The 144,179-nt window shown below is 38.4% G+C and overlaps 7 protein-coding genes across 9 annotated transcripts in view; 2 read left to right on the top strand and 5 right to left on the bottom strand.

Moving 5' to 3' along the window:
- Positions 1–6,718: 6,718 nt before the first annotated feature.
- Positions 6,719–10,243, bottom strand: LOC306872063 (T-cell surface antigen CD2-like). Its single transcript, XM_079420410.1, has 5 exons — positions 9,941–10,243; positions 8,877–9,167; positions 8,540–8,779; positions 8,225–8,379; positions 6,719–7,397 (listed from the first exon to the last, which is right to left on the bottom strand). Exons 1-5 carry the CDS (start codon positions 9,996–9,998, stop codon positions 7,377–7,379), a joined length of 765 nt encoding a protein of 254 aa, XP_079276536.1. The 5' UTR covers positions 9,999–10,243; the 3' UTR covers positions 6,719–7,376.
- Positions 10,244–10,476: 233 nt separating this feature from the next.
- Positions 10,477–21,122, top strand: LOC306872065 (uncharacterized protein). Its single transcript, XM_079420413.1, has 5 exons — positions 10,477–10,677; positions 10,833–11,132; positions 15,835–16,128; positions 18,287–18,580; positions 20,504–21,122. Exons 1-5 carry the CDS (start codon positions 10,611–10,613, stop codon positions 20,761–20,763), a joined length of 1,215 nt encoding a protein of 404 aa, XP_079276539.1. The 5' UTR covers positions 10,477–10,610; the 3' UTR covers positions 20,764–21,122.
- Positions 21,123–25,976: 4,854 nt separating this feature from the next.
- On the top strand, positions 25,977–67,444 carry LOC306872064 (uncharacterized protein). Of its 2 annotated transcripts, XM_079420411.1 has the most exons (15): positions 25,984–26,140; positions 26,600–26,893; positions 28,468–28,728; positions 30,171–30,431; positions 52,083–52,343; positions 57,893–57,997; positions 58,713–58,754; positions 58,875–58,904; positions 59,496–59,534; positions 60,070–60,135; positions 61,445–61,507; positions 62,252–62,317; positions 62,827–62,892; positions 64,431–64,486; positions 64,651–67,444. In XM_079420411.1, the coding sequence occupies exons 1-14, from the start codon at positions 26,074–26,076 to the stop codon at positions 64,478–64,480; spliced, it is 1,671 nt and encodes a 556-aa protein (XP_079276537.1). In that variant the 5' UTR covers positions 25,984–26,073; the 3' UTR covers positions 64,481–64,486; positions 64,651–67,444. The 2 variants fall into 2 exon arrangements, with proteins under 2 accessions (XP_079276538.1, XP_079276537.1); XM_079420412.1 differs by lacking the exons at positions 52,083–52,343; positions 57,893–57,997; positions 58,713–58,754; positions 58,875–58,904 and adding exons at positions 33,766–33,870; positions 34,947–34,988; positions 35,109–35,138 and having other exon boundaries at positions 25,977–26,140.
- A 2,816-nt stretch (positions 67,445–70,260) lies between these two features.
- LOC306873303 (sodium/potassium-transporting ATPase subunit alpha-1-like) lies at positions 70,261–76,255 on the bottom strand. The gene is made up of 22 exons (XM_079422496.1): positions 76,130–76,255; positions 75,885–76,001; positions 75,446–75,505; positions 75,023–75,226; positions 74,669–74,782; positions 74,449–74,583; positions 74,249–74,366; positions 73,890–74,158; positions 73,497–73,805; positions 73,261–73,395; positions 72,989–73,181; positions 72,695–72,870; positions 72,474–72,610; positions 72,230–72,380; positions 71,970–72,138; positions 71,730–71,884; positions 71,518–71,641; positions 71,290–71,435; positions 71,061–71,191; positions 70,806–70,907; positions 70,613–70,704; positions 70,261–70,448 (listed from the first exon to the last, which is right to left on the bottom strand). The coding sequence occupies exons 1-22, from the start codon at positions 76,139–76,141 to the stop codon at positions 70,420–70,422; spliced, it is 3,078 nt and encodes a 1,025-aa protein (XP_079278622.1). The 5' UTR covers positions 76,142–76,255; the 3' UTR covers positions 70,261–70,419.
- A 16,843-nt stretch (positions 76,256–93,098) lies between these two features.
- Positions 93,099–96,550, bottom strand: LOC306872744 (sodium/potassium-transporting ATPase subunit alpha-1-like; the record flags this gene model as incomplete). Its single annotated transcript, XM_079421504.1, has 4 exons — positions 93,099–95,556; positions 95,908–95,967; positions 96,212–96,325; positions 96,449–96,550. The coding sequence occupies 4 exons, from the start codon at positions 96,548–96,550 to the stop codon at positions 95,392–95,394; spliced, it is 441 nt and encodes a 146-aa protein (XP_079277630.1). The 3' UTR covers positions 93,099–95,391.
- Positions 96,551–121,435: 24,885 nt separating this feature from the next.
- Positions 121,436–131,780, bottom strand: LOC306873302 (sodium/potassium-transporting ATPase subunit alpha-1-like). The gene is made up of 22 exons (XM_079422495.1): positions 131,526–131,780; positions 127,432–127,551; positions 127,266–127,325; positions 126,961–127,164; positions 126,761–126,874; positions 126,510–126,644; positions 126,297–126,414; positions 125,946–126,214; positions 125,558–125,866; positions 125,016–125,150; positions 124,741–124,936; positions 124,487–124,662; positions 124,226–124,362; positions 123,988–124,138; positions 123,525–123,693; positions 123,285–123,439; positions 123,055–123,178; positions 122,793–122,938; positions 122,557–122,687; positions 122,372–122,473; positions 122,109–122,200; positions 121,436–121,676 (listed from the first exon to the last, which is right to left on the bottom strand). The coding sequence occupies exons 1-22, from the start codon at positions 131,535–131,537 to the stop codon at positions 121,648–121,650; spliced, it is 3,084 nt and encodes a 1,027-aa protein (XP_079278621.1). The 5' UTR covers positions 131,538–131,780; the 3' UTR covers positions 121,436–121,647.
- Positions 131,781–135,532: 3,752 nt separating this feature from the next.
- LOC306873304 (sodium/potassium-transporting ATPase subunit alpha-1) overlaps positions 135,533–144,179 on the bottom strand; it is a 9,550-nt gene continuing 903 nt past the window's right edge. Inside the window, exons 1-22 of one of the 2 annotated variants that reach the window (XM_079422497.1) lie at positions 144,076–144,179; positions 143,811–143,924; positions 143,635–143,694; positions 142,768–142,971; positions 142,544–142,657; positions 142,327–142,461; positions 141,821–141,938; positions 141,476–141,744; positions 141,080–141,388; positions 140,796–140,930; positions 140,523–140,715; positions 140,260–140,435; positions 139,837–139,973; positions 139,606–139,756; positions 139,343–139,511; positions 139,108–139,262; positions 137,164–137,287; positions 136,469–136,614; positions 136,242–136,372; positions 136,049–136,150; positions 135,863–135,954; positions 135,533–135,672 (exon numbers count right to left, since the gene is read on the bottom strand). The exon at positions 144,076–144,179 is cut by the window's right edge and continues 1 nt beyond it. In XM_079422497.1, coding sequence (XP_079278623.1) covers positions 135,644–135,672; positions 135,863–135,954; positions 136,049–136,150; positions 136,242–136,372; positions 136,469–136,614; positions 137,164–137,287; positions 139,108–139,262; positions 139,343–139,511; positions 139,606–139,756; positions 139,837–139,973; positions 140,260–140,435; positions 140,523–140,715; positions 140,796–140,930; positions 141,080–141,388; positions 141,476–141,744; positions 141,821–141,938; positions 142,327–142,461; positions 142,544–142,657; positions 142,768–142,971; positions 143,635–143,694; positions 143,811–143,924; positions 144,076–144,087 — 3,075 coding nt within the window. In that variant the 5' untranslated portion in view covers positions 144,088–144,179 and the 3' untranslated portion in view covers positions 135,533–135,643. The remainder of the gene's footprint in view (positions 135,673–135,862; positions 135,955–136,048; positions 136,151–136,241; positions 136,373–136,468; positions 136,615–137,163; positions 137,288–139,107; positions 139,263–139,342; positions 139,512–139,605; positions 139,757–139,836; positions 139,974–140,259; positions 140,436–140,522; positions 140,716–140,795; positions 140,931–141,079; positions 141,389–141,475; positions 141,745–141,820; positions 141,939–142,326; positions 142,462–142,543; positions 142,658–142,767; positions 142,972–143,634; positions 143,695–143,810; positions 143,925–144,075) is intronic. The other variant, XM_079422498.1, reaches the window with a different exon arrangement.

Below are 144,179 nucleotides of genomic sequence, written 5' to 3' on the forward strand. Positions count from 1 at the left end.
TTTGCATATGAAAGCAATGTGAAGTCGACCGCTTGAATCTGTAGAGCTCATAATCACAAGTGGGACTTATAAAGTTTGTGATAGCACGTGAAGGCACCATAAGACCAGATATGTTGTTGTTTTTATCATGGCGTGCTCCCTGTCTGTGCAATTCATAAACACTCATTTATTATGCACAGTACAATCAGATGATTTGCATTTAAAGGGACATACACAAAAACAGCATGTTTTGGCTCATACACTAAAAGTGGCAATTTTAACAAGCTATAAAAATGATCTGTGGGGTATTTTGAGCTAAAACTTTACATATACATTCTGGGGATATCAGAGACTTATTTTACATCTTGTAAAAAGGGGCATAATAGGTCACCTTTAAAGGAAAGGAACATTCATGTTGAACATTCAAATTAAACTAAAATTAAATAATATTTGAGAGAAAGGGGTGTTTCATGGGCCCTGTGTATTTTGTGTGATTATGATGGAACTTTGTGAGATTGTGATGAAGTGAGTGAAAGCTTTCTAGTGATTATAAAGTAGGGTGGCCATATGTGCCATTTTTATAGGACACGTCCTGGCCATGATTTCTATATTTGGCTTTGTATTACTGTTTTCATTCTGGTTGAAGGTGATGATCGAAAAATAGTTTGACCAATGATATGCAGGCATTGTTCATAATCAACCAATCATAGTCGATTATCAGAAGATAGGCTCTACAGAGAACGGACAAAGCCATGCAAATACGCATACATATGAGAAGCGTTCGTTCGTTCGTTTGGTTGACTTGAAGCAGCTCTGCGCAGGCCGATCATTGTATAACATCAAAGTACTGCGAGAGATATTCGGAAGCACAAGGAGCCGTCTGCTCTCTATAGCTCTCACAGATGTCATACAACAATCGGTCTGAGCAGATATATATTCCCTCTCATTCCTCATTATAAATGCAGGATTCACTTTCGAAATTGTAATAACTGACAGTGATAAACATAACAGTGGGCGGGAGATTTTTTTTTAATAGATGTGCATTAAGTAATGTAACACAGAGAATGGCTTGATTAACAGAAAAATATTAAAATTTTCATATCAAAATATTTTTGAAAAGTGATTTGCAATTATGGCTTTTAAATCTTGCAATTCTCACTGTACACTGCTATTCTTGCTGTGGTAAAATGCTTTGTTTTGCAGCATTGCAACAGTTATTTTACATAATAATTAAATTATGGGGGCAGTCGTGGTCTAATGGATAGAGAGACGGACTTTTAACCCAAAGGTTGCTGGTTCGAGTCTCAGGTCCGGCAGGGATTGTAGGTGGGGGAGTGAATAACCAACACTCTCTGCACCTTCAATACCACGACTGAGGTGAGATGAGACCCTTGAGCAAGGCATCGAACCCCCAACTGCTCCCCGGGTGTGTGTTCACGGTGTGTGCGCACTTGGATGGGTTAAATCCAAATTCCGTGGCCTTGATTTAGAGACAAATTCCAAGTATGGGTCACCATACTTGGCCACATGTCACTTCACGATAAAAACACAGTACCAGAAATTTTTGACATTTTTTTTTAACGTTTGTTTGGGTTTCAATTTTCAACACTTTTATTTATATGAGTATATTTATGGACTCTAGATGGGACTTTAAAGGGGTCATAAACTGAGAAATCAAAATGTCTTTAATCTTTTGACACATGAGACATCATTGTGCAATAAAACAACTCAAAACTTCCTTTTTAGTCTAAAAACAGCTTGCAGACCAGTCTGACAAAATCCGAACAGCCAAAACATCTGATCACAGAAACAGAAAAGAGAAGAGAAAGTTTGTGATCAGGGAGTTGGTAGTTTGCAGAATCATCAACTGAGGATGACGGTTATGCAGACCAAATAAATCAAGGCCACAAACTCGAATGATTTCTTGAACACCACTGACTGGTCATTACAATGGCTATACATGATTTAAATGAGAGACATAATTACACAGCCATGTCATAATTATTTAACCCCTATTCAACATTGCTGTTCTTAAGTCACTTATTTTTATGGTAGGGTACAAAATTGTAATTCTAAACACAATTAAGCCTTTAGAAACACTATTTGAACAACAACAACAACAACAAAAAACAGAATTAACTTGGGCTGTTAAACATACATATATTTAGCCCATGCATGTGCTGAAGTTGAGTAGCAAATATGGCAAAGTCAACAGAGCTCTCACAAAAGCTACAGAAAATAAATTGTTTTATTATATTAGAAAGTCTAAGGCTACATGAAGATTTCCAAGACATTAAAAGTTGCTAGAGACACAGCTGGCAGCCTTATTCCTTAGTTTAAAATGTGTTGTACCAGAAAACCTTTGAGGGTGTTAAACAAAAAAGCACAATATCATAAAATGTTTGATCCCAGCAATTGAGAAAAACCTGCAATGTACAGCCAAAGACTTACAAGATGACTCGACAAAAGGAGGAAATCATGTTAAGGCATGGCCTTCATGTTCAAACTCCATCAAAAATGTATTTATCTCTTAAGATACAAGTTATCTTTTCCATTGACATATTTGTTACCATTTCTTTCAGCCAACACAAATGTCTCGTTAAAAATGTCTACAAATTGATGAAACTGATCCGAGATCAGGTAAAAACTATAGATGCTCGTTCAATGGTTCACCGCTGAGATGGTGTTCATCTCAATGAACTCGCATGATTCCCGGGCCTATACAGAGATTGCCCCCCAATGGCAAACACACTCCAAAAAAGTTGGGACAGAGGCAAATCAACGGTCCTTTTAATTACATACAATGTTTAATTGTTTAGGCATTGAGGATACCAATTATTAAAGTTCTGCAAGCAAAATATCTGTCCAATCTCGCTTGATACAAGACTTCAGATGCTCAGTCTCTGATTGTTGTTTTCTGATTCTCCTTTTCATGATGAGCCAATAGGAGACAGATCTGGTGGCCAGTCAAGCACATTCACTTTGCCTACGAAACCACGCTGTTGTAGCACATGCAGAATGAGACTTGCCATTGTCCTGATATAATAACCATGGACTTCCCATGAAGCATCACTGCATAGGATTAGCTTTTTCCTAGAGTAACTTATATTCAAGTAGCATTTCTTGATGCAGCAGCAGACTGTGGTTAATGACAGTGGTTTTCTGAAGTACTTCTGAGCCCATTTGGCTATATTTAACACCGCAGCATGACGGTTTCTTATGCAATGTCATCTGAGGGCTCAAAGGCCATGCACATTCAACTGAGGTTTCCTGCCTTGCCCTACATGTACTGTGATTTCTTTTCACAATATTATGTACTACTTGGTGAAAGAGCTAAGTTCTTTGCAATTTTGCATTGTGAAATGTGATGCTTGATTTGTTTGACACTTCTCTCATGAAATTTGGTACAAAGTGATGAGCCATGATCCAGCTTTGCTTGCAAAGACTGATATGCTCCTTTTGTACCCAATCATGATACCTTGACCTATTACCAATTCACCTGTGTACTGTTTAACATGGATTTTCTATAACCTTTTTATTTTTACTTTGCCTCTGTCCCAAATGTTTTGGCATGAATTGCTGCCGTCAAAAAAAAAAAAAAAAAGTGTGTTCACATGTTTTTTTGCAGTTTTGTCAATTAAATAAAAGTTAAAGAGAATGAACTAATCACATATTTTTTTTTTTTTTTACAAATTTACAAAATATCCCAACTTTTTTGGAATTGGGATTGTATATTTATGAACTCTAGATGGGATTTTAAAGGGGTCATCAACTGAGAAATAAACATTTTCTTGATCTTTTGACACACTTTTGATGTCATTGTGCAATAAAACATTGTGTAAGTTTCATAAAAATTTCCTTGTTAGTCTAAAAACAGCTTATAGCCAGTCTGCCAAAACATCTGATCACAGAAATAGAAAAGAGAAGAGAAAGTTTGTGATCAGGGAGTTGGCGGTTTTGCAAATTCATCAACTTATGTCGGTTATGCAGACCAAACAAATCAAGACCACAAACTCGACTGATTTCTTGAACACCACTGAGATGGATTCATATAATATTTTATTTTGAATTAAGTAATTATTATATTAATTAAATGTATTACACATATAGACAGCATTCAAATTAAGTTTATCTTGAAGAAATATTCAAATAAATATTATCCTAACCCTAACTCTGATAGTTTAAATTATTACTGATCAATTTAAAATAATAAGAGCTAGAAATTATGTGATTTCTAGAAATGCATCTTATTTACAGATAAGGCTACATATTACGAGACATCTCTCTATACAGTTCTATGTTCAGACGTTCACACACCCTGAGTGGAAGTTTTATAATTAACTGGTTAGCTAAATACCAAATTCACACAAATTCATCAAAAACAGTGGGCAGTCGTGGCCTAATGGTTAGAGAGTCGGACACGTAACCCAAAGGTTGTTCATGGTGTGTTTCACTGTGTGTGTGTGTGTGGTCACTTCTGTGGATGTGCACTTAGGATGGGTTAAAGAGCACAAATTCCAAGTATGGGTAACCATACTTGGCCACATGTCACATCACTTTCATCACTTTCACTTTTGTCAAAACATTAAACAACGGGTAGTTTACCACAATCCTCTAACATTCATATATAGCCATGCGATCTCTCAGTATTAATCCAGGAATTGCCCACTCAATTTTAGCAAAAAAGGGAACGCATATCCTGCTTTGAAAACGCACTGAAACTGGTAAGCGTTTTTTTTTTTTTTTTTTGGTTTGATCTGCAGAGACCTCATTCTTGGCTAAACACCGCCTCCACAGAAGATCAACACCAATTCGTGCATGTAGCAAGTAAATGACAATAATGGCAAACACAGGTCTATGCAGAAACCAGACAGTATTGGTAAGAACTTGATCCATTCACTTCATTTTACAATGGATTCATTTACAAACAAGGCACAATTTAACACTAGATTTTCAGAAAGAGTGAAACTAAAAGGCGATGCTGTGCCGACAGTATTGGATCCGAAAGTAATAAGTAACTTTTTTTATTAGGTGACCACTATTTCTTTGTCTGTTATTACAGAATGCTTGATATATACTGAGTATTTATGTGTTTTTAACCTAAATCAGAACAGCATTTATCTGAAAGTAGGCTGTAAAACATACACAACTATTAGCCAATCATAGCAGTGGGTGTTTACTTCCGCGTCTACAATCCAATCAAAAGTATTGTATGCTTAAAGGTGGGGTAAGGGATTTCTGGCAACGATTAGTTCTGTGAAACAAAGCAAAACCAATGTTGCACCGTGTCTACACCGGCCACAAGGGCCCGCCAAAATTACATTAAAACATTACACATTAAAAGGAGCCACAGCCAAGATTCATGTAGTCAGTGGTGCGAAGCCTCATTTTTTAAAACTTTTGCCATGAGAGAAGGAGGAAGCTGAACTTGATCGGTTGGTTAAAGAACGTATCATCGAACCTGTGAAGTTTTCAGAGTGGGCAGCTCCTGTCGTACCTGTGTTGAAACCGAATGGATCAGTGAGACTCTGTGGAGATTATAGAGAGACTGTAAATCGGGAATCATCACTGGAGCAGTATCCCATTCCCAGAATGGAGGATATGTTTGCAGTGTTATCTAGAGAGGTGAGAAATACACCAAATTAGATATGAGTCATGCATTTCAACAGATTTTGTTGGACGAGACATCCAAGCAATATGTCACTGTAAACACTCACAAAGGTCTCTTTACGTATACACGATTACCCTTTGGAGTGAGTTCGAGTCCAGCAATCTTCCACAGAACTATGGAAGGAATCCTGAAGGACATTCCAAAAGTCACAATATATTTAGATATATTCTGTTGACAGGAAAAAATGATCAAGAACATCTGGGGACACTGCATCAAGTATTGCAGAGGCTGGAGGAGTCTGGATTAAGACTGAAAAGAGGGAAGTGTAAATTCATGGAAAAGGAAGTTGTTTTCTTGGGACATAAAGTTGATGCCAAAGGTATTCATCCTGTTCCAGAGAAAGTTCAGGCTGTACAGGAAGCACCAACACCGACATCAGTGTCGGAGCTGAAAGCCTATTTGGGTTTGTTGAACTTTTATAAAAGATTTATTTTATAACAGATTAACTGACCTTTACTCAGTTTAATGAATGAACTAAAGGCTGTAGCTCAAATGGCATCTCATCGAAGTATGAGGTGGGCAGTAATATTGGGAGCATATGGATATGTCATTTTTTCAGAGCGGGTATAGATCATCGATGCTCTCAAACGTCTTCCTGTTTCACAACCTTCTGAGGAAGAACCAGCATGATGTTGGAGAGCATAGCTGATCCCTTGACGACCACAGAGCAAATGAAGCACTGGACTTCTAAAGACCCTGTTTTGTCAAGAGTACATGAGTATGTGCTTAAAGGCAGGCCTGATCACAGTGATACCCAGGAATTTGTCCCTTATAAACAGAGACAGCAAGAGCTCAGTGTTCAGGGCGGATGTGTGTTGTGGGGAGCCCATGTTGTTGTTCCAGAACAGGGACGTTCAGGTTTGTTGGAACAGTTACATCAATGCCACCCATGCATGTCCAAGATAAAAGGTTTGGCAAGGAGCTACCTATGGTGGCCGCGAGTAAGAGATTGTACTGTCTGTCAAGAACGGAGAAAATCCCCTGTGAGGGGGATGTACTTTGTGATGTAAAAAACTACTAGCACACTTAAAGGACTTTGTGATGTGTAAAAAAACACACACACAGTTACAAGATTTTTGAAATTGTACTTTATTGAAAATTGTCTTGCATGTGAACAATGTTTTTCACCTCAAGTTTTGTTGATTGGAGAAAAAAATGTTTTAAGTGTTGTATGTATATATTGAGATTTGTCCAGCAGGGGCGGTAACGCATTGTGTATGGGTCGGGGGTCAAAATAAACGATTACATCTAAATTATGATGCAAAAATCTTGATAACATTATAAGTGGAGCTCAGACAACAATACAAAATAGAAAACAAAGGCAGGTCATGACCCCTTTAATGGTATATAATGGTATAAACTTTATGAGCGAAGCCCACCTTCATGTGTACAGATATTTCTGAAGAATCTGATCGGATCGTTGATAGGATCATGTGACGTTGACTAGTGATTTCTATCTCAATCGGTCCTGTTTCAAACTCCACAGACAACTGAATGTCAAATGGTGCATCAGCCAAACGGTTCTGCTCAGGATCCTCTAAAGCCCCACTGGAGCTCTTATAACTTTGTCTCTCTTTGACCTCTCTGTCTGCATCGTGTTATTTAAAACAAAAAAAACTAATCTAATTCATAAGGTGATGTATGTATGTTTAGGGTAAGTAAGAACACTCAGGTTGTCATCTATAAGCAGTTTTTACTGTGTTTGGATCTGGAGCTGGAATAATCCTCAGCCTGAGCTCTTCTTCATCTAGAAGATATCAAAGACAATATGTTCAAACAATTCGAATTATTCAGGTCTTAAATATTCACCCCGGGAGAATTTAGGTTAATATTTCAATAATTTAAAAACACAATCAGATTTGCATGGTTCTGTGATGGCTAATGGTCACATGACATTTATTTTGGTTTCATTTAAAAAAAAAATATTACATACATGTCTTTATTTCAGTTGCACTGCAGCATTTTAAATTTGCATTCGGTTAAAATGATAAATTATTTTTTATCTTTCCATCAACTCATGAACCCCCATTTGGGAAACCCAGTAAAGCTGAGACTGAATAAGCATGAATCAATTTGACAAATACACTTATTTTTGAAAGTGTGGGTTCTTTGAAAACCTGTTTCCTCAGGAAAACCCATAACATATGTGAACAGGATGTTAAGTGGAGCTTGATTAGATCTGTTTACTAAAATCTAACAGACTACAGGAACCTGTGGTAAAAGGCTTTGTATTTCCTGTTTAATTGCAGGTTACTTACAGCAAATACCAATTTTTGAGAAGATTTCTTTATAGGTTCGTTCCATTAATGTATAATAGTATTTACATTTATGTATATTATTATACTCCTACTATTACATAGCATTGGATAAAAGCATCTGCTAAATGAATAAATGTGAGTTTACGATTTGGCTTTTAAATATGCTAATGACTTTGGAGGATTGTGGTGTGAACTTTTAAAGCTCAACAAGAACCCCGACAGCTTCATAATTTAATCAGTTTCGCTTTTGTTGGAAATACAAAAAAAAAAACACATTGCATAATTTAATTTCAGAGGTGATGAGGACGTCTCTCACCTTGCTTTTGCTTCTTGCATTGGCTACAGCTTTGAAATGCACAGATATAAGAACACATATCAGAAGCAGCAGAAGGGCTCCTCCGCCTGCTAAAATGCTCATCATGATCCAGAAATCAATGCCAAAGATTTTACAAGGAACTGGGTCACCTTCACCTGCAGGACAAGTGCAGATGTCACAAAATCAGTAACAAACAAGTCACTAATTAAAAACATCCATTTAAAACAGAAAATCCTAAAAGCTGCATCATGCATAATTATAACACAAAATTAGTACATTAAAGAATGAGAAGCATGCAAAATAAAAATGACTTACATGATACTGTAACGCTGTCGCTTTGCTCAATGCTGACAGGATTGCTTACACTGCATGAGTACGGTTTATCCTCCTGTACTTGAGCAAGTGTCAAGAGGGGTTGAGGGTTTTTTTCGTTCTGGATGATTTTGCCTTCTTTATACCAAGATATATTCAGATCTGTACGGTCTCCAGTGTCACAGGTGAGTGAAGCATTCCCATCTTTGCAGTCGAATGTCACAATAGGTTTAGGAGCCTTTTCTGTGACAAAAACATGTGTTTATTTACTACTACTGTAAAAAATATTGTGTTATTCTTTGCATTGTGTTGGAAGGGTACAAATATGAAATATTCTTACCATAAACTTTAATTTCCTCTTCTCCACTGGTCTCTGTACCATCACCAGTGTAAAAACTGTATTTATATTGGCCGGTATTCTTCAGTTTAACACTCTGAAATGTTAATGATCCATCTTCTTCCATATTTCCTCCTAGAGTGTTTGTCCTGATCTTCCTATTTTTCCTGTGAATTACTTCACCGCTAGTGAGATGAATCCATCTAATCTCATTAGGTCTGTCGCTGTTTTTTGTTTTCAGCTCGATGGTGCAGGACGTTCCCTCTAGTATCTCTCTTCCACATATCTCTGAAACTATAAAAAAATTCAATTATATTAGAATTTAATAAACTCAACAGGATGGGTTGCTTTTTCAAAGTTAATTACTGTTTAGACGTTAACCTTAGACAAAACTATTGAACAGCTAAATATTCTATTAACTATAACAATTATACAGATCATTTACAGTAACACACACTGATTCTTATAACAACAGGGCATGTCATCACACTGTATGGGGTAAGTTGTCACAAATGGGGACCAGATGGCCTGTTACAGGCCTTGTATCAGAATTTAAACAATAAAACTATAATGAAGCATGTAAAAGGTAAAAAAAATAAAAATAAAGGGGGGTTAAATAAATCAAACAACCATTGTTATGGCCGATAGGAATTAAACAAATAGTGTAAAATTACAGTACAACATATTTTTTTCTGGCTTGACATCTATTAAAAAAAAAAAACTGTTCAGAAAATACAATACAATGTTTAAATTCAACACTGCCTTTAAATCTTAGTCAACCAATGTATCAAACATATGATACTGAAATTTCACAAAAATATGTCCAAAAATTACTGTAATGCCTGACCTGCCCCTTAAAACGTATCTTAATGAAAAGATATGCTTTACATTTATATAAATAACACCGCATGAGAACAAAAGTTAATGTGGTTTATTATTCTTATATTTTAATCACATTGTAACCTTTTTATCTCAGCAACAAAATACTTAGGCCAACAGTAAAACCCCTAAAATGAAGGGGAAATAGTTAAGTTTATTAAAATAGCTACATAAAAATGAAATCATACCAGTGAGTGCAGCAAAGCCACAGAGGAATAAAAATAAGAGACAGAATTTGCAGCTCATTGCTCTTCTGAAAACAGCAAATCCAGAACCTTTTCACAATCAGCTCGACGAGACAGAAATAACTTCCGATCACAGAAACAGAAAAGAGTAGCGAGTAGAGCAGTGTGGAGAGCTGCTTGATTGTAACAGAGCTTGTAAAGTAGCGATGAACTGAGTCTTTTATTGATTGAGGAACGCTATAACTGGAGTTTCACGATCTAACAGTGGGTTGCAGCAGCAGGAGGAAACGTTAGTGGTCGTGTGTCAAAACATTTTGCATAATGGAAAATTACAAAATACAGTATTTTGTGTTTATTTCATTCCCTGGAAAAAATATTTTTGAAGTTGTAAATAAAAAAAACAAATCTGCAATATTTATTGGCATATGTTTTAATATAAAATACTGTTTTTTTTTTATCTTTCTATATCAAAATGTGTGTTACTGTCCACTGAATTCCATTAAAAACGAACAGAGCGCCCCCTGGGGGAAAATATCCGCACTGCTTTTAGTGGAAGACAAACACAACGACTCATATTTGCGGTTTCTGTTTGCGTCTTGGGTGTGTTAAAGACTTTCTGAGCAAAATACTGCATAAAAGTGCATGATCGTTTCCTTTGTTCAGCCTAACAAAAATGCCTTTACGATGCTTGACGCTGGTCGCAGTCTGCGTTGTGTTCATCTCCACTGAAGCTGTTTTAGGTGGGTTACATAATGTTTTTAACATGAAGATGGCGCAGCAGTTCAGATATAAATGATATTCTTGTATTGTAGCCTAATTTACATGACTGCAGTGCACGGAAGGCATTTGCTTATTGAATGTTGACTAACATGCTCTCTCATATTTTATACATTAGTTGAAGATGTGAAGAAAGCAGTGGGTGAGACGGTGTCTTTTCGTCCAGCCAAATTTGATCCTCCTGTCACCAGCATCGTATGGAAACACAGAAACAGTAATGAAATTGTTTTCAAGGCGATTGAATGGGATTTTGAAGATGGTTTATTAATCCCGAATCAGAGATTCAAAGACATCACAACTCTTGATGAGAAAACTGGAGAAATCACTATAACTAAGTTAAGAATCGAGCATAGTGGAGTTTATACCATTGACATCAACAGTAAAGAGCAGGAACAAATATTCAGCTTGACTGTTACGGGTGAGTGGAATATATTCTTATAAATAATACTGTTAAAACATTTTATTATTAATATTATGCATTTTTTTAGTCGTACATAAAACAATGCCAAGATACAATAATGGTATTTTAATGGCCTACCATGGCACTATGGTATGTTATAGCAGGTACACCTAAAGGAACACCTTAAGGAAGTGTGCTTTTTTATTGCTTACATAATCTGTGATTGCAGAGAAAAGAAAAAAAGGTTTTATTGAACATTTATGGAGCAGCACATCTTGTGCAATAATAATAAAAGAGGTCTGTTTTGTTACAAATCTAATAAATGTATGAGGTGGTGAGGAGGGCCTTTTAACCCACGCTACTGACACAAATACTCTAGCTCAAGTAATTAGTCACATGATCAAGGAAGGGATAAAAGAAGAATGTAACTGTTGCTCTGCCTCTTTTCTTTACTCCCCCCATATATATACAGGTATATATATAATGTATGTATGTATATTTGTGTGTGTGTGTTAATTATTGCATGGGTAAATTACTACCATTTAATAACTATATTTGATTAGAACAATAATACACCATGAGACTGTTGAAATAAAATCAGTACCAACAAAATCCATTGAACCTCTGCAGAGGCACAGAATCAGCAGCACCTGATTTAAAAAAAAATAAAAAATTCCATACTGAAAAATGAAGTAAGCTAATTAAAAAATTAGATTTATCTTTGGAATTATATTTTCTAATATGAAACTAAAACTGCCAGTATGTGGCGGCAAGTCTTGATGAGAGTCATTGAGTCATCCATTCAGCTGACTCATTCAAATAAGTGATTCATTACTTCTCGACTAATTTGAAGCCGGTTAGTTTCAAAAAAATAGTATTGTATTGTTGTCACGTGTTGGTTTCAGTTTAGTTTCTGTTTGTCCTTATTTGGTCGGTTTCCTGTCATTAGTGATCTTTAATTCAATTCACCTGTTTTGGACCAAAACCCGAAGATGAGGCTGAGGTTAGTTCCCCGCAAGGTTGGCATGGGGAACATCAACCAACCGCCGCCCGCAGCAATGTTTATGCCGCCACCCGCGGCGAAGTCCATGCCACCACTGTCCACAGAGAAACCAAGCCAGCCGCCAGAGAGTATGGCAAGGCCGCACACGGAAGTTCACGTGCCTTTGGGGGTACTCGTAGTCTATGAGGGGATGTCTTGGACTCCTGTGCCCGCTCCTCGTCAGCATTCCCCAGTGCCCGCTAGGGCTGAACGATATGGACAAAATTTCATATCTCGATTTTCATGCCAGATATCTCGATATCGATACGATACGATATGACTACGGGTTCGGTGAAAACCAAGCATTTCTCAGAAAAATAAAAACATCATAATACAAAAAAATTTGGAAAGTGTAGTTTTATTTTTAAGAACTCACTGGTGGACATCGACTCGTACGGCGTAAAGGCCCTTTCACACACAGGACGCGGCATGCGCTGCGCTATGAAACCCATTCATTTCAATGGCTTGCGCTGCGCGAGGGCGGTTAGTTGCTGCGCCGACCAAAGCGCACGCGCAGCGGAGCGCACCAGCGGCGAGCTTGCGCGCGCGCCGTGGTCAAAGTTCAAAATAGTTCAACTTTTGCCGCTGCGCTCTGTGACGTTTCCCCGCGCGGCCAATAGAAACGGGGCATCCAAACAAGCGCCGAACTCAAAATGGATGAACAGCTGATTCTCTGTGTGTCTGAATTTCCAGAGCTATACCATACAAGTTTGCGGTCGAATAGGGACCTCAGCGGTGCATTCAAGGGCACTCGTAAAACTGATGTTCGTTGTGTGACTGCCAGAGTTGTATGCAGGGCGGGGCGAGCGCGGAGAGGGGAAATCTATATCGTCTATATCGTTGCTTTTTTCGATAGTAATATCTTGAAAGTTCATATCTCGATATAGATACGATAACGATATATCGTTCAGCCCTAGTGCCCGCTCTCCAGGGCCAGTCCCTCCAGTGCCCGCTTCTCCAGGGCCAGTCCCTCCAGTGCCCGCTTCTCCAGGGCCAGTCCCTCCTGTGAAAGTACTGACAGAACGCCCCCAGGAATCCGCGCTGCCTGAGCGCCCTCTAGCGCCTGCTCCTCGCAAGTGCCCTCCAGTGCCTGCTCCTCGCCTGAGCCCTCCTTCGTCTCCGCTGGTCCCGTCCAGCCCTCCTGCATCTCCGCTGGTCCCGTCCAGCTCTCCTGCAGCTCCTATGTCACCGCTAGTTCCGTCCAGCTCCACGCTACCCGAGCGCCCTCAAGTGTCCGCGCCTCCAGAGCACCCACAAGTGTCCGCGCTTCCAGAGCGCCCTCCTATGTCTCCGCTGGTCCCGTCCAGCTTCGCACTGTCCGAGCGCCCTTAAGTGTCCGCGCCTCCAGAGCGCACTCAAGTGTCCGTGCCTCCAGAGCGCACTCAAATGTCTGCGCCTCTAGAGCGCCCTCCTATGTCTCCGCTGGTCCCGTCCAGCTCCGTGCTTCCAGAGCGCCCTCCTTTGTCTCCGCTGGTCCCGTCCAGCTCCGTGCTTCCAGAGCGCCCCCAAGAGTCTGTGCTTCCAGAGCGCCCCCAAGAGCCCACTTCTCTTAAATTGTTCCCAGAGGGGAACTTCCCCAAGAAAATTTTGGGGGGAGCCATATGGTCACGGCCTGTGTGGCCAGGTCAAGGGCCACGGAACTCCCTGAGCTGCCATGGCCCCCTGAAAAAATAATATGCCCATGGTTCCCTGAGTCTCCTGATCTGCCATGGCCTCACAAGGCTCCTGATCCGCCATGGCCTCCCGAGTCTCCTGTCCCGCCATGGCCTCCTGAGTCTCCTGATCCACCCTGGAGGCTTCCCTTGTCTCCTCCCTGTCCTGGCCCTGCTCCAGCCTCCAGGGCGCCCGCCCCCCCCCTCCCCGATGTGACTGTTACGGTGCGGGACGCACCTTCCGGGAGGGGGGCGATATCTGTCACGTGTTGGTTTCAGTTTAGTTTCTGTTTGTCCTTATTTTGTCGGTTTCATGTCATTAGTTAATCATTGTTTATTCAATTCACCTGTTTTGTATTAATCATTGTTTGCTCCTTTGTTTCCATTTTCTTTATAAGCATTCAGTTTGGTGATTTATGTTTGTCCAGTCTTAAAGTAAAGCAACGTAATATCATTTGGTAACCTTTGTTGGAAATGTTTATTCTCTGCTCTTCATTAAAACTTCAATTTGTCGAATTCCCAAGACCTGTGTTCCCTCAGAGAGACGTTATGTTACAATTGTAGCCTAATTTACAATACCAAATGTTTGTGAAGTATTTTAGATAATTATATTAACGACAGACTCTGTCGTGGCTTAATTTTTCATGTTAGTATTTTAAGTTATTATCCTCACTCCTATGGCCTACCCTTGCCAATGGCGTGTAACGTTAACATGTTTATTTTAGTGCTGTCAATCGATTAAAAAAAATTAACTAATTAATCACACATTTTTCTAAAATTAATCGTGATTAATCACGCATAACCCCACCTAACATTCAAGTTTTTAAATAAATAATCTTCAAATGTACACTGTACAAACAACATACAGTATATTTTTTTATATTTCTTTAATGGTATCTTTTTCATGATTGAAGGCCAGCATCACTGATATCAATACTACTGATGTCTCTATAAAAAAAAATGTTTTGCCCCCTGAATATTTAACCATTGACTGTAGCCATTCAGCATTACAATATAATTGAGAGCTATCAATTTTAACATTTATTAGACTTAACGTCTAATTTAAGTGAACTTAAAACAATCTTCACATGAACCCATTATAATAAATGACATATTTAGCTAGCTGTGCCCTTCAGCAGAAATATACAGAAAATTAATACTTACCAAACACTAAATTCTAAATTATATATAGATGAACCCCTTAAAACTATAAAAGTTATTGATTTCCTCTTTTTTTTCTTTTGTTCTTGGATTAATAGACATTATTTTCTATTATTTTAGATGAGGGAGACAGTGCTAGGGTGCCTCAGGACAGTTTTTAAAACCATTTCAGAGACATGTACTTAAATGTGACGCATATATAACATAGGCTATTGCATGCATGCACACAGTTTAAGGCAGCTTTAATCGCCTTTTTGGTAACTTCAAGCCTTAACTGACGGCATAACTACGACATTGCATGCACGTAGTTTCTTTCGCTGTATGATATGAAATGATATAGGCTACAGCGCGCACCGGCACCTTTGTGCGTGTATTTGAAGAGTGCGCGCTACAAGCACAGTATCTTTTACGCGCTTGTTTGACTCGCGTCTGGCGTGGAGGCGACGTATAGAGCACGTCTCTGAAACGTTTGATGTGGTCATAAAGACATTCTGCATCTAAATAAACGCAATCCTTTGCAAGAAAAAAAGAGACAGAGGCAGCAGTTGCGAATGGGGTGTCCAACCCTAGCCCCGCCCCTGCGTTAATTGCATTAAATATTTTTAACGCGTTAATCTGAAAATAATTAATAGCATGCGTTAACGCGCTAATTTTGACACCACTAGTTTATTTATTATGCTGTTTACTATGTATTTTATGTACATTGCTTATTTAGATATAATACTATGGCTGGATATAATATCCGGCATATAGTACATTATACTTGTAGGGACTTTTTGTTGACGTACTGTGCTAACCGGAAGCTGTTCATAACTACAGAAACTGTTGAATGTTGACTAACTAACTCTCATATTTTATACATTAGGTGAAGATGTGAAGAAAGCAGTGGGTGAGACAGTTTCTTTTCGTCCAGCCAAATTAGATCCTCCTGTCACCAGCATCACATGGAAACACAGATCCAATCCTGCTGTTAAGGTGATTGAATGGGATTTTGAAGATGGTTTATTAATCCCGAATCAGAGATTCAAAGACATCACAACTCTTGATGAGAAAACTGGAGAAATCACTATAACTAATTTAAGTGTCGAGCATAGTGGACTTTATTCCATTGACGTCAACCGTAAAGAGCAGGGACAAATATTCAGCTTGACTGTTACGGGTGAGTGGAATATATTCTTATAAATAATACTGTTAAAACATTTTATTATTATTAATATTATGCTTTTTTTTAGTCGTACATAAAACAGTGCCAAGATACAATAATGGTATTTTAATAGGCCTACCATGGCACTATGGTATGTTATAGCAGGTACACCTAAAGGAACACCTTAAGGAAGTGTGCTTTTTTATTGCTTACATAATCTGTGATTGCAGAGAAAAAAAAAAAAGGTTTTATTGAACATTTATGGAGCAGCACATCTTGTGCAATAATAATAAAAGAGGTCTGTTTTGTTACAAATCTAATAAATGTATGAGGTGGTGAGGAGGGCCTTTTAACCCACGCTACTGACACAAATACTCTAGCTCAAGTAATTAGTCACATGATCAAGGAAGGGATAAAAGAAGAATGTAACTGTTGCTCTGCCTCTTTTCTTTACTCCCCCCCCCCCTCTCTCTCTCTTTCTCTCAGGTAACATTTTACATACTTGTTGGGTACAATTAACTGGTTATGTTTTACCATCCTTCTATTTTGTTACCAATTCAAGTGTAACCATAGCAAAATACTGTTATTAAACAATTTCAATTATAAATTATGTGCTAACTAGTCTTGATTCAAGGTTAATATTGAGGTGCTACCTGTTGCAATACAATATAGTCGCTTAACAGCAACACTCTCCCACATATTTAGCTATTCTAACTGTGCTTATTTCCGTCGTTGGTATAAGTGGCAGTGGGTGTTAATAGACAAGAAATGTACAGTTTTATACCATCGTGCTGATAACGTTTCTTTAGTCATTTGGCAGTCCTACAGCCTGAAACACTGTAGGGAAACCATCCTTACACTCCTGAATAAAAGTAATAATTTCTTTAAAAAAAATGAAAGAAAAAATTTACTGACTCCAAACTTTTGAATAGCGTTGTACGGGGGGGGGGGGGGGGGGGGGGGGGGGGGGATTATTTGATCCCCTGCTGATTTTGTATGTTTGCCCACTGACAAAGAGATGAGTATATAATTTTAATGGTAGGTTTATTTTAACAGTGAGAGACAGAATAACAAAAAAAAAAAAATTCTGCATTTCAAAAAAGTTATAAAATGATTTGCATTTTAATGAGACAAATAAGTATTTGACCCCTTTGCAAAACATAGTACTTGGTGGCAAAACCCTTGTTGGCAATCACAGAGGCCAGACGTTTCTTGTAGTTGGCCACCAGGTTTGCACACATCTCAGGAGGGATTTTGTCCCACTCCTCTTTGCAGATCCTCTTCAAGTCATGAAGGTTTCGAGGCTGACGTTTGGCAGCTCGAACCTTCAGCTTCCTCCACAGATTGTCTATGGGATTAAGGTCTGGAGACTGGCTAGGCCACTCCAGGACCTCTATGTGCTTCTTCTTGAGCCACTCCTTTGTTGCCTTGGCTGTGTGTTTTGTGTGTGTGTTAATTATTGCATGGGTAAATTATTACATTTATTAACTATATTTGATTAGAACAATAATACATCATGAGACTGTTATCATTGAAATAAAATCAGTACCAACAAAATCCATTGAACCTCTGCAGAGGCACAGAATCAGCAGCACCTGATTTAAAAAAATAAAATAAAATTCCATACTGAAATATTAAAAAATTGTATTTATATTTGGAATTATATTTTAAAATATGAAACTAAAACTGCCAGTAAGTGGCGGCAAGTCTTGATGAGAGTCATTGAGTCATCCATTCAGCTGACTCATTCAAATAAGTGATTCATTACTTCTCGACTAATTTGAAGCCGTTAGTTTAAAAAAAAAAATTGTATTGTATTGTAGCCTAATTTACAATATCAAATGATTGTGAAGTATTTTAGATAATTATGTTAACGACAGACTCTGTCGTGGCCTATTTTTTCACGTTAGTATTTTAAGTTATTATCCTCACTCCTAGGCCTACCCTTGCTAATGGAGTTTAACGTTAACATGTTTATTTATTATGCTGTTTACTATGTATTTTATGTACATTGCTTATTTAGATATAATACTATGGCTGGATATAATATCTGGCATATAGTACATTATACTTGTAGGGACTTTTTGTTGACGTAGCATGCTAACCGGAAGCTGTTCATAACTACAGAAACTGTTGAATGTTGACTAACTAACTCTCATATTTTATACATTAGGCGGAGATGTGAAGAAAGCAGTGGGTGGTACAGTTTCTTTTCGTCCAGCCAAATTAGATCCTCCTATCACCAGCATCACATGGAAACACAAAACCAATCCTGCTGTAAAGGTGATTGAATGGGATTTTGAAGATGGTTTTCTCATCCCGAATCAGAGATTCAAAGACATCACATTTCTTGATGAGAAAACTGGAGAAATCACTATAACTAACTTAAGAATCGAGCATAGTGGAGTTTATACCATTGACATCAACAGTAAAGAGCAGGAACAAATATTCATCTTGGAAGTTATGGGTGAGTGGATATTATTATATTAGTTCATATTAATACTGTTAAAGCATCATATTATAATTTTGGTTGTTTTTACAAACAAACACAAATAAGAACAGCACCGTGGTGCAGTTATTGGATCAGATTGTAATACCATGGTACTTTGATAAATACCATGATACATGCACCATTGTATTTACATGCTACTGCAAGGTACTTCCAGGAATACCACGGTAGATGCTCAAAAACACTGTAGTACAATGTTACTACTTTATGTTATGGTTTGTATTCTCATACAGTGTAGGGTTGTGTGATATTGACAATATACACTAGTAAACATTTGAAGAGGATTAAAACCTTTCATCAAAGTTGTCCTAAAGTCTAAAACCAAAATGCATTCTTGTCTTAGGACAACTTTGATGAACTTTTTTTGATCCACTTCAAATGTTGACTACTATATACAGTACACTGCCGCTCAAAAGTTTGGGATCGGTAAGATTTTTAATGTTTTTAAGGGAGTCTCTTCTGCGTATCAAGGCTGTATTTGTTCAATCAAAAATACAAAAAAAAACTGTAATATTGTGAATTCTTATTGCAATTTATAATATTGGTTTCCTATTTTAATGTACTTTAAAATAGAATTTATTTCTACGATGCAGTGCTGAATTTTCAGCGTCATTACTCCAGTCTTCAGTGTCACATGATCCTTCAGAAATCATTCTAATATACTGATTTATTATGAGTGTTGAAACTGTTGTGCTGCTTCATGTTGTTTTTTGGAACGTAATACTTTTTTCTTTGATTCTTTGATAAATAAAAAGTTTAAAAGAGCAGCATTTTTTCAAAATAGAAATCTTTTCTAACAATATAAGTCTTTACTATGACTTTTTATTTATATAACACATCCCTCCTGAATAAAAGTATTAATTTTTTTTCAAATTAATAAAGTTGAAATTTACTGACCCCAAACTTTTGAATAGCATCGTATATTTATTTTTAAAATAAGTGGTGTTCTTTTTAACTTTTTATTAATCAGAGAATCCAAATATATGTGTGTGTGTATATATCTATCTATCACAGGTCCCCCCCCCCCTCCCAAAAAAGAAATGAAGCAGCACAATGGTTTCCAACATTGATTATAAATCAATATATTAGAATGATTTCTGAAGGATCATGTGACACTGAAGACTAAGAGTACTGATGCTGAAAATTCAACTTTGATCACAGAAATAAATTTGATTTTAAAATACATTTTAAATTGCAATAATATTTCACAAAAAAGTTTTTTTTCTGTATTTTTGATCAAATAGATACAGCCTTGATGAGCAGAAGAAACTTCTTTAAAAAGACATTAAAAATCTTACTGATCCCAAACTTTGTGTGTGTGTGTGTGTATATATATATATATATATGTATATATGTGTGTGTGTGTTAATTATCATTACATGGGTAAATTATTGTAATTAATAACTATATTTAACTATAACAATAATACACCATTAGACTGTTACCATTGAAATTAAGTTTCCTCACTCCTACGGCCTACCCTTGCCAATGGCATGTAATGTTAAGTTAGTCTGATTCAGACGATTGTTCAGTAGTTATTATAATATATATATATGATCATCATGTTTATTTCTGAATCCTAATAAGCTGCATCACACAATGAATGCTTGGACTTTCAAAGCGTATTTTAGTGGAGTGTTTGCAGAAGTGAGTGACGTACTCAATTATATCAGCTCGCACATCGTTAAAACAACAATTATGATATTATTGTAGATGAGACATATAGCACACTCTGAATATCACAATATTACTCTCTGATACCATTATTGTACCATGGTAGTGTCAGATCTCTTTTTGCATGGCTATTGTAGTTGTGTTTGATTTCATTTTGCTTTCTCAGTGGAGTGGAAGACCATACGTTTTTCATTGTTTCTTTCACAGAGCGGGTCCCAAAACCTAAGATAACTATAGAGGAGAGCAGTAACCCTGATGTTGTGTATTTAAGATGTGAATACAGTGGAACGATCATCTGGAAGAATTCTGCTGGAGAAACACTGAAGGGCACGAATCATACGCCAGGAGAATATATCACAGCCAAAAACACAAGACATCCAGAAAACTTCTACACCTGCACACTCAAGAATGCTGTGAGTGAAGAGACCAGTGATCCGGTCTATGAGAGAGATCTGTTTAAAGAGTAGACTGCCTTTACATTATTAATCAGAGAGGAAATGTTTAACATATAACGATGTGGTTATTATCACCCTTTTCCTGATTATAATTCCTTTTCATGAGACTATATGTTGAATCTTTTAAAACATTTTAAATGTGTTTGCTATAATATTCTGTGCATTGCTTTTTAAAACCCAAAGCAAACATAGATTTGGGTGAACAGTATAGAGCATGCTTTTTTTTCTTTTTCCTTTTAAATTTAGATACCAAGGCAATGGGATTGTTGTTGGAATTTTTCTTTTATTTTTTCAGGGAATGCATGAACTAATAAAATAGCATACATTGAATGTAATGTAAATCATTTTGAATAAAATCATCTGTCAAAAGTAAAATGTGTGAAGACTTTTTTAAAGCTTAAATGCAAATTCAGAAAGATATTCCGGGCGTCTTCTGGAAAGGATGAACATAGCAGAACATGCTTTTGAAATAAAATGTTTTATATTAGTGAAATATTCTATATATAAATATTTAATATATTTAAAATGCAAGGCACGCCATTGACACACGGGGGCAGGGGTCATGACCCCCACAGTTTTGAAAAGAGGGCAATCGACCCCCGCACTTTTGATAAGGGAAGATAGCCTGCACTATCCGCTAACTAAAACTTCTGGGTACAAACATCACAATCATTGTAATTCAAGCCATACACCAATGTTGAGTTTTAAAATGACATCTTTAAGTGACAAGGATTAAAATAAATTTTGATTATGTTTGGTTGTTAGCCTGTATGTAGCCTATACCTATCTGACAGTGAACAGTACATCGTCTTCTTCTAATGGTGCTTCTGATAGCGGTCCTAAACAGGTTTAGTAGTCTTACTTGAGCCTGTCTCTGCTGCAACACGAGTTTCTTGTAGTCTGCCTGCAGGCTCAATCCAGAAAGATGAAGCCAGCGAAACAGAAAAGTATTGCCTTGTTTTTTTTTTTGTTTTTTTAAAGGTAAATAAGGTAAGTTGACATAAATTCTATACATGCCCAGCCTATATGAAATGCCAATTGTCATCATTCCTCCAGATGCCATTTAGCTGTGTTTGTGATGGCCTTAAATTCGAAATGATTTAATCAAAGAGATAATAGTTTAAGTCATTGGTTCTGAAAGTGTGGTACGAGTACAGAGGAATCATTAGATTAAATATAAATTAATGTTAAAACACAAACATTTTAATTTAATCTTTGAGTAGGGTTATTTTTAACATTTAAGTACGGTACAGTTTTTATTTAACTTTTAGGTACAACACATTATAATTGAATCATTATTTAAGTTTTTTATTTACCTGTATGTAAGCACAGTGCAGTGTTAATGTTAAAACTGTGTTATTTACAATGTTAAAATTGCTGACAACAATAAATATTTGTATTAGGAATAAAACTTCCTAATTTTTGAACTGTGCAGAGCTGTAGCTGAATAGTTAGGCCTACTACACTGTATTGTAGTAATAATCAATATTATTCTATTAATGATAAGGCAAGTTTAATATATGATGGTGGTGGTCCGATATCTGGACCATTCATCGCCACACAGAAGCTGTTTTAGATAACCTTCATGCTGCTTTAAAGAGGACACCAGATGCAAAATTCACTTTTACATGGTGTTTGAACATAAATGTGTGCTGCCAGTGTGTGTACACAGCCACCCTATAATAATCCACCCAGTGCTTTTTATTTATTTATCTATTTTTTTTTTTTTTAAATAAGCACTGTCTCAGATCAAGCCATTCACAGATGCTTGGCAGATTTATGTCACACAGACCAACCACCCCCCGCGACTATTGACTGACACTGCCGTTTTATTACAGACCCCCCCTGAGTGAGCTGTAAACAGTCCACCATTGTTTCAATGCAGACATAAATGTCTCCTAAGCGACTGAGGTGTTTTGTTGTTGGATGTAATAATGAACACGGCAGTTATCATTTACTCCTGACATCTGAGCCGCTGAAGATGCAGTGGATTACTTTTGTTTTTGAAGGGAGTGCGCCCCCGATCTACTTAAATGCATCATTTGGGATCCAGCTTCACCTCCAGATAAAGTGAGTATAAGGTTTTTTTTTTTTGTTTTTTTTTGGTGAATATTTGCGAATTGCCTGTCCTAATAATGTGCTAGTTAGCAAGTTCCACGACGAATGCAGCTAAAGTTTACAGTCATGAGTACTTGAGAACAGCTTGTCACCCCACAGAAGAGAGGGGCGGGGTGAGCAGAGCTAATTAGCTTTTAAAGGGACATGCACCGAAGCGGGTTGCAGTGAACAGAGCTGTTTTTGACAGGGTAAAAAGGGTGTTGTTTTACACTACCATTGAGCAATTTTAACTAGAGTATGCTATAGACTTTTCACAAAGACCCTAAAGAATCATACCAACTTGTGGAAAATGGACATCTGATGCCCCCTTTTGCATGTAGCCTAAAATACATGAATGCAGTGTATGGCAGACATTTGCTTATTTAATATTCACTATACTCTCATGTTATTAAATAGGTGAAGAAGTGAGGAAAGCAGTGGGTGATGAAGTTTCTTTTTTCGTCCAGACAAAGTTGTTCCTCATATCCAAAACATTAAATGAAAACACAGAAACGGTAGTGGAATCATTGTTTGGGCGATAGGATGGGATGATGATGGCTTTGTCATCCTGAATCAGAGATTAACTCTTGATGAGAAAACTGGATCAATCACATGAATGGAGTTGTTGTTAAGGCGATTAATTCTATGTTAGAATGCTGTTCATTGACTTCAGCTCGGCATTCAACACAATAATCCCACAACAGCTCATAAATAAACTAAACCTGCTGGGCCTTAACAATTCCCTGTGTAATTGGATCCTGGACTTTCTAACCGGAAGACCTCAGTCAGTCCGTGTAGGCCACAACACCTCGAGCACTACCACACTGAGCACAGGTGCCCCACAAGGCTGTGTGCGCAGCCCGCTGCTCTTCACGCTGCTGATCCACGACTGCACTGCCAAGTTCAGCTCCAACCACATCAGCAAGTTTGCTGATGACACAACAGTGGTAGGTCTCATCAGCAACAACGATGAAACGCACTACAGAGAGGAAGTGGCACAGCTGGCTGAATGGTGTGGCACTAACAATCTGTCCCTCAATGTGGAGAAGATAAAGGAGGTTGTGATGGACTTCAGGAGAAACTCCGTTGACCACCCCCCACTGACCATCGACAGCTCGACTGTAGAGAGAGTCAGCAGCACTAAATTCCTGGGGGTGCACATCACAGAGTATCTCACCTGGACCACCAACACCATGTCACTCTCCAAAAAGGCACAACAGTGCCTACACTTTCTCCGCCGGCTGAAAAGAGCAAGTCTCCCTCCACCCATCCTCACCACATTCTACAGAGGCACCATTGAGAGTGTGCTGACCAGCTGCATCACTGTCTGATACGGGAACTGCAGTGCTGCTGACCGCAAGACCCTCCAGCGGACAGTGAACACAGCTGCAAAGATCATCGGTGCCCCTCTCCCCTCCATCCTGGACATTTTCCATACACGATGCTCCAGCAAAACCAACAGCATCGTGAAGGACTCCACCCATCCCTCCCACAGTCTCTTCCAGCTCCTAACATCAGGAAGACGGTACCGGAGCATCAGAGCCCGCTCCGCCAGACTGCTCAACAGCTTTTTCCCACAGGCTGTGAGAGCCCTGAACTCAAACCACCCGCACCCCCCTCTGAAACCCCATGCAAACCCCTACCTCCTGAAACATGGACCCCCCCCCCCCCCCCCCCCCCCCCCAACCTTACCACACCAAAGAAAAAACTGTATGGAACTTTTTTTTGTGCAATTCGAAGTGTGCTACACACAGGTGAGTGGGCCTGTAGAAACCACCTGTAGTAACACACTCTCCTCTATGTGCACTAGACACTTTACACACACTGCTGCGTGTACACAATCCCACAAAAGACTCAGCACTATATGTATGTTTACATGCTCATGCACTACAAATCATCCTGCACTGTTCCCCAACCAGCTGCTTGACTCAAAATGTCTCTCTTTGCACATGTACAGTATTTGTGAAGCATTCGTATAGTTTGTATTTTTTACCTTTTATTTTTTTAAGTTTGTATAGGGTAAATATTTATGTATAGTATACTTATAGTTAAAATCTGTCAGTAGAAGTTAGTTGTGTATAGGTTTATAGTGTTTTTTTATAGGTTTATAGGTTTATAGTGTTTTTTTTACTTCATTGTTGTATGTCTGTATTTATGTAGCACCGTAGTCCTGCGAGGCACGACATTTCGTTCCACTGTATGTCCCCACATGTAGCAATAAAACTCAACTTGAACTTGAACTTGATTGGGATGTTGATTATGATGTTTTTTCTAACACAAAACAGAGATTCAAAGGCATCACAACTCTTAATCAGAAGACTGGATAAATCATCTGGATAAATCACTGGATATAACTCATTTAAATGTTGGACTAAAAGTTCACTAACATAATCGCTCATATTTCCTAATATTTGGAGAAAGCAGCTTTACCTCATCCAGGCAGTTGATTCTGCTCCAGAGTTCATTTGTTACAGATTTTTCTTTTAGTCAGTTTGTCTTTTATCACCTAACATTTGATACATGACCTTCTTCAGTACTTGTTGTGGCCGAAATGTTTTCCATTTCTCAGTAAAGCTGTGTTTTTTTTTGTTTGTTTGTTTATCTCACATTTGCTCTTTTGGTTGTTTTTTCACCCTCATGATGTTTAGGCCTTTTTAATTTGTTGCAGCTTTTCACTAAAATGCCCTTTCAATTCAATAAGTTTGATTACGGTTACACAAGTAAAATATGTATAGCCTATGCAGTTGTGGTGTACATGGTTAGTGTCACTACTGGTCTACAGACACAAAGCGTTCACTGCTATAGGTGGCAGTATTTAACCACTGAACGCTTCGTGAACGCGCTTTTGTTTCAGTTTCGTTTTCGGCGGTTGCCAAGTCCGCGATTTTCCAGCGCATTTGTTCTACTTTAACACCGTTGCCGTGGGTTAAAACGACCCCAAATAACATGATATTTAGTCCCTGAAATGTGAATTTTACCAGGGGAAACCTGACAAAAAAACGTGTTTTATATCCCCTGGAACGTGATTTTTAATGGGGGCTCCCCGCTAAACGCGATTAGTTAGTTTTAGTCCAGTTTTGAGTAGCAACTGGGCGGGGTTTGGTGTGAAAACCTGGCAACCCTGACTTCCTCTTCCTCTCTTTATCCTCTGATGGTGGCGGCTTGGGTGTGTTTCTGAACACATACTGTTAAAGAAAGGTGCAAAAAACTGTACGCTGTACGAAAATGCTTCTCCTAAGATATTCAACGGCCGTTCTTTGCGCGGTGTTTATCCTCACAGGAGCTGTTTCAGGTAAATTATGTGTTTGTTATTATCGACTCAAAGATAAAGGCGTGGCGTTTCCTTCTCGACTAATTTAAGGTCGGTTAGTTTGAAAAAATAGTAACGTTATTGTATTGTAGCCTAATTTACAATATCAAATGTGTGTGGAGTATTTTAGATAATTATGTTAACGACAGACTCTGTCGTGGCCTATTTTTTCATGTTAGTATTTTAAGCTATTATCCTCACTCCTAGGCCTACCCTTGCTAATGGAGTTTAACGTTAATATGTTTATTTATTATGCTGTTTACTATGTATTTTATGTACATCTCGTATTTAGATATAATACTATGGCTGGATATAATATCTGGCATATAGTACATTATACTTGTAGGGACTTTTTGTTGAGTACCGTGCTAACCGGAAGCTGTTCATAACTACAGAAACTGTTGAATGTTGACTAACTAACTCTCATATTTTATACATTAGGTGAAGATGTGAAGAAAGCAGTGGGTGGTACAGTTTCTTTTCGTCCAGCCAAATTAGATCCTGCTATCACCAGCATCACATGGAAACACAAAACCATTCCTGCTGTAAAGGCGATTGAATGGGATTTTGAAGATGGTTTATTAATCCCGAATCAGAGATTCCAAAACATCACAACTCTTGATGAGAAAACTGGAGAAATCACTATAACTAAGTTAAGAATCGAGCATAGTGGAAATTATACCATTGACATCAACAGTAAAGAGCAGGGACAAATATTCAGCTTGGAAGTTATGGGTGAGTGGATATTATTATATTAGTTACTATTAATACTGTTAAAGCATCATATAATCTTGGTTCAAGATTGTTTTCACAAACAAATAAAAACAGCACCATGGTGCAGTAATTGGATCAGATTGTAATACCATGGTATTTTGATAAATACCATGATCCTGTAATTCATGCACCAATGTATTTACATACATGCACATATATATACATATATGTGTGTGTGCGTGTGTTAATTATGACATGGGTAAAGTATTGCATTTAATAACTATATTTAAGTAGAACAGTAATACACCATTAAACTGTTACCATTGAATTAAAATCAGTACCGACAAAATCCATTGAGCCTCTGCATAGAAGCACCTGATTAAAAAAACAAACATACTGAAATATAAAGTAGGTTCATTAAAAAAGGAATTATATTTTCAAATATGAAACTAAAACTGCCAGTATGTGGCGGCAAGTCTTGATGAGAGTCATTGAGTCATCCATTCAGCTGACTCATTCAAATAACTCATTCATTCCTTCTCCACTAATTTGAAGCCGTTAGTTTAAAAACATAGTATTGTATTTAGGGCTGCACGATATTTTGCATGCGATAATCATGCGCAACGTCAGTAAAAACAGTTTGTGATAAGCGCTAAATCTCCATCACCTGTTTTCAAATGGAGCGGCATTTAATACACAGAGCCTTAGTTCACCGACCAGCTACGCAATTCGCTCTCAGAATCACAGATGAATCGCCTGCGATATTGAACGTGATATTGCGTAGCTTGTCGGTGAACTACGCATGCAATATATCGTGCAGCCCTAATTGTATTGTAGCCTAGTTTACAATAACAAATGTGACCCTGGACCACAAAACCAGTCTTAAGTGTCAATTTTTTAAAATTGAGTTTTATACATAATCTGAAAGCTGAATAAATAATATTTTCATTGATGTCTAGTTTGTTATGATAGGACAATATTTGGCTGAGATACAACTATTTGAAATTTGGAATCTGAGGGTGTTAAAATATCAAACTATTGAGGAAAATCATCTTTAGTTGTTGGCATCTTTAGTTGTTTATTTGAAGTTGTTCAAATGAAGTTCTTAGCAATGCATATTACTAATCAAAAAATAAGTTTTGATATATTTACAGTAGGAAACTTACTAAATATCTTCATGAAACATGATCTTTACTTAATATCCTAATGATTTTTGGCATTAATGAAAAACTGACAATTTTCACCCGTACAATGTATTTTTGGCTATTGCTACAAATATACCCCAGCGACTGAAGACTGCTTTTGTGCTCCAGGGTCACAAATGATTGTGGAGTATTTTAGATTATAACGACATACTTTATTGTGGCCTAATTTTTCAAGTTAAGTATTATCCTCACTCCTACGGCCTACCCTTGCCAATGGCATGTAATGTTAAGTTAGTCTGATTCAGATGATTGTTCAGTAGTTATTATAATATGTATATGATCATCATGTTTATTTCTGCATCCTAATAAGCTGCATCACACAATGAATGCTTGGACTTTCAAAGCGTATTTTAGTCGTCATTGTTACATTTTTCATTGTTTCTTTCACAGAGCGGGTCCCAAAACCTAAGATAACTAAAGAGAAGAGCAGTAACCCTGATGTTATGTATTTAAGATGTGGATACAGTGGAACGATCATCTGGAAGAATTCTACTGAAGAAACACTGAAGGGCATGAAGAACCATATGCCAGGAGAGTTTATCACAGTCCATAACACAAGAAATCCAGAAAACTACTACACCTGCACACTCAAGAATGCTGTGAGTGAGGAGACCAGTGATCGGATCTATGAGAGAGAATTATTTGTGACAGGTAAGACAGCAAATTACTTCAGTATTAAATTCCAAAGAAGAAAATCGGATCTCTATGCACTTTTATATATTTACGTTTTTGAACCGTTCGTTTTGTTTACAAAGCTTCAGTGCATAACAGCTCTTACGTCTGTCTTGCAAATGTACTGCAAATTCTCTAAAGATCGCTGAAGGCGAACAGAAATGAGACCTGCAGCTTTCTGCTTGCAGTGCGTCAGTCACGCTCGTCAGGAAAGTGAGTGAAACGGTTCACTTCCGTGGTTTGTTACGATTGCGTTCACATCAGCAACGAACCGTACCGGAGTTCACTTGAACCGTACCCCAGACCACCCTTTTTAAGCGGACTCAGGTCGGAAGACAGCGTTCACATCATCCAAACGAACCAAACTCTGACGTCAGTCGAACCCGGGTGCGCACCAAAAGTGCTAGTGTGAAAGCACCCTTAAATGCATTTACGCAACAATCACACCATCTGAACGCGTGTTCAGTGCGGCTGGAAACATCGTAACACCAATGAGGTCCTCCCTTAAACCGGACAATATCAACATGTTTGAATTTTATATCTAACATTATATAAAAGCCAAGGTAGGCTTAAGCATTAGTGTTATCAGGCTAATGCAGATTTTCCAGCAAGTGATTCAAGTTGTTACAAATTATTTAGGCTACTTATTTAGGCAGCTTTCTTATTTAACTGTATTATTTACAGGCTGCGTGTTGCCGTGTTCACTGACGGAAGTGCTAAAATAAACGCATACGTTTGTTAATAGTTTGAGCCGTGCCAGCATTTATTTTTATTTTTTTGTTTCAAAATTAGATGGGTAGTTGACAAATAGCCAGTAAAAAATGAATGGTTGGATTAATTATGCATTTATATATATATATATATATTTTTTTTTTTTTTTTTTTTGGCATAAGACCATTTTTGAAGAAGAAATGCATATATTTATGTAGTGTGAAGTCTGGTCTTTGAAAAAAATATAAAGGGGTGCCTAACTTCATCAATTTTGTCTTTATTTATTTTTTTACAATTTTACTGAACTGTACCATAAATTTGTCCTATGGTGTGACAGCAAAAATTAAGAAGAAAAACCCCTCTTAATATATAAATAGCATGAGATAGATTTATCTTAATTGTTAGACACTTATTTTCATATATTATTTATTTCATACTATATTTTCATATAGTATTTTAGTCGAATGTTTGCAGAAGTGAGTGACGTACTCAATTATATCAGCTCACACATCGTTAAAACAACAATTATGATATTATTGTAGATGAGACATATAGCACACTCTGAATATCACAATATTACTCTCTGATACCATTATTGTACCATGGTAGTGTCAGATCTCTTTTTGCATGGCTATTGTAGTTGTGTTTGATTTCATTTTGCTTTCTCAGTGGAGTGGAAGACCATACATTTTTCATTGTTTCTTTCACAGAGCGGGTCCCAAAACCTAAGATAACTAAAGAGGAGAGCAGTAACCCTGATGTTATGTATTTAAGATGTGGATACAGTGGAACGATCATCTGGAAGAATTCTGCTGGAGAAACACTGAAGGGCTTGAAGAACCATAAGCTAGGAGAATATATCACAGCCAAAAACACAAGAAAACCTGAAAACTTCTACACCTGCACACTCAAGAATGCTGTGAGTGAGGAGACCAGTGATCGGATCTATGAGAGAGAATTATTTGTGGCAGGTAAGACAGCAAATTACTTCAGTATTAAATTCCAAAGAAGAAAATCAGATCTCTCTGCACTTTTATATATTTACGTTTTTGAACCGTTCGTTTTGTTTACAAAGCTTCAGTGCATAACAGCTCTTACGTCTGTCTTGCAAATGTACTGCAAATGCTCTAAAGATCGCTGAAGGCGAACAGAAATGAGACCTGCAGCTTTCTGCTTGCAGTGCGTCAGTCACGCTCGTCAGGAAAGTGAGTGAATTTTGAACATACACCGGAGCAGTGGGCAGCCAATGCTCCGGCGCCCGGGGAGCAGTTGGGGGTTTGGTGCCTTGCTCAAGGGTCTCAACTCAGTCGTGGTATTGAGGGTGGAGAGAGTGTTGGTTATTCACTCCCCCACCTACAATCCCTGCCGGACCTGAGACTCAAACCCACGACCTTCAGGTTACAAGTCCAACTCTCTATCCATTAGACCACGACTGCCATTTAAATTGCCGATTTAAAATCAGGATATGGTGTAACACCATAGGACATGGTTTTCAGAGACTAAATGTATCAAGTTCCTACTAGGACTGGGCAATATATCGCATGCGATATGCATGCGCATCTCGTCAGTAAAGCCGGTTCCGTGATTAGCGGGAAATCCCCTTCACCATTTAATACACGGAGCCGTATATCACTGACAAGCTAGGCAATATCGCTTTCATTATCGCAGATATTTCGCCTTCGATGATGAACGCGGTATTGACTAGCTTGTCAGTGAACTACGGCTCTGTGTATTAAATGCCACTCTATTTTGATTGATTAGTGGTAAATAATTTTTTTTCATCTATACATTTCTGAAAGTGCAGGAACTAGGGCTGGGTGATATATCGAACGCGTTATGCATGCGCATCTTGTCAGTAAAGCCGGTTCATTGATTTGCCATTTGAAAAAAAAAATATTGCCATTTAATTAAATAAACACTTGTATAATTATGCCGGAGGTATTTATTAAAATTTTTTTGCTCTTCTTTTTAATTTATAAATGTTGTAATTAGGGCTGGGTGATAAAACGATAACGATATGTATCGCGGTAGACACGTGAACGATATCAATAAAAAATGTGTTCGATAAAACGTTCGATATTTTTTATTCTTTGTCGAAAGAAAACAAAGGTTGCGAAGCAAGTTTGGTTGCATTAACAAAGGCACTCGCTCTCTGGTAACCTAGCAACGTAGGGAGTGACACGCTAACAGCCAATCATGTAACAGTATCACGTTTGGTTGCGCCATATCGTTGTCTCGTGTCTAAGTGCACACGCGTGGCTGAGAGTGCACGTCTGCAGCCAGACCTGGCTGGTCTGCTGGATTCCTCTTCATAAGCAGAAAATGAGTGCCGTAGTCAGACCAAATGTCGTCTGCAAATTATGCAAGACCGTCGTCCCCGCCAAGACTGGTAATACCACGAACTTGATGTACCACCTTAAAAGCAATATCAATAATTATCGATATCGACCGATATGAAACACTGATATCGTGATACAGTTTTCAGCCGTATCGCCCAGCCCTAGTTGTAATTTTAAAACTTACCTTATTATTTTAATGTATTATCTTAATTATGAACACACTGGTTTGTAATGCGAAGAGTTTTACTGTTTACTACACGTTGTTTTTCTTCTCGTTATTTCTCTATAGCGGCTAATGAAACCGAAGTCTTGCCCATAGGCTTACTTCCGCGTTGAAGAATAAGTTGGATAGCATCTGGGACTTCTAATGGCAGCTGCAGTGACGTGCTGACTATACAAATTAGCGATTGGCTCTTTTATTCAAAAGGCAGGGCTTCGTTCGATTGAGCGGCCATATTGAGCATTGAATTTTTCTCCATTGAAAACTATACGTCTTGGGTATTTTAGTGTTTGCAGGGCTCTAGGCTGCAACTATTTTTTGAGAATGTGCAAGTAAAAATTGGACGTGGTCGCACTTGTGCTGCTCCAAAGCGTCTGCTTCATACAGCTCGAGCTGCAGAGCCGCGGCACATTGTAGCAGGAGTCAGATTTCACTGATGACGTGAAGAGAGGCGCTTTCAGCGCGAGCACTTCAGTAGAGCCTGGTTTATACTCGCCGCATCAGCGCGAGCGCTTCAGTAGAGCCTGGTTTATACTCGCCGCATCAGCGCGAGCGCTTCAGGAGAGCCTGGTTTATACTCGCCGCATCAGCGCGAGCGCTTCAGTAGAGCCTGGTTTATACTCGCCGCGTCAGCGCGAGCGCTTCAGTAGAGCCTGGTTTATACTCGCCGCGTCAGCGCGAGCGCTTCAGTAGAGCCTGGTTTATACTCGCCACATCAGCGCGAGCGCTTCAGTAGAGCCTGGTTTATACTCGCCGCGTCAGCGCGAGCGCTTCAGTAGAGCCTGGTTTATACTCGCCGCGTCAGCGCGAGCGCTTCAGTAGAGCCTGGTTTATACTCGCCGCGTCAGCGCGAGCGCTTCAGTAGAGCCTGGTTTATACTCGCCGCGTCAGCGCGAGCGCTTCAGTAGAGCCTGGTTTATACTCGCCGCGTCAGCGCGAGCGCTTCAGTAGAGCCTGGTTTATACTCGCCGCGTCAGCGCGAGCGCTTCAGTAGAGCCTGGTTTATACTCGCCGCGTCAGCGCGAGCGCTTCAGTAGAGCCTGGTTTATACTCGCCGCGTCAGCGCGAGCGCTTCAGTAGAGCCTGGTTTATACTCGCCGCGTCAGCGCGAGCGCTTCAGTAGAGCCTGGTTTATACTCGCCGCGTCAGCACGAGCGCTTCAGTAGAGCCTGGTTTATACTCGCCGCGTCAGCACGAGCGCTTCAGTAGAGCCTGGTTTATACTCGCCGCGTCAGCGCGAGCGCTTCAGTAGAGCCTGGTTTATACTCGCCGCGTCAGCGCGAGCGCTTCAGTAGAGCCTGGTTTATACTCGCCGCGTCAGCACGAGCGTGAAGGTGCACGCCGCGGACGGAGCGCAAAGGAGGATTTGGTTTTCAAACTAAAATGAAAGACCTCTGCTTAAACCAGAGAAGGTGAACGAAAAGAGGAATTTCTGTTCACAAAAATTAAATCACAGATAATACTGATGAAAAAAGGGTTGAATGTTGAACACTTTACCATATAACTATAAACTATGATAAAAGTTAATCAGCATGCATTGATTAATCAAATGTTGTAGCAAAAAAATATAATCCGACCAAATTATGTGCTCATGCGACCAACTGAGAAAGTTCATCACAAAAGAGCAACCAGTGGGAAGAATGGTTCTAGAGCCCTGCTTTGTTGTTATCCAGTCATTTAGACTGCATTATGAATCAGCTGTGCAAGTTACATATTATATTTATTCCTTATGTTCTTTTTCTTCAGACAGTGTACCTTGGTGGATAGTTCTCATCGTGCTCTTTATCCTTATCTTGTTGGCCGCCCTCATTGTCCTGATTGTCCTGTATAAGGTTTGCAATCCCTTCCATGGTAGGTTTACTATTGTCTTATCTTTTAAAATGTGTATTTTGCTGCTGTAGTTTTTTTTTTTTGGAGTATAAAATATTGTCTGTAAACTTTATGTAGCCTTATGTAGCCAGTAGTAGTGTACAGTATTGGCCAAAAGTGATGTCCAGCAAAAAAAAAAAAAAGATATCTTCACTCTTTATTCAAACATATTGATATGTTGATGTTAGGGATGCTTATTTCGGTTAATTTTCCAGACTGACAACCTTCGCTTGTTATCCAAACATTAACATTAATTAGTATTAAATAAATAATAGAATGGATGAGTGTCTGTGACCCTTTAAAAATACACCTGCAGCGCTTCTAAGAACAAAGAAAAACAGAATAAAATGTATAAATAAAAATAATAAAATAAATACGCCTACAAAAAAAAGAAATTCACATAAATAATTAAAACACAAAGCACACACTGAATACTACTATGCTTTTGAAATTTGAAAAAAAAAACTTTTAAACCATTTAACTGATAGTATTAATCGGTCACAATTCTTACTTTCGGCTAACAGTTAAATAGTCAATATGAGCATCCCTAGTTGATGTACATTTTCTAAGCATATTGCATAGTTGTGCTAGGAAAGTGCCCATTTTTTCCTTAAGTGTAAAATAAAATGCATATTCTATGACAAGCTGTAGTATTCCTTTTTTGCCAAATAATTTTGTCAGTTAAATACCTTAACCGAGTGTTTTCTTCTTATTTTGTTCCTTATATTTCAATGGTTCAGTGAAACTTGTAGGGCCATTTAAAGCAAATATTGTGTGAACGTTTCCTCTGGACATCACTTTTGGCCACTACTGTATTTCTGTATGCTTTACGATTACTGCGACAGTGTGTTTTGTAGACAGATTAAATTAATATTTACACTTCTAGTGGTGTTAATGCAAGAAAATGGAGGTGAACATAGAGAATTTAATGTTCATTTTACATTTTAGGAAACTAATTGCATTCTTTTTGTGGAAACTTATTAGCACTTGGTGTTGGATACTCAATTGTATTTTTATATTTGTAGTTGATTTGTAATTGTTGTTTGTTTCTTCAACAGAATATGTTTCTAAGAACTATAGCGAGCATTCATGTATAGGAGGTATGTTTATGTTTGTCTTGTGTTTGGTTATGTGCCAAACCAACAGCTTCATGTAAAATACTTCATATATGGGTCACTTAGTTAACATTTAAGTGCTTATAACAATTTCTCTCTCTTCAGGGATTTTGAAAGTTCTGGATGGAAAGAAAGGTATGTCTATGTGTTTATCATTTGCTCTAAATCATTACAAAATATTATATTTCGAGCATGCTCTTAAAAGACCATTATTATTTCAATTAGGACTCAGTCTCTGTGAACTCTAGCTGTTGCTTGTAGCAATTCTTCTATAATGAATATATGATCTAATTCCGATTTTTTGACATAACTGAGTGGAAAATTAAATGACACAATCACATATTGCCAGGACGTTTTATGTTGTAAATATTACCCAGATGAAATGTGTGCTCCTGTTATTGGTTATTGACTCCTTCTCTGGTGCAATAAAGCATTTACCTTGGTGAGTCATAAAATGCAACTTAGTGGCTACCGGTTTTTGAGAATAAAAAAAAAAGCTTGTCAAGGAACTCAAATTTAATACCCTTGGCTCCTGATGATATATTGTGATCTTAAGTGAAACTATGGGTATGTGCAAGAAACTGAACACTATTTACAGCATTATTGCTGTAATCCAGAGCCTGAGAGTGAGTGAACTAACAGCAATTTTTCATCCTTGGATTAACTATCCCTTTAATGTGGTTTATTATTAATAGTAATTTACTCCATTATTTAATACATGAAATTGATAAACTTCTGGATCGTCTTCCTTTCTCGTAAAATAACCTGAAGATAAAGATATAAGAATGTTACCTGGTAAAAAAAATAAATTGACCTCTCTCAAATACTTTAGAGTTAACTAAAATTAAAGCAATAACTATATGTAATGAATCTAACACTAATCCTATCTGATTGTACTAAAGCCATTACTAATACAGTTATTCATTGATAAATCATTACTAACTAAACGGTATATGATGAAATTGCTAGTAGAGAATCAAAACATCGGTTAGCAACCAACTTTTCAACATAATATATAAAAGGATTATATTTAATTGCATGGCTAATTGTTTATTATTTGGCTAATTATCAAGGTCCTGGAATGAAAAGCTAAGACAGTATGATTTTGTTGGTCTCTTATAGACAAAGGATTACATTATTAATCATTTACAAAGATAAAGACTTCATGAGACGGTGGTTTGTTCTTTGTCAGTTACAGTTTTTCTGTTTTACAGTTATTTTTTGAGTGAATATATTATACTCAATTTATAAAAGTGACAACAAATATTTCCTCAGTTAATGATGTGCTTCGTAATACTTTGTTATAAGTTTCTCTTGACTCCTGTTCATTATGTTATCATTATGTTTTCATAGTTGTTCCGAACTCTTCCAGTGTTCCTGAGAGTGTTGAAGGCAATGTTGATGTAAATGCTGAGAAAGGTAAGATAATAACACATTAATGTGTCTAGATTAATACAGCCTGATTCCTTTTTTTAATAACAGTTGAGCATTCATACTATATTGTGTTCATTTCAGTATCAGTCATTTTATCATGATCAATATCAATCTTTTTGTTTTTCAGTCTAAAATGTTCTGGGTTAAAAACAACCCCTTTTGGCAAACTACTGCTGGGTTCATCCCTTCTTGTCCAACACTGGGTTGCCAAATTGACCCAATTTCTTTAAGAAAATCAGGCCGTTTCTCTCGGAACATGCAACACAACTCCTTGTTCAGGCTCTTGTTCTGTCCAGACTTGACTATTGAAATGCTCTCTTGGCAGGTCTGCCAGCCAATTCTATTAAACCTCTACAATTAATCCAAAATGCCGCTGCAAGATTAATCTTTAATGAGCCGGAAAGAACGCACGTCACTCCAATTTGCACTGGCTACCAATAGCTGCTCGCATTAAATTCAAGGCATTAATGTTTGCCTACAGAACCACCACTGGCTCTGCACCCCTTTACCTAAATTCATTAATTCAGATTTATATGCCCTCTATAAGCTTGCGTTCTTCAAGTGAACGATGCATTATTGTACCATCCCAAAGACACAAAAACACTTTCACGGACTTTTTCATTAACTGTTCCCATCTGGTGGAATGACCTGCCCAACTCAATCCGAGCAGCCGAATCCTCGTCTGTTCCATCTTTACTTGACCTTCTAACTCTAGCACTCTCTATTCTAATTTTATTTTATCTATGTCTTTTTATAAAAAAAATAAATAAATAAAAAAATGTATAATAATATTTATCTATAAGTCGCTTTGGATAAAAGTGTCTGCTAAATGACTAAATAAATAAAATAAAAATGTTATTCCCTTTTTTTTTGGGGGGGGGGGGGGTTAATTGTTTGTCCCCCCCAACATGCTGGGATGTTTTATTTACACAAATAATTGTTTAAAAATTACTTTACTGCTGGGTTAAAATTTCGGTTTTGACCAGGAACACCCCAGGTGTAATAAGGTGGGAAAAATAGCAAAAATTTTAAATTAAATTGAAATATTAATCAAATTTTTTGGTGGAAGTTGTTATATCCTGTGTGAATAAAGTCAGTAAGTTTTAGTCCTGTGTGTTAACATTAACTAGCATTTTTAGAAAAAAGAAAATCCTCTCAGGGTCAGAATATTATTTCAGAGTGAATATTATACTCAATTTATAAAAATGACAACAAATAACTGGTTTTATTTTGACAAAACCAGGTTTGAATATTTCCTCAGTTAATGATGTGCTTCGTAATACTTTGTTATAAGTTTCTCTTGACTCCTGTTTGTTTATCGTTATGTTTTCATAGTTCCTCTGAAATCTTCCCGTGTTCCTGACAGTGATGAAAGCGGTCGTTATGAAGATCCTAATAAAGGTAAGAAAATAGCACATTAATGTGTCTAGATTATTACAGCTTGATTCCTCTTCTTAATAACAGTTGAGCATTCATACTATATTGTGTTCATTTCAGTATCAGTCATTTTATCTAGATCAATATCACTCTTTTTGTTTTTCAGTCTAAAATGTTCTGGGTTATATACAATGCTGCTTGAAAGTCTGTGAACCCTTTAGAATTTTCTATATTTCTGAATAAATATGAGCCAAATGATCATCAGATTTTCACACAAGGCCTGAAAGTAGACAAAAAGAATCTAATCAAACAAATGAGACAAATATATATATATATATATATATATATGTATATTGTGACGAGTCGGCTGCCTCCCCCCTGTCCATCATCACCACCCCGTCCCGTATTCGCCGCCCTTCACCAGGCTCCCGACAGGAGTGGGTGTGTGAGAGAGGAGGGGCGCTGAAACAGCCAGGGCTGGCGGCGTGTGATGAGGCGCACCTGACGTGAATGGAGCCTCATCACCGCCGCCGTTTAAACTCCGAGCGCGCCTCTCCTCGGGAGACCGGTCTCTCCCCCGTGCATGCACGCTGGTGTCCTCGTGGGTCCAGGAAAGGGAGCGTAGAGGGAACTACCTGCCGCCGTCAGAGACGCGAGCGGCCGGACCCGCAGTCCGGCCGACACTGCACCCGCGATACGGCCGTCGGGCAAGGACGCCGGGCCGTGGAATCCCGTCGAGCACCCGGGGATGAAGGAGTTGGACGAAGCCGCCACAGAAGCCGCCGTCACCCGCGCCCCGGGACCTCCAGACGGGAGCGCGTGCGGCCGCCGGACTCCGCCCCTTACCTGGACCCTTCCCTCCTGAACACTGCCCTCCTTCACGAGCCCCGCAGCACAACGAGGACACCAGATCCCTGTTTATTTTGGACACTTTTCCCCCTTTGGACACTTTATTTTAAATATTGTTTAATAAAAACCTCTCTGAGGCTTGACGCCACGCCCACTGTGTCTGTCGTTGGCTCCTCCCGCCACAGTGGTGGAGAATGCGGGCAGGCGGAGCCTAGACAGCGCAGTTGGGCAACATCTGATGACGTCATCCCCTCTCGCTCGCATGAAGCCGTAGAGCCCGTACGGGGACGGAGGAAGGACGGGGACAGCCTCCCAGCCACCAGTGGGGTAAGTGACGTTCTCTCTTTGTCATCATTACCCCGTGGTTGGTTGAGGCTGTCAACTAAAACCCGCTTTCTCTGTCCCGGTTCCGGCGCGGTGCGAGAGGGAGCGTTGCCCGGAGAGGAATCCCTGCCCCGCCCACTCCGACCGCTGGAGCCTGGTTGAGGAAGGTAGCACTCCTGCGTGGGCGGCGACCCTAGGACGGGGATGTCGCTTGGGGGGGGGGAATGTGACGAGTCGGCTGCCTCCCCCCTGTCCATCATCACCACCCCGTCCCGTATTCGCCGCCCTTCACCAGGCTCCCGACAGGAGTGGGTGTGTGAGAGAGGAGGGGCGCTGAAACAGCCAGGGCTGGCGGTGTGTGATGAGGCGCACCTGACGTGAATGGAGCCTCATCACCGCCGCCGTTTAAACTCCGAGCGCGCCTCTCCTCGGGAGACCGGTCTCTCCCCCGTGCATGCACGCTGGTGTCCTCGTGGGTCCAGGAAAGGGAGCGTAGAGGGAACTACCTGCCGCCGTCAGAGACGCGAGCGGCCGGACCCGCAGTCCGGCCGACACTGCACCCGCGATACGGCCGTCGGGCAAGGACGCCGGGCCGTGGAATCCCGTCGAGCACCCGGGGATGAAGGAGTTGGACGAAGCCGCCACAGAAGCCGCCGTCACCCGCGCCCCGGGACCTCCAGACGGGAGCGCGTGCGGCCGCCGGACTCCGCCCCTTACCTGGACCCTTCCCTCCTGAACACTGCCCTCCTTCACGAGCCCCGCAGCACAACGAGGACACCAGATCCCTGTTTATTTTGGACACTTTTCCCCCTTTGGACACTTTATTTTAAATATTGTTTAATAAAAACCTCTCTGAGGCTTGACGCCACGCCCACTGTGTCTGTCGTTGGCTCCTCCCGCCACAATATATATATATATATATATATATACACACTTTGTCATTTATTTGAGAAAATTATCCAGTGTTACTTATATAATCGAGTGGCAAAGGTGTGACTCTTTGCTTTCAGTATCTAGAGCAGTGACCCCCTTTTGCAGCAGTAACTGTAGCTAAGCATTTCTTGTAAATGCTGATCAGTCCTGCACAACTTTCTGTCAGAGCTGCTTTAAACTCAAGCTATAAACTGTATAAACAAGTTTTTTTAAAGCCCTTCATATAAAGCTTGTCACGTTTAGAATAAATTGTATTATGCACTTTCTGCGCAGTCTGTGATATTTCTTTCAGATGCGCTCGTATCAAACTAGGCCACTGTATATCGATATTAACGGTATTGCTTCATACCGTATCGCTTATAAAAAATATATTGATATATCGTACAAACTCGATATACCGCCCAGCCCTAACTCTGGTATACCAATGAGTAAATCCAGGTGGTTTCAATTTTAGAACAATTGTGGCTCGTTGAGCACCGAGGCACCAGTTAGTTCCCAAACTTTTATAACAGAAAATAATATAAAATAGGGTTGTATTTCACTGTATGACTAATTGTTTATTATGTGGTTTATTATCAAGGTCCGGGATAAAAGAAAACATTACACGTAATATGAAAAGTTTTGTTGGTCTCTAATAGACAAATGATTACATTATTAATCATTTACATAGATTAAAAACTTGAGCTATATCTACAGTGGTTTGTTCTCTTGGTCAATTTAAGTTCTACTGCCTGTTCTCAATGCAGTAATATCACATTATGATAGTGATGACAAAGACACTGGAAAACTGGCTTTATTACTGGCTTATAATACTTTATTCTGCTGGTTAAAATATTTCCTCAGTTAATGATGTATTTTGTGATACTATTATTATTAGCTGCCCTTGACTCCTTCCTGTTTGTTTATGGTTGTTTTCATAGAGCCTCCAAAAGCAGACGGTGATGGTGACGATAAAAAAGATAGTTTGTAATGATAGGTAAGATAATTGCACATCAATGAGTGTGTAAGATTTACAGAACCTCAGACACTTTGAAGTTCAGAGATGGACAACACACACACAGTGCATTATCATACAGACATCTGTCTCCACATCCCACTGAGAGAAAATACTGGAAAACGCCTCTCTGAAATATCCCCATTGAGGACCCCGCCACTTAGACACCCATTGGAAAAGACCACTGGAACCAGCTGAGCCCTTACAATCTGACTTGCTGCAGTTTGGAACTGAACTGCTGGTTTGTTTGGCCAGAGGAGAATTGGCCCCCCGACTGAACCTGGTTTCTCCCAAGGTTTTTTCTCCATTCTGTCACCGATGGAGTTTTGGTTCCTTGCCGCTGTCGCCTCTGGCTTGCTTAGTTGGAGACGCTTCATTTCCAGCGATATCGTTGACCTGATTGCAAAGACACTATTTAAACTTATTGACACATTATTTTTTGTATTGGTCTTGGTCTGACGTACTTAAGGAAATGCGGCAAAAGGATCGGGGGCGTTTTCTGTAGCCAGAAGCCAGTAGTGTGTGTCTCAATACTCACATTATGTATTTCTATAAAGTCAGGTATGCATTCTTTACTCGTATATTTATCTTTGAGAATTCGATGTTTTGTATTGATATGATTTGATCTCTTTGAATTGCTGTGTAATTGACATAATACATACAGTATTTACCTGATTGATAATAAATTGTTACATTTGACCTTATTCTGTTTTACTCTGTAATTATTGACTCTAGTAGATTACGTTGCATCCTTGTTAAAGACATGAGCAACCGAATGAACGAGTAAATATAAAGTCAAGTTAACTAGAATAATCAAATATCAGAAGAATACTAATTAGAAATAGACAAGCAATCAATTTGTATTTCAAGCTAAATACGAGGTCATAATAAAAGGGAGTCAGATTAAATAATAAAATGGAGTCAGATTAGAGTTTAACTTAAATTGAAGAACTTTGCACACTGGAAAGACCGAACACGCAGGAAACCTTCATCCACATTGGATACCTTCTTTGGGCCAAATGTGTGGACCTTACAGTGGTGACCAGCCTCCACGATCTCCCTACTCAGGCGAGTGACGTCTTTCCAGCGCGAATTTCGGTTTGATTCTCACTGACTGAGGACATGAGGTTTGAGCTTCTTCTTCCCTGTCTGCAACTGCTGCGGTAAGTTCCTTCATTTTATAGAAATCCGGTGGGAGGAGAATTAACTGGGAAACATGGCTTTTCAGGGACAGTACAGCTGCAGTGCAGATCATGGAAATTCACGCTGTGCATATGCAAAATATCCTTCTTCATTTAAGTGGTAAAGGATTGGTTGCAATGAAATCATATCCTGGTTTTTGGCCGAAGGAGAAAAATTGACATCTAAATCAAAAGATAAAAAAACAACAGCTGCCATTGTCTACTTACTTCGGAAAAACGACCTTGAAACATTAGCCGAAAAAGAGCGCATAATAGCGAGTCTCAGAGAAATCGAGAAAGCGCGTTCGGATGAATTGCAAAAGCTTAGAGCACAGATCGAGGCGTTTACATGCGAAAGACAAGGTTGGGCAAGAAAAAGTGAAAACATGGCGAGAAAAGTAGATGCGCTTCAGAAGAAACTCCAAACTCCATAATAATTATATATCGACAATGTCGGATTTCCAGTGGCTGCAGTTAAGCAAGCAGCACTGGATGAAACTTTTGATCCGGATAAAAACAGCGATAGTGACGATGATGATGTAGCCACATTAGAGAGTCAAACACGGAGAGAAACTCGTAACCGAGCTCCCGTTCAGAGACATGAACAAAGTCAGCGAAGTCTGATTATAACAAGAGCTAACGTTAAACCCAGCGAAAAGCCCTCCACGTCACCTAGAGTTGCTCAAAACCATGACAAACGCGAATGATGAAATAACCACGATTAGCCGCCGATCGTGGGAATGATGCCCAAAAGAGGGCCATTCCAACCCTACTGGGAAACACTGATGTTACAAGCCACAGTGTACAAATTAGAAACTAGGGACGTATGGCAAATCGCACTATCAACCATTCCAGAAGAACTCCGATCAAAATTAACCCCTCAAATTAAATCTGGAGACGTAGTCAAGCGAAACAATCATGAATCTGACGAGGCTATATATGAAAGCTGCTAGACCTGAGAGGACCAACGAGCGCGGATTGGAGCAGGATACTAGAAATTAAACACGGCGGTAAAGTTAGTTTTATGTTTATTAGACATTCGGTTTCATTTCAATTAAACTCTTAACGCCTATTATGTTTCAAGCCGTAACTAACTCAGATAGACATAAATATTTGTCCTTTACGTTGCACAAGGCTTAATTTTTAGAAAAAAAATTACGAAAAATTAACCATATAAATTAATTAAACAATTTATCTACATTACATTATACCGTAAAACCAATACTAAAATGTTCTGAAAAACATCCCTGTTATTGCACAAGGCTCTGTTTTTGGAATTAGCATGTTATGCATTTTAAATAATTTTACAACTTTTAATGTATGCAATAATACAAATACATTAAACAACAATACCATCTGATTTGAAGGTATCTTACCAACTGTTAAAAATATCTAAATATTGTTCCCTATAATGCACAAGGCTTATTTTTTATGATTATGTCTTTGTTTTTATATACAGTATAGAATCCATATTTCTCATGTTTTATGTACTGTACCTACTCAAATGAATTAAACTCTGACACCGTTGGAGATAAAGATATCAAACCAACTGTAAAATATTCAGAATATTATCTCCCACAATGCACAAGGCTTGGTTTTTCAGATTATTCAGATTTTTTCAGAAAAAGTTACTTTATAGTAATTATAAAACAGTACGCAATAATAACGTATTGTGTGTAAATTATAGTTTTAATTCAAATTATTAAATGGATGCCACCTTATTGGGACAATAAAGCCCTCCCTAACCCTACTTTTATTTTCAGCATTTTTATTATAGTGTAACAATCACATTCTGGGCTGCCAATGGAAAATATTACAAAGAACAAGCAACATAAGTCTAAAAAATAAATCAACATGTTCCCATTCTTGAACTTGTTCTTAATGCAGGGTGTCCAAACTCAGTCCTGGAGGGCCGGTGTTATCAATGAAAGTGTCATTCATTAGAAGGCAGAACGACAACACAAACAGTGTTTAACCAGCCTGATCTCACACACAAAACGTACATATTTAGACGTAAATTAAAACGGTCCAATACGTATATACCTTTACGTATTTACAGTGCCTTTTGCGTATTATCGGCACGTAATTTCAGGTTCGATACGTATCTAGACTGCCTTTACATTATTAATCAGAGAGGAAATGTTTAACATATAACTGGATGTGGTTATTATCACCCTTTTCCTGATTATAATTCCTTTTCATGAGACTATATTGTTTAATCTTTTAAAACATTTTAAATGTGTTTGCTATAATATTCTGTGCATTGCTTTTTAAAACCCAAAGCAAACATAGATTTGGGTGAACAGTATAGAGCATGCTTTTTTTTTTTCTTTTTCCTTTTAAATTTAGATACCAAGGCAATGGGATTGTTGTTGGAATTTTTCTTTTATTTTTTTTCAGGGAATGCATGTAGCATACATTGAATGTAATGTAAATCATTTTGAATAAAATCATCTGTCAAAAGTAAAATGTGTGAAGACTTTTTTAAAGCTTAAATGCAAATTCAGAAAGATATTCCGGGCGTCTTCTAGAAAGGATGAACATAGCAGAACATGCTTTTGAAATAAAATGTTTTATATTAGTGAAATATTCTATATATAAATATTTAATATATTTAAAATGCAAGGCACGCCATTGACACACGGGGGCAGGGGTCATGACCCCCACAGTTTTGAAAAGAGAGCAATCGACCCCCGCACTTTTGATAAGGGAAAATAGCCTGCACTATCCGCTAACTAAAACTTCTGGGTACAAACATCACAATCATTGTAATTCAAGCCATACACCAATGTTGAGTTTTAAAATGACATCTTTAAGTGACAAGGATTAAAATAGATTACGATTACCTATGGTTGTTAGCCTGTATGTAGCCTATTCCTATCTGACAGTAAACAGTACATCGTCTTCTTCTAATGGTGCTTCTGATAGCGGTCCTAAACAGGTTTAGTAGTCTTACTTGAGCCTGTCTCTGCTGCAACACGAGTTTCTTGTAGTCTGCCTGCAGGCTCAATCCAGAAAGATGAAGCCAGCGAAACAGAAAAGTATTGCCTTGTTTTTTTAAAGGTAAATAAGGTAAGTTGACATAAATTCTATACATGCCCAGCCTATATGAAATGCCAATTGTCATCATTCCTCCAGATGCCGTTTAGCTGTGTTTGTGATGGCCTTAAATTCGAAATGATTTAATCAAAGAGATAATAGTTTAAGTCATTGGTTCTGAAAGTGTGGTACGAGTACAGAGGAATCATTAGATTAAATATAAATTAATGTTAAAACACAAAACATTTTAATTTAATCTTTGAGTAGGGTTATTTTTAACATTTAAGTACGGTACAGTTTTTATTTAACTTTTAGGTACAGCACATTATAGCTAATTGAATCATTATTTAAGTTTTTTATTTACCTGTATGTAAGCACAGTGCAGTGTTAATGTTAAAACTGTGTTATTTACAATGTTAAAATTGCTGACAACAATAAATATTTTTATTAGGCATAAAACTTCCTCATTTTTGAACTGTGCAGAGCTGTAGCTGAATAGTTAGGCCTACTACGCTGCTGTATTTTAATGCTGGTCATTATGGTGGTGTTTGGAGACCCAAATATTTTCTGAGCGTGTGCCTAACCACTTGATCATGTCTGTTTGAATCATAACCATATGGTAACCTGTGTTAACTCTTCTTCATTCAAAACTTCATAACAAATAATCATCCCATGTAATTATCAACAACTATTGACCCAAATAGCGTGAAATAACAGAATCAGAATTTATAGAGTAGAATTGTGCAATACATCCCACATAAAAGGCTGGTCTACAGGGGGCAGATTTGGCATTCTGCAGGCATTTTCCTCATCCCTAAACTTTGATCATTCATATGTAGCCTACTTCTTATTCCACTTAATTTGTATTGTAGTAATAATCAATATTATTCTATTAATGATAAGACAAGTTTAATTTATGATGGTGGTGGTCCGATATCTGGACCATTCATCGCCACACAGAAGCTGTTTTAGATAACCTTCATGCTGCTTTAAAGAGGACACCAGATGCAAAATTCACTTTTACATGGTGTTTGAACATAAATGTGTGCTGCCAGTGTGTGTACACAGCCTCCCTATAATAATCCACCCAGTGCTTTTTCTTTTTTTTTAAATAAGCACTGTCTCAGATCAAGCCATTCACAGATTCTTGGCAGATTGATGTCACACAGACCATCAGATCAGAAGGATAAATCACTATAACTCATTTAAATGTTGAGCGTATTGGAGTTTATATCATTGACATCAACGATAAAGAGGAGCAGCAAAGATTAACCTTGGAAGTTTTGGGTGAGTCAATATTATTACATTCATTATAATTAATACTGTAAAAGCATCACATAATTTTTTACTTGGCATATAATATAGCTAGTAATTCTGTGTGTGTGTCTGTGTAAAAGCATTATTATTATTGTTAATATATGTTTTTGCTAATTGTAATTTATCAATATATGAGACATATGACATTTTAATAGTCAGATATAACAGAGAGGCCATCATAATAACTGACTGATTGTTCATTGTCCTGAACATCAGCAAAACTAAGGAGCTGATAGTGGACTTCAGTACGAAGCAGGAGCGGTCATACCAGCCGATCACGATCAGCGGGACTCCAGTGGAGAGAGTGGACAGCTTCAGATACCTGGGTGTTCACATCACGCAGGACTTGACTTGGTCCTGTCATACCAGCACCCTGGTGAAGAAGGCCAGGCAGCGTCTGTACCATCTGAGACGCTTAAGGGACTTTAGACTTCCCTCTCGGGTGCTTAAGACTTTTTACACCTGCACCATCGAGAGCGTCCTGACGGGCAGCATCACTTCCTGGTTCGGGAACTGCACTATGCAGGACAGACAAGCCCTCCAGAGGGTGGTGTGTTCAGCGGAACGTACCATTCACACCGAGCTCCCTGACCTGCAGGACATCTACAGCAAGCGGTGCCTGACCAGGGCCAGGAAGATAGTGAAGGACCTCAGCCATCCCAACAATGGACTCTTTTCTCTGCTGCGTTCAGGGAGACGCTTCCGCTCCATGAAGGCGAACACAGAGAGAATGAGGAGGAGCTTCTTCCCGCAGGCCATTCGGAGTCTTAACCACTCTCCACTATAATCACATCATCCCACACTTCCACTTTGCACATTTTCATTACATCTGCACTAATTTGTAGAAGGTTACGTAAGGATAAATGAGTGGGACTTACATACCATTTGTCTTTTGTCTTTAGTATTCCTTTTACTCACTTATACACTTTACTGCACTGCACAGCACACGGACACTTTATCACTGACATACACTTTACTTTTTATAGAATCTATATAGAATCATATTCTATTTTTTATTCCTCATATCTATTTTTATTCTCATATCTATTTGTTATTTTATTTTATTGCTAGTTTATTTCTGTATATATGTTTACTGTACTTTTTCTATTTGTATTTTTGTAAACTTGAGGTTTTTCTTAATTTTGTTGGACAATTTGTTGGACAGTCGTACAATACATTTCACTACATGTCGTACTATGTATGTATATGTATGTGACAAATAAAATTTGAATTTGAATTTGATTGTGTCATTTACTGTGTACTGTTCTCTATATGAAGTGCATAACAATATAATGTATTGTGCATGTTTCTGCCCTTTCAAACCCTACTGTATATTATACCTTATGCTATATTTCAATGAACAAATTTCTTTTGATCGGCCATCGTATATGGCCTGGCTGGGCTGCAGGATGCTGAGCAGGCCTTCCTCTCTGGTCCTGATTATCATCACAGGTAAGAGTAGAAAATGGAGTTGTTTTTACACAATGTCCAATGTTTCATTTTTTTAAGCGTTAACAGTATTTCTATTATGTTCTCCATTTACTATTTCAGTGAAGAATTTAGTAGAGTGAAAAGAGGGGAGAGCATCCAGGTGGTAGGTAATACTGCTGCATACATCACAATGTGTGCTTTAAACATTTAAAGGTCAGGAAAAGTCATGTCATATGTTATTTCTATTCAGATTTCTTGCATCTCTCTTTATTATTTTATTTTTCTCAGTTCAAATGGGTTTTATTGACATGAATGTTCCCACAACATCAAAATATATATTTTTTCCAAATCTTTGAACAGTATGCAATAATATTATTATGAACATTAACTGGTATGAAGATTGATATAATTATTTTTGTATGGTATATGTGTGTGCGTTCTGTGCTAAGATCTTTTAAATATGAAATTTAAAATTAGAGAGTAAAACATGTTTAACTAAATGTTCCTTATTTCATTCACTTCTCTCTCGTAGGAGTCCGTGAAGACGTTGTCCATGAAGTTCTTTCTATGTGGTTCACGTCATGAACAAATGTGTTTTTGTGTTCAACTGTTGTAATATATTGCCTATTTGGTTATTTGTTGTTATTCTTTTATTATCTGTGTCCTGTTCTGTTGCTGTCTTTCTGTTGCGCTGTGGGGCTTCTGTCACTAAAACACATTACTCGTATGTATAAACATACTCGGCTAATAAAGCTCATTCTCATTCCCATATACTATTTTATAAAATATACACAATCTTAAATCTACCCCCAGAGTCATCCTTGTGTCTTCCCTCTGTACTTGAAAATGTGGTTGATCTAGTGACTGAAAAGACTATACCATGATTCCTTGTTTATTTTACTTGAGTTATTATATTATGCTACTTAGACCCAATAATTACTCAATATTCCTAGGAACCAGGTTTAATTGCAATAAAGAAAGTAGTATTTGGGTGTAATAAAACTTTAAAAAAAACTCTAATGTAGTTAAAACTGGGTGGAAATACTGTCTTGATGCCACTTTTTTCGGTCCTCCAAAACTAGGGTCCTACAGCTGCGGTCCTGAAAGCCCGGTACTGGCGTTCACCACGAGGTGGCAGTATTTAACCATTGAACGCTTCGTGAACGCCCATTTGTTTCAGTTTCGTTTTTGGCGGTTGCCAAGTCCGCGGTTTTCCGTTTTTTTTTTGTCTACTTTAACGAACCCAAATAACATGATATTTAGTCCCTGACATGCGAATTTCACCGGGGAAACCTGACACACACACACACACACAAATCTTGTATTTTATCCCCCCAGACGTGATTTTTAATGGGGGACTTCTCTCGAAACGCGATTAGGCTAGCGTTCGTTTTAGTCCAACTGGGCGGGGTTTGGTGTGAAAACCTGGCAACCCTGTTCCTGGTGGACTTCCTCTCGAGCGCTTTATCCTCTGATGGCGGCGACTTGGGTGTGTTTCTGAACACATACTGTTAAAGATATTAAATAAAGATGCAAAGAGCTGAGCTTTGTATGAAAATGCTTCTTCTAAGATATTCAACGGCCGTCATTTGCGCGGTGTTTATCCTCACAGGAGCTGTTTCAGGTAAATTATGTGTTTTTTATTATCGTCTCGAAGATAAAGGCGCGGCGTTTCCTTCTCGAGGTCGGTTAGTTTGAAAATATAGTATTGTATTGTAGCCTAATTTACAATATCAAATGATTGTGGAGTATTTTAGATAAATATGTTAACGACAGACTCTGTCGTGGCCTATTTTTTCATGTTAGTATTTTAAGTTATTATCCTCACTCCTAGGCCTACCCTTGCCAATGGAGTTTAACATTAACATGTTTATTTATTATGCTGTTTACTATGTATTTTATGTACATTGCTTATAATACTATGGCTGGATATAATATCCGGCATATAGTACATTATACTTGTAGGGACTTTTTGTTGACGTAGCATGCTAACCGGAAGCTGTTCATAACTACAGAAACTGTTGAATGTTGACTAACTAACTCTCATATTTTATACATTAGGTGAAGATGTAAAGAAAGCAGTGGGTGAGACAGTTTCTTTTCGTCCAGCCAAATTAGATCCTCCTGTCACCAGCATCACATGGAAACACAAATCCAATCCTCCTGTAAAGGCGATTGAATGGGATTTTGAAGATGGTTTTCTCACCCCGAATCAGAGATTCAGAGACATCACAACTCTTGATAATAAAACTGGAGAAATCACTATAACTAAGTTAAGAATCGAGCATAGTGGAGTTTATACCATTGACATCAACAGTAAAGAGCAGGGACAAATATTCAGCTTGGAAGTTATGGGTGAGTGGATATTATTATATTAGTTCATATTAATACTGTTAAAGCATCATATTATAATTCTGGTTGTTTTTACAAACAAACATACAAATAAAAACAGCACCGTGGTGCAGTAATTGGATCAGATTGTAATACCATGGTACTTTGATAAATACCATGATCCTGTAATTCATGCACCAATGTATTTACATACATGCACATATATATATATATGTGTGTGTGTGTGCGTGTGTTAATTATGACATGGATAAAGTATTGCATTTAATAACTATATTTAAGTAGAACAGTAATACACCATTAAACTGTTACCATTGAAATAAAATCAGTACCGACAAAATCCATTGAGCCTCTGCACAGAAGCACCTGATTAAAAACAAAAAAACATGCTGAAATGTGAAGTAGTCTAATAAAAAATAAAGAATTGTATTTTCAAATATGAAACTAAAACTGCCAGTAAGTGGCGGCAAGTCTTGATGAGAGTCATTGAGTCATCCATTCAGCTGACTCATTCAAATAACTCATTCATTCCTTCTCCACTAATTTGAAGCCGTTAGTTTAAAAACATAGTATTGTATTTAGGGCTGCACGATATTTTGCATGCGATAATCATGCGCATCGTCAGTAAAAACAGTTTTTGATAAGCGCTAAATCTCCATCACCTGTTTTCAAATGGAGCGGCATTTAATACACAGAGCCTTAGTTCACCGACCAGCTGGTAGCATGCAATATATCGTGCAGCCCTAAGTGTATTGTGGCCTAGTTTACAATACCAAATGTGACCCTGGACCACAAAACCAGTCTTAAGTGTCAATGTTTCATAATTAAGATTTATACATCATCTGAAAGCTGAATAAATTATCTTTCCATTGATGTATGGTTTGTTTTGATATTTAGCTGAGATACAACTATTTGAAAATCTGGAATCTTGAGGGTGTTAAAATATCAAAATATTGTGAAAATCATCTTTAAAGTTGTTCAAATGAAGTTCTTAGCAATGCATATTACTAATCAAAAAATAAGTTTTTATATATTTACAGTAGGAAACTTACAAAATATCTTCATGAAACATGATCTTTACTTAATATCCTAATGATTTTTGGCATTAATGAAAAACTGACAATTTTCACCCATACAATGTATTTTTGGCTATTGCTACAAATATACCCCAGCGACTGAAGACTGCTTTTGTGCTTCAGGGTCACAAATGATTGTGGAGTATTTTAGATTATAACGACATAGTCTTTAGTGAAGTATTATCCTCACTCTTGACTCTGATTCAGATGTTTGTACAGTAGTTATTTTAATATATATATATATATATATATATATATATATATATATATATATATATATATATATATATATATATATATATATATATATATATATATATATATATATATATATATATATATATATATATATATATATATATCAAGATTAATTTCTAGATGAATCGCTTTTTGTATTCCCCAATTGTAAGTCGCTTTGAATAAAAGCGTCTGCCAAATGGCTAAATGTAAATCATCATGTTTATTTCTGCATCCTAATAAGCTGCATCACACAATGAATGCTTGGACTTTCAAAGCATATTTTAGTCGAGTGTTTGCAGAAGTGAGTGACGTACTCAATTATATCAGCTCGCACATCGTTAAAACAACAATTATGATATTATTGTAGATGAGACATATAGCACACTCTGAATATCCCAATATTACTCTCTGATACTATTATTGTACCATGGTAGTGTCAGATCTCTTTTTGCATGGCTATTGTAGTTGTGTTTGATTTCATTTTGCTTTCTCAGTGGAGTGGAAGACCATACATTTTTCATTGTTTCTTTCACAGAGCGGGTCCCAAAACCTAAGATAACTATAGAGAAGAGCGGTAACCCTGATGTTATGTATTTAAGATGTGAATACAGTGGAACGATCATCTGGAAGAATTCTACTGAAGAAACACTGAAGGGCTTGAAGAACCATAGGCCAGGAGAATATATCACAGTCCATAACACAAGAAATCCAGAAAACTTCTACACCTGCACACTCAAGAATGCTGTGAGTGAGGAGACCAGTGATCGGATCTATGAGAGAGAATTATTTGTGACAGGTAAGACAGCAAATTACTTCAGTATTAAATTCCAAAGAAGAAAATCAGATCTCTATGCACTTTTATATATTTACGTTTTTGAACCGTTCGTTTTGTTTACAAAGCTTCAGTGCATAACAGCTCTTACGTCTGTCTTGCAAATGTACTGCAAATGCTCTAAAGATCGCTGAAGGCGAACAGAAATGAGACCTGCAGCTTTCTGCTTGCAGTGCGTCAGTCACGCTCGTCAGGAAAGTGAGTGAAACGGTTCACTTCCATGGTTTGTTACGATTGCGTTCACATCAGCAGCGAACCGTACCGGAGTTCACTTGAACCGTACCCCAGACCACCCTTTTTAAGCGGACTCAGGTCAGAAGACAGCGTTCACATCATCCAAACGAACCAAACTCTGACGAACCCGGGTGCGCACCAAAAGTGCTAGTGTGAAAGCACCCTTAAATGCATTTGTGCAACAATCACACCATCTGAACGCGTGTTCAGTGCGGCTGGAAACATCGTAACACCAATGAGGTCCTCCCTTAAACCGGACAATATCAACATGCTTGAATTTTATATCTAACATTATATAAAAGCTGAGGTAGGCTTAAGCATTAGTGTTATCAGGCTAATGTAGATTTTCCAGCAAGTGATTCAAGTTGTCACAAATTATTTAGGCTACTTATTTAGGCAGCTTTCTTATTTAACTGTATTTACAGGCTGCGTGTTGCCGTGTTCACTGACGGAAGTGCTAAAATAAACGCATACGTTTGTTAATAGTTTGAGCCGTGCCAGCATTTATTTTTATTTTTTTGTTTCAAAATTATATGGGTAGTTCACAAATAGCCAGTAAAAAATGAATGAATGGATTTATTCATTTTTATATAATGTATATATATGTATATGGTTTTTTTTTTTGGTATAAGACCATTTTTGAAGAAATGCATATATTTATGTAGTGTGAAGTCTTGTCTTTGAAAAAATATAAAGGGGTCCCTAACTTCATCAATTTTGTCTTTTTTTTTTTTTTACAATTTTACTGAACTGTACCATAAATGTGTCCTATGGTGTGACAGCAAAAAAAAGAAAATTAAGAAAAAAAAAACCTCTTAATATATAAATAGCATGAGAGAGATTTATCTTAATTGTTAGACACTTATTTTCATATATTATTATTTATTTAAAAGGAAATTATAATTAACATCATTTTTTCCCCATGTCTTGTTGGACAATTTCAAGACAAACTTTGACAACATCTGTTCAAAACTGCTGAGAATTATACCATTTTAAGATGAGATATTTCTATCTCCCCTCTTGCAATACTCGACTGTTTTTTTTAAAGATATTTTGAGAGAATGTTTTTTATGTGTCACACCATAGGACATTGTGTCACACTAAAGGACAGAAATTATAGTTATTAAAGTATTTCCATTTAATTTTGAACATGTCAAATGAGAAAGAAAGTTTAATTTTGATAAAAGCAATATCAACATGTTTTTTTTAAACAAAACAAAATAATTTATCAACAAAATTCAGTCTCATTGTCAATCAGTATGTTACTGAATCTCTCCTTGCTGCCCGCTGCATGTGAACAAACAAACAAAGTATCACATTTTATACTTATTTTCTTGACACTTTATAACAGTACAAGTTTTCTGCAAAAACATCAGAAAATAGTTTAATTAATGTAATTATTGCATTTTAGAACACTGAAAATAATCAAAAAAAGAATAAAAAGGAGTTAAACCAATCTTATTTGATTATTTAAAATGCTTCTTAAAGAGACCGTGCCCTCTGGTGTGACATCTTTGTCCTGTGGTGTGACAGTAAAGGCGTCAATTTCTGTCACACAAGAGGACGTTTCAGCCTTTTGTGTAAATTAATGACCTTGCTATTTAACCTGTCATTAGCCGTTTGCAAGGCACATTTGCATAATTTTCCATGATTATGTAGTTTAACATGCAGTTTTTAATTAAAAAATATAATTTAGGGGTGTCACACCAAAGGACAACAAAACGTAACACTTTTGTAGTGGTTCCAAAATATTTGAACAATTTGAAGACAAAAATGGACCATCTGCTTATGTCATGGGCTTCACAGGGGGCTTCAGTAACATGATCATGAATGGGGTCCTTCAACTAATTAAAGTTTTCTCTGGAATTGGAAGGGAAGGGAAGTGGTGTGTGGCCAAGTTTGGTGACCCATACTCGGAATTTGTGCTCTGCATTTAACCCATCCAAGTGTACACACAGTAGTGAACACACACCCGGAGCAGTGGGCAGCCAATGCTGCGGCGCCCAGGGAGCAGTTGGGGGTTCAGTGCCTTGCTCAAGGGTCTCACCTCAGTCGTGGTATTGAGGGTGGAGAGAGTGTTGGTTATTCACTCCCCCACCTACAATCCCTGCCGGACCTGAGACTCAAACCCATGACCTTCGGGTTACAAGTCCAACTCTTTATCCATTAGGCCACGACTGCCCTTTAAATTGCCGATTTAAAATCAGGATATGGTGTAACACCATAGGACATGGTTTTTAGAGACAAAATGTATCAAGTTCCTACTAGGACTGGGCAATATATCGCATGCGATATGCATGCGCATCTCGTCAGTAAAGCCGGTTCCGTGATTAGCGGGAAATCCCCTTCACCTGCTTTCAAATAGAGCGGCATTTAATGCACGGAGCCGTATATCACTGACAAGCTAGGCAATATCGCTTTCATTATCGCAGATATTTCGCCTTCGATGATGAACGCGATTTTGACTAGCTTTTCAGTGAACTACGGCTCTGTGTATTAAATGCCACTATTTTGATTGATTAGCTGTAAATAATTGTTTTCATCTATACATTTCTGAAAGTGCAGGAACTAGGGCTGGGTGATATATCAAACGCGTTATGCATGCGCATCTTGTCAGTAAAGCCGGTTCATTGATTTGCCATTTGAATAAAATTATTGCCATTTAATTAAATAAACACTTGTATAATTATGCCGGAGGTATTTATTAAACATTTTTTGCTCTTCTTTTTAATTTATAAATGTTGTAATTTTTAAACTTACCTTATTATTTTAATGTATTATCTTAATTATGCACATACTGGTTTGTAATGCGAAGAGTTTTACTGTTTACTACACGTTGTTTTTCTTCTCGTTATCTCTCTATAGCGGCTAATAAAACCGAAGTCTTGCCCATAGGCTTACTTTCACGTTGAAGAATAAGTTGGATAGCATCTGGGACTTCTAATGGCAGCTGCAGTGACGTGCTGACTATACAAATTAGTGTTTGGCTCTTTTATTCAAAAGGCAGGGCTTCGTTCGATTGAGCGGCCATATTGAGCATTGAATTTTTCTCCATTGAAAACTATACGTCTTGAGTATTTTATAGTCTTTGCAGGGCTCTAGGCTGCGAGCATTTTTTGAGAATGTGCAAGTAAAAATTTGACGTGGTCGCACTTGTACAAGTGCATGGTCTGTGCTGCTCCAAAGCGTCTGCTTCATACAGCTCGAGCTGCAGAGCCGCGGCACATTGTAGCAGGAGTCAGATTTCACTGATGACGTGAAGAGAGGCGCTTTCAGCGCGAGCGCTTCAGTAGAGCCTGGTTTATACTCGCCGCATCAGCGCGAGCACTTCAGTAGAGCCTGGTTTATACTCGCCGCATCAGCGCGAGCGCTTCAGTAGAGCCTGGTTTATACTCGCCGCGTCAGCGCGAGCGCTTCAGTAGAGCCTGGTTTATACTCGCCGCATCAGCGCGAGCGCTTCAGTAGAGCCTGGTTTATACTCGCCGCATCAGCGCGAGCGCTTCAGTAGAGCCTGGTTTATACGTCGCCGCGTCAGCGCGAGCGCTTCAGTAGAGCCTGGTTTATACTCGCCGCATCAGCGCGAGCGCTTCAGTAGAGCCTGGTTTATACTCGCCGCATCAGCGCGAGCGCTTCAGTAGAGCCTGGTTTATACTCGCCACATCAGCGCGAGCGCTTCAGTAGAGCCTGGTTTATACTCGCCGCATCAGCGCGACCGCTTCAGTAGAGCCTGGTTTATACTCGCCGCATCAGCGCGAGCGCTTCAGTAGAGCCTGGTTTATACTCGCCGCATCAGCGCGAGCGCTTCAGTAGAGCCTGGTTTATACTCGCCGCATCAGCGCGAGCGCTTCAGTAGAGCCTGGTTTATACTCGCCGCATCAGCGCGAGCGCTTCAGTAGAGCCTGGTTTATACTCGCCGCATCAGCGCGAGCGCTTCAGTAGAGCCTGGTTTATACTCGCCGCATCAGCGCGAGCGCTTCAGTAGAGCCTGGTTTATACTCGCCGCATCAGCGCGAGCGCTTCAGTAGAGCCTGGTTTATACTCGCCGCATCAGCGCGAGCGCTTCAGTAGAGCCTGGTTTATACTCGCCGCGTCAGCACGAGCGCTTCAGTAGAGCCTGGTTTATACTCGCCGCGTCAGCGCGAGCGCTTCAGTAGAGCCTGGTTTATACTCGCCGCGTCAGCGCGAGCGCTTCAGTAGAGCCTGGTTTATACTCGCCGCATCAGCGCGAGCGCTTCAGTAGAGCCTGGTTTATACTCGCCGCATCAGCGCGAGCGCTTCAGTAGAGCCTGGTTTATACTCGCCGCATCAGCACGAGCGCTTCAGTAGAGCCTGGTTTATACTCGCCGCATCAGCGCGAGTGCTTCAGTAGAGCCTGGTTTATACTCGCCGCATCAGCATGAGCGTGAAGGTGCACGCCGCGGATGGAGCGCAAAGGAGGATTTGGTTTTCAAACTAAAATGAAAGACCTCTTCTTAAACCAGAGAAGGTGAACATGTTGGTATTCTTGTAGAAAAAACGTGCATGTCCTGTCAGCGATAGCCAGTTTAGTTTTATTCTTATTTTTGTTTTCGTTTTGAAAAGCTTGTTATGTTTGCTGTTTACCTCACGGTATGGAGGCTTTCCTTTAATTGTTATTATTATTATTTATTTGATTCCTCAGTGTTTGCTAAACATTATGTAATGTATTAGTTGGTAGCCTATATAATACAGCATGTGATGTATCCTATGCCATGCCTCGTCTTATGCGTCTTTGTTAATAAATGTTATGTAAGCTATTTGTCATTGTAGCCTACTGATTTATTGTCGTTGTGCTTTTTAATTAAGAATCACAATGAATCCATCTTTTTTTATTCTTAAAAAGTGAAAGGTGTATAGATAAGTAAAACAGACAATTATATTTTCTTGTAAAACGTGACACCAAGATCCCGAATGTGAAAGTGAAAGCACACGAAAAGAGTAATTCCTGTTCACAAAAATTAAATCACAGATAATACTGAGGAAAAAAGGGTTGAATGTTGAACACTTTTTACCATATAACTATAAACTATGATAAAAGTTAATCAGCATGCATTGATTAATCAAATGTTGTAGCAAAAAAATATAATCCGACCAAATTATGTGCTCATGCGACCAACTGAGAAAGTTCATCACAAAAGAGCAACCAGTGGGAAGAATGGTTCTAGAGCCCTGCTTTGTTGTTATCCAGTCATTTAGACTGCATTATGAATCAGCTGTGTAAGTTATATATTATATTTATTCCTTATGTTCTTTTTCTTCAGACAGTGTACCTTCGTGGATAGTTCCCGTCGTGCTCTTTATCCTTCTCTTGTTGGCCGCCCTCATTGTCCTGATTGTCCTGTATAAGGTTTACAATCCCTTCCATAGTAGGTTTACTATTGTCTTATCTTTTAAAATGTGTATTTTGCTGCTGTTTTTTTTCTAAATATAGTATAAAATACTGTCTGTAAACTTATACCTTATGTAGCCAGTAGTAGTGTACAGTATTGGCCAAAAGTGATGTCCAGCAAAAAAAAAAAAGATATCTTCACTCTTTATTCAAACATATTGATATGTTGATGTTAGGGATGCTCATTTCGGTTAATTTTCCAGACTGACAACCTTCGCTTGTTATTCAAACATTACCATTAATTAGTATTAAATAAATAATAGAATGGATGAGTGTCTGTGACCCTTTAAAAATACACCAAAATAATTTTGTCAGTTAAATACCTTAACCGAGTGTTTTCTTCTTATTTTGTTCCTTATATTTCAATGGTTCAGTGAAACTTGTAGGGCCATTTAAAGCAAATATTGTGTGAACGTTTCCTCTGGACATCACTTTTGGCCACTACTGTATTTCTGTATGCTTTACGATTACTGCGACAGTGTGTTTTGTAGACAGATTAAATTAATATTTACACTTCTAGTGGTGTTAATGCAAGAAAATGGAGGTGAACATAGAGAATTTAATGTTCATTTTACATTTTAGGAAACTAATTGCATTCTTTTTGTGGAAACTTATTAGCACTTGGTGTTGGATACTCAATTGTATTTTTATATTTGTAGTTGATTTGTAATTGTTGTTTGTTTCTTCAACAGAATATGTTTCTAAGAACTATAGCGAGCATTCATGTATAGGAGGTATGTTTATGTTTGTCTTGTGTTTGGTTATGTGCCAATCCAACAGCTTCATGTAAAATACTTCATATATGGGTCACTCAGTTAACATTTAAGTACTTATAACAATTTCTCTCTCTTCAGTGATTTTGAAAGTTCTGGATGGAAAGAAAGGTATGTCTATGTGTTTATCATTTGCTCTAAATCATTACAAAATATTATATTTCGAGCATGCTCTTAAAAGACCATTATTATTTCAATTAGGACTCAGTCTCTGTGAACTCTAGCTGTTGCTTGTAGCAATTCTTCTATAATGAATATATGATCTAATTCCGATTTTTTGACATAACTGAGTGGAAAATTAAATGACACAATCACATATTGCCAGGAAGTTTTATGTTGTAAATATTACCCACATGAAATGTGTGCTCCTGTTATTGGTTATTGACTCCTTCTCTGGTGCAATAAAGCATTTACCTTGCAGTCTGTTATAAGTTGCTAAATGTTTATTTTTGTGTAACTAGGTGTAGTTAAATAGATAGTTCACCCAAAAATGAACATTTTAATTTACTCAGGCCATCTTCATGAGACGGTGGTTTGTTCTTTGTCAGTTACAGTTTTTCTTAATGTTATTTTTTGAGTGAATATATTATACTCTATTTAATAAAAGTGACAACAAATATTTCCTCAGTTAATGATGTTCTTCGTAATACTTTGTTATAAGTTTCTCTTGACTCCTGTTTGTTTATCGTTATGTTTTCATAGATCCTCTGAAATCTTCCAGTGATCCTGAGAATGCTGAAGGTAATGTTCATGTCAATGCTGAGATAAGTAAGATAATAGCACATTAATGTGTCTAGATTAATACAGCCTGATTCCTCTTCTTAATAATAACAGTTATTGTTTGTTCCCCCCCAACATGCTGGGGTGTTTTATTTACACAAATTATTGTTTAAAAATGACTTTACTGCTGGGTTAAAATTAAATTTTTGACCGGGAACACCTCAGGTGTAATAAGATGGGAAAAATAGCAAAAAATTTAAATGAAATATTATCAAATTTTTTGGTGGAAGTTGTTATATCCTGTGTGAATAAAGTCAGTAAGTTTTAGTCCTGTGCGTTAACATTAACTAGCATTTTTAGAAAAAAGAAAATCCTCTCAGGGTCAGAATATTATTTCAGAGTGAATATTATACTCAATTTATAAAAATGACAACAAATAACTGGTTTTATTTTGACAAAACCAGGTTTGATTATTTCCTCAGTTAATGATGTGCTTCGTAATACTTTGTTATAAGTTTCTCTTGACTCCTGTTTGTTTATCGTTATGTTTTCATAGTTCCTCTGAACTCTTCCCGTGTTCCTGACAGTGATGAAAACGGTCGTTATGAAGATCTTAATAAAGGTAAGAAAATAGCACATTATTGAGTGTCTAGATTAATACAGCCTGATTCCTCTTCTTAATAACAGTTGAGCATTCATACTATATTGTGTTCATTTCAGTATCAGTCGTTTTATCTAGATCAATATCAATCTTTTAGTTTTTGCTGGGTTCAAATTTAATTTTTGACTGGGAACACCCCAAGTGTAATAAGGTTGGAAAATGCCAAAAAAGTTAAAAAAATAAGTAAATCAAATTTGTGTGGGAAAGTTGTTGTATCCTGTGTGAATAAAGTCAGTAAGTTTTAGTCCTGTGCGTTAACATTAACTAGCATTTTTAGAAAAAAGAAAATCCTCTCAGGGTCAGAATGTTATTTCAGAGTGAATATTATACTCAATTTATAAAAATGACAACAAATAACTGGTTTTATTTTGACAAAACCAGGTTTGATTATTTCCTCAGTTAATGATGTGCTTCGTAATACTTTGTTATAAGTTTCTCTTGACTCCTGTTTGTTTATCGTTATGTTTTCATAGATGCTCTGAAATCTTCCAGTGATCCTGTGAATGTTGAAAGCAATCATGACGATCCCAATAAAGGTAAGAAAATAGCACATTGAGTGTCGAGATTAATACAGCCTGATTCCTCTTCTTAATAACAGTTGAGCATTCATACTATATTGTGTTCATTTCAGTATCAGTCATTTTATAATGATCAATATCAATCTTTTTGTTTTTCAGTCTAAAATGTTCTGGTTTAAAAACAACCCCTTTTGGCAAACTACTGCTGGGTTCATCCCTTCCTGTCCAACACTGGGTTGCCAAATTGATCCAATTTTTATTCCTTTTTTCTTTTTCTTTTTTTTTTTTTGGGGGGGGGGGGGGGGGGGTAATTTTTTGCCCCCCCCAACATGCTGGGCTGTTTTATTTACACACATTATTGTTTAAAAATTACTTTACTGCTGGGTTAAAATTAATTTTTTGACCAGGAAGACCCCAGGTGTAATAAGGTGGGAAAAATAGCAAAAAAAATTAAAATTAAAATATTATCTAACTTTTTGGTGGAAGTTGTTATATCCTGTGTGAATAAAGTCAGTAAGTTTTAGTCCTGTGCGTTAACATTAACTAGCATTTTTAGAAAAAAGAAAATCCTCTCAGGGTCAGAATATTATTTTAGAGTGAATATTATACTCAATTTATAAAAATGACAACAAATAACTGGTTTTATTTTGACAAAACCAGGTTTGATTATTTCCTCAGTTAATGATGTGCTTCGTAATACTTTGTTATAAGTTTCTCTTGACTCCTGTTTGTTTATCGTTATGTTTTCATAGATGCTCTGAAATCTTCCAGTGATCCTGTGAATGTTGAAAGCAATCATGACGATCCCAATAAAGGTAAGAAAATAGCACATTGAGTGTCGAGATTAATACAGCCTGATTCCTCTTCTTAATAACAGTTGAGCATTCATACTATATTGTGTTCATTTCAGTATCAGTCATTTTATAATGATCAATATCAATCTTTTTGTTTTTCAGTCTAAAATGTTCTGGTTTAAAAACAACCCCTTTTGGCAAACTACTGCTGGGTTCATCCCTTCCTGTCCAACACTGGGTTGCCAAATTGATCCAATTTTTATTCCTTTTTTCTTTTTCTTTTTTTTTTTGGGGGGGGGGGGGGGGGGGGGGGGGTAATTTTTTGCCCCCCCCAACATGCTGGGCTGTTTTATTTACACACATTATTGTTTAAAAATTACTTTACTGCTGGGTTAAAATTAATTTTTTGACCAGGAAGACCCCAGGTGTAATAAGGTGGGAAAAATAGCAAAAAAAATTAAAATTAAAATTAAAATATTATCTAACTTTTTGGTGGAAGTTGTTATATCCTGTGTGAATAAAGTCAGTAAGTTTTAGTCCTGTGCGTTAACATTAACTAGCATTTTTAGAAAAAAGAAAATCCTCTCAGGGTCAGAATATTATTTTAGAGTGAATATTATACTCAATTTATAAAAATGACAACAAATAACTGGTTTTATTTTGACAAAACCAGGTTTGATTATTTCCTCAGTTAATGATGTGCTTCGTAATACTTTGTTATAAGTTTCTCTTGACTCCTGTTTGTTTATCGTTATGTTTTCATAGTTCCTCTGAACTCTTCCAGTGTTCCTGACAGTGATGAAAACGGTCGTTATGTAGATCTTAATAAAGGTAAGATAATAGCACATTGTGTGTCGAGATTAATACAGCCTGATTCCTCTTCTTAATAACAGTTGAGCATTCATACTATATTGTGTTCATTTCAGTATCAGTCATTTTATCATGATCAATATCAATCTTTTTGTTTTTGCTGGGTTCAAATTTCATTTTTGACTGGGAACACCCCAAGTGTAATAAGGTGGGAAAATGCCAAAAAAGTTAAAAAAATAAGTAAATCAAATTTGTGTGGGAAAGTTGTTGTATCCTGTGTGAATAAAGTCAGTAAGTTTTAGTCCTGTGCGTTAACATTAACTAGCATTTTTAGAAAAAAGAAAATCCTCTCAGGGTCAGAATATTATTTCAGAGTGAATATTATACTCAATTTATAAAAATGACAACAAATAACTGGTTTTATTTTGACAAAACCAGGTTTGAATATTTCCTCAGTTAATGATGTGCTTCGTAATACTTTGTTATAAGTTTCTCTTGACTCCTGTTTGTTTATCGTTATGTTTTCATAGATCCTCTGAAATCTTCCAGTGATGCTGAGAATGCTGAAAGCAGTGATTATGTAAATGTTGAGAAAGGTAAGATAATAGCACATTAATGTGTCGAGATTAATACAGCCTGATTCCTCTTCTTAATAACAGTTGAGCATTCATACTATATTGTGTTCATTTCAGTATCAGTCATTTTATCTAGATCAATATCAATCTTTTTGTTTTTGCTGGGTTCAAATTTCATTTTTGACTGGGAACACCCCAAGTGTAATAAGGTGGGAAAATGCCAAAAAAGTAAAAAAATAAAATAAAATTTTTGTGGGAAAGTTGTTATATTCTGTGTGAATAAAGTCAGTAAGTTTTAGTCCTGTGCGTTAACATTAACTAGCATTTTTAGAAAAAAGAAAATCCTCTCAGGGTCAAAATCACCAGAACACAACGAGTTTTAAGAACAAATTTAACCAGCTTCATTATTTATATATTTTTATTTTTATCCCACCAACGAACACACTGCTAACACTACGACCATTCAGGCTGAGTGCTGCCAAGAGAGACATAAGCATTTCTTGTAAATGCTGATCAGTCCTGCACAACATCTTGTAGGACTTTTATCCCATTTCATTGCAGTCTGTCTGTTTGGCGCGCGGCGGTGCTCGTTCTGAATGAAGTCTGTGAAGTTTAGCGGAGAATCGCAAAGCAAAAGCTCTTGCACTTCTGACAGCAGAATGGAAATATTTCCATGGCCTTTTTAACATTTACAGATGGAGAATATACCTGTGAAATGTAAGTTATGCATTTAGGAAAACAGCACATCTCAAACACATTAAACAGCGCAAGTAGCATCTCTGTCATCGGCACACGCGGCCTTTCTGTCAGAGCTGCTTTAAACTCAAACTATATAAACAAGTTTTTTTTAAAGCCCTTCATATAAAGCTTGTCACATGTTTAGAATAAATTGTATTATGCACTTTCTCCGCAGTCTGTGATATTTTTTCAGATGTGCTCGTATCAAACTAGGCTACTGTATATCGATATTAACGGTATTGCTTCATACTGTCTCGCTTATAAAAAATATATTGATATATCGTACAAACTCGATATACCTCCCAGCCCTAACTCTGGTATACCAATGAGTAAATCCAGGTGGTTTCAATTTTAGAACAATTGTGGCTCGTTGAGCACCGAGGCACCAGTTAGTTCCCAAACTTTTATAACAGAAAATAATATAAAATAGGGTTGTATTTCACTGTATGACTAATTGTTTATTATGTGGTTTATTATCAAGGTCCGGGATAAAAGAAAACATTACACGTAATATGAAAAGTTTTGTTGGTCTCTAATAGACAAATGATTACATTGTTAATCATTTACATAGATTAAAAACTTGAGCTATATCTACAGTGGTTTGTTCTCTTGGTCAATTTAAGTTCTACTGCCTGTTCTCAATGCAGTAATATCACATTATGATAGTGATGACAAAGACACTGGAAAACTGGCTTTATTACTGGCTTATAATACTTTATTCTGCTGGTTAAAATATTTCCTCAGTTAATGATGTATTTTGTGATACTATTATTATTAGCTGCCCTTGACTCCTTCCTGTTTGTTTATGGTTGTTTTCATAGAGCCTCCAAAAGCGGACGGTGATGGTGACGATAAAGATGATCGTTTGTAATGATAGGTAAGATAATTGCACATCAATGAGTGTCTGGATTTCTCTTATTCATAATTAGAGTTGAGCATTCATATTGTGTTCAGTCTCTGCTTTTCAGCATGTTGTTCGGTAGATTGTTCCTGTTTTTGATGCTCTAAATATGAATTCCTCTTGTTTATTTTACTTTCTAGAATATAACAGAGTTTGGTGGAGTGACTAAAACTGCAGAATGAGAAGTCTTCAACGTATCACCTTTCACATGGACAGTCTTTTTTTGTTTTTCAGACACGAGCGGTAAACTTTGTCTGAATGTGAATTTTATTTTTTATTTTTAAATGGCTAGTTTTCAATATTATTCGCCTGCGTTCGCAAATCATGCCTCAATTTAATTGCTGCACTGTGTTCCCACTGTGGGGAATTCTGTCTTTTCAAACTATCCACACTGTTTGCATATAATCAGTTGAATCTGTGTCTTGTTTGTGATGTTTTTGGCAATCTGCAATTCTGGTGGTATGAAGAAAGCTTACCGATACGTACCAGCTTCCTTCTTGGACCTGTGATATACACAGATGTCCACTAGAAAGAGAAACAAACAAAATATGTGCATTGACAGCAGTAACTTCAGGCGTGCTGATCTCGATGCAGCAGTCACAGCCATGCTACTAAGTGTGAAAAAATTGGGTGTTGTCTGTCAGTGAGAACATAACCAAAGAACAGTATGGGTGATGTGAGATATGATTATAAATTATTGATTCTCATAACTGTTTGTTAACAAAGCTGTTATGTAACAAATGCTCATGCAAGATACAGCAATGACTTGAGGCTGTTGATACAGTTTTAGGTAGAATTAACAGTTTTTTTGGTTTTTGCTTTTGATGTGCCTTTCCCAGTGTAGGTGTATAATCTGTATAATAAAAGGTGGATTTTATTTACATTGAGTGTAAATAGGTATATATACCGTTTGTACCAAGTATAAATGGCAACAAATAGCACTTAGTGCAGGCAATAATGGTAATCACAAAGTGTGATTAGTATTAATATGCTGATTGTTACAAAAGTAAATTAAGCATTGGTGTGTGGAGTTGGTAAAAACAGTTTTTGTGTTTGCACTCAGTGTAAATAGACAGTGCCATAATGAAATTTAGATGACATAAATTGGTTGGGAAAAGCACTTTTACTGAGATAAAAATACAAGCAAAAATAGTCAGAATAGTTATTCTCTAGACTTTTAGCTACTGAATGTTGAGCAGACTGTGTAATTTTTATGTTCAGCAATGTGAAATCTGAAAAAGTATGGCATACAGTGCAAGAGCTTGCTGATTGCTGTATAGTTGTGAACACATTCTTACTTGCACTTCCAGACCATAACAATTCATTTTGTGTTACTTTGACAAAATGTTGTCTGTGTTGGCCCAAATGCTATTCAGATGTATTCTGAACACACAAAGTTTGTTGCAAGAATTTGAGAGCATTTTTATGCTTATGAATGACAAAATTACAATTAAAAGAAAAGCATGTCATTTTAGGTCACTTGTTGTTTCAGGAAATTGTGCAATTGCTGTTCATTTAGAATTTTTCTGTTTTGTTTTTTTTTTAAATCTGAATGTAAAACCATTTTTTTTTTTGGGGGGGGCTTTTATATTTCCATGTTTCAGTATCTATGGTATTTTGTGTGTTTTTCATTCTGGAATTGTAAATGCATTCAAAGCCATGTCTCTGGAACGATAATAAATTTCCCCATTTCAAGGCCTCCGCTTCTTTGAGCCAAATGAGAAACTCCCGCATTGCTTGGACTTTCGCCTTAGTGTTAAGGGTGCGGTTTTGATTCACTCATAGTTCATTGATGTTGTCATAGTATCATTTTGTGTTTTATATATTCTTGTATTGTATGATCTCTGCTTTGTGCAAACTTTTTCTATCTATATTTTACATTGAATGTTATTTACAATGTAAAGTGCAAAATGTTCTGCTTTCTTTTTATTATTACTTTCTTTCTTTTTTCATGATGCAAGCATCGTCTATGCATGTCTTTTTAATGTTGGTTGATTTTGAGATCACTTTCCCTGGGGTCACTTCTAACCTTGTATTCCCAGAATCAAAAATGTGCCCCAATAGCTGATCAAATTGACCCTGAGGAGCTCAGTTTGAAGGATAGAAATGTATATTTTACCATAGGAGAGGATGTAGACTTCTTTGTGCTTTGTAAGATGCATACATTTATTTTTTACTTTGAGACACGTATTTGAATATACAAAAACTTTATCCCTGATTGCTGTTAAATCTACGTTGCTATGTGTTTCTTTCTTTGAAAAAGGAAACACTAAGCCAACAACTGTTTCATAAATAGGGATTAAAATAGAATTAAGGAAGCTCTCGGGTCACCATTGTACGCTGCTGTCTTTTGATTATGAATACGTGCATATACATGAACTGGAAACTGCCTCTGCTCTCAGTGTCCTTTGCATCATAAAGATGGTTTGTAGCAGATATTGTATTCTGCGGTGCTTATGTAGTTAATTTAGTTTCATTTATTTTACTATATTCCAATGTATTTAGAAATAATTAAATGCTTTTGCCATCATTTAAAAAAAGTTTAACCATATTATGTAATATTCAATTATGTCAATGTCTGAAAAATACTAACTACCAAAATCTGTATTAGGTTTGAATAAAGTTGCCATTTAAGAAATGGTGGCAAAAGCAATTAATTGTTTCATGTTTTATTTTACGATTTTATTGTTGTGTGTGTTTGTCTAGGCTTTTTACTGTAACCCTATGTATACACAAAATGTGTGTGTGTGTGGGGGGGGGGGGGTGTATTCTAGAGAATTGTGTGCATCTAATTTTATATTTATACCCTTTTCTATTCTAACATGACAGTGCCTCTGTGTATAAGGCACGGTTCAAAAAGACATGATTGATTGCAGAAAGCCTAATCCCAGCTGATTTTAAATGCAATTAAAAATTTATATGGATGATTACAGTTTTTCTTTTTCTTACATTTGCTTTATTTTGGTAGTTTGGGCAGCTTATGCACTACTAACAACTAACTCTTAATTGACTGCTTATTATAGTACAGAGACGTGCCTTGCTGATTGAAAAAATTAATTCTTCGTAAAGTTTGTAAATGATTCTGTAGAGATGGTAACATTGGATTTAAGCTATATTAGCAAATTCAAATAAATGTGAAAAAAGTTACTTTATAGCGTACGGATGTTTACAATAAAGCAACACAACTTTAGATATTTGAATGAGGTCATGTTTTAAATCGAAAGTAAAATCGAAGTGAGAGCGCATGTTGTGAACTTGACATTTACCTCACATTACTGACGAATTGGTCTCTTTAACCCACGGGTTCCTCAAATCTTTCCCTGGAGGTCCAATCTGCTGCAGAGTTATGCTCCAACCCTGATCAAACTCACCTACCTGTGATTCTCTAATGATCTTGAAGACTCTGATTAGCAGCTCAGGTGTGTTTGATTAGGGTTACAGCTAAACTCTGCAGGAATGGTCCAGGTTTGAGGATCCCTGCTTTAACCCATTTAATCCCAAATTTTTCCCAGACATAAAAAGATATCCAAATGTGTCATTAGTAACCCTTTGAAATAATCAATAATTATTTTTGGGGAGAAAGTGTGTGAAAAGTTGCCTTTTATGTTCTGTCACTATATTTCTGCAGTCATGAAAATTGTTATACATCTTAGCTCAGCTATTTAAAACTGTTTGATCACATTCTAGGGTTACTATTATACATTAAAAAAAAAACCTTATGCAACTTTGGTACTTTGATGCAACCATCACCGCATTTCAAAATTGTTACTTTTTTTCTCAAATATAACATAACATTTTTATTGCAATGCTATGAATATTACAACATCGTGATAGGAACATTTTTCTAACATTTGATTTTTTAATTTAGTGCAATATTTTGTCATTGCAACATTTTCACTAGCAACTGCCATTGGATTATAATGTAAAATAAAGTTCACCATTATCCCAGCGCTCACTATTGTGAGCATCAACACGTTTACTCATTCTATGACCACACTCAACAAAACTGAATATATGCAAATACATATATTAATACTAGACACCCTAAAAATAATGTGTACCAAAAATCTTTGTTAACATGCTTTACTAGCCTTTCGTTTTGGAGCGTTGATGCATCCATCATCTGCTCAAGGTGCAAACAGTAAATAAACTGCTCTGGTCATGTGACAATCTGCACTAATCATGTGAAACTGCACATATTTAATTGAGTCCCTTTATTTAAAGTAAAGTCGTGACGTATTGTCAAGTATGGTGACCCATACTCGAAATTGGTGCTCTGCGTTTAACCCATCCAAGTGCACACACACACAGCAGTGAGTAGTGAACAAATGCACACACACCATGAACACACACCCGGAGCAGTGGGCAGCCATGCTGTGGCGCCCAGGGAGCAGTTTGGGGTTCGGTGCCTTGCTCAAGGGCACCTCAGTCGTGGTATTGAGGGTGGAGAGAGCGCTGGACATTCACTCCCCCCACCTACAATCCCTGCCGGCCGGGGACTCGAACCCACAACCTTTCGATTACGAGTCCGACTCTCTAACCATTAGGCCACGACTTCCCCTTATTTGTTCCATATTTGCAGGAAGTGCACTAAAACATCAGTCAGTACGGTTTGTAGAGCTTTATAGATGCCATTTACACTAAGTGCAAATAGCTAGATTCTATTTATACTGTTAAAATAGCAAGATTTTCTGCTATTTATACTACTTATTGCAAACAGTGGCAATTATCTGCACCTCAGTATTGTAGTGCATTATAAAACAGTACGCAATATTAACGTATTGAGTGTAAATTATAGTTTTAATTCAAATTATTAAATGGATGCCACTTTATTGGGACAATAAAGCCCTCCCTACACCTACCCTACCCAATACTTTTACTTTCAACTTTTTGAATATTTCCTTCATTTTTTATTGAAAATAAATGCCTTTCCGATGCGATATGAGATTTGAAAAGAGAGAAAATAAGATTAGGGGGACTTGAACTCGGGTCCATTTACGCTTTATCATCTATGCTACTGAAACTGACCCTATATGGGCGTATTTTTGTAGTGTTGACTAACCCAATCACACGATAGTGGGGGGAGTTAGTGTAAATAGCACTATTTGCACTAATAGACACTCCATTCTTTAAATTAAGGTGTTTGTAAAAGTCACCGTGCGTCATTTTACGTTTAATTTTTGTAATTAAAAAGTCCTTATTTAGAAATTTGTTAGCAACTAATTTAAAATTCAACTTAGCGGCTTTAAAATTCTGTAAGTCTGTGAAGTCTGAAGTAATGTTAACCTGGATTTATTTAGGCTGCTCATAAATCTAAACCAGCTACTCTGTGATTCCCGAGGGAAGCTGTGGCTGGAAATGTGTTCTCCAGTTTTTTAGTTGACATTAGGTGAGTAAATAATGATTCAATTTGGTGAATATATCTTATCCTACTGCTCATTTGTCTTTAACACTTAAAAAATATAAAAGTACTTTAAAAAAAAGTGTTATTTCAGAGAATGCAAAGCACAATGCGATTACAAACATGAGCTTGGTCGATGTACAGATGTTGACCAAAAGTGTAAAAACTTTGGCCGTTGTAATTTAATTTGTAATTGTGGTCACCACTCCTTTTTGTCATCAGATGTTAAAAATATTGAAAATTGATATTTTAAATATTGCTGTCATCTGTATTTGATTTCACTCAAAGGTTTATTGAAACCTACAGTAGATTATTTTGATGTGATCAGTATGTTGATTGCAACTACAGTAGCTATATATATTTTTTATTCATTTACTTTTTTGTCACATGGGTCTTTGTTTTCTAGTTTCATAAAAAGACACAAAAACAAATTCAGCTCATTTAATCTGACATGTTTATTGACTTCAAAATGAATGTCTCCTTGCACATCCCCAATAGAAATGTCATTTTAGTAGTATGTTTCTAGTTCCACCCAGCCTAAAACAAAAAAAGCACAAATATTAGTTAATTCTTAATTCTTAATCTCTAAAAGGAATGAAATACAACAATCAAATGTAAATGCAAGTTATCTCTGTCATTAAAATTCAGCTTTCTGCTTGGGAATCAGATATGTTTAGATGTACAATGAAAGTGCATATTACCTCCTGGGTTCTGCCTAAGTATGTATTTTCTAACTTCATCATAGATGAAAATGAGCAGTGAATATGGCATAGCACAAAACCACCACAATGGTCTAAATGAAAAAAGAAAACAGTTAATTCATTTAATAACACATGCTTAAAAAATGTATGACTGGGTAAACAAGTTTCATTTAAACTTTCAGTTTCCACCTACTTCATTGGATACATTCTGACAGCAACGTCCATGCCTGGACAATAGGACAAGAACGCTGCCAGAGCAGTTTCCTCAATCAGACCAAAGATAAGGACTTTGTTCCTTTGAAAGAAACAAATACAAATTATAATCCATATAATTGGCCAAACTGGGCTTTTAGAGGTACAATGACCAACACTAATCTGGAACTGAACAAACAATTCAATCTGATATATATCAGGCCAGTATTTTATGCCTTGTTTAATGAGTGCATACTTCATTCCCTGCTGAAAGATGGAAAGCCTCCTGGTCTTGCAGATGAGCAAGTCAGTCCACTGCACAATCACAATACTGGTGAAGAAGGCTGTGTGGCATGTGTACTCCACAATCTTTCTGCGCTCATAGGTCTACATCAGTCAAGTACAGGAGCATTATTTAAAGAACTGATATTTCTATAAAAATGTTGGTTCACATTTGTCAAGTTTGGTAGAGATGTGATACCTACCCATTGCTGGCCATAGCTATCTTCCAGGTCACTGAGATATCTGTCTTCCCAACCAGTTCGAATTCCTACCAGATCCCAGGGTAAGAATCCATTCTCAGCAAGAATTACAAAGTAGGTAAAGAACCCGCCGACAGCTTGCATCATGCCTAAAATTTACAAATGAAGACACGTAAGAAACAAACAGCAGTGAACACCTAGAGTGCTCTGTAAAGAATAGTAAGCTCTTACCAATTTGACCATAGCTCATACTGATGAGCCTCTCATTCACCAGCCTGTCTGTTTCAGCATTTCTGGGTTGTCTCTTCATGATGTCGCTTTCAGCGGTTTCATAGGCCAGTGAGATAGCAGGAACCTACGGTGATAAACAGAGGAATACATTAATGCAGGCACAGTTTACAGTTTTATACATTTATATAACGAAATTCAGTTCTTTCCCATACCATGTCAGTGCCCAAGTCAATGCAGAGAATGGTGACGGTGCCCAAAGGTAGAGGAATACCAACAAGGACAAAAAAGAGGAAGGGTGACATCTCAGGGATCTTACTAGTCAGCGTGTAGGCAATAGACTTCTTCAAGTTGTCAAAGATCAGACGACCTGAAGTGGAAGATACATTTGAAAAATAAGTGTCAAAGTAACCTTGATAATTCTTCAGTCAATTAAGTTCAATAAAATGCCATACCTTCTTCTACTCCAGTAACAATTGAGGCAAAGTTGTCGTCCAGAAGGATCATGTCAGCAGCCTGTTTAGATACGTCAGATCCAGCGATACCCATAGCCACACCAATGTCAGCCTTCTTCAGAGCAGGAGAATCATTGACTCCATCACCGGTTACAGCTACAATGGCACCCTGTTAGGAGGAAAAAATACATTAAAATGGTACCATCTGGGTAAAGTTGTCTAGTATCAGTAGGATTGGATGGATAACTCCCTAACGGCACCTGTCGCTGACAACCTTCCACAATGATCAGCTTTTGTTGTGGAGAAGTTCTGGCGAACACAATTTCTGTATGGTGTTTCAGGATATCATCCAGCTCTTCTGAGGTCATATTCTTCAGTTCTCCACCATGGACAACAATGGCCTTAGCATCTCTGGAGATACACTTTGTATTAGCAGAGATCTAGAGCAAAATTTTTGTTTGATGAATTTTGGAAAGGAGGGAATATCAGAAGGAACAAGTGTACCTTCGATTAACCTCTCCAACTGGGATTTTCAGCCGAGATGCAATATCATCCACAGTCTCATTGCCTTCAGAGATGATGCCAACACCTTTTGCAATAGCTTTAGCTGTGATTGGATGGTCACCAGTAACCATGATAACCTGTAATAGAAGATTCAGATATATAATTTAATGATTTAATCTTCACAGCATACCCAAGCAGTAGATCTTCGATGATGACAACACCTTGATTCCAGCACTCCGGCATTTGGCCACAGCATCTGGTACAGCTGCACGAGGAGGATCGATCATGGACATGAGGCCAACAAAACACATGTTCTCAGTTGGGAAGTTCACTTCATCAGCATCAAATGCAAAACCCTCTGGAAACTGGTCATCAGGGAGGCTAAAGTGGCAGAAACCTGTGAGAGAGATCAAAGAGTTGTTCATAATTCTGTAATTTACCATTCTCTTTACCATATTCTTCTGAAATCATAATTTAAGTGTTTTCACATGGTGAACTTCATAAGATGGCTTTACCCAGCACTCTTTCTCCAAGACCTCCGAGCTCTAAATAAGCATTTTGGAATGAATCTTTCATTTCATCGTCCAAAGGCTGCTCTTTTCCTTGAATCAAAATAGTAGAGCATCGATCCAAGATTCTCTCAGGGGCTCCCTTCATCACCAGCAGGTGCTTAGACTCTGAGGAATTGGGATTCTTGTGGATTGAGAGCTAGAAAAGGCATATGAAGAGCTGTTAGGATGACCAGTCAAATCCACATCATCTGCAAAGTACACCTCAACAAAAATACCTGATACTTGTTAGTAGAGTTGAAAGGGATTTCAGCAATCTTTGGGTACTTCTCTCTCATTTCAGTGACTGGACCACAGCACAGCTCAATACACTTCAACAGGGCAGACTCTGAGGCATCACCAGCTGTCTCTCGCTACAAAAGAGATTTTATTGATCAGATAAAGCTACCACTGTCAGTAACATTAGTATGAATGTATATTCACAGGTAAAACTCTAGATATTAAAATTGCACACCTTAAGGACTGGAAGATGGCTCTGATTCGATTGGAAGACGGCACGATTGCAAAGGCCAGCAACACGTGCAAGAGCAGACCAAGTAGCAGAGCTCTTTTCAAATGAGGTTCCAGTTTGGTTCTCTGTGGTGTCTGCTATATGAATATGGCTGTCAAACCACATGTGAGCAACGGTCATTCGGTTCTGGGTCAAAGTGCCAGTCTTGTCAGAGCAGATAGTGGAGGTCGAGCCAAGAGTTTCCACGGCTTCAAGATTCTTCACCAGGCAGTTCTTCTTCGCCATACGTTTGGCGGTCAGAGTTAGACACACCTATGCGAGTAAACACACATTTAGCAATCATTGGAATTTGGAAATGTGTGTGAAATATCTGAATATACTGTTACTCTGACTTACAGTTACAGTGGCAGGGAGACCTTCAGGTACATTAGCGACAATGATACCAATCAGGAAGATGACACCTTCCAACCAATTGTAGCCAAGAATCAGGGAGAGGATTAAGAAGGTTACTCCCAGGAAGACGGCTACACCAGTGATGATGTGGATGAAGTGCTCGATCTCTTTAGAGATTGGTGTCTGTCCACCTTCCAGGTTGGAGGCAAGAGTGGCGATACGACCCATGACAGTACGGTCACCAGTGTTGATGACAATCCCTCTGGCAGTACCTATTGGACATTGTTGTGTTCAAGCATCATTTAAGGCATTTAGTCATTAATTGTTTCCACACCTGTTGAAAAAATATCTGTATTTTGTACCGTCAACACAGTTGGTAGAAAAAAATGCAATGTTTCTTGTCTCCAAAGGGTTTTCACTAGAGAAGTCAGGACTACGAGTCTGGGGCTCGGATTCACCAGTGAGGGAAGAGTTGTCCACCTGGAAAGGAATGCAAGAATGAAAACTCATTTACTGCAGTATGCATAATACTTTTATTTTCTTCATGAAATTCAATTTGTACCTTGCATCCCTGTGCAGAGATCACACGAATATCAGCTGGGATTCTGTCTCCACTTTTGACCTCCACAAGATCCCCTGCAACTACTTCCTCAGCGTCAATTATCTTTTTCTCTCCATCACGTATAACCAGGGCTTTCTATATGGCAATAAATTAAAATGAATATCCTTTAGCATTATGAAAGGTTTTTTTTTTGGTATAAAGTGAATTTACATTTTTATACCTGAGGAACGAGGTTCTTAAAAGAATCCATGATCCTAGAGCTCTTGGCGTCTTGATAGTATGAGAAGCATCCATTGATTGTGACAACAAAAGCAAGCACAAGTCCCAGATACAGCTGTAAGAAAATCACATGAATAATCGTTAATTATATTCACAGCTCACTCAATAGGAGAATAATCCTTCTGGAGAAACCTTATATTAAGTGCACTGCTCAAGAGCATGATTTTTAATGAATAAAACACTTTTATCAAAAGTGGTCAGAGTTTCTGAAAATAATAATGATGTTACTAGGTTTACTGACAAATTAACTATTTATGCAAGTGTAGAAATGAAGACAAAACACTTTCTCTCATACATTGTCATTTGCTGGTTCATCTTCAGAGGCAGCCTGGATCGAATATGCAAAGAAGCAAAGAAATGCACCAATCCACAGCAGTGTCTGGAATCCACCAAACAGCTGTCTGCAGAACTTGACCCATTCTGGAGTCGTAACAGGTGGAGTCAAGGCATTTGGTCCATCGCGGGCTAAGATTTCCTTTGCTCGGAAAATGGTCAAACCCTGCCACAAGTTACAAAAATGGAGCAATTAAAGGCATTCAGAAAACAGATGCTCATAAATAACAATATTACATGCATGTGGATAAAGACCCATTATTACTCTTTCTAACTAAAAGATAAGTCATTCTCCACAAAATCTAATCATTTGTTTCACACAAATGATTCAAAATAGAAATAATGCTTCATTTTTTTCCTAAAGTGTCATTAAACTTATTCTCACCTTGGTCAGATCAGTGCCGTATTTTCGGTTAAGCTCTTCAAAGGTCAGTTTGTGGTCATCCTGCAGAAGAGTAAAGACGTTTGAAATCTCATTTTCAGACGAGTTAAAACCATAAGCCTCTGAACAGTTTTGCCAAGATTGTTCATAATAATATTAGTTTCAAGTCATATTTTTTAAAGCAAGGTTACAATTTGACTTTTTTTGTCATGGACATTTATTATATACTCAGATAAATGTAAATTTCATGTCAAAACACTGTTAGAGTTATATTTATTTTTTTATTTGAATTTAAATATGAATATGATTTTGACGAAGGAAATGTTGCAAGTTTAAAAATACAAGGAATACAATGAAGGTCCCAACATAAATCCAACCAAAAAGTAACAAAGTAGAAAAAAAATGTGTGAATGAATGTATGAATTTTCAAAATATTTCATACCAGCTCCACTTCTTTCTTCAGTTCCTCCAGGTCCTTTTTGTTCTTTTTCCCTCTTTTGGGCTTTTTGACTTTTTGATCTTCTGACGTTGCCGCCAATTTGTACTCATCATTCCCCGTCTGTCACACATAAAACAATATATAACACTATATACAACACACATACAACCAGATCTCCCAAATAAATCTGCTTAAATAAATGAAATGCATGTGCAATGAATCCAGCAGTATAGCTTTAGTTCATTTACCCCGAGCCCCATTTTCTTTGCTGATGTCCTTTCAAATACCAGTGGTTTCAGGAGTCTGGTCTTGGAGCAAATTTGAGACAGAAGTGCCTGTGTGTCCAAACCAGGTTCACAGATTTATACCCTGCCATCTCATCTCACCTGTTTAATGGGGAGGTGTTCTGGGAAAATTAGGGAGGAGTTTGTCAGGTGTCATTTAGTTTTAACATTAATTTAACCTTCATTTATACAGGTAGGTCATTTCTGTGACACACAGGTGAAGGACTGGTCTATTAACTGTTGTCTTATCAACAGATCTATGGCTTGTTAATAATAACTCACGACAAATAACTTCCTTTAAATGTTCATTCAAGCCCTTATTTCTTTAGTTTTTGGTATTTATTTTGGCTTTTATCAAATATTTGTATGGAAATAATTGCACACTAGCTTATCTTTTTTTTTCATTTACATGGGAAGCAAATAATTACTCTGTAAATTGTGTTCTGTGGCCTCCAATATCTGATTAATCGAACTGCTTGAGTTCATGGACAGAATCTGTCATTATGAGTTCAAATTTGCAAAATGCTGGAAAAGTTTACTATCTGTGAACGAGTTTATGTGTATGTCCCACACATAAATAATGAATTAATAATAATAATAAAAATAAAAAACCTTTTTGAGAAATGCAAAGAATTTTGTGATGAAATGGGCCATTATGATGGATAAACCGATGACCAAGATTGTCAAAATATGGCTATCATGCATAAACTTTTATATTCCCTTTGATTGACTTGTTAAACTCTGCAATGCATTTGAAATATTAATATAATATGTTGTGGTATTTATTCTAGGATTTGTTGAACTAAATGTTAAAATGGGATGTACAATGTTTTATATCGGGTTTGTTTCATTTAATGTATACTGTAAAAATAAAGTGTGTGTATATATATATATATATATATATATATATATATATATATATATATATTAAAGACTATTACAGTAGGTTTTACAACAAAATACTCTTTCAGTCTTTCAACTTCAACTTGTGAAATTTATTAGCAATTTATGAGTAAAAATATTTTAGAGTAAATCCTACACCATTTTTTTTTCTCTCTCAGCGTATATTGACGTATATTGACCTATTAATCACATTGCTGAAAGCCAACATGCTGTTAGAATATAAATATTAGACAGTAATTATGGATTGTGTGTTTATTTACCATATTACTAAACTATCCATCTATATTCCTGTTCATGGCTAAAATGTCTTTGGTTTCTATTTCCACCTCTATTTAGTGTTCAAACTAATTTCTACTTTAATTGGTCATATTGCTGAAAATGACCAGATTCTGTAACATTTTGTAAGTATACAGCATATTTAGTAAATATGAAATGTTTTGAAACTGAAGTCCTTTTCACTGCAACTTTGTTGAGGCTATAAACAAAGTCTGTTCACACCTATTTGCATGCATTGTTTTCTCATGGATTTGTTTAGATAGGGTTAAAATTTAACTACATTGCCTAGGTATCTATTTAAAAATAAAAATAAAAGACAATGAAAAGGAAGAATTCTTTAACTTATGCCACAGAGTAAAGAGAGTCTCACGGCCCCCATGTCCTTCAAACTGCTTTAAACATCCACACATATCATCATTAGGCAGCTCACCGGAACCATCAGGTTGCATTTGAATACAGTTTGAACATTTATATTTATTGCAACCTGCATCTCAGGACAGGGTGTAACAGAAATAAACCTTTCCAAGAGGTATTCTCAAGGGTAAAGGGATAGCTCACCCAATAATGAAAAGCCTCTCATCATTTACTCAACCTCCAGTTGTTCTAAACCTGTACGAGTTTCTTACTTCTGTTGAACATAAAATAAGATATTATGAAGATTATCGATAACCAAAACCAGTTTATGGTCCTCATAGCATTTTTTTTAACAGCTTTTTTTGGAATCACTGTTAATCACAGCAGCGATCACACAAAGGACAAGAGCAACAACCCTGTATCATGAGGTAGGAATTAGTGTTTATTCTTTCCTTTTATTTATTTATTTATTTATTTTTTTGGTGTGTATATCACAAAGATAAATCATTGCCATAGACATTCAGAGTAGCACCATATTTAATTTTTGCTAAGAATGAAAACGAGGCTGTGAGGGACTGAAGTACATTTTGAAAGTATACAGTATATTTAGTAAATATGAAATGTTTAGAGATGGAAGTCATTTACAACACAACTTTGTTGAGGAAACAGAGTAAAGAGAGTCTCACGGCCCCCATGTCCTTCAAACTGCTTTAAACATCCACACATATTGTCCCATCATTAGGCAGCTCACCGGAACCATCAGGTTGCATTTGAATACAGTTTGAACATTTATATTTATTGCAACCTGCATCTCAGGACAGGGTGTAACAGAAATAAACCTTTCCAAGAGGTATTCTCAAGGGTAAAGGGATAGCTCACCCAATAATGAAAAGCCTGCCATCATTTACTCAACCTCCAGTTGTTCTAAACCTGTACGAGTTTCTTACTTCTGTTGAACATAAAAGGAGATATTATGAAGAATATCGATAACCAAAACCAGTTTATGGTCCTCATAGCATTTTTTGGAACAACTTTTTTTGGAATCACTGTTGATCACAACAATAATAAACACAAATGACAAGAGCAACAACCCTGTATCATGAGGTAGGAATTAATGTTTATTCTTTTTGCTGTTGTTGTATCATAAAGATAAATCATTGCTATTATAGTGCCAAATTTAAGTTTTTGCTTAGAATGAAAACGAGGCTGTGAGGGACTGAAGTACAGTGTGTTCAGTAGTTTGTACTGGTATCTAACAACATACTGATTGTTGAGCTGATGAAACGTCTTTTTGAAAAAAAAAAAAACTTTAGATAGACAAAAACTTAATTATACTGTTTTGAAAACATGATTCCCTTCCAGGAACTCGAGCTGCGTCGAAGCGCTAGGGGAACGCCCACAGCGTGACCGCGCTCTGAATCAGAGTGTAACGTGTCCAATGGAAGGGCGAGACGTCATAGGCGGGTGACGTCACTGACCGGAAAGCATATAAGCACGTGCGGTGGAGCCGGCGTTTGCTTTTTGTCATTCAGCAACCGCTACTCTGTCTGTGTGTACTGGCTTTGCATGTTGTGAGTCTTATTTAGTGTTGTTTGTCCTGCACAATCACTTGATTAGGCTCCAGCAATATGTGCAAGCACTGGGGCGATAGCAGATCGCATTCGGGCTGTGTGTTCCTCCCTGCACACATTATATCACTGCTTGGGATACACGCAGTCTGTGTGTGGTCTGCTTGAGAGCAGAGCGCGCAGATTCAGCTCTTGAGGGAGCTGACTGCTCGTTTGTGAGCTTTTTCATTTCTTACGCCTGCTCTCTGAAGGCTCTCTTTGAAAAAGAAAAAGAGAGGAGTGAGTTTCACTAGCCTTGAATGAAGACGGGCGAGCCCGTGTCTTCTTCCCTTCCTAGACCTGTCTTCCTCCGAGGAGGTGGACGCGTCAATGAAACAGTGTTTGCACAAGCATATTATGAATGAGAACGGCGCGCAGTCAGCTCTAATAAAGGAGAAAGGGGGCTGATTGTGTTTCTCTCCGCTGTACAGTCTCGCATTCCCGCCGCTGCCGAGGCACGGCGGCGAGTGTGAGTGCGGGGATCGCAGCGCGCGTTGCCGAGGCGACGCGTGCGTTAGTATTCTCATTCATATCAGAGCGATGCCCCGGGTGGAACAGACGCTCGCGAGCTATCTGTCCCCTTGCGTGGCGTTGTCTCTGAAGGCTCGCGGCTGCAGGTCAGGCTGGTGCGTGTCTGCACACCGAAAAAAAAAGAAAGAGTGTGTTGCAGGCGCACCAAGCTGACGTACCTGCTTAGAGAGCTGGATGAGGGATTGGGGCTCAACTTGATTGAAATATAAGTTGATCTCTGAGCTCCCTAGAAACGCTGTCTGTGGTCGACCCTATCTGACATGAAGGAGAAGATAGGGTTTTCCTCATGGACGCCCCGCTTGCGCCTTCTGGCCTGTTCGGCGACGCCGTCATTTACGTCGTCAACCGGTACCAGGAGGCTCGTAGACAAGCGGCGGCGTTTCAGCGGTTTCTCCCTCACCTGTCTCAGGGGGCTGCTGGGCGGGAGCAGCCCTCGCCGCGTGCCAGCCCCTCTTTAGAGAGGTGCAAAACAGAGCGTGGCTACGCGCACCCCACCGAGGTGGGGCCGTGGCGGCTAACGCTCTGGGTCGGGGACCTCTAAGGCTAAGCCGGATCTGCGGACCGTTCTTAAGTCTAAGGGGGTTCTCGGCCAAGAAGCCTACGGGCGTGGGAGATCAGTCTGCCAACCCTGCCAGAGTTCCAGGGCGCAGCTGGCTCCAGCGAGCAATGTTCTCAGTTCGTCCGCCCCGAAGTGTAGCGGAGCTGAGAAGCTCGCCACCCCTGCGGGGGTCTCTAGAGCTTCTGGTTCGGCCGTCTCCTGCCGGTCCTCCGCTTCAGGGCACCGAGCCAGCAGCTCTAGGCACGCCAGAGGCCAGTCTCGAGAGACTGGTTCCCTTAGGAGACCATAGGGCAGCGTGGGAACTACTGCCGATGTGTCTCTTTGGGTCCTGCCTTGCAGGGTCTGGTTCTTCAGCTTGGTCTTCCTAGGAATGACGTGGGTCTGAGGACCGTCGTTCATAAGGAGGCTGAGGCTGAGGCAGTCCTGGTGCTGTGCCCAGGACTTACGAGGGCAGACCCCTCTGGGGCAGATCGGGTGTCCGTCTCCCCCAGTGCCCTCGGGAGAGCAGTCTGCCAACCCTGCCAGAGTTCCAGGGCGCAGCTGGCTCCAGCGAGCGGTGTTTTCAGTTTCTTCCGCCCCGAAGTGTAGCGGAGCTGAGAAGCTCGCCACCCCTGCGGGGGTCCCTAGAGCTCCTGGTTCGGCCGTCTCCTGCCGGTCCTCCGCTTCAGGGCACCGTGCCAGCAGCTCTGGGTACATCAGAGGCCAGTCTCGAGAGACTGGTTCCCTTAATAGACCATTTAGGCAGCGTGGAAACTACTGCCAAATGGATCTCATTGGGTCATGCGTACTGTAGAGAAAGGCCTTTTGTATTCAGTTCGGCGCTCCGCCACCGCCTTTCAACAGGGTGATTCCCACGTGCGTGGGCCCCCAGCAGGCTCTGATCATGGAACAGGAAGTAGACACTCTCTTGGGAAAGGAGGCCATCGAGGTGGTCCCTCCTCACGGAAGAGAGTCCGGGTTCTACAGCCGGTACTTCATTGTTCCAAGGAAGGATGGTAGATCTGCGTCAGTTGAACCGCTCAGTCATGTGACTGAAGTTCAGGGTGCTTACACTCATCAGTCGTGTCTCAGACCAAGTCCGAGGACTGGTTTGTCACGATGGATCTAAGGGCGCATATTTCACGTCTCCATCCTTCCCACTCACGGGAAGTCCCTCAGGTTTGCTTTTAGGGGCAAAGCTTACCGATATCGGGTTCTTCCCGTTGGCCCTGCACTTGTACCCTGCATTTTACATCAACGATTGGTTGATTCTAGCTCGATCAGAGCAGGTGGCGACTCGGCATCGAGATGTCGTTCTCGCGCACATGAAGGGGTTGAGACTGAATGCCAAGAAAGTGTGATTTCTCCAGTATAGAGAACCACTTATCTAGGTGTGGTGTGGGATTCGACCACGATGCAGGCACGTATGTCTCCTGCTCGGAGCGAGTCGATCCTCACCTCAGTCAAGAGAGTGAAAGAGGGCCAGTCACTCACTGTCAGGCAGTTTCAGAAACTGCTGGGGCTCATGGCAGCTGCGTCCAACGTGATTACTTTTGGCCTCCTGTACATGAGACCCCTACAGTGGTGGCTCAAGACCAAGGGGTTCTCCCTGAGGGGAAACCCGCTTCGCATGATCAAGGTCACGCGGCGATGCCTACGTGCCTTAGACATGTGGAGCCAAGCTTGGTTCTTGTCTCAGGGCCCGGTGCTGGGAGCCTCTTGTCGCCGCGTAATGCTAGCGACGGACGCATCCCTCACCGGTTGGGGAGCGGTCACTAGGGGCCACCCTGCCCGCGGTCTGTGGAGCGGTCGCCATCTAACGTGGCATATCAATTGTTTGGAAATGTTGGCCGTGTTTCGTGCACTCAAGCACTTTCTCCCGGACCTAAGAGATCACCATGTGTTGGTGCGCACCGACAGCACAGCGGTGGTCTCTTACATCAACCACCAGGGAGGTCTGCGTTCGCGCCCCTTGTACAAGCTGGCGCACCAGATCCTTGTGTGGTCCCAGGGCAAACTTCGCTCTCTCAGAGCCATCGATATCCCTGGGTATCTCAATGTGGGAGCAGACATCCTGTCGAGGCAGGGGCCGAGGCCCGGGGAATGGATGCTTCACCCCGAGGTGGTGAAGCAGATATGGGGGTTTTTGGCTGTGCGACTCGAGAGTCAGCGCTATGCCCCTCTAGTTCCTCCAGCTCCTTTGGATTGGACGATTGGTACAGACCTGGCCGAGGCTTCGTCTGTACGGTTTTTCCCCGATCGCTCTGCTCCCAGGAGTTCTGGATGGCAACAGGGATCTGGTGAACAGGTTGGAGACGGGTTCGCCCTATCTCCTCCTTCATTCCCCAGATCTAGCGCTCTCGCTCGTGGAAGCTCGCGTGTGCGGTTCTTCCCCCTCTGAGTGAGTGCTCGCTGTTGCAGCGCACGTTGCCGAGGCGACGCGCGCATTATGTGTGGAAGTTCTGGCCTCTGAGGGGGCGCAGCTCATAGCTTCCGGTCTCTCAACCGAGGTTGCTGAGACCATCTTCCAATCCAGAGCTCCTGGATATTTCACTTCTTGGTGCGGAGACCGCCACCTTGACCCAGTTAACTGCCCGTTTGGTACAGTGCTGCAGGTCCTGCAGGCCCGTTTCTCCGCAGGGGTAACTCACTCCACCCTGAAGGTTTCGTGGCGGCTTTATCGGCCTACCATGCCCTTCTCGGTGGCCTTACAGTGGGTCGACACCCCCTGGTTACATGTTTCCTCCACGGTGCGCTGAGGCTGAGGCCTCCTGTACGACGTGTCCCTACGGGGACCTGGCTGTGGTCTCTTAAGAGAGTGGGGATTTGTAGGCCCTTCATGGCCCCTTCTTATCTCGTCTTTGCCCCTGGTCTGGCCAAAGCGTTTTTCTACCCTCGAGCGGGTTATTTCCTAGATCCCCTCTTCTATACCACGGCCTGTCGTGCTGCAGGCCCTCAGTCCTCCTCCCTTTCGGGAGCCTGACCAGCGAAAGCATAACTGTGTGTGTCCAGTGTGAGCACTGGACGCATACGTCCACAGAGCTGCCCTGTAGAGAAGGATGGACCAATTGCTAGTTTGCTTCGGTCCTCCTAAGCGGGGTCGGCCTGCTTCTAGGCAGACCCTTAGATTGGATTGTGGATACTATTTCCTTGGCCTATGAATCTTCAGGCATCCCTTCGCCTCTGGGGCTTAAGGCCCATTCAACTAGGAGTATGGCGGCCTCCAAGGCCTTTCTGGCAGGGGTTTCTATGCAGGATATCTGCAATGCTGCGGGTTGGTCCACGCCCCTCACCTTTGTTCGGTTCTATCACCTTGATCTTACGGCCACTCCCGGCTCTTCTTTCTCGCCCTCGCTGTGCTCCCAGTGATACACACAGGGCAGGTATTTTGGAAGTCTGGAGGCATGGGCATCTCGTTCCCCTAGCACTTCGACGCAGCTCGAGTTCCTGGAAGGGAACGTCTCGGTTACGTATGTAACCCCGGTTCCCTGAAGGGAACGAGACGCTGCGTCTCGAAGCCATACTTCCTGTATTCCTGCGGGCGGTTGCTTCATTCCTGGAAGCAAACGCCGGCTCCACCGCACGTGCTTATATGCTTTCCGGTCAGTGACGTCACCCGCCTATGACGTCTCGCCCTTCCATTGGACACGTTACACTCTGATTCAGAGCGCGGTCACGCTGTGGGCGTTCCCCTAGCGCTTCGACGCAGCGTCTCGTTCCCTTCAGGGAACCGGGGTTACATACGTAACCGAGACGTTTAGCACCTTTATACAGTGTGTGCCATTGTAAAGATTGTCTATTGATAATTCATTATGGTTTTCAAACCCAACTAAAGTATAGTAATTTTCAATCCTTCCCTTATACTCATTGAATTGAGCAACATCTCTATCACAATTGATGCATTTTGCTTAGTGTTTCTGTGCCATATATGATAAATTATTTTACACTTTTTAAAAATTAATTTAAGTTGTTCTATGTTTTTAAATGTTCTATGTTTTTAAATGGGTTAAGACACACTGCCTGTTTTCTCTCAAGATCGATGAACAACCATCTGTTAAAACAAGGCACTTGTCTTTTATTTGGAACGACAAATAGTCTTTCTTAAAACTGGTTATTCAACCCTTGAGCCCTTTTAAACTGCATGACACCAAAAAGACAAAGCATGAGTCAAAGCATGTTTTTTGTTGAGACTGACGTATATAATCACTGTAATACGGCCAACCATCCACCTAGCCATCATATAACTGTTTGGAAAGCTATGCTTTTTAAACCTTAAAGGTTAGATTTAGGAAGGTGTAGATTTAGAGAGATGAGAGAAAACTTTTTTTCAAATAAATGATAGAAATCTTAACAAGGTCACGTTGGTTGAAGGCAGTTGCGGCAACAAACATCGTTAAAGAACATCACCTTAACCTCCTTCAAGCATCTTTTAATGCTTCATCATGCGCTTCTTATGCAAAGTGTCAGTTTGTGCTCCTCAGACTTTTGCTTCATCATAGATGCTTTAGTCAGAAATAGACCTTTGCCTTCCTCCACAAATTGATGTCTGTCTGCATATCAGGTTACTGGGAAAATCATTCTTACGTGTCGTCCACAGGAAGCAATGTCAAACAAAGTCACTGCCTGACAGCAGCTGGGTGAAGCAGGTTCCCTCACAACCAGAGTTTTATTCTATAAAATGTTCCCTTATCTCTGGCATGTCATTAAATATATACTGTATTTTTCAAAAATTATTGACTAAATTGATAGAGATACATTTTAATTTTGTCTCTCAATTTTTCTAGAAGACTAAAGAGAGGTGAATATATAAGTTATTCTAGCCAAACAGAAAAAAAAATAAAACAAGATAGCAAGATAAAACATATATTTTATAATATTGTATGTTGGCTGTAAAACTATTTACTCAAGGATTTGTTGACTACATAGTAAAAGTTGTGTTTCATACTGCAACCTAAGCTGGCAAAAAAACTAACATGTAAAGTGATCACAGTTTCTTAGGGGCAGGTTATCTGAGATACCATCTCAAATATATTACTAAAATAGCTTTTTAGTTTTACTATTTACAAAGTTATTTCTAACTGCATCTGATAAGAAGAGAGAGTTAGTCGACTGAATCATCAAGAGAAACTTAAGCTGAGAGGACCTTGAACTTGAAACATTTGCTGCATCCTTTTAAGGTGGATATGAATCAGCATCCTGTATGACTGCTTTACTACACATCACAAAAAAAAAAAAAAAAGACTTCTCCAAAAATATAGTGTACTTCTCTGCTCTGATGCACGACTTGTGAGCAGACCAGAGCCATTATTTAAAGAAGCAAAAAGAGAAGTTTGTGTGGTAAGTCTTGTTCAGGAAGCAACGAAAATCCCCACATCAAAACAGAAAAGAAAAACAAGTACAAGGCCAAAAGCATTACAGAGGCAAAATGCATAACCAGGTTCTACTCAAAAGTCGAGTTTATCAAACAAGGTGTAGCATCAGTCACCTTTTCTTAAATGAATGTTTCCACATAAGCTAAATGGCACATCTAGCTCATCCCACATGCTGTTATTGGGAAATCCCCATTCTTTCCAATCACCTTCAGATGAAAAGGGTGTGCTCATATTGCTATTCTTTATGGCTTTCTGCTGATGAAAATATACATGTATATACTTCTCTATACTTGATATTTACCCTGAAAATATATTTATTGGTTCATTACAAATATATAAAAAAAAATACAAATAAAAATGCTCAAATATATATTTTTTTCCAATATTTCAAAACATTATTTATGATCATTTATTTTATGCAAATGATCAGCGTCATGATGATTTTATAAGTAGGCTAACACCAGAAAAACAAAAGAGAAACTACATGTGATATGCAAAACATAAATTTTGCTTTTTTGCATAAAGTATCAATTATATGTGATATAGCAGTATACTTTATCAGACTTATTTTTTTTGAGTGATGCTCGTAAACGCATGTTTTGATGGAAAACGGAAGAAGCCAGTTTTTGAAGACAAATTCTGACATTAACATGTTGGTTTGGTAGATATTTCCCCCTCGAACTGCAGTTCTGCCATTTTGAAATGAAATCAAAATGCAGTTTTATAATATCTGAATAACTGAAATGACCGCCTCTTTACGTCACTCACTTACCCACTCCCTCACTCCCTCACTCACTCACTCACTCACTCACTCACCCACTCCCTCACTCCCTCACTCACTCACTCACTTACCCACTCCCTCACTCCCTCACTCTCTCTCTCTCTCTCTCTCTCTCTCTCTCTCTCTCTCTCACTCACTCACTCTCACTCACTCACTCACTCACTCACTCACTCTCTCTCTCTCTCTATCTCACTCACTCACTCACTCACACACTCACACACTCTCTCTCTCTCTCTCTCTCTCTCTCTCTCTCTCACTCACTCACTCACACACTCACACACACTCACTCTCTCTCTCTCTCTCTCTCTCTCTCTCACTCACTCACTCACACACTCACACACACACACTCTCTCTCTCTCTCTCTCACTCACTCACTCACTAACTCACTCACTCACTCACTCACTCACTCTCACTGAATGTAATGTATGTAGCTTGAAACATATTTAAAAAAATGTCAAATGATTTCATGTGATTTTTTGCAACTCACAAATGCTAAATATGATCGGATTCCAATCAGATATGCACAAAATTCAGATTTGGACTGACAGTCTGAACAATCATCTGCAACACAACCAGGCTCAACATTGGCTCAACCAGGGCCGGGTCTAAGGGGTTTATTTGTATTTTACTTGTAATTTGTATTTAGCCTGATCACAGGCTTAATAAAAACACATTTTAAGTTTATAATTATAACTCTGCATGTCCAGATATTCAAACAACAAACAAATACAACGGGCAAAGAACATTTACATTATCAAAGAACATTATCACTGACTTCAGTCTAGCGCGTGCAAGCACTCTAAAAAAAAAAGCTCCAGTTATATCAGTGATGCTGTCTGCCGTGTATGATGAAGGAATCTCTTATTTACATGGCATGTACATCTACATTTTGTAGTTTCTGATGGGAGAATTTGCCAGTGTGCAGAATTTGATGCATGCGAAGCGGGTTTCCCCTCAGGGAGAACCCCTTGGTCTTGAGCCACCACTGTAGGGGTCTCATGTACAGCAGGCCAAGAGGTATCACGTTGGACGCAGCTGCCATCAGACCCAGCAGTCTCTGAAACTGCTTAACAGAGAGTGACTGGCCTTCTTTCACTCTCCTGACTTCCGTGAGGATCTACTCGATCCGAGCAGGGGACATACGTGCCTGCATCGTGGTCGAATCCCACGCCACACCAAGATAAGTGGTTCTCTGTGATGGAGAAAGCACACTCTTCTGGGCGTTCACAAGAAGAGTGGCGTCCCCAACACTTTCATATGAGCAAGAACAACATCTCGATGTTGAGCCGCCATCCGCTCTGATTGAGCGAGAATCAACCAATCGTCGATGTAATTGAGTATGCGGATGCCTCGTAGCCGCAGCGGAGCTAACGTGGCGTCCACACACTTCGTAAAAGTGCGGGGTGAGAGTGCTAGGCCAAAGGGAACTACCCAATACTGGTAAGCTTTGCCCCCAAAAGCAAATCACAGGAACTCATGTGAGTGGGAAGGATGGAGACATGGAAGTATGCATCTTTTAGATCAATCGTGACAAACCAGTCCTCAGACCTGATTTGAAACACGACCTGTTTGAGAGTAAGCATCTTGAATGTCAGTCTGCTGACTGAGTGGTTCAATTGACGCAAGTCTAAAATGACGCAAATTCCTTCTTTGGAACTACGAAGGACCAGCTGTAGAACCTGGATTCCCTTTTGTGAGGAGGAACCACCATGGCCTCCTTCCCTAAGAGAGTATCTACTTCTCGTTCCATTACAAGAGCCTGCTCGGGGGAAACCAGAGTGGGAATCACCCCGTTGAATCGAGGTGGAAAAGAACCAAACTGGATTCTGTAGCCTCTCTCTACAGTGCGCAGGACCCACTGAGACACATTTGGCAGTAGTTTCCACGCTGCGAAATAGTCAGGTGGTAATCAGAGGTGTAATCAGAGCGGCTAGCTCGGCGCCCTGGAACGGCACACCGGCAGGGAACGGCCGAAATAGCTGCTCCAGAGACCCCCGAAAGAGTGGCAAGCATCTTAAAAAGCTTATTTCAGCAAGCACCACTACACCTGCTCCTCTCTCCAGATCCCTCCAGTCAGAGGATCAACATGATGAGGCTGTTGGTGTATCTCTAGCACAGCCTTCACCATTTAACACACTTTAACAACACATTAGTGTGATACCCAGACTGAAAGATGGTTAAATGTTTTTAAATGGGTCAGATGGTATTTCATTTGGTACTATATGTTTGGTACATCTACATATATATATATATATATATATATATTAACAGTTGAAATGTTTTTTTGAGTTGGGTATTAACAGTGCTATGAAATAATATTTATGATTTAGTGCTGTATAAATAAAACTGAACTGAATTAACCATAAATGCAGATCTGCTTGATTGTGATTTTATTTTTTATTGATTGTCAACAAAATGGGGCCATTCAAAACCTTTATAAAGTCCTCCTTCGTCTGTAAACTATCTTCTAATGGCTGACACAACACATGCACCATAGGCCCAGCGGACAACTTGTCTCTATGCTGTCATTATTGATTGTGTTATACCAATGGCATCAAAAAGTGTTACTAATAGGTAGTCATGACCTAAATAGAGTTAACTTGTAATTGAGAATCAAAATTATTCCGACTGTTTTAATATTAAAATCTTTAACAATGTATTTATACATGTATACAAGTATTTAGCTTAGAGTAATAAATGATTTCTGCCCTAAAACATGTGTCTGCTGGCCTGGAGAGGTCTATGCTTTCCTCACATTTCCCACACAAGCAGCTATGAATCAAAAACATGTTTATCTCTCTCTCCTGCGGTGATAAGAAACCACTATCACGTAACGTTAGTGTGGGATATTAACGAGTGTGACACGCCTGATCAACGCTTATTAGTTTCTATTACTGGTAGTATCAATACTAGCATTGCTAATGCCTGATTACATTAGCTAACGTGTGTTAGCTCTCACCAAACACCTGCACTGTTCTCCTCACCTCAACTCAATTTGTCTTCTCTGACCATTGTTCTGTCTAATCCTGGCCTGTCCTGCTCTCTTGGCTGCATAGCAGGCTCATCATTTTATCTGTGGTCCGTCATACGAGTGTAAATACACATTTAACATTTCCTCAGCGTCCGAACTGTCATTGCGATCCATTGTTTTCCTGTGTTTTAAATGGACTGCTCTCCCTTTTGATGCATCACTTCCGGTTTTGGCGCGTTTCAGATGCGGAAGTAAAATTCTCTCACAAAAACAACTCCAGTATATTTTATAGAAAATCTAGTTCCTACAGTATTTTTCTATACATCGACTCACTGGAGTCTCTAACCTGCAATATGCCCTTTAATTGATCATATTGCTGAAAATGACCAGATGCAGTAACATTTTGAAACTATATATTGAGTACATGTTCTTATTAAATATAAGTTATCACTGTCATTTGCAATGTAACTACTTTCTTGAGAAACAGATGCATTAGCTTTCCAATGAAAACACTCTTTGTTGAGGCTAAAAACAAAGTCTGTTCACACCCGTGAGCTACATCTATCATTACAACCAGAGTATTTTCTTTCACTCTTTTCTCATGGCTTTAAGTAGGGTTGGAGGTATAACATTTCACTATATATGAATATAGTTATAAAAAAAATGAAAATATTTAAATGGACGATTTCTACCTTATCCAACAGAGTAAAAATGTCCATGTCCGCCTTAAACGTCCGAACATAATGTTCTAGCAGTGTCACAAAGCCGAGGGGACAGGAAGCATCAATTTGTAACAACTTGAGGGTGAATAAATGACAAAATTAATTTTTGGGTGAATCATCCCTCTACACTCTTAAAAATAAAGGTGTTTCATGATGCCATAGAAGAACCCTTTTGTTTAAATAGTTCCATAAAGAACCTTTAACATCTGAAGAACCTTTCTGTTTCACAAAAAAAGGCATTATAAAAAGGCAAGAGAGAGACCGTTCTTTAACGAACCTTTGACTGAATGGTTCTTTTTGGAACCAAAATGGTTCTTCTATGGCATCGCTGTGAAGAACCTTTTGAAGCACCTTTATTTTTAAGAGTGAGAGTTTTTGATTGTTTGGGAGCAAAACCGCTTTAGAAGTTGACCACACACACCGAAATCAACTTAAGTTGAAATAATTATAAGGAAACTGTCATACCTCCCATCCCTATTAACCAAACCCAGGAGAAAAAGATAACCACAAAGAAAAGGCACCAACTCCCTGCAGAAACACCAACACTATTTACACTACATACAGTATACTACTAACTATATACAAACGCCAACCTGAGCAGAGATCACATCAATGATAGCACAAAAGGACAATAGAAACAATGACAAGAGCAACAACACGAGGCAGAAATTAGTGGGTAGTGTGTTTTTTTTTATATGTTGTTGTTTATATGTTATATGTTATTTATTTTTGGTAACAGACAAATCATTGCTGTAGACATTCAGGGTAACACCATATTAATTTTTGACAGAGATGAAGGGACTGTGAGGGACTGAAGTACAGTATGTTCAATTGTGCTGTTGTTTAACAACACACTGATTATTCAGCTGATGGAAACCTTTTGGAGACAAAACCTCCAGAACGCAGTTTTTAAAATTGTGAAAATGTCACCTTTATACAGTGTGTGCCATTGTAAAGACTTTAAGGCTATTCCCACTGCCTCGTTTTCATTTACATTAAATTCAATAAGGTGTTAAATTCTAACCTGGCTGAGGTCTATAATAATTCTACCTTCTGCAATTCTCCATTACAGTTGTGTATTGCTATGTATGTGTATCTAATCTAAAGTATATTTTTTTTTCTTATTGGTTAAGGCTCACTGTCTGTTGTCTCTCAAGATTAATGAACAATCCATCAAAACAATGCACTTGTCTTTTATTTGAAATGACAAACACTCGTTCTTAAAACTGGTTATTCAGCTTTTGACCCCAGCAGAACCAACAAACTGCTCTTGTCTTTTAAACTGCATGACACCAAAAGCCAAAGCATAAGTCAAAGCATGTTTTTTGTTCAGACTGGCTAATATGAACTGTCCATCATGTAAACTTTCACTTTGTGAAGAAAGCAGGCAAAGGTTAGTTTTGGGAAGGTGTAGATTTAGAGAGATAAGAGGATTTTTGTCTTTTTTAAATGCTTGGAGTGAATAAGTGAAGTTATTATCATAATTTCGGGAGGAGTACATCCATCTAATCTTCCAATTAATATCCGAGTATAAATACAGCCTCTTACCACTTCTGTTGTTAGTTTTTTCAGCATCCCTCCTTCTCCCCATCTCCTCCTTTTATGCATATTTATTTATCTTTCTGTCTATAGGGGGGCTATCAGAGCTTGAGTAGAATAGTCTCTCTGAGCCCTCCATTGCAGACATCAAGCCAATTCTGTTTACCACTAATGCTAAGATTATATGGGCACACAAACTCGTGAAATGATAGAAATCTTAGCAAGGTCACATTGGTTAAAGGCAGTTGTGACACGCATTGTTAAAGAAGATCACCTGTAACCTCCATCTTCTTCATAAATGAAAACACAGCCAGAAATAGACCTTTGCCTTTCTGCACAATTTGACTGCATGTCTGCATATCAGGTTACTGGGAAAATCATTTTTACATGACACAGGAAACGAAAGAGGGCTTCACACGAGGGCTGCCGCGACTTCTGCCGTGGTATAATAACCTTTTTTATACCCATCTAACAAATCACTGCTAGAATTCAGCTGAACCCACTTTCCTATTAATCACTAAAAATGGCCAAGCAAGTGCACACACTGACAAGATTCGCGATACAGTACGAGACCAAACACGATTTGTTGTAATTTGTTGCAACTCTCAACATAGTAAACAAAATAAGCGTTTTATATATAGAAGTCCTCCTTTAGTGCTGTGGTTGGGGAATCCCCTTTCTAAGGTCACCTTTAGTTGAAAAAGTGGTGCTCATATAGGGGCCATATAGCTTTCTGCTGTAATTCTATAAACTTGATATTTACTCTTACTTAAATATATATTTATCTGTGCATTACAAAAATAAACTCATTCACTCCAAGATTAAAGGGTCCAATTATGCAAATGAGGATTTTACAAATAACACTGGAAAAACAAAACAGAAACTAAATGTGTGATATGCAAAACAGTTATTTAGTTGTTTTTGAATTATATAATAATTACAACAAATATTTGATATGACCGTATTCTTTATCTGACAGTATTGTTATTGATAGATGATGGGCAAGTAAATATACATTTTGTGAGAAAACGGAAGAAGCACGAGGATTGAAGTCAAAACTCTTAAAGTAACATGATGGCAATTGGTAGATTTTTTTTTTTCTTCTCAAACTGTAATTTTACATTTTCAAAATTCATAATGCAATAATCGAAATTGCATTTCACTTTCTACGTCACATACCAGCACGCCGGCACAGTACCCCCCAGTTAATGGGTGCTTTTGAGTTGCTGTTGTTCAGGTATTTATTTTAATTATTATAATTTTTGTAATTTACTATTTTTTTATTCAACTTTTAATATATTTTAGTGTTTTGTTTTGATTCCAGTAACTAAGCCAAATACAATTAATATTTTCTTTATTAGCAAACAGATTTTTACCTAAAAATGAAGTGCTTTACAAAAATGTACACTCACATGAAATGTTATACTCTCAGTACCACTATATTATTGGACACACTTATGGAAGAAATTAATAATGGCAGACTGTGGGCCAAATATTTGAAACACTGGTAACCTAAAAACATCTCAGTTATGTATGTAACCAGTTATGGATGAACCCAATTAGATAGCTAAGTAAGCATGTGTGTGTTTGTGTAAAAAATATTAATTTATCTGTGTCGTATTTAACAGCTATAAAAACAACTGTACTTCAAGTATACAGGAGGATTGTTGGACAGACAGAATCTACTTCAGACACCGGTTTTATTCAAGGTACATCCACTGGCCTGTTAATCAAAGGAAAGAAAAAATATTCAAAAGAAGTTTTGAATAAATGTTGCTGAATTATCTTTGTTGCATTAATTATAACAATTGTTAATTGTGCAAAATGAAACTATGAAGAGCATCTTTTTTCTCTCTCTTTCTTCCGGTGATCTGACTCCAGATACGGTGGAGCATCTGAACCAGCAGATCTCCCTTTTAATCATGGATTGGTCGCATCTCTGCCAGCAGTTTCTCCAGCATCATCACCATCACCGTTCATGATTCTTCCACCAGCTTCTTTTGGGCCCCTTTTGACCTTTAATTCAAAAATTCAAGTTTTAACTAACCTTTTCCTTACATTTAGTGAAAATTATACAATGTGACATTCAAAATTGTTCATGTTCATCAGATGTGCCAGGCCTCAGGAGCTGGACATTTTGACTCGAGGATCATCTGTAACTAATTTCTATAACGTGCAATAAACAGGGCTCAACATTAACGCTTAATTTTAAAAGAGAATTTTACTTGCCCGACCAGAAAAGTAGGCTGATGATATTGGATAATGCATTGACAGTAACAAGGTCACACCAGTTGAGGCTCACGCAGCTTGACAGTGTGTGTGTGAGTGACTCTCGTGGAGAAATTAAACCAATGATGGCAACAGCACAAAGAAACAAACACGAATAAAGATACTGTTCAAAATTCAAAATGTTGAATTTTTAGGTTTCTAACATATGATAAGCAACACCAAGAGTGCTGTTTACTCGAATTTTAGCACAATTGCAAATTGATTTTATACAGCAGATCACTAAACAAGTAGTTAGTTCGAAACAAAGATTACAGCGGGATAGTCTGAGCAACACACAGTGAGGATTCACAGTTGTGGTTTAGATTCATATGTAAAACATTTCATATTTGTATATTAAAATGCTTATATGGGTAAGTAAGAGCAGATGGAAAACTGATGAGAATTACTTCAGAATAAATGAATAATCTTTTTTTTTTTTCCCAGACAAAACAACATTTGAGCATGATACAGGAATTCCCATGACTGTGACTCCTATGTAAGCATATATTGTATGGATATGCTACCTTCCTCCCCGTTTAACCCCCAAGGACAAAAGTGAAACTATGCATAAATCATTGTATAAAACATTCAACTGCAACCTTACCTGACCCCATAAAAAGTAGAGCCAAAGGCAAAAATCTATACAACAAACAAAACATTATCAGAAGGTAAAAAAAGAAGAAAACCATTTGAAGAAACACACAGTCCAACAAAGACAGCCTACATCAAGTCCTGTGTTACTTATTTCAGTTCAAACTGTGGTACTTTGGATTCCAGGACACCACTCCATAGCCTCCTGCCAGACCCTCGGATACACAAATCCATGTGTGTGCAAACCAGTTTCACAAATCTGTACCCTGCCAACTCACCTACTGTACTTTATAGGTAGGAGTTTGGGAGGAGTTTGGCAGGTGTCATCTTTAACATTCATTTAACCTTCGTCATGTCTTATTTTTGTAAAAGTTGAGTTTCTTCAACATTGTACGCTAATATTCAAATATCCTTTCCATGTTAATTCATATGCACATATCTATCTGCAATTAAAAGTATTATGTATTTGGTCTGCTATAATGAAAGACATCTCAGTTGAAAATTAGATGCTCTCTTATTTTTTGAGTAGAATTGTTTGATGTTTTGAAGAGCTGTCTATTTCAAAGGTAATTTAAGAATGACTAAATTGTAATAAATGATGAACTACTACCATATATGCAAACAATTAAGCACTATAAAGCACTAATTTTTGTTGGACCTTAGGCTTGTTTTGTGAACAATTTTCTTTTTTGTCAATCAACAGAGCCTCACAGCCCTCATGTCTGCCTCACTTCCTTAAAAAGTTTAGTAGTACAACACAGATGAGAATAACATCATGGCACACATTTGTGGAATAATGTTTTATAATAGAATGAGTAATGTTCAGCATGTTCTTCTGGTTTGCAGAACTTCACCCATTCTGGAGTTGTTGGAGGTGGGGTCAGGGCATTTGGCCCATCACGGAGTAAGATCTCCTTTGCACGGGACGAAGACAAGCCCTGCCATAGGGTATTGACATTGAGTAATGAAATGAATGCAGAAAAAAAAATCTTAAAACTAGAGGCTACTTGAAATTAAATTAAAACAAATTTTGTAAACAACTACACAAATTTCTGTGTAATTTCAAGTGTTGTATTTAAACAGGACAGGTATCTTAAGCTTAACATAAAACATTTCAGTTTTATCATATATATATATACATTTTTAAATTAAAAGAATGTGATCATTAACTAGTTTTTGTCTCGTATTTAAAAGGAGCAAAACACATAATTCCATACAGACAATTTGGTGTAACATAAAATGTACTAAAAATATTAAATTTCAAAAACTCTCACTAAACCTCTGCTCACCTTGTTCAAGTCAGTGCCAAATTTGCGAGAAAGTTCCTCCAGTGTCAGCTTGTGGTCATCCTGCAGAAGAGCAAAAAAGCTTGAATCTCAGTTCCGCAGAGAACATCTGTAAAGTACATTTTTGTACAGCATAATAATTCATATGTGCAGAAAATAATTAAGTAGTATAGTTTTATGAGATGAGAAAGTATTGAACTTTTCTTGATGGTTATAGTTTCAGATCATACCAGTATTAGGGTGGTCTAGCCCCCATGCCCTAGCAGACATGTTTATGTGATGTGTAATGTATATATGAATTTCTCACCAGCTCCACTTCTTTCTTCAGTTCGTTCACATCCTTCTTCTTTTTTTTACCCTTTTTGAACTTTTTGATTTCATCCTCAGAAGTTGCCGTCAAAGTGTACTCATCATTCCCTGTCTATAAAACATAAAAACAATATATATATATATATATATATATGTTTGACATAAAAGTAACACCTTACCTGACGGGAACAGAGCCAAAGATGGAATCTACACAACTAATGGAACATCAGCAGACCAGACCAGAATCGCTACGGAAAGCACCAGCATACACCAGCATGAGTTTCCATACTGGCTTATGCTGGTTTGGTGCTAGTCTTTGACGCTGATCAACCAGCATGGTCTGGTAAAGCTTGTTGACCAAAGAAGGTTTGCTAGTTAAACTAAATAAGCATCCAGTTTGGGCCCAACCAGCTCACCAGCATCCAAAACACAACATATGCTGGTTGTTTCACAGGATATGTTCAAGATAACAATAGTCCACTCACGCCGAGCCCCATCTTCCCAATTTATTTCAACCAAAAATCTGGTGTTGTGGATTTCAGAAGTCCAGTCAGCCTCTCTGGAGACACAAGTGCCTGTGTGACCAAGCCAAGTTCACACAATTTATATTCTGCCAACTCACCTGTGTTTTGGGGAAGAAATATGAGAAATTCTGGGAGGGGTTTAGCACCTGTCATCCATATTTTAACCTTTCACTTGTTTAACCTTCATCCAGGTAAGTCATTTTGGTGACATCAATGAGAAGGACTAGCTTTGATGTGTTGATTGATAGAACTTTTAACTTGCCAATAGAAATTGATTCACTTACATCTATTAATATATGAAGCTAAATAGATTTTTAACACTTTAAATTTTACATTTAAATCGAACTCTCCATTGCTTTGGTGCAAAAAGTCTAGACATGTCCACTTAATTCATAGTAAACAATCTGAAAGCAGCGTGTTCATGCCTGGACAGAAGGACAGGAAAGTTGCTGGAGCAGTTCAACAAACAGACCAAAAAGCACAGCTTGGTTTCTAAGAAATAAAGAAGATAAAATGATGATAACTTTAATTGTGCTCGTTGTAGCCTGTGGGGCCTTTGGAGGTGGAATGAGCAGCCATAAGCTGGAACTGAACAAACAGCCCACTCTGATAAATATCAGTCCAATGTTTTATGACTGCTTTGAAGCAAGCTTTGAATATGTGTTTCACTTGCTGTAGGATAAAATTGTCTGTTTTATAGATGATCAATTCAGCACTCACAGCTAGGGCTATTTTATGAATGATTTCTATGTTCCATTTAAACCAGACCAGCCTGGCTGAACAGCATTGTGTGCTGGTGCTTTCTTAACCAGGTTAACCAGCAAAGAACAAGAAAGAACATTCTGTGACCAGCATTACCAGCACCAGTATGGCTGGCAAGACCAGGACTAAACCACCATAAACCAGCTTGGACCTGCATAGAACTTCATGCTGGTATTTCAAAAGGCTCCACCAGTTTTAGGACTGTTGTCCACTTTTATATTTCATGACTGTCAAGTGTGCTTTTTGGCATCTGTAAGGAATCTGTAGATTCAAATTGATTCTATATGTGGGCAGAATCAAGTGCTAGAAATTGTGAATTTGTGATGGACTTTGTCTGTGTTTTGTAAACCATTTTCTGTCTGTTATCAGTCAACAGAGCTCTCAGGCCTCATGTCCTTCACAATGCCTCGGACGTTTAGTCCACACTCAGGCCTACAGATTTAAGACGTGTAGGTGGAACCATGTTTTATGTTACTAATCCAGAATTATTTTGGGTGAATTATGCAATTAAATTTAACAAGAATATATTTTTTGCGAGTGGGAGCAAAAATGGCTGAAACGGCATAATGAGCAGCCAAAAAAATGATATTTTTCAACTGTTTTTTTTTCAACTTACAAATTATAGTTTTATCTTCATATGCAGTCATAATATATTTCATTAAAAAAAATAATAAATAGTATCATAATGTAACAGAAATCTGCCACCAAAGAAAAAAGCATAAAAATATTTAATTTAAACACTTGAGCAATGATTCACAAAATTTCACATTTGGTCAGTTTAAGGCTGTCGAATTTTTAAAATATATTTTACAGCGCAATGCATATCATAAATGTTTTTATTATTTAATCTGTTTAGCAGGAATCCACTTCTGCTGGTTTTGCAGCTCAATAAATGATACTTTTGGACTGAACAGCAAGTTCTGGAAGTTACAGTAGCCTATGTTTACACTGTACATCAAAGTCTCATTTTAAATATAGAAAAAAAAATCTTAACCTTTGACCTGCTCTGCCTAAAACGGCTTCTGTAGTCCTGTGGGTCACAGTTTAAAGCGAGTTCTGCTTTTTATGCTTGGCCTCCATTAATGCAGCCATATTTTGTGTTTTGTTTCTAATACAAGTCACTTATTAACTTCATATCATGGAATAGAGGTTTAGAGTAGCAGCATAAGAAACTGTTTCAGGAATCAATCCAGACTCTGAGAGGCAGCATTACAGTGAAATAGGCGTTTCGTGATTTAACAGAACAAACACTCTTGCAATACTCAGAATTCCACTGAAACATTAGGTCCTCTCAAAACGTAACAGCAAACACATGGTATGATGAACAAACAGCTAATACAGAGTAGGAATACTGAAAGAGATTTCAATAATTACATTATGATTTCTCAAAAGCAAGGCAATCAAAAACAATCTTAGTGGGTCTGACGTTGTAATTGTTAAGTTATTTCAATGCAACTTTCATATGCATTCAGTTTTTATTTTAGTTTGGTGCTTAAATAGCTACTTTATTTGCATCTATGGTTCCATTAATAACGGAACCATTTCAATGCACAAAAGGGGAAAAAAGTTTCTTTAAAGAACACTTGACTGAAAGGTTCTTTGTGGAAAAAAGTTTCTCCGATGCATCGCTGCAAAAACTTGCTTTTTAGTGAACGTGTGTAGTGGACTGATCACGAGTCTGTGGACAACTCATTTGATGAAGACAGCTGCACACACTGTCACTTTAATAAAGCAAGAGGTCTGAATATCCCTCAAAATCTCATATACATTTACATTTAGTCATTTAGCAGATGCTTTTATCCAAAGCAACTTACACATGAGAACAATGGAAGCAATCAAAATCAACAATGCTATGCAAGTGCTATAACAAGCCTCAGCTTAATGCAGTGCACATATAGCAAGGTTTTTCTTTTTTTATAGAAAGAGAACAGAGCAAGTTAGTGTTAGAGGCCTTTTTTGCTTTTGCTAATTGTATAATAAATCAAAAGAAAACAAATCGATAAAATACAAAAGATTAGAAAAGCTAGTGTTCGTTTTATTATTATTATCTCATGAAATCAAATTTCTTGAAGAACGCAGGATGTATGAATCACATGATCAACATTTTGAAAAATAAAAAGGTGTTGTCACTGCTGTTATGACAACATGAAACCTTAAAAGAACCTGTTTGGAAAACAGTTATGAAATCTCATAGGTAAAGAGCTCCTGTGACCTTGTATGAAATAAGGACAATATTTCTTTACTACAACAAAATTTAATTGTAAAAACGTTTTATTTTATTTTAGAATATTAGCAATTTATTTTTGTATATTTTAAAAAATATATGTGGTTTACTATAAGACCGTCAGAAGAAGGTTTTAAGTATAAGTCTTGCATGTTTGCAGATGCTATGGAATAACCAGAGGTCACAGCTCTGAAACCAGTATGATCTTTAATCCACAAGCTGTTTGATTTGTCTCTGAAAATCTCAAACATTTCTCAGAATATCTGCCAGAGTTTGTTCTGAGAAAGACGAGTTATAATCCAATTTGTGACGGTTCCTGATGATGTTCAACACCATTTGATGTCACCATCCTACTTCCTGTACATATTAAAGCATTGAAGCATTTTTTTTTAATTTAATAAAAATATTAAATCTGAAAATATTTCCAAAATGAAAATAAATACAGGCCACATACAAATGTATGGCATTTATATCAAGTATGTCACATTATTAATTTGTTTATTCACCTAGATACAGCACACAAACTAAAAGATGAGCTATTTATTTTACATCATAATGTTTTCATCCTCAACTTGGTTTTAATCCGGCTCGATCTTAAAGTTCAGGGTGACCGGTGTGGAGGTCAAAGCAGATTTTGGATGACTAATTTGATTGACAGGTACAAGATCAGAGCAAGGACAAAACAACCAGATGATCCATGAGCGGTTTTTGTTCTGGATACAGAACAAGGTCAAAGATCAGAGATTTCCACTTAAAAAGGCTTAAAAACTACACCCGCAGCAGACAGAAGACTTTTACACAGAAACTGCATTATGAAGATCGCCAGCTAAAACCAGCCATGATTCAGAAACAATGAAATATTGTGGCACTGATACACAAAATGTCAAATTAGCTGTTGATGCAACAAAAAAACTAAACATCTTATTAAATATAAAAATATTAAAAGGAATTGAAGATGATACTGAGAATTTATTTCCTGTTTCAAAATACTGAAACTATTTCTCCATGCTCAGAGAGGAATAACAGTTATTAGAAGTTTAGCTCACAGTAAATAGTAGAGAACTGGCCTTTAAAGGACTTGAACAAACACTGACTGTGTTACTGGTGGAGCAGATACAGAAAGAAACATATTAAGAATCTTCTAGAATCTCTCTGTATCAGTGTATCAATGTTCTGCTGATGTGAGGATGAACAGGACTGGACTCGAGTCACATTACTGCTGCAAACATCCACAACACACTCTGGACTGATGGTAACTGGAGCTGTTTGTTTGTGGTGCAATGCTTTCTCTGTCCACTGGGTGGCGTGTTGATTAGAAAAATGCACTGGCATTGGCACGGAAGCCTGGGAGGCCATGCACATTTGGCATCAGAAAAAATGGTACATACATAATGCAGATATCCTGAATGAACCCAATATGAATATAACTTTTGTTACGTTTGGACCAAGAAACCAAAATACAATAATATTTTGTCAAGATCACAAAAAATCAACAGAATGCAGTTAACAAAAGTACTTTAAGAAGATAAAAATGCATGAACTCTTTCATAGCACAATTCAAATTCCAAAAACAATCATGAAGCTTCGTAATCTTCATCGAAGAGACAGATGGCGCTATTGAATTGATTTAAGTGCGGTTTTATTTCTCGCCACTAGATGGCGCTGAAGCGCTTTGTACTCAGGCTGAGAGCTGGAGGATCAAATGATGCAGGTCCTTCCACTGAAATCCATCATTCATCAGTTTACTGAAGAATAACTGCATTGTGTTGCTTCAGTCCATGACTGGCTCTGAATTAAAGGCTTATGCAACCAACAAATAACTTTTGGTTTGCTTCACTAATGCACTAATTATAGACTAGTCAGGGCAGGGCACCTGTATAAACAGGCATTGAAATGTGACCCCGGATCACAAAAAAAAAAATTTTTGAAACTGAGATTTATACATGCGGAATAAATGTGGTTTGTTATGACAGGACAATATTTGTCTGAGATACAACTATTTGAAAATCTGGAATCTGAGGGTGCAAAAAAATCTAAATATTGAGAAAATCAACTTTAAAGTTGTTCAAATGAAGTTCATAGCAATGCATATTACTAATCAAAAATGAAGTTTTGATATATTTACAGTAGGGCATTTACAAACTATCTTCATGGAACATGATCTTAATATCCTAATGATTTTTGGCATAAAAGAAAAATGTATAATTTTGACCCATACAATGTATTGTTGGTTATTGCTACAAATATACCTGTGCTACTCATGACTGCTTTTGTGCTCCAGGGTCACATGTGTCAGTTAATCTCTATTTACTATGTCAAACAGAGCCAGGATCAAAACTTTGTTTTTAGTTAATAAACAGATGAATATTGGTGATGGAACACTTGTCTGGTTCATTTATATTTCTGTTTGTGTGTCAGCGTGTTCATCCATCTGCTGTTTTATTATTTCTCTTGTACAGGAGCTCTATCTGTTCGGCTCAAATGAGCTAAATCATTTCAGCAGTATTTCCAGCGTGTGTCATGTGACTGTAGATATTTTAATAGCCAGAAAATCCTCTCCTTGTGCTGTTGATAAAAAGTGTTTATGTGTGTAAATGGCTGTTCGCAGTATGGACTATATTTGGAGCGTGAGAATCATATTATGAAAATAAAAATGAAAAAATCAGCATGACCAATGACAATTTCTGTGACAGAAAATGGCTGTATGGAGATTTTTGTTGTTGCCTAAAAAAACAGAAAAGAGATAATGATATTTTTGTCAGTTTGCTGCTTGCCCTTTTTTGCTGCTCAAGAAATATGTGACCCTGAATCACAAAACCAGTCATAAGGGTCAATTTTTCAAACGAAAGCTGAATAAATGATCTTTCCATTGATGTATGGTTTGTTATGATAGGACAATATTTGTCTGAGATACAACTATTTGAAAATCTGGAATCTGAGGGAGCAAAAAAATCTAAATATTGAGAAAATCTCCTTTAAAGTTGTTCAAATGAAGTTCATAGCAATGCATATTACTAATCAAAAATTAAGTTTTGATATATTTACAGTAGGAAATTTACAAAATATCTTCATGGAACATTATCTTTAATTAATATCCTAATGATTTTTGGCATAAAAGAAAATTTCTTTTCTCAATAATTTTGACCCATACAATGTATTTTTGGCTATTGTTACAAATATACCCCAGCGTCTTAAGACTGGTTTTGTGCTCCAGGGTCACATATTTCTGATTATTATCAATGTTGAAAACAGTTGTGCTGCTTAATATTTTTTTGGAAATCACGATACATTATATTTTTCAGGATTCTTTGATGAATAGAAAGTTCAAATAAAATTTAAACAGAAATCTTTTGTAACATTATAAATGTCTTTACTGTCACTTTTGATCAATTTAATTAATTAATTTAATTAATTATTAATTAAGCAGCAGCGTATAAATATATTTTATTTCCATTTATATTATTTTATTTTTATCTTCAATTTCTTAATTTGTTTTACTTTTTTTTGTTGGAAACTTACTGGAAAATTATGATTTTATCCTTTTTGAAGCTTGACAGATGTCAATGAACTGTTGCTGGTGGAAAAAGCTGACAAATCTTCCATATTTTTCTTGTTCCATGAAAAGAAACAGCAGCATGCGGGTTTGGAGTAACATGAGGGTGAGTAAATAAATGACAGAATTTAGATTTTTATCAGAACTAATCCTTTAAATCAGTGTAAAAAAAAGGAAACGAAAACGAACACAGCTGGGTTCCGCATTTAAGCTGGGCTGTCTGTAATGCAATCATGTATACTGACTCATGTTCCCGTCAGATAAATGTGCATTACAGCCTCCCCTGCTGCTCACGTGGGAACCGGAGTTTGCACCGGCTCAAAGCTGCTGGATTGTGTAACAAACGGAATGTTTCGGAAGCTCTAAGAACTATTCCATTGTTCACAGCCATGTGAGAAGGAGTCAGAGGTCAACCACAGTGGCACACAAACAGAGAGAGAAGTGAGGACGAGTGCTACAGACACAAGGGCAAAAGGACAAAGCTAAAGCCATGTCTGTAGACAAGGTCACTGAAAACAGCTATTTAAAACTAGCCATGCATTGCTCATTTTTAGGAACAAGGAGTCTAAAATTCTACTTTAAGTAATGCATTTATAATCATGTGATGATGATGATTTAACAGTAAAGTTCTGAAGGTTATGATTCAGAGTTGTGTTTATTTGCGACACCGTTTCAGCTAGACTGAGTTTTCAGGATGGTGTGAATTATGACACACATTTCACACTCCATCCTGAAGATCCACAAACCCACAGCTACTAAAAATGAGTTCAAAATGAAGAGAAAATGTATTCCTTCTCATAGGAAAGGAAAATCACTAGTGAGATTGCTTTAAAGGAATAGTTTACCCCAAATTTGAGCATAGCATCAGTGTCTCAGCAAGGGATGCTCTGCAGTGAATGGGTACCGTCAGAATAAGAGTCCAAACAGCTGATAAAAACACAATAATCCACACCACTCCAGTCCATCAGTTAATGCCTTGAGAAGACAAAAGCTCTGTTTTTATAAGAAACAATTCCACCATTAAGAGGTTTTTTTTTTGTTTTTTTTTAACATCAAACTGTTGCTCTCGGATAAAATATGAGTCCATAATAACGCTTCTTCCAGTGAATAGGTCCATCTCCTGTTGTCTCTCACATCAAAATCCATCCAGATATTTGTTTAGAGCTGTTTTGGCTTGTAAACAGTGCTTGATTTGTCTCCTGATTTAGACCAGACCAACAGGAGGAAGTATTATGATGGAATTTGGACTCTTATTTTAGCTGGAAGTGATGGTTAAAGTAAAAAAAAATGAATAAAATCTCGATGGATTTGTCTCTTACAAACAGCAGCTTTTGGCTTCTTAGGCATTAACTGATGGACTGGAGTGGTGTGGATTGCTTGTGGATTATTGTGATGTTTTTATCAGACCCATTCACTGCAGAGCATCCATTGCTGAGACACTGATGCAATGCTACATTTCCCCAAATCTGATGAAGAAGCAAACTCATCTACATCTTGGATGACCTGAGGGTGGCAACATTTTCAACAAATTTTCATTTTTGGGTGAATTATTCCTTTAAAATCTTAGCTGTTTCTTCTAGACAGCAGATTAAAGAGAATAAGGATAATAAAGTAAACACAAATGAAGATTCTTTCCCCAAAGGAATTTTAAGAGAAACATCTCAGACACTGTTGATACTTCAGTGGAACGTATGAGCTATAAAAAAGGAATATATGAGCAATAAAATTTTCCATGATCTGAATGAACATTTTCCATGTACACTTGTGATGTAATAAGCCAATACTAATATAAATTATCCGACTCCAAAGCTTTCCTACAAATGTGATCCACTAGATGCCAGAACGCCCAGCGCAGTCAAGAGCTTTGAAGAACACGTCTGATTGGAGCGACTGCGGCTCCATTAGCTCCTGACTGATGATCCAGTGGGGCTGTTGCTGCTTTTATTGGCTCGTACATCACAGCTAGCGTGCACTACACTTCTGTCTGCAAACGGCTCCCCGTGGAGCGCAGATCTCACTGCACCGGTCCATCGATGAACACCCTAGCGCTAGGGTGTTCTGGGTGGTTGCTAGGTGGTTTCTTCCTGTCTTTCGGTGCAATGTGCATCTGTGGGATTTTTTACACTGAACTGTTGTATTTGGTGATCGCAGCACCAAGAGCACTAGTGATGATTGATTAAACGCCACGAATGAATAGACTATAAAAATTGGTTGGTTTGATGCAGCACACAGAGGCACGCCGTTCTCAAGCTCATCAAGTTAAAACAGGACTACTGTGACTTTCGTTTGTTCCTCGCACATCAGCAAATATTCCAGAACAAAACAGCCATGGGGTTAATTACAACTATATTAGAGGTTTTGCAGGTTCAGACCAGCTTATGCTCATCTGGTGGTTTCCTAGCAGGTCTTAACTGGTAAAGTGGGTCGGTCAGCATGATTTTTGTGAAGCTGGTTGAGCAAAGTAGATTTGCTGTTTAAGCTAATTAAGCAGCCTAATGGGGGCAAACCAGCAGACCAACATCTACAACAAACACTGGTGGCTTTACTGGACTGTTCGGTTCTTTCACTAAATTATAAATGAATTTGTGAATTTCACAATCAGGCTTATGAAATCTGAAAGAAAGAAAAAAAGCAGAAGAAAAAGCTGGAAAAAGTCAACTCTAAAGGAGTAAGAGCCCAAGTAGAGGCCCGAGCTAATAAGAAACACAATCAAAAACGAACCACAGAAGATATGGGAGATCAAAAGAGGAAAATTTATATTTCCACACCACAGGGAGGAAATACAGATACTGAAAAGATTTAAGAGAAACAAATCTACTGATCTACATACAACAAGAGATTTCAAAGCTCCTCTACAGAAGCACACCTGTGATCGCTGAATGCTCATGTGTTTAATCAGCTTGAAAAATTGATTAAAACATGTCGTCTCTAAAATTTAAAATCTAAAAACAAGAAAAAAAAAAAAGCTTGGGAAACAACACAACAAAAATAAAACTTTTTCAAGAAAAAGTAATGCAAGTGTAATTAAAGCAATTCAAAAACAGGGGGAAAAAAACCTAAAAGTCAACTTTAAAATGATTTAAAGACACAAATTGAAAACGAGAAGAAATACAGATGAAAATAAAAAAGGAACTGAGTGTTAAATGTTAAAATTGATTTTGTTGATTTTTTTTTTTTGTGTGTGTGTTTGTTGATATTGTTGGTTCTGTGATTAATTGTTTTATTTAAAAAAAGAAAAAGAGTCAGCTAAATGGATAAATGTAAAAATAGATTTAAAACACAATGTAATAAAGATTCCTGCAGCTAGTCTGAGCTTTCATTAGATGATTATTCATAGCAGCTCTTCACATACATTCTCTAAATATGTAAATTCTCCATCAAAAAACTGCAAAAAATGATGCTTGTTTTCAAACAGGTTTCTCCAACACTTTCCTCTTTCAGTGGCTTGACAAACTCCGCCTCCAAACCCACATGATTGGTTGGAATGTGTAACAATGACTGAATTTAAAATTCCACCATAGAAAGATTGCAAATGACTTTACTTTTGTTAAAATGATGGGTGAATCACGCAGAAAATAACTGATTAAAAAAATAGATCACCACTATTTAAGCACAAAAAAGGCATGTTGAATAATGTGGTTATCCAAACAGTTGTTTGACCGACGCTGTATTTTTTTCCATACTATGGAAGTCAGTGGCTACCATCGACTGTTTGGTTACCCTCGTTCTTCAAAGTATCTTCTCTTGTGTTCAGCAGAAGAAAGAAACACACAGGTTTATACTGACATGAGGGTGAGTAAACGATGACAGAGTTTTCTCCTTCGGGTGAACTATCCTTTTAAGAAGGCTTTTCTGTGCACTGAATGGAGGAAACATAACTCTTATGTTCTATTATTCTATTTTTCTCTCATTTTCACACAGACCTGTTTACCGACACGTCTGCTGTCCTCTTATAATTCATGGCCTGCTGTTTCTGTGGCCCTGATGGATGGGAACATCGATTGCATTGACCACACAATCACCTTTCATTTCCGAGGGATTGAGTGATTGAAGGAGGTGTTGCAGCTCATCTCCAGGCAAACAAACATATGTTTTAAGAATCCTTTGCTAATATTTCCATTAAGTTATGGAGGTTTTGTTTGAACATTTTGAGAAAATTATTATAAGACCAGATAACTTTGAACAAATGTTCCATTAACATTATTGTAAGAAGCATCTCCTGTTAGATGGACTGTTGATCCAGATGAGAAAAACCATCTTTAGGATGGAAAAATCAATGAGACTTCATTATACATCTCAATTGTTCCTCCTAAACCCCCATGAGATTAAATGGAGCACAAATTGAGAACATAGCTAGCTTTCTCTTGCTTCTCAGTTTTCAATATGATCTCAAACATTTCTCACCCAAAGACATCTTAGACAGAGTTGATACTTAAATAAACTCTAACTGAGGACTCCAGAGTTATGAAAGAGCAACCTGAGCAATAAACTCCTCGTCGGGGAGCATCTTGCAGTCATTAATCCACTCCACACTATTGTACCTGGCAGCATGGCAGGCTTCCGGCTTGTCTCTCTGGGATCCGTCTGTTTTCGCCTGCAGGCAGAGATGAAAGAGACATTCGGCTGCATAAGGAAAGATGTTTATTTGTTTAGTTGCACATATGATGTTCTATTATAGGCGGTCGTGGGATATGCTCCATGTATTTCATAGAAAAACTGATTATGGTGGCACTGCAGCAGCTGCTCTTGCTCATGGATTGCATCATGATCATTTCAACCTTCTCATTTTTTATATTTGCAACATGACTGGTGATTTTCTAGGATGCACATTATACGATCTGAAAGATGCTTTAGTCAAGACAGAAACACATTTGTGTGTAATATAGCAACACGTACGAGAGGCGGTGCCAGCATCCAGTAAATATAAACATATTAACACATGTTTACCCTGGCTGTCATTACTATAAATGTCATGCGTGATTGTGGGAGGAGAACCCTCCGGCTTGTGGATGGAGACCAGCTGCTGTGCAGCATTGTATCATGAGAAACTGTACACCACATGTTATTTTTAATGACGTCCATCAAGGATAATAATAATGTAAACAGGAAATTGACCGCTTCCCAGCAACAAATGGAATAAAACTGAATTCAAGGGAGTGTAACACCAGCTCCACCACAGAAATGAGGAGTTTCAGGCTAGCTCAGCAAATAGCTCTTGTGCAATATTCACATTTTCTGTACGCATACAAATTGTAAAAATGCAATAACTAAACAACCCTTATTGGGGTTCTGTTAGGTTTCATGTTGTTGTTCTTCTTGGGGAAAAAACAACAACACCAAAATGTTGACTTCACCTTTAGGAGATGCATTTGTATGTTTCTTGAGCATTCACTATTGGCAAAGCCTTTCAGATCAAAGGTGTGCTTGTACTAAAAATCACAAGATGCACAGTTTTTCATGATGTGATTTATCCATTTAATTTTTTTAACTTGACATTGTGTACAACGACCACATTATAGATAAATAATTAAATGTGATGTGGTGTTCAGAAATGTCCATCTAGCATGTTTACAAAGCAAATCAAACCAGTGCCCCGATGTGAACGGTCACTTATTCACGTGACACAGCACTTGTTTAAGTGTCTCAAAGTTACCTCTCAAAACGTAGCTGTTTGATTCAATTGATTGTAGGTAAATATCTACTTCGTCCAGTTTGTTCTCTGAGTTCGTATGTTGATACTGATTGAAATCGCTCAAAATGATTCTGCGAAGAATCAACAATGATTCAATGGCATCGCTATTTGTTTTATATGGAAGTCAAATTAACAAATAATGAAGGAATAAAAAAGAAAAAAGGTCATTGCAACTTTTTTTCCCCCACAGAGTTTATATTTTAGAATATGCACATTTTAATTAAATTCTGAGGAGAAACAAATCAGAATTGTGAGATACAAACTCAGAAGTTTTACTTTCTCTCAATTATTTTAGTTTATATCTTGCAATTCTGACTTTCTGCCACATAATTCTGAAATAAAAAAGGTAACTGCTGCTTTTTTTTTGCAATTACATGTTTATATCTCACAATTTCAACTTTTATTCTCAGTAAGTATTTGTATGTTTATATTATTTAGCATTATGAGTTTGCAATTCTGATTTCATATCTAACAATTCTGAGGTTATATCTTACAATCTTGCCTTTTTTTTCAGAATAGCAAGAGAAGGGTATGAATTGTGAGATAAAAAGTCGAAATTATAAATAAACTTATAACTGCTTACTTACAATTATTTTGTTTTTGATCCTGTAGAAAATGTTTTAGTATCATAGATTTAATCTTTTGGCAAAGCCTCTTTAAATTGCTAGGCTAACACGTTAGGAACACGTCTCTATTACTCAGTAGTCAGTGTATGGGTGGTGCATATCTGCAAGAGACATCTGTTGTACAAAAGCAGAACAATAGGCTGATATGTATAATACATGGGTTAATATAATGACAGTGCTGACTACAGATCACAACACTGTCATAATGTTGACACAATATTTTCATGACAGCAGCAGCGTTTCAATAGTGCAGGGATATAGTGTAGTGTTTATGGAGGAAGGGACGTTCATGAAACCAAAGAGTATTATCCTAGATTGCTCCATTTCCAGCTGGAACACGTGACGGCTCGTGGCACATGCACAACAGGCGGCCAACACAAATCGCAATATTACGAGTAATGATCCAACCCACAGAGAAAACTTAATAAACCAACTGATGATAAACAACGACATTTAAAGAAAAGCGTTTAAATTCACAGCTGGTGAATCACAAAATGATGTCTGTCTAATCGGACACAACAAACAGGATTTAATAGAACTCAACAAAATCCCACCTGCTGGATGATCACATTAACCAGTGCTATTCATTCACGCTTCTTTGTCTTTCTATTCTTTTCCCAAGGCAATAATCACATCCTTTAGAATAATGCTGAGAAAGAACTCAGCATAACATTTCAAATTTCACAGTATGCAAATTATTTCTATTCTTGTGCAGAGTGCTGTATTAGGGATCGAATAATATCCCTGTTAATTCAAGGATTTTACAAAACATCACTGCACATCCATTTGTCAAAGGCATTGGCACACACACACGTTGCAAGCACCTCGACCCAATATCTACAAGCCGTTGTTGTGGCATGATAGATTTGTGGGCGGGTCCGGTGCACGCTGGTACCCGCCGTCCAGCTCCTGCCGAGATGCCAGGCTTAATGCCAGTGACTCACACACAGCCATAGGGCAGGAAACACAAAATAGAGTGCATATGCTCTGCTCTGGCAAATCTGGGGTTTAGAGGACTATTAGGATGCAATAAAGCTGTGGCTTTTGGTGCTGATATACTTTTTCGTCTGGCTAGCTTGAATGGAATTTTAATGCATTGAGATAAACAATCAATGGTGCTTATTCTACTTAAAATGTTCAATTAATACTTTTATTTATTTTATTTATGAAAGAATTCTTAAAAACAAAATGTTACAGGTTCCGCAAAAACACGAAGGATTTTTCAACATTGATAATAATCAGAAATGTTTCTTGAGCAGTAAATCAGTATATTAGAATGATTTCTGAAGGATCATGTGACACTGAAGACTGGAGTAATGATGCTGGAAATACAGCTGCGCATCACAGCAAATTACATTTTACAATATATTCACAAAGAAAACTGTTATTTGAAATTATAATAATATACCACACTTTTACTGTTTTTACTGTATTATTCTGTATATTTATTCTGCAAATAAATACAGCATTGGTGAGCATAAGAGACTTCTTTTAAAAACATAAAAAAATTTATAATTCACTCAAAAGAAAATTCTGATAATTTACTCATTCTTTGTTCCAAACCTTTATGAGCTTCTTTGAGCTGTTGAGCACAAAAGAAGATATTATGAAGGATGGTGGTAACCAAATTTCCATAGTAAGGAAGAAAATATTATGGAAGTCAATGGTTACCATCAGCTGTTTGGCTACCAACATTCTTCTAAATATCTTCTTTTGTGTTCAACAGAACAAACTCGTGCAGGTTCGGAAAAAGTGGACAGTAAGTAAATATTGACAGAATTTTTATTTTTGGGTGAACTATTCATTTAACATCTCCACACATTTGAATGGCATAATGAAGAAACTCACAGAAGCACATGTGTATGTGTGAGTGTTTGTATTTGTGTGTGGTCTCATGTGGGCTGCTCATTCAATTCTAATCATACCCGACCTACAGAGCAGAAGCCCTACAAGCTTCCCCAGGGGGATGATCGGTCTAAAAATAGCCGCTCTCTGGAATGTGAAAATGTTTCTCCACTCGAGACTCCTGGTTTGGCCAAGATATTCCCAACACCTTGTCGTATGTTCGGTGGCAGATGGTGTGTGGGATAATTACTGAACACAAACTGATGGGGTGATTCTCAAAGGTACGATCAAAGGCAACGGACATGTGCCGTGCATAAGCTACAAGAAAAAATTTGATGGAACAGTAAATCCTCAAATCCGAAATACATCAGAGAAAACATTAAAATATATATATATTATATACTTATTTATACTTACATATAAATACATAAAGATGTGTTTGGTACTTGCTAACGTACGCATCACAATTTTTATTATAATAGCTTGAGTTAGGGATTTAAGAAAATACTCAACACTAAGTGTCAAACTCATGACTCACATTACATTGTTTGCTCTACAAACATGGGGGGAAGTTGTGGCCTAATGGTTAGAGAGTCAGAGTCGTAATCCAAGGTTGCAGGTTCGAGTCTCGGGCCGGCAGGAATTGTAGGTGGGGGGAGTGAATGTCCAGCGCTCTCTCCACCCTCAATACCACGACTGAGGTGCCCTTGAGCAAGGCACCGAACCCCCAACTGCTCCCCGGGCGCCACTGCTCCGAATGTGCGTGTGTGTGCGTGTGTGTTTGTTCACTGCTGTGTGTGTGCACTTTGGATGGGTTAAAATGCAGAGCACGATTTCCGAGTATGAGTCACCATACTTTGGCTGTATGTCACTTCACTTCACTTTCTGATTCCTCGCAACACCAATCACTCAAAATATAACAACCACCTAACCAAGCTACCATCCAAAACAGCCTAGGGTTAAGCCTACAATGCCCAACCACCAAGCAATATCTTAAAAAATCACCCAGAATATCATAACTACCTAGCAACACCCTTGCAACAACCCAAAAAATCCTATAAACATATAACAATGCCCAACAACCTAGAAACCATCCAAAGCAGCATAACAACTACCTAGAAACACCCTAGAAACCACCAAGCAATGTCCAACCACCTAGAAACATCCTAGAAACCATCCAGAACATCATAAGAACCACTTAGCAACATCCCAAACACTCAGGCAAGCACCTAGTAATGCCAACTGCATAGCAACACCCTAGAAACTAGGGCTGCCCCCTAATAGTCGACTAATCGTTAGTCGACCAGAAGAGGCTTGGTCGACCAAAATTTTATTAGTCGCTTAAATTTTTTTAGTTGCAGAAAAAGAAAAAAAAAACTAAATCCACAGGCAAAGTCACACAGTCCTTGACTAACAGATCGTTACAACTAGTCTATGGTAATACAGTACATCACAGGACATCCAAACGCTCGCCTACCAGTCGTCAACCCCAAATATGGCTTTTCATCTGAAATATGTAAGTATTAGCAACTTTACATGGCTGCTCAATCTAATGTTAACCTAGAAAAATGTGCACTGTTCAAGTGTGTGTGCGTCAGTGTCGCTGGCTGAATCTCTTAAACCGAAAACAAAGAAAGCACTTGTTTATAAAATTATCAAAATGTTAATGCAGTCTCCTTACTGTTTTTCCCTGACACATTTATAATCATTACTACTACAGGTGCGCTGTGGCAAGCTTTATGCGTGTAGCCTACTTGAACGCTTATTATTAGACTATGTAGACAATTAAAGGCTCATTATAATAATTTAAATGGTTTATTAATAAACGTGCGATTAGTCTACTAATGCTTCAAATGAACGATTGCTAGTCAACCAGACTAATCCTTAGTCAAGGGCAGCCCTGCTAGAAACCACCCCAAATCTAATAACAACTACCTATTAACATCCCAGCAACCACCAAAACAGCCTAGCAAGACCAGCCACTTAGAAAACATCCTAGAAACCATGCAAAACAACATAGCAACCCCTTAGCAACCATCCAAAGCACCCTAGCGACCACCTAGCAATACCAACTGCCTAGTAACTCCCTAGAAACCACCCAAAACCTTATAACAACCACCTAACAATGCCAACCACCTAGCAACACCCTAGAAACCACCCCAACCCTCATAACAACTACCTTGCAACACCCTAGCAACCACCAAAACACCCTAACAATACCCAACCACTTAGAAGCATCCAAGCAACCACACAAAACATCATAACAACCACTTAGCAACCATCCAAAACACCCTAGCAACCACCTAGCAATGCCATCTGCCTAGCAACACCCTAGAAAATACCCAAAACCTCATAAAAACCACCAAAACACCCTAGAAACAACCAAGCAATGACAAGTCTCAAAAAGGCCCTCGAAACCACCTAGCAATGCCCTACCACCTATCGATATCTTAGACACTACCCATATCACCATAGTAACCGCTTAGCAACCACTTAGAAGTGCGCTAGTGGCTATTTAGAACATCCTATCTTTCTCCTGTTGTCTTCTCACAGATCCTCCCAGTACAATCATATACAATATAATGGCTTAACGTGATTGTATTCTCCTCTATTCTAACGCTTCACACAAATAACCCAGTTTGTCAGAGCTGAATTGTGGCATCTGGTGGGTATCTCGAGCTCTTAGCATCTGCCTTCTGTTTGTCTGTGAGAAATGAACATCACAGCATATAGCCGCAGGGGACACGTATACCTGTCTACTGCATCGCTCGTCTGCCATTATCAGCCAATATTCACATGCAGCCATCCTTCACTGTCTCCCTTTAATTGTGTGCGTGCGTTTCAAGTGTTTGTGTGCAGTGTGTTTGTCAGAGCTCTGGCTGTTGTCTCATCACATGCATGCGGCTCATGGATCAGTAAGGCTGGGGATATTTTAATCAAATATCAGTGCCACACATTGCCTCATGTATTATTCATTTGCACTGATACTCTGCACTGCAGAATCGTCCCTTAAGCTTTGACAACACCAGAAACGGAGAAGAAAAAGCATCACTCATCTATTCAAACACATTTTCAGTGTGCATTTGCATGGTAAATCGTTCTCGTGTCAACTCCTGATCAATTAACAGAGCCCACATGTCACTTCACCTTGATTTGCTTTAGATTTATGAATCTGGGGACTGTGTGAAAACCGGTCACCAGGTGTTTCAGAATCAAGCAATAATTAAAAAGACAGATAATCATCACAGAGCTTGTGTTTTACATTTTGCTCTAGAGACACAACATACTGGGAAGATCTGTTGGGTTCAATTTTTTAATGGTGTTTTCACACCAAAAGCACCCAGAGGAAAAATGTATTGCTGCAAGGTTGATCTTTCATAAGGCTTAAATAATTTATATTAATTCGAGTGTAAATTATGCCTCAGATGTTTCTCCTAAAATACCTTAGGAGAAAAAATACACACAAATCAGGTGTTTTCAACTTCAACCTTTTCATAGTTTACCAAAGATTCCAGAGAAAGTTCAGGGCAGCACTGATTTGTTCTCTGGTTCTCTGGGTTTATTGCTCACCGGCTCACATACTCATCTTTATTTCAAAGGTTTATGAGTTTAAAACTAGCCTGAAGCAAAGAGTGAAGACCATCAGACCAAGAAGAGCAATCCTGGCTTAAATAATACCCTGAGCACCCAACCATTATCACTCACAATATTTTTATATTTTTATTTTTACTAATAATGGATTCATAATAATAATAATTTGTTACATTTATATAGCGCTTTTCTAGGTACTCAAAGCACTTTACATAGAAGGGGGGAATCTCCTCAACCACCACCAGTGTGCAGCATCTACCGGGACGATGCGATGGTAGCCATATTGCGCCATAGGATTGTGTGTTATATCAGAGATTATCTTACTATAGGGAGATAAGAGGGTCTGTATTACTTATCTATTGGAGAAAGCGTAACGGCTAACTTGGATCACGTGTGCCATAATAACCAATCACATTACAGCTTTGACGTCATTGAATTTCAGTCAGAGTTGTGCGACACTCAATCGCCGTTTAAGGATCCCATAGGAATGAATGAGAAGTGCTGTAATCTGAATCCCACCTGTTAAAGTTAAATCCAAAAGTATTGTTTAGTGTAAAATATGTTGAAGATTAGCAGATAGGCTGTCGATTCATTAAATGATTAGCCGTTTCCTCTAAAAAGCTGTTTATTCTGCATAGTTAAGCCTCTCCTCCACTGACATCCATAAAAAAACAGCCTTTCTGAGGTTTGTGTTTGGATTATTGTATGGTTGGAAGATCCAAACATGGCCCATTATAAGATTTCTAACAGAGTCAGTCACGTATTGATTTTTTATCTGTTGGTATTTGATAGAATCAATGATGCCATGTGTCTAAACAAGATGTCCAGGACCTCCAGCAGAAATATAGGCCCACAACATCAAAAATACAGCAGTATATTTCATTGTACACATGGGGTACATTTTTATCCCTGTGTTCACCAAACCCATCTTGAGTGTTAGCTTCTAAAAAGCTCTTTTTTTTGTTTCATCTGACGATAGAAGCCAGTCCCATTTGAAGTTCCGGTTGTGTCTGACAACTGAATATGCTGGAGTTTGTTTTTGGATGAGCTAGGAGAATTTTTCTTGAAACCCTCCCAAACAACATGTGCTGATGTAGGTGCTGTTTGATCATTTTTTTCTCCAGAATTTTTTTTTCTCAATTTTTTTCTCAATTCTCCAGCTGTGGTCCTTGGAGAGTCTTTAGCCACTCAAACTCTCCTCCTCACCGTGCATTAGGACGATATAAACACACGTCCTCTTCCAGGCATTTTCGTAACATTTTATGTTGATTGGAAATTCTTAATTATTGCCCTGATGGTGGAAATGGGGATTTTCACTGCTCTAGCTCTTTTCTTAAAGCCACTTCACTAATTTGTGAAGCTCAATTATCTTTTGCTGCACATCAGAAATATATTCTTTGGTTTTTCTCATTGTGATGGATGATTAAGGGAATTTGGGCTTTGTTTCCCTCCTATTTATATTTCTGTGAAACAGGAAGCCATGGCTGGATAATTTCATGTTCATAATCACCCTGGAGTGCTCAAAATTGTAAATATGAATGGGAATATACTTCAGAGATATTTTACTTTCTAGGGGTGCCAATAATTGTGTCCAATGTGTATTTGAGAAAAACATTTATTTCATTATGATATTTCCCCCCATTTTAAATTATTACTATCCAATGAAAGGTTAGATTTTTGTGATTTTTTTTAAATAAAAGATCAAAAGGATTAACAATGCAGATTAATTTTCACAGCGTTCTTTGATAATATTTACCAAGGGTGCCGATATTTTTGGCCATGACTATATATATATATATATATAAAATGCGTAAAAGAAGGCCTACTTAAAATAAATAACAGTCCAATGTTCATCATGAACTTCCAGGCCCTCAGATTCCATCTCTCTGCCCCCAGCAGCCGCTGGAAGTGGTGCTAAAATCACATTTCATTTTCAATTGCGGAAAGAAAACTGTTTCCAAGAGAGACTTAAGAGGGTTCTCAGAAATTGCACTTGGCCAAATTACAAAGACTGAGCCATCACGGTTTCGATTTGCCTCAGCCGGTCCTTTAGCAAGGAGAAATTAGCAAAATATATCTGCTTGTGAATTAATTATTCAAATGTCTTGATAAATGAAACTTCTATGGATTAGCGTTTTTGTCTTCCGGTGAATTTGCAAAAACATGTCCAGATCATATTGCACCCCAAAAACTAAATTGAAAAAATATTTTACATGAATTAAAAGAAGCAAACGGCTTATTTATGATACAAATTATCCCATTTATTATTTTGTTCTTCTGAATTTAAAGTAAAATATGACTGCTTTTGTGAGATTTAGCTTACTAATTTTATTGGACTGCTCTCAGTTATTTTTTTTTTTCTGACTCGTGCTTAAATCTTTGTAATATAGCAGTCTTATTTTGTGCATTATTAAAACAATGCTGATGCTGGTAGAAGAAACATCATTCTTAAGTGCCTGTGTGTGTTTGTTTGGAATTAAAATGACTCCTTCACATGAAAGAAAGTGCTCATTAGAAATTCAAATGGGATGTGTGGGCTTAGTGATTAGTACTGGAGCAAGACCGCTCTAATTAAATCAAACCTCTTTCCTTCTCAATGACAGGAAGAAGCCAATGCATCAGCTCATCTCTGCTTTGCAGGCTGATAGCAGTTGTATACCTTGAATATTTTGCACTTGCCTTATGATGTTATTAGCCTTTTTCGCTGTTTGAATCACATCAGTGACATTTCCTGTCACCGAGCACAAGAGATGGTTTGTGGAAGTCTGATGAGCATTGATTAAACGCCTCTTTCCTCACACATGTGGCTCTTTTGGGACAGATGACTGATAGTTTCAATAGATGCTTTGCTTAGTCCAGGCTCAAAATGGCATGGTTAGTCTTGAGAAGTATGATGAAGTACTGCAGCTGAATACTTTGGATGAATTTTCACTTTATCAAAGAGAAACACTTTCATAGATCTTCTTCAAGCCCTGTTGTGACAGAGACTCATTTCCTAGAGGATTCACGTTGAGGAGCGAGTCTGATCAATAGAAAGTTCGCTTGAAAACAACACGGCCCTGTAATCATCATTGGGATCTATGGTGTGGGAATTAAATTGCTGCTTTTTATAGTCACTGTTGTTGTTGTTTTTTCCAGATGCACTTGTTGGTGGAAAAATCCCAGATCCCTGTTGAAAGAAGCCAGAATAACACAGAGACTTGAGACTTGTTTCCATGTTATTTTGCCACTCTTATGAAGTTCTTTTCAGATATTCACAGCCTATATCTGGTTTTGTGCTTTCATACAGTATCTATTCAAATTAGCTGTTGTTTACCGAATCTATTCTTTAAGGGGATGTGCATGATTTAGTCCTTTTGAATGTGCCATAAACCAAACCCAATCCCAGACTCTGTCACGCTCCATTAGGGCTCTTAACAGAAGTTAGTGGGGAATGTGCATTAGCAAATTGACTATGCACAAAACTCCAGGGCCCTTGGTGATTGCCTATACACACACACACACACACACACACACACACTCAAAACCTTGCAATGAAATGGCTGATGCAATGCTTCCAAGACACATGGTAAAAAGTCTGCTTTATTGGTTTCATCATAACAGTCTTCATTCCCATACAATCACATTTAGGTTCTGCATATACAATATGTTTTAATAAGCTAAAATGATCAACAAGCTCCATTTTTAATGAATTTCATTAGATTTTTGCGTCCAGAATGGTTCAGAATCGATATCATTTGCACATGCATGTCTGTCTATACTTGAGGGTGCATCAAACACTAAAGCTGGTGTCTCTGTTGCAGTTTATTTGCAGTCTCTCCTAAATGGTTTTCACTCCCTAACAGACCAAACACATATCGGAGAACAACCTAATTTTTAGATGCAGTCATGTGAATGTCATGCAAAACTCATGCAGCAACACAACATGAACAAACGTGGTTTGTAAAAACTGAACAAAAATGAAATGGGATTTACTTCTCTCTTTTGTGCCGAGTCATTCGCTGAAAATCTCTGCTAACCTCGCCCTGACCGCTCACTCGAGAACCCTAGAGAATACTTCGCTATTATTCTGCCATTGATTGAATGGCAAAATGGGAAAGATTCATTGACAGAAAGCACAACTTGGAATTGGAAGGTAAATCCAGCATTGGGAAAACGTTAACAACATTGCATTGTGTACAAAAAATTCTGGTCCTTTAAGACTGTTTATATTGACTAAAATTGATTGGTTTTATTAAAATAGCATGAGTAAATTAATTCATTATGTGGATGCAAATACCTACAGTTGTACTTTTCTATAGTTTTTTTCCCCAAAATATATTGAGGATGAGATTACTGTAGCTACTGAGAATGGAGGAAGGTGTTAGTCATGTAAATAATGCCAATGCATCTTATTAATCAAAACTGATTCAAATTTTGTTTGTATTTATTTATTTATTTGCCAGTCTAGTCATGAGAATGAGGAAAGAGGTTTAAATTTAATTCTCTTGAAAATAATGCACAATGAGTATGATATATCCTAAAATTTGGACTTTCTTCAAGCTAAATATAATTTCTTCTGATTTTGGGCTAAAAGACCCAGGTATTTTAATGTGTTTCAGTCTTTTGGAAGTTGCTGAGCAACTTTGACTTGAATCAGAGTGAAAGGCACAGTTAATATTATAAAAACTATCCTTTGCCTAAACTCAGACTTTGTACGTTATACAAGCAATGGAAAAGTTGAATGAAAAAAGTCAAACAGCTTGTTATAACCTTCCGTCTCAGGAAAAAGCACAGCCTGATCTGTTCTCAATGGGTGGAACGGATATTTCAAAACACAGATAATGCATACCACTGAGTTTAATGACACAGCTTGCATAATTTCACAAAAAAACGGAACGGAATGAACTGCGAGTTAATTGCGGGTAATTAAACTATCAACCGGCATCCTATGAACCCAAATAAAACAGATGAAAGAGAAATGCAGTTTCAACAGCCTCGTTTGAAAGATAGAAAATAGCTGTTACTAGCAGTGCACGATCACTCAACAGAAAAAAGACTGAAATAGATTCAGGCTCATCCAGGCTTGAACTACACAATCCCTCTGTCTCAACCCCACCCGAGCGCATTCTACCAGCATGGCCCCCAGCCAAACTTCCCTGGGAAACAGATATGCACCTCAGGGAGATCAGGCTGTTAACCCGGGGCCATCATCCAAAGATTAAGCTCACCGAGTCAAAAGCAGAGAGGGAACAAGGGAAGGTAATGCAAGATTTGGAAGACTCCGGATACTTGCTCCAAATTATTTAAGATTGAAGCGTTTAAGACTACTTGTGCGCAAAATATTAAAGACAGACCGATAATCGGTTTGACTGATATTTACTTAAATAGTTATTTAACGGTAGGTCAATAAACATAATTCAGTGCATCTCCAAAGAATAACACTTAACGGCATCTTTACCACACTATGCATTCATTAGAAAACAGTGCAGTCATGTATTACACTTACATGACTCAACTATACAGGATACGTCTTGACTATTAATCCTGCATTAAATGCATGAATATTTAGATCGCTAAAATGTGATTATGACTGTCTAATTATATTTACAATGCATGTTTTTACTGTAGTGCATTATTAGATCCATTTAGATGTTGCAGGACATGCAAACACTGCTTTTTCATATCGGTTATCTGACTTTTTGGTTTTAGTCATTGCTATCAGTCATTAATAAAAAGTAGTAAAAATACTGAATTGGTGGATCTCTAAAGACATGATCCCTTTCCCTGCCCTCCCTGATGATTCTGACTCACAATACTTTGACTGAAACCGTGTTGGACGTGTTTTGTGCTAGATCTCACCAGTGTGGGTGGAGAGAAGTGGATCTGCGGTCTCCTCCAGCCATGAGACCTGGATTACACTTTCCAAACCCACTTAAAACTCACCCACTCTCATTGAGAAGGATATTGCACTGTAAAATGTTTTTCAGTAGCTGAGGCTGTTGAAACTGACAGGAGGTTGGCAAGATTTTTTTCTTTCCTGCCATTAACACTCGTGCACAGACTTATGCGGTTTCCCTTAAAGTAATAAAAAAAAATAATAATTTACCATGGTAACCACACCATTATTTTTCGCCAGACATCAATTACTACTGTTAATGTTCTTATTGGTTATTCTGAAAACGTCTTACATTGCTTTAATGACATTCCATAATTTTTTTACTTTTAAAAGCAGTGACAATAAAAGCAGCAACAAAGACATTTCGGTGCATACTATGGTCACCATGGTACATTTTTATAAGGTTTACAAAAGGTAAAGCACCAGACAAACAAGGGCATTCTGGGCATGCACTCAAGCTCAGAGCACTTTCCAAATTAAAACAAACAAACTTGTGAATATATGAAAAGCAAGGAATGACACAAATGTGGGACCTGACTGCAAGTTTATTTTTATATTACACTTTTAAAAACATGTATAAAATTGGTCCGGCTTCAGAAACAAGGCACGCACTGTCTTGGTTCACGATCTCAGTGTTTGTGTCAAGCATTCCCTATATAAAAACATCCAAATTACTGAGGTTAAAACTCCGAGCAGCGAGACAACCATGCAAATAAACTTGTGATGCAGACTGGATGCTTTAATAGTAGGTCTCCCTCTCCACCCAACCTATGACAAAAATATAAAATTCAAATTAGCTCAGCAGGAGGTTTGCATGTATTATACATGATCTGTATGATCTGTTCTTAAAAAGCCATCAACTTCAAAAAACTACAGTGAAAGAAAAAACAAACAAAAAAACTAGTCAGCTGTTTATCTAGGCAGAGTTTAAATTCAAACGCTGGTTTCGATCACAGGTTTTTCCATTGAGAAGCAATCCAAGAATGCATTGCAATGTGGACAAAAATAAAAACCATCCAAGATGGCGGATACACTTAAAAGTAAAATGACATTTTTTTCAAAATGTAACAATACTAACTAGATAATGGTTCATTGTAAATATAATTGACTATTTTAATCAATATTTACATCCACATTTTTCTATCATGTTACTCACCAACACAAGATTTACCAAATTATGCAAATAAAAACTGATCTTACCTCCTGGGCTGCGTCGAATGATAAGTTTTCGAATTTCATCATAAATAAAGATGAGGAGTGAGTAGGGGAAGGCGCAGAACCACCAGTTTGGTCTGGAAAGGAAATTTTACCAAAATTAAAAATCACACCTGTTCTAGACAGCTGTTATATGTATTACACTAGCAATCAATTTTCTCAAACTCTCCTAACAAAATACATGGCTTCATGAATTTTTAGGGGAAATCACATTCAGAATGTTCTTTACATAAATAGTAAAGCCTTACTTCAGTGGGTACATTCTGAGGGCAACATCCATGCCTGGGCAGTAGGACAGGAAAGCTGCAAGAGCGGTTTCTTCAAACAGTCCAAAGATGAGAATCTTATTCCTGTAAAGAGAACACACATGTAAGATTTCACATCCCTCTTTTGAGCCATTTGGATCTGGACGATTTATTGCCTGTTTACTTACTTCATTCCTTGCTGGAAGACAGAGTTTCTTCTGGTCTTGCAGATGATCAAATCGGCCCATTGTACAATTACAATACTGGTGAAGAAGGCCGTGTGGCATGTGAACTCCACAATCTTCCTTTGCTCGTATGTCTGAGATGGTCAAGAACACAACATTCAGATAAGGTGGTGGAAAAAAAAAAAAAAAAAAAAAAAAAGGAACAATTATATGCCCACTGGATTTTTGAAAACACTCACCCATTGTTGGCCGTAACTGTCTTCAAGGTCATTGACGTATCTGTCATCCCAAAACACACGAATGCCCAGCAATGACGACGGCAGGAAGCCATTTTCAGCCAAGATGACAAAATATGTGAAGAACCCAGCCAGAGCTTGAATCATACCTGTGGTGAAAGAAAAAGCAAGGAGATCCAATCATCCAACTCTACGCAACTGGTGGTAGAGAAAAATGGCCTGCAGATGATGACAGTTTATGCTGTTAAGCATCTGAGAGTCTTACCTATCTGACCATAGGCTATGCTAATCAGCCTCTCGTTCACAAGTTTGTCCGTCTTAGGGTTTCTGGGTTGACGCTTCATGATGTCACTCTCAGCAGCTTCATAGGCCAATGAGATAGCAGGAACCTTGAAGATAAGAGGACAATAACGTTTATTCAAGAATAGGATCCGCTGAAGAAAAAAAAAAAAATACATATCAGGTGATTAATTACTGGTCAAGTGCGGTGCTTACCATGTCAGTACCCAGGTCAATGCAAAGAATGGTGACGGTACCCAAAGGAAGAGGGATGTTGGCAATGATGAAGAAGAGGAAGGGGGTGATCTCAGGGATGTTACTGGTCAGTGTGTAGGCAATGGACTTCTTCAAATTGTCAAAGATCAGACGGCCTAAAGTGGAAGATATGTTTGAGGACCAAGTCTCAAAGTAACCTTCAGAATTTTTCAGTCAAGTAAAAAAAAAATAAAAAAATACCTTCTTCTACTCCAGTGACAATTGATGCAAAGTTGTCATCTAGAAGGATCATGTCAGCAGCCTGTTTAGATACATCAGATCCAGCAATACCCATAGCCACACCAATGTCAGCCTTCTTCAGAGCAGGAGAATCATTGACTCCATCACCGGTTACAGCTACAATTGCACCCTGTGGACAAACACAAATTAATGTAACATTGTGTTGTGACACGTCTAAGTTGTTGTCCTAACCAGCTACGATCGCAACAAGCTGTTTTGTCAATCACTTGGTTTTCTACTACTGTTATGTCATGCTGGGTAGCTGTGTATGCATTCAAAGCCCACTGATCCAAAATCTTCCTCCTCGTAACTTTATATGTTGCTCTAAACTTCACACTGCACCAGCCAAGTAAAGTACTTAACTCTCATCTTATCAAAATGACCTGGTGAAGTTGATTGATCTGATATCGTAAAGACGACTAACCTGTCTTTGGCAGCCTTCAACGATAATCAGCTTCTGCTGAGGAGACGTTCTGGCAAACACAATTTCTGTGTGGTATTTCAAGATATCATCCAATTGCTCTGGGCTCAGATCCTTCAGGTCACCACCATGGATCACACAAGCCTTGGCATCCCTTTAAAGAACATTAGATGAAGTGAAAACCTGGATGCAATAAATATCCAGCCAAAATCATCAAAATTTGGGAGGAGGAATCGGTTACCTTGGATTGACCTCATTAATAGGAATGTTCAAGCGGGCAGCAATGTCTTCAACGGTCTCGTTGCCCTCAGAGATGATACCCACTCCCTTGGCAATGGCCTTGGCTGTGATTGGATGATCACCAGTAACCATAATAACCTAAAAATTAAGATTCTGAATTAGCCATAATAACCTAAAAATTGAAATTCTGAATTAGCAATTAGGATGCCTCTGGTTGTTTCTTCAAAACAACAAGCCGTTATTTGGATTGATTATGACGTACCTTGATTCCGGCACTCCTACATTTGCCCACAGCATCTGGTACAGCGGCACGAGGAGGATCAATCATGGACATGAGGCCAATAAAGCACAAGTTCTCAGTGGGGAAGTTCACCTCTTCTGAATCGAACTGGAAGTCCTCAGGAAACTGTTCGTCAGGAAGGTTGAAGTGGCAAAATCCTGTGGAAAAACATGTTGATGGAAAGTGCAGAATGGAAACACATGGTTTCAAAATACAATTTAAAACCACAAAATTACCCAGTACTCTTTCTCCAAGGCCCCCAAGTTCCAAGTAGGCATTCTGGAAGGCGTCTTTCAACTCATCATCAAGCGGCTGCTCTTTTCCTTGGATCAAAATAGAGCTGCACCTGTCCAGGATCCTTTCAGGAGCACCTTTCATAACTAGCAGGTGAGTGGATTCTGTACTGCTGTTCGGGTTCTTATGGACGGAGAGCTAAAATGGTCCATAAACAGAAGATGTTAGACATCTGAAATTCATCCAAAGAGTTGGCCAACGCTAGAGATGGTTTTACCTGGTATTTGTTGGTGGAGTTGAATGGGATCTCGGCAATCTTGTTGTATTTTTCTCTCATCTCTTTCACCGATCCACAGCAGAGCTCGATACACTTCAGCAGAGCAGATTCGGAGGCGTCACCAGCCACGTCTCTCTGAGAAAGGAAACAGGAAAGCATGAAAACAAGGAATGGTCTTAAAAAGCAAGGACCAACAAACACGGTTGCATTTTAAAACAGACTGCTTAGATGTTCCAGGAAATGCAAAGTCATTTGAGGCAACGGTCCAACAAATTAGTCCCATTACAAAACAAGTCAAAGTGGGCAGAAATTGGAAGGGGTTTACAGGGAAACACTGTGTTCCAGTCAGAGGCTCTAGTGAGCTCAAGGGGCTCAAAGAATCCCCAGAGACAAACAGCCGAACTAAGCACAAGCAGACAAACATCACGAGCATGTAGTAAACAACCTTCACATGGCATCAGCAACATGCAAAAACTACTTTGTCAGACTTTGCAAGGGCTGGTAAATCTTTTGACAGACTTTCACAATGCACCAACACAGACCTTAAGAATTGGGAAGTTTTCTTGTTCTGCAAGGAAGACGGCACGGTTGCAGAGACCGGCGACACGTGCGAGGGCGGCCCAAGTAGCAGAGCTTCTGTCAAAGGAGGTTCCACTCTGGTTCTCTGTGGTGTCAGCTTCATGAATCTGGTTGTCAAACCACATGTGAGCGACGGTCATTCGGTTCTGGGTTAAAGTTCCAGTCTTGTCAGAGCAGATGGTGGAGGTCGAGCCAAGAGTTTCCACAGCTTCGAGATTCTTCACCAGGCAGTTCTTCTTTGCCATACGTTTGGCGGTCAGGGTCAAACACACCTTGAAAATACAACAATGAGGTTTATCCGTCTTTGAGATTACAATTATTCCAAATTCTAGCAAATATTCTGACACTTACTGTTACAGTAGCCAGGAGACCCTCTGGCACATTAGCGACAATGATACCAATGAGGAAGATGACAGCTTCCAACCAAGAGTAGCCAAGGATCAGGGAGAGGATGAAGAAGGAGACACCCAGGAAGACGGCTACACCAGTGATAATGTGGATAAAGTGCTCAATCTCAATAGAGATGGGAGTGCGACCAACTTCAAGACCAGACGCAAGAGTGGCAATACGACCCATGACAGTGCGGTCACCAGTGTTGATGACGATACCCCTGGCAGTGCCTGTAAGCAAAATAAGTCAATAAAAATGTCAAATTTTAATTGTACGAAAACTTGACTTCCAAAAGACTGATAGTTTTCATACCTTCAACACAGTTGGTAGAGAAAAACGCAATGTTCCTGGTCTCCAGTGGGTTTTCATTGGAGAAGTCAGGAGAACGAGTCTGAGGCTCAGATTCTCCAGTGAGGGAGGAGTTGTCCACCTGGAAACGACAAGATCATTAGTAAATCCTTGTAGACTTGAAACATGCCATTGGAGAAGACATTTCACCATGATTTATGGCAATGGTATTTTCACCTTGCATCCATGAGCAGAAATGATACGCAGATCAGCAGGAATTCTATCTCCACCTTTGACTTCCACAAGATCTCCAACCACAACTTCTTCAGCATTGATATTATTCTTCTCACCATCACGGATAACCAAGGCTTGCTATGTGACAAAGTGGAAATTCACTTAATATCATTGAAGAAAAGAAAAAGATCCTGATAATATTAATATATATATATATATATATAAATAAAAAATTCTGTTTTTATCATCAGTACCTGAGGGACAAGGTTCTTGAAAGAGTCCATGATCTTGGAGCTCTTGGCCTCTTGATAGTACGAGAAACATCCAGTGATCATCACGACAGCAGAGAGTACGATACCCAGATACAACTGCACAGGACAAAGGAGGAGAGGTGAGGAACACTGCTCAAACAACAACGTGATCTTAAGTAGCACAATCAGGGTTTTCTCCTTACGTTATCATTGGCAGGTTCCTCCTCGGAGGCTGCCTGGATACCGTAGGCAAGAAAACAAAGGATGGCTCCAATCCACAGGAGAGTTGAGAATCCTCCAAAGAGCTGCTTGCAGAACTTGACCCATTCTGGGGTTGTTGGAGGTGGAGTCAAAGCGTTGGGTCCATCACGCGCCAAGATCTCCTTAGCACGAGCGCCTGACAATCCCTGGAGAAAGAGATGGGTTAGAAAATGAAGATCCAAACTGAGAGCTTTATGCCATTACACGTCTGTCTTTAATTTCAAATTCAATACAGAAACAGACTTACCCTAGTTAAATCAGCGCTGTATTTCCTGGTGAGCTCATCCAGGGACAGTTTGTGATCATCCTACAATAGCACAAAAAATTAACATTGTACATCTCATCCAAGATCGCTACAATCACTGTGAGATTTGTTTTGCCAATAGGTGCTTTAAAGAACTAAACTGACTCACCAAGTCCACCTCTTTTTTGAGTTCATCCATGTCTTTATCCTTCTCTTTCTTGCCCTTGGGCTTTGACTTCTTGCCCCCCTGTTCTGAGGTGGCCGCCAGCTCATATTGTTCTCGTCCTTCCTGTGGTGGAGCAAACAATGAACAACCATTAAATCTCTTGTGCACGGTCTAACAATAGCATTTTTTCTTAAAAGGAATGCAAACTGCCTACATTTATTGATGGGTGTAGGTTTTAAAAGACTTGTAATGTAAATGCACAAAAAAAAGTGCAATTACCCAACTTATGAGTGGAAGAGGTGTGCATAAATGTGTAAAATATTAGCAAGAGGTAAGAGTGCAGATTGCATGATCCCAATGGATAACGTGTAGTAATTAACATTTAACTTGGAAAGCAATTAACCAAGTAACCTCTACTACTGTTAAGCAACAGTTCTTATCATTACAACTGAATTCTGTGAATACAATAGGTCACTCATTGCCTCACAAGCACGGGAGCTGTTAAATTAATCACTTAAGCATAGAGTATTTGATTGCTAGTTTGTATTTAAAATCTGATCGTCATTTTAAGTCAGTGAAGCAAACAACAGGCTCTTTGTTTGAAAAACGGTGTCAATTTATCAAATCTGCAATTATATTTTTTGTTCAATTTACTGAAAAGAGAAAAGTGCCATAGCACATCATGCACGAGCATAAAAAAGTTAAAGAAGCGTACATAGTCTCAGAAAATATCTAACTCCGTTCCTGTGACACCATCAACAGTCAATTAACATAAAATGACAGATTATATCATTTTGGTCTGACATTTGTTGCTACTAAAAACCACCATTTAAAAAAAAAAGTTAAGATTTTTCCATCAGCTTTGATGATTTCAGATCATCTTACAAAAGACAAGATTTATCTCTGCATCAAGCTTATATTATTTGCAGGTCAATCCATGTCCTGATATAAATCTACAAGCACACTGGAGTGGTTGTTTTCTGTACATGAAAGCAACAGATGATGAAAGTGGCCACATCGTTCACGTCTACGTATGCTGGTTTACTTAAACGCCAAGTCATCACATCTAATATGCATATGAGCATTTTCACTTCTTGCACAAGTGTGTGGAAAATGTCACAAGGTTGAGCCAGAGGGTGAAAGATAAATCAACCATGCAGAACCTGCTCATAAATATTCATATTTGTGGGAGAATATTTTATTTGGACTTTATCAAATGAATAAAAATACTATTCTTCAAAGTCTTTGTTTTATTTTTATCTTGCACGTGAGCCAAAGTCAGTTCGCTCAAGCATATCAGTGCTCTCATACTGGGACTTTGCCCTGTTGCCATAGGAAACAGAGCCACACCTCTAGACCCGTGAATGGGTTAAGTCACGTGTCAGGCCCAACTCTCTTTGTTTCAGAAGTGGCGAATGAACAGGGGAGGGTGAAAAGAAAACATGGTGTACAAACTCCTCCACACTAGTCACATGGCAATTGCTAAAGCTACAGCTTTTCATAAGCTCACTGTGGTTTAAGAGCATGAACAAAAACGTACAGTGGGGTCAAAATGTGAAATTACTTCAGCATAAAAATTGGGGTGAAAAGGTGGATTATAAAAAACGGCGTTCTTTAGAATGTCTTATACATTCATGAACAAAACCTGACAATCATGTTCTCCAGCATGATTTGAGATCCAAAGAGCATCTTGAGTTCCAATGGAAGAAGACAATCTGACCACCTTTTCAGAGTCACATGATCAATGACACTTATTTACTTACATTTAACTAGTCACCTAGAGATATTAATTTTTCAATATCCTCAAAGTGATATAGGTTCAATGTGGTCTGAGACTTTTGGATCCTATTGCATTTAGAAAATGTCAAAATAAACATCCACGCATTTTGGAAAGCCATTTTTTTCTCACTTGGTGGTGGAAAAGCAACAGTCGCCTGGAGGTAAATGCATGTTACTATCTCAGTTCACTGCACCAAAAAAGGTAAGGGGCCCGGAGACAGCCGTCGGGGTCAGTGAGGAGGGGTGGTCAGTCTCTGTCAGATGAGATTGTCAATGACAAAAGGTTTCACTAACACATAGTGACTAATGAATGGAAAGAATGTTAAACCCTTCGGAGATGGAGTGACTTATATACACCCTCAGGGGAGCGAGAACACAGCTGTGGTCAGCACCTGATGCCGGTCCTAAAACACAATATATGAACATTTTTGTATGAAATAATAGTTCGCCCCTTTAAAGAAAAAAAAAAGTTTAATGTTTTTACAAACATTACTCTAAACATTTTCAGATTTGCATTCCCTTTCTAAGTCTATGGTGGCTACAGCGCTGGGTAATAATACCATGGTAAACTGTGTCATTTAAATGCTATGTATATGAATATTGTATCATGGCATTGGATGGTAGTACTATATATGCCATTATGGTAACTCCAAGGTAGAAATTCAGTATTCTACTAGCAAATATATCATTTAGATTCTTATTTCAATATGACCCAGAAAAAACTATATTGCAAAATACAAGAAATGCTGTTATTTCATATCAATCTCTTGCACACCACAGCAAGCCTATGTCTGCAGAGGAGAGACACCTGCCCCATTGCGGTGGGATTTGATGGGGCTGGGGGCATAGCTCAATGCCCCAAACCCAGATGAAACATGCGGATGGCTGTTTGCTCCCATCACATGGAGTACCCCGGGACCAAATGCATAATTTACATTTACACTGGTGCTCAGAGCCTCATATTAGGGAGTGGTATTCAGCTCTTACGCAATGCCACTGCATGCAAGAATCATATTAGGAGTTAATGAACCCTACAGGAAGCAAATCAGAGGATTATGACTGAATGTGAAAGGAGAAACGAAAGAAAGCGGCACTTTATTGAAAAGCTAAGCATATCATGCAGCTAATGAGATACTTTACAGTTCCAGAATGTAATTTAATTACGATTAATGCAGAATTCTGGTCTCCGTTTATTTTAAGTCAAGCCTTTACTCAACTAACTCAACCTGCTCCACTTAAAGATATCGATGACAAACAGACGCGATGATAACTAGACAACTTTATCATGTCAGACTACACCCTAAAATTACACATGGTTTACTTCGCGCAGTCAAAAACACAACATGAACCACATATAGCTTTAACTATATGATTTGACATTAAATGGTTAACACGGGTATTGTTAGTTTGGAGGTTTTAAACAGTTAAACTTGACATCTCGTAGTTTTAAATGAGATGTGCGCCTCGGGGTAAAAAGAGTTAACTCTTTATCTTGTGGATTTTGATGACAAGTTAAAGCGTTTAGAGTTAAAATGTGAATAGTTACGACCATGTTTTAAGTTACACCTCGAGAAGCGAACGGATATGGGATGATTTAATCAAGCTACATTAAATAAAATACAAATGCGTGCAATTTTGATCTCGTTCAGTGTTTTAAACTGGATATTTGGCCTCAGTGGTGTAATGGATTGCATGTCCAGATGTGTTGAACAGTGTATCTTGCGCATCTGGAGGTTTTCCAGCGAATATTTGAAGTAAGCGCGTCGTTCACTCCGATGTTTACGCGGTAAAAGTGACACAATGTATCTCGAGGTTATTTCGTCACTCTCAGAAACACGCTGTCGCTAGACTAGAAGTGTTCTGTCGAAATAGTTAAAGAGCTGGAAGGTTTTTCGTTACAAACACACGATTACTTCAGTTTTACACGAGACTGACTGTATTTGCGTCGACATACAGGCCATGCTACATCGCGGCCATAGAGGAGGAAGTTGTCTGCTACATTCCTCAAATCTTTGTAGTGAACCAAGAACGTCTTTTAATGGACTTTGAGCCACTTTTAAAGCCACAGACTTAAAACCTGTTGCTCCATCCGAGAATGCAGACTCGTTATGGTTTAAATGAACTCTAATGCGCATTTCATTCATTTATACGAACTCATTTGAATATTAAGACTGCGGAAGTCTCTTACTCCGGGAAGCCAACTATTTACCAAACTATTATTTTCAGTAACTCTAAAACCACCTGTTTAAACATAGAAACAATACTGCAAATTCATACAGAGACTTTAAGAATGAAACGACAAACACGTTCACACTTACTCCTCGTCCCATTTTGCTTCTTTTGATAAAAAACGACCACCTGGGTTTCCCAAACAAAAATCCAAGCTTTCTTTAAAAACAACAAATTAAAAGTCCCCAATCCCGTCTCCTGTGTTGTGTTCCTTGGTCACCGCTGCACGCGTCGTTCTGAGCGGACACGCATCCAAACCGAGTTACAGTGTGAACACGCGAAGCTTATATACATCGAGGGGTTTTCACTGTGACGTCTGCCTCGATTGTCATGGTAACGCGGAGGAAAGGGGCGTGGTCTGCAGGAAGACAGGAGCAGGGTTGGGGGATTGTGACAGACTTTCACCGATGAACTTTGATCGTGTTAAATAATGTATCGCTTTTCTAAATCCCTTTTGTGTTTGAGCTTTGAATTGCTGGTAAAGAAACTCTTTGAAGTCAATACTCCAGTTTAAGCTCATATATCCGTGTTTTAGAATGTGCTGGTCATTAACTGGACACCATGTTCTGAAAACCAGACCAGCAGAAAACCAGCTGGAGGTGGTCCAGTTCGTAGCTGCTTTATTGCTGGTCTATTAGCCTGATAACCAGCTTAGACCTTTTAGAAATCGTTTCAGATATGATTTCCCGATGTTAAATAGTCTCCTTCAGAGCACAGTTACGAAATACTGTGGTTGCCTGGAGTAACCTGGTTAAATTGTTTAGATTTATTATCAATTATTAACACAGTCTTGAGTTCAGAAAGCAAACGTAAGCTTGATTGTTAAGGTGTTAATCAATCTAAAAATCATGACTTGCTTGGTTTTTCATTGTCTTATAGCCTACATATTGCTCAGTATTAATTAAGTGTAGTTTTGTTTCAATAATAGACTTCTGTTCACTGAAAATAATGCAAATGTTGTTGTTTTTAGGCTTATTTTTAACAAACCATGAATATGAACCGTGAAGCATTAAAGAGGCTATCATGTGATTCACTAGGATTTAGATCATTAAGATAATTTGAGCTCAATTTGACATACTGTTTTTAGCACTGTTCTATTGGGATCGTATTTCATGCTCATTATTTTCTTCTTTTTGTGGTTTTCCAGATTATCCTCATTAGAGGGATTATGCTCGTTAAACGCATGTATTGTTGATGATGGAAATTGACCAGCGCCAGCTGGAGACTGCATCTTCAAAGTAGGAGAGCTAAAAATATCTTGAATTTTATTTACAAGCTGTGGGCTCAAGCCTATAAATGTGTTGTCATGGAAACTATCATATCACCCCCTAATTTTAGACTAGAAGAATGCCCTCTAGTGGTAGTAGTGAAATCTAATGAGCCTGATATTACTATGCTTATAAATATCACGTGCTGGGCCTTTATCATGACCAGTCTTTGCACATATATGACCCTGGACCACAAAACCAGTCTTAAGCGTAATTTTTTTTAATTGAGATTTATACGTCCTCTGAAGCTGAATAAATAATATTTCCATTGATGTATGGTTTGTTATGATATGACAATATTTGGCTGAGATACAACTATTTGAAAATCTGGAATCTGAGGGTGCAAAACAATCTAAATATTGAGAAAATCTCCTTTAAAGTTGTTCAAATGAAGTTCTTAGAAATGCATATTACTAGTCAAAAATTAAGTTTTGATATATTTAAAGTAAGAAATTTACAAAATATCTTCATGGAACATGATCTTTACTTAATATCCTAATGATTTTTGGCATAAAAGAAAAATTTAACATTTTAACCCATACAATGTGTTTTTGGCTATTGCTACAAATATACCCCAGCGACTTACAGTGTGTACGGAAAGTATTCAGACCCCCTTAAATGTTTCCCTCTTTGTTATATTGCAGCCATTTGCTAAAATCATTTAAGTTAATTTTTTTCCTCATTAATGTACACACAGCACCCCATATTGACAGAAAAACACAGAATTGTTGACATTTTTGCATATTTATTAAAAAAGAAAAACTGAAATATCACATGGTCCTAAGTATTCAGACCCTTTGCTGTGACACTCATATATTTAACTCAGGTGCTGTCCATTTCTTCGGATCATCCTTGAGATGGTTCTACACCTTCATTTGAGTCCAGCTGTGTTTGATTATACTGACTGGACTTGATCAGGAAAGCTACACACCTGTCTATATAAGACCTTACAGCTCACAGTGCATGTCAGAGCAAATGAGAATCATGAGGTCAAAGGAACTGCCTGAAGAGCTCAGAGACAGAATTGTGGCAAGGCACAGATCTGGCCAAGGTTACAAAAAAAATTCTGCTGTACTTAAGGTTCCTAAGAGCACAGTGGCCTCCATAATCCTTAAATGGATGACGTTTGGGACGACCAGAACCCTTCTTAGAGCTGGCCGTCCGGCCAAACTGAGCTATCGGGGGAGAAGAGCCTTGGTGATAGAGGTAAAGAAGAACCCAAAGATCACTGTGGCTGAGCTCCAGAGATGCAGTCGGGAGATGGGAGAAAGTTGTAGAAAGTCAACCATCACTGCAGCCCTCCACCAGTTGGGGCTTTATGGCAGAGTGGCCCGACGGAAGCCTCTCCTCAGTGCAAGACACAAAAAAACACCTGAAGGACCACAAGATGGTGAAAAATAAGATTCTCTGGTCTGATGAGACCAAGATAGAACTTTTTGGCCTTAATTCTAAGCGGTATGTGTGGAGAAAACCAGGCACTGCTCATCACCTGTCCAATACAGTCCCAACAGTGAAGCATGGTGGTGGCAGCATCATGCTGTGGGGGTGTTTTTCAGCTGCAGGGACAGGACGACTGGTTGCAATCGAGGGAAATATGAATGGGCCAAGTACAGGGATATCCTGGACGAAAACCTTCTCCAGAGTGCTCAGGACCTCAGACTGGGCCGAAGGTTTACCTTCCAACAAGACAATGACCCTAAGCACACAGCTAAAATAACGAAGGAGTGGCTTCACAACAGCTCCGTGACTGTTCTTGAATGGCCCAGCCAGAGCCCTGACTCAAACCCAATTGAGCATCTCTGGAGAGACCTAAAAATGGCTGTCCACCAACGTTTACCATCCAACCTGACAGAACTGGAGAGGATCTGCAAGGAGGAATGGCAGAGGATCCCCAAATCCAGGTGTGAAAAACTTGTTGCATCTTTCCCAAAAAGACTCATGGCTGTATTAGATCAAAAGGGTGCTTCTACTAAATACTGAGCAAAGGGTCTGAATACTTAGGACCATGTGATATTTCAGTTTTTTTTTTTCTTTTTTAATAAATCTGCAAAAATGTCAACAATTCTGTGTTTTTCTGTCAATATGGGGTGCTGTGTGTACATTGAGGAAAAAAAATGAACTTAAATGATTTTAGCAAATGGCTGCAATATAACAGAGTGAAAAATTTAAGGGGGTCTGAATACTTTCCGTATCCAATGTAAGACTCCAGGGTCACATTTTCTAAAATATATTTTAAATACTCGATGCTAAGTTTACTTTTGCATTTGAAAGAGAGAGAAAAATGTTTCCCCTGTCTTTCCCCTTTCATCACCTTATATCTAACACGTTATATCTGAAGCCGCTCCAACATTATTCAAACAGCCCAGAGTTTGTTTTTATATTTTAATGAAAATGTTACTTCTGCTTAATGAATTATAAATATTAGTAAGAATGTGACTCTGCACTTTATTTTATTTATTTTTTCCAAAAAATGTTTATGCAAAACATTCAGATTTAATTTGATGTATTTACTTCGAGAGAGGTGATTTAAAATGTGTTAGATGCCTGTCATATTGAGATACATCAAAGACAATAAGTACAATGATGTCATCATCACAAGTGCTTAATATCACGGTGGAAGATCCAATCGACTTCTATTGTTCTTAAATTAGGGACCTCTACCGATAGCATTTTTACGGTTAATTATTCAATAAAGCAATTATTCAATTTCCTTTGACCATATGGCCTGTCTAATGTGATTTTAAAGGTTTTTCATGTTATAACTTTATGGGGACCGATATTTTAATACAATAGTTTGGTAGTACATAATGAAGACACAAACACAAACTCCTTCTAATTTGACATATTTATTGATTGAAAATGACCAGATTTTGTATAATTTTGAAAATATCAAAATGAATGTCTTCTCGCATATGTTTGCAACAGAAAGTCTTCGTGTTTCAGTAGTATGTTTCTTTTTCCACCCAGCCTGAAACAAAACAGCATAGATATTAGAGCTAGTTCATTCACTGTGAAATAACAAAATACTGTTATGAAGGTTATCGCTATCGTAGACCCCATTCAAAACCCCGGTTTCCACTTGGGAAACAGATACTTTAGCTTTAAAATTAAAAAACAAACATAGATGTTATCAATGTCAAAGACTGCCAACATCATACCTCCTGGGCTCCGCCTAAGGATGTATCTTCTAACTTCATCATAGACGAAGATGAGCAGCGAGTATGGGAAGGCACAGAACCACCAACATGGTCTAAAACATAATATTAGTGTTCAATAGACATTTCAAGGTCAGCTATAATAAAAAATATTCCCATTTCTTGTGTGTAATAGTTATGTCCACCTACTTGAGAGGATACATTCTCAAAGCAATGTCCATGCCTGGGCAGTAGGACAAGAAAGCTGCCAGAGCAGTTTCCTCAAACAGACCAAAGATGAGGATTTTGTTTCTATGAAAGAAAAGTGGTGGCATGGCTTTTAGAAACAGTCCTGTATAACACATATTGCACAATTTGATGGCTGGACTCTTTGTTTACATACCTCATTCCCTGCTGTACGATGGAATTCCTCCTGGTCTTGCAGATGATCAGATCGGCCCACTGCACAATCACAATACTGGCGAAGAATGCTGTGTGGCATGTGAACTCCACAACCTTTCTGCGCTCATATGTCTGGAAGAATAAACAGAAGAGCAATATTTACATGACCGATACCTCACATTTGTTCTATTATAAAAGGTTTTTGGTTTATACAGTTATGACACCTACCCATTGCTGGCCATAGCTATCTTCCAGGTCATTGAGATACTTATCGTCCCAGTTGACTCGAATTCCTATTAAATCGGAGGGCAGGAATCCGTTCTCGGCAAGAATTACAAAGTAGGAAAAGAACCCTGCTACTGCTTGCATCATACCTAAAAATAAGTATGATGACATTAAAATTAAAGTTTTGAGGGTCTGTCAATAGGTTAAAATAATTGTGTATCACCTACAATTAAGTGTTTGTATTTCTGTAATATACAGCATTTATATTTTACATTTTAGTATTCCATTTTAATTAATAGAATTTCTTTATCATTAAAAACAGTAGGTGGTGCTGTTTTTACTTCTTAGGCGAACTAAGGGCATGGCCGCAATAGCAATTATGAAGTTTCGTTGATTATATTAATGCACTGACTAAAGATATTCCTGGTCGGCATGCTTGCTGACAGATTTGTATACGCAGATGATTTAGTATTTCAAATTATAGCCGCTAACCAGCAAAATAATAAAAATAATAATAATATGTAACACAGATGCTTTTGCAGCTAGCCTGCTGCAGCAGTACGTTGAACTTTAATAATAATTAAATTAAATGCTGTGCTAAGAGTAAAATATTACAGTCGGGTAGGCCTACTTGTTCAAAATCAGGTCAAATAATGAATATAGTGCAAAGAGTCTGTTTAGAATAACCATGCTCTTACCAATTTGACCGTAGGCCATACTGATGAGCCTCTCATTTACCAGTTTATCTGTTTTAGCGTTTCTGGGTTGTCTCTTCATGATGTCACTTTCAGCGGTTTCGTAGGCCAATGAGATTGCAGGAACCTGTGGAAACATTAAACAACAAATCAAAAACATTTCTTTACATTTTTCACCATTTGGGGGAGCTCTTACAAAATTAAGTCTCAGCACTGCTAAATAATAAAGCATTGCTGTTTTCAAAATGGTCAAAAAAAAAGGTCAACAGCCAGTATGGCTAACACTGAAGAAACAGTCATTACTGTATGTGAAGAGTTGTATGGGATGAACGATGTCATAGCTTTAAAGGGAAGTGGTGTGTGGCCAAGTATGGTGACCCATACTCTGAATTTGTGCTCTGCATTTAACCCATCCAAGTGTACATACAGTAGTGAACATACAGCCAGTACTGCGGTGCCTGGGGAGCAGTTGGGGGTTCGGTGTCTTGCTCAAGGGTCTCACCTCAGTCGTGGTATTGAGGGTGGAGAGAGTGTTGGTTATTTACTCCCACCTACAATCACTGCCGGACCCGAGACTCAAACCCACGACCTTCGGGTTACAAGTCCAACTCTCTATCTATTAGGCCATGACTGCCCTCACTAAATTATTCAATTATGTCATAGCTTTACACAAAATTTTACACTAAATAATTTTTTTCTGATCAGTAGGTGGCACTAAATACAAACTTACACAATAGCTGCAATTACAAAGTTTCATCTTATGCATCCTATCATTGTTAAAGGGTTCATATGATGCGATTTCAAGTTTTCCTTTCTCATTGGAGTGTTACAAGCTGTTCGTGCATAGATAGGATCCCTGAAGTTGCAAAGAAACCAAAGAGATATTCTTTATCAAAGTTAAGACTCTGCCACGCCCCCCTAAAATAGTTCATTCAAACACGCCCCCACATGTCTATGTCACGATGTGGAAATATTTGCGTGAGGCGCGGTTTCAGTAACCTCAGTAGTGTTGGTTCAGCCATGACAGGGAGAAGCTGTGTGTTTCTAGGCGAAAGCAAAAGCACTTTATTTGGCCTTCCGAAAGTAGATGTAACAGAACAGCAACGCATTTTATGGACGACCGTTTCGTGAACCGAGGAGAGAAGGTAATTATGACTTTGCTATGACAATCTAGCGCTTCTGAATCAGCGACTGTATGAGTTTTGCGCGTCGTGTGTGTGTGTGTGAGAGAGAGAGAGACAGAGAGAGACACACACACACACTGAGTCACATCACAGCAGATTGTAGCCCGTCCTAAATCATCTTAATCGCGGCTTGTGTGCAAACACATACAAGCATCATCACTGTGTCTGTCACGCGACTCTGTTCCCCTCTCGGGCTTGAACTGATGATAAAACTAAGGACACTATTAACTGTCTTTACATTTATTTTGAAAGCTAAAGCTCGCGTTAATGGAAAGGGGCGTTACATTTCCGACGCGGCTTGTGGTGTTCGGCCAATCACAATGCACTGTGCCAGTTGGCCAATCAAAGCTGACTGCGCTTGTAGGAAGGAGGGACTTTGTAGAAAACTAAGCATTTGAGAGAGGCGGGGCATAGAGGACCTACAATAATGTACAGTATTTGCAAAATGTTTTTTTTTTATGATTAAAGCATGTCAACATATTCTGTTACACCAAATACACCAAATAATGATCTTTAAAAAACCATCATATGACTCCTTTAAGACAAGGCCAAACTTTGTGGTTGGGATGCTATTCACTGGCATGGTCTCAAGATTATCTGTACCAAAGCTGTGGAAGATTAGTACCTTAGTTTGCTTTCAACACATTAAAGATGGTGGAAACCATGATCCGATGAATCAGAAGAAAAAACTAATCTATACAGTAGATGTCTACATCCCTTCAGTCCTTGGCTCCTGATTCACATACTGTGACCTTTCACCTACCATGTCAGTGCCCAGGTCAATGCAGAGAATGGTGACGGTGCCCAGAGGTAGAGGAATATTAGCAATGATGAACAAGAGGAAGGGTGAGATCTCAGGGATGTTACTGGTCAGCGTGTAGGCAATGGACTTTTTCAAGTTGTCAAAGATCAGACGTCCTAAAGTTAAAGAGATATGAGATACCATAAGTTACGTTCATAATTCCTCAGTCAGTTAAGTTTTCAATAAAATGTCTCACCTTCTTCTACCCCAGTGACAATTGAGGCAAAGTTGTCGTCCAGAAGGATCATGTCAGCAGCCTGTTTGGATACGTCAGATCCAGCGATACCCATAGCCACACCAATGTCAGCCTTCTTCAGAGCAGGAGAATCATTGACTCCATCACCGGTTACGGCTACAATGGCACCCTGGTAAGAGAAATAAAATGCATTAAAAATGGTTCCTTCGGGGTAAAATGTTCTAGTATCAAATTGGATTGGACAGACAACTCCCTGACATTACCTGTCGCTGACAACCTTCCACAATGATCAGCTTTTGTTGTGGAGAAGTTCTGGCGAACACAATTTCTGTATGGTGTTTGAGGATATCATCCAGCTCTTCTTCACTCATATTCTTCAGTTCTCCACCATGGACCACACAGGCCTTAGCATCTCTAGAGATGCATTTTGTATTAGCAGACATCTAGAGCAAATTCAAAACTTGGTGAATAAATGTTTTGTTTGAGATGGATACCTTGGATTAACCTCTCCAACAGGGACATTTAAACGAGCAGCAATGTCTTCCACAGTCTCATTGCCTTCAGAGATGATGCCAACACCTTTTGCAATAGCCTTAGCTGTAATTGGATGGTCTCCAGTAACCATGATAACCTGTAATTGAAGATTGTGAATTATCATTTGATAAACTGATTGTACATGCAACAAGTATGAACAAAATTCGATATGCTGCAGCAAAGGTGCAACATATTCAAACAATGGCTCTTGAACCAAGAACAAGTTCTTGATTCAAGACCCATTACAAATAGTCTTAGCTGTAATTGGATGGTCACAAGTAACCTGTGATAGAAGACATAGATGCTTGATCATATGATTCATTTCATTCAATAAAGGTATAATATAATCAAGCCATCAGTCTTGAATCAAGGTGAAACTACACCTTGATTCCTGCACTCCTGCACTTGCCCACAGCATCTGGTACAGCCGCACGAGGAGGATCAATCATGGACATGAGGCCAACAAAACACAGGTTCTCAGTTGGGAAGTTCACTTCATCAGTATCGAATGCAAAACCCTCAGGAAACTGGTCATCAGGGAGGCTAAAGTGGCAGAAACCTTTGTGAAAGAACACAGTCATTAGTGTACATAGTCATAGTTTAAACTGAAAAACTCCACAAGGTGAACTTCATAAATTGGCTTTACCGAGCACTCTTTCTCCAAGACCTCCAAGTTCTACATAAGCATTTTGGAAAGCATCTTTCATTTCATCGTCCAAAGGCTGCTCTTTTCCTTGAATCAAAATAGTAGAGCATCGATCCAAGATTCTCTCAGGGGCTCCCTTCATCACCAGCAGGTGCTTAGACTCTGAGGAATTGGGATTCTTGTGGATTGAGAGCTAGAAAAAAGGCATATTAGGTGCTGTTAGGAAGGCTAGTCAAATCTGTAAATCTACATAGAATAATTAAACAAAATTACCTGATACTTGTTGGTGGAGTTGAAAGGGATTTCAGAAATCTTTGGGTACTTCTCTCTCATTTCAGTGACTGGACCACAGCACAGCTCAATACACTTCAACAGGGCAGACTCCGAGGCATCACCAGCTGTGTCCCGCTGCAAAAGATTGATTTCTTTTCTTTACTGATCGTATCTTGATGGACATATATTTACTGATGGACTTTTACAAGTCACTCTAAAGGTAAGTCATCTACATGTTTCCTTAAATATTTTAAAATATTAAATATTGAGAAGCTCAAGCGCACCTTAAGGATTGGCACATTGTGTTGATCAGCAAGGAAGACGGCACGGTTGCACAAGCCAGCGATACGTGCAAGAGCAGACCAAGTAGCAGAGCTCCTATCAAATGTGGTTCCACTCTGGTTCTCTGTGGTGTCAGCTTCATGAATCTGGTTGTCAAACCACATGTGAGCGACGGTCATTCGGTTCTGGGTCAAAGTGCCAGTCTTGTCAGAGCAGATGGTGGAGGTCGAGCCAAGAGTTTCCACGGCTTCAAGATTCTTCACCAGGCAGTTCTTCTTCGCCATACGTTTGGCGGTCAGAGTTAGACACACCTACATGAAGTTACAGGTTAAGTAATAATTCTTGGCTCAAGTGAAGTGTACTTTGGCTTTAGAAGTATACTTTGAACTCTGACTTACAGTTACAGTGGCAAGGAGACCTTCTGGTACATTAGCAACAATGATACCAATCAGGAAGATGACAGCTTCCAACCACCCATATCCAAGAATCAGGGAAAGAATGAAGAAGCTGACACCCAGGAAGACGGCTACACCAGTGATGATGTGGATGAAGTGCTCGATCTCTTTAGCGATTGGTGTCTGTCCACAATCCAGACTGGAGGCAAGAGTGGCGATGCGACCCATGACAGTACGGTCACCAGTGTTAATGACAATCCCTCTGGCAGTACCTATTGAAAAATGAAACTTCAATTATGAAATTTCGACTTTTTTATCCAACATACCTCATCTGTTTTATCTCTGTACCTTCAACACAGTTAGTAGAGAAGAAGGCAATGTTTCTGGTTTCCAAGGGATTTTCATTGGAGAAGTCAGGAGAACGAGTCTGGGGTTCAGATTCCCCAGTGAGTGAAGAGTTGTCAACCTGGAATGGAAGAATACCATAAATATCCATGGATATTGGTCCAGGATTGCTGGTTAGTACCGGTTTGGTGTTGGTCTATCTCTGGGGTGTTCAATCCCCTTCAATCCCAAATTTGAGCTAAATTTGTAGGACATTGGCCCTCCAGCAGCAAGTTTAGACAGCCCTGGCCTAGCTGGTATACCAACATATACAGCTTGTTCACCAACAAAACATTGGTTGACTTGTTGACCAAAGAAATTACACAACTGAAAAAGACAGTTTGATGGGGACACCAGTATACCTGCATCCCATTCTGGTGACCAACATTTAAAATGCAACATAACTATGCCAGTCGTTTCAAAAGTGGGAGTATGTTACTTTTGCCATTCTTTTGCGCTTTAGGTCTTACCTTGCATCCATGCGCAGAGATGATACGAAGATCAGCTGGGATTCTGTCTCCACCTTTGACCTCCACAAGATCACCAGCAACTACCTCCTCAGCATTGATGTTCTTTCTCTCTCCATCACGCACAACCAGGGCTTGCTACAAAATCAAAATGTATTAGAATGACGTTTTTGTGTGAGAGATACAGTGTTTTATCAGAATAATTTTTTAATTTCAGTACCTGAGGTACAAGGTTCTTAAAAGATTCCATAATTTTAGAGCTCTTGGCCTCTTGGTAGTATGAGAAGCATCCTGTTATTATGACAACAGCAGCAAGCACAATTCCCAGGTACAGCTGGAAAATTAAACAGGTTCACAGTGGGGCTAATTATGCTTGATTCACTATGTTTGTTGACATATGAACTATTTATGCATAAATAAGTGAAGGTTTTTGCTCTATCGTACGTTGTCATTTGCGGGTTCGTCTTCAGAAGCAGCCTGGATTCCGTATGCCAGGAAACAAAGGATTGCACCAATCCACAGCAGCGTTGAGAACCCACCAAAGAGCTGTTTGCAGAACTTGATCCATTCTGGAGTCGTAGGAGGTGGGGTTAGGGCATTGGGCCCATCACGAGCTAAGATCTCCTTCGCACGGGAAGAAGACAAGCCCTGCCAGCAGCGATAAAAATGAAGTCAACAATTAGTTCAACAATGTTTCAAAGTGAGTGAAGCTTGTGAATGTCAGACCTAAAAAATATAAACATAAATATGAGACTTCAAGGAGATATTGTGGAATAATGGAAAAGGGGACATGTTGTCCTTGAGGTGTTAGAGTTTTTTGAAGGTCAGGGTGGGGCAGAGGATTTGGTCCAGTTAGGGGGTGGAGCTAATGACACACTCACCTATGTCCGGGTTTGCTCCAGGACAGTTAGCAATAATTCAATTCAAATAATATTATGCATATAGGCTTCAGATCTATAATTTACATATATAACTTGCAAGCACTTATATTAAAACTTTATTAAAAGTATTAAAACTTTTCCATTACAACATATAATCGACTGTTTCCATTACATAATAATTACACCTGCTGGTAAACCTCTTCCACAGACACCATTTATCATTTTTTTAAATAAAAGTGCTTTGATTTGACAGAAAAGACATGGTGATTTTTCAGTTTCACAAGATTTCAGTGATTTTTAATTAGGTAACCAGCCTTTCTTTTTAAAGGGAGATGATAACAACAATCATTTATGTCCATCTAAGAAGATAAAACATTCATATGAATCATCTTAGATACATTATGCTTCCCAAATGTGTCACAAAACTCACCCTGGTTAGGTCGGTTCCATATTTGCGGTGAAGCTCGTCCATTGTCAACTTGTGGTCGTCCTGCAGAAACAAAAAAAGCCTTGAAATCTCAGTTCACCACAGAATTGATTATTGTTAAATGGTGTATTTTAATGCTATGTGTATTTTCTAAATGTCTTTATATATTAATTTCGCACCAAATCCACTTCTTTTTTGAGGTCGTCCATGTCCTGCTGCTTTCTTTTCCCTTTTTTTGGCTTTTTGGCTCCATCTTCTGATGTTGCCGCCAATTTGTACTTATCGTTCCCCGTCTATCAAAAATAACAATGCTTAAAATATGCAACAAACACATGAACGAGAGACTAGAGAGAAAAAAAAAAACAGAGAGAGAGAAATGGAGCAACAAAAGCAAACATAGAATAAAACTGGCAGTATAATTAAATATAGCCATGGTCCACTCACTCCAAGCCCCATTTTCCTTGTTTATTCCAATTTAAACTCTGAAGTTTTTGGATCTTAGATGTCGTAGTTCTCCTGAAAGCCTCTCCGGAGACAAAAAGCTCCTG

The sequence above is a fragment of the Barbus barbus genome, assembly GCF_936440315.1.
Source record: "Barbus barbus genome assembly, chromosome: 7".
In the NCBI taxonomy this organism is placed as follows: domain Eukaryota; kingdom Metazoa; phylum Chordata; class Actinopteri; order Cypriniformes; family Cyprinidae; genus Barbus; species Barbus barbus.

Coding starts and splice junctions, on each gene's coding strand:
- LOC306872063 (XM_079420410.1), bottom strand. CDS start 9,998: ATGAGCTGCAAATTCTGTCTCTTATTTTTATTCCTCTGTGGCTTTGCT. Junction 8,780..8,876: donor AGAGGAAATTAAAGTTTATG/GTAAGAATATTT, acceptor TTTTTGTCACAG/AAAAGGCTCCTAAACCTATT. Junction 8,380..8,539: donor CGACAGCGTTACAGTATCAT/GTAAGTCATTTT, acceptor CTTGTCCTGCAG/GTGAAGGTGACCCAGTTCCT.
- LOC306872065 (XM_079420413.1), top strand. CDS start 10,611: ATGCCTTTACGATGCTTGACGCTGGTCGCAGTCTGCGTTGTGTTCATC. Junction 10,678..10,832: donor CTCCACTGAAGCTGTTTTAG/GTGGGTTACATA, acceptor TTTATACATTAG/TTGAAGATGTGAAGAAAGCA. Junction 11,133..15,834: donor ATTCAGCTTGACTGTTACGG/GTGAGTGGAATA, acceptor TTTATACATTAG/GTGAAGATGTGAAGAAAGCA.
- LOC306872064 (XM_079420411.1), top strand. CDS start 26,074: ATGCTTCTCCTAAGATATTCAACGGCCGTTCTTTGCGCGGTGTTTATC. Junction 52,344..57,892: donor GAGAGAATTATTTGTGACAG/GTAAGACAGCAA, acceptor CTTTTTCTTCAG/ACAGTGTACCTTCGTGGATA. Junction 61,508..62,251: donor TCATGACGATCCCAATAAAG/GTAAGAAAATAG, acceptor ATGTTTTCATAG/TTCCTCTGAACTCTTCCAGT.
- LOC306873303 (XM_079422496.1), bottom strand. Junction 74,159..74,248: donor TTCTACCAACTGTGTTGACG/GTACAAAATACA, acceptor AATGTCCAATAG/GTACTGCCAGAGGGATTGTC. Junction 72,611..72,694: donor GCCGGAGTGCTGGAATCAAG/GTGTTGTCATCA, acceptor CTTCTATTACAG/GTTATCATGGTTACTGGTGA.
- LOC306873302 (XM_079422495.1), bottom strand. Junction 127,326..127,431: donor TCAAAAAAGAGGTGGACTTG/GTGAGTCAGTTT, acceptor GTGCTATTGTAG/GATGATCACAAACTGTCCCT. Junction 124,139..124,225: donor ATTAATGAGGTCAATCCAAG/GTAACCGATTCC, acceptor TGTTCTTTAAAG/GGATGCCAAGGCTTGTGTGA.